Source organism: Rhipicephalus sanguineus, chromosome 5, assembly GCF_013339695.2.
Source record: "Rhipicephalus sanguineus isolate Rsan-2018 chromosome 5, BIME_Rsan_1.4, whole genome shotgun sequence".
Lineage (NCBI taxonomy): Eukaryota > Metazoa > Arthropoda > Arachnida > Ixodida > Ixodidae > Rhipicephalus > Rhipicephalus sanguineus.
Window position 1 is genome coordinate 170,297,651 of NC_051180.1, and position 144,179 is coordinate 170,441,829.

At 47.4% G+C, this 144,179-nt stretch overlaps 2 protein-coding genes across 4 annotated transcripts; one reads left to right on the forward strand and one right to left on the reverse strand.

The window, feature by feature from the left end:
* Positions 1-4,370: 4,370 nt before the first annotated feature.
* Positions 4,371-40,754, reverse strand: LOC119394434 (protein FMC1 homolog). Of its 3 annotated transcripts, none has more exons than XM_037661741.1 (3): positions 40,622-40,754; positions 25,543-25,695; positions 4,371-4,667 (listed from the first exon to the last, which is right to left on the reverse strand). In XM_037661741.1, exons 1-3 carry the CDS (start codon positions 40,691-40,693, stop codon positions 4,560-4,562), a joined length of 333 nt encoding a protein of 110 aa, XP_037517669.1. In that variant the 5' UTR covers positions 40,694-40,754; the 3' UTR covers positions 4,371-4,559. The 3 variants fall into 3 exon arrangements, with proteins under 3 accessions (XP_037517669.1, XP_049271741.1, XP_037517668.1); XM_049415784.1 differs by lacking the exon at positions 40,622-40,754 and adding an exon at positions 31,065-31,127; XM_037661740.2 differs by lacking the exons at positions 4,371-4,667; positions 25,543-25,695 and adding an exon at positions 35,388-37,351 and having other exon boundaries at positions 40,622-40,738.
* Positions 40,755-40,888: 134 nt separating this feature from the next.
* On the forward strand, positions 40,889-112,269 carry LOC119394433 (immunoglobulin-binding protein 1b). Its single transcript, XM_037661739.2, has 10 exons — positions 40,889-41,054; positions 41,225-41,337; positions 52,773-52,857; positions 57,953-58,101; positions 62,239-62,347; positions 69,684-69,753; positions 78,913-79,001; positions 80,575-80,732; positions 100,391-100,533; positions 112,060-112,269. Exons 1-10 carry the CDS (start codon positions 40,932-40,934, stop codon positions 112,098-112,100), a joined length of 1,080 nt encoding a protein of 359 aa, XP_037517667.1. The 5' UTR covers positions 40,889-40,931; the 3' UTR covers positions 112,101-112,269.
* Positions 112,270-144,179: the final 31,910 nt, after the last annotated feature.

A 144,179-nucleotide genomic window follows, 5' to 3' on the forward strand; every position in this document is an offset into this window, starting at 1 on the left:
TTCGACCGTCTGCTTTCTACCACCAAGTTATAGCTTGTTCTAGTTCACTATACAGCAAGCATAGCCATCTGTAACATACTGAGCGCGCGCTCGCGCCAAGGAGAAGTCTTCTTCCCCTTGTTCTTCGACCGCCTTGATGATGATACGTGCACAGCACTTTAGGGGTCCGGGCTGCCGTATGCTGTCCTAGCGTCGGCGAACGAGATTCTGCAGACGCGCGATGAACCAGCGCGCTACATGTATCCTAGTCGGAACGCGCTGGCACGCACTAGCATGCTCGGGCCTGTGTAAGGGGCTGGATAAAACGCTTTGGCCTCTCCCCTTTACACTCTCTAAGCAATCGCGTCACGGCGTCGACGAACGAGATTCCGCAGACGCGCGATGAACCAACGCGTTGTATCCTAGTCGGAACGCGCTGGCACGCGCTGGCACGCGCTAGCGCGTTCGGGCCTGTGTAAGGGGCGGGGTAAGACGCTGTGGCCTCTCCCCCTTACACTCTCTCGGCAATCGCGTGATGGCGTCGGCGAACGAGATTCTGCAGGCGCGCGATGAATACGCGTGGCGTGCTCTAACAAGAGTTCGAGACGAGTAACAGCAACAGCAATTACTTCGAATTCATGATGTGCTCCACTTGCAAGGACGCGTTAACATCGGGCAAGGTGCCAGTGATGAACAGAACTTTTAAAGTCGACCGATGCACTGCTTCGCATCCCCACATGGTTCCGTTCAGTGGGAGATGGCGTAATTTTTTTCTCTCCTGTTACCGATGTTCCTCTTACGTGATGGTTCGTTACGAAGTCTGAAGAATGTAATAAATGGAGTTGCTTTGCGCCTCGTGGCTTTCATACAATAGCGATTTAAAAGATCTCATAGATGTAAGTTTGAATTACATAAGATGATAGTGATTTATATGCAAATGAGATTCTAACAACCGTCGCACCACCGGCGCCGATGCTATAGATGCAATAGAACAAGCACTTACATATAGACCGGATATAGACCCTTTCGCTGTTTACAAACACAGCTGCTGGACGGCTTCCGGTTTTGTGCGCCGGCATTGCCTAGTAGCATTCGCGGGGAACAAAAGCCTTAGCGAGTAGCTCGCACAATTTCACCACTTTTCTCCCTGTGTCTGGCCAAATATTTTAAATGAATATTCTTCTAAGCTGCACACGCAGCATTACACGAGTTAGGCCTTCACTTTATGCTCCTTCCTTTTACCTGAAAGCGGAAAAAGAGTCTTTCTTTATTCTGGCACTACATAAAAAATACGCTTTCTGCTTCGGCGTTAGACAGTGATAGTTGAAGTGACCGGAAGTTTCTTGGGTGCAACACGTGTTGCTTCTATCGCAATATTGAAACCGACCGAAAAGGCGAATATTTTGGCGTACTGTGTCTTCGTTCCTCCTGCTAAAAAATTACATTTCCCGCTAAAGGGGACCATGAGGCGATGCGAAGCCGGAGCACTTGCACGATCGCGTTCCGTTGGCGTTCTTTGGGCATGCTACCGACCTCGCGTCGTGGAACGCGAAGAGGAACGCTACGCGCGTCTTGTCTACCCTCTAGCCTGGCCGTTAATTCTCACAGGGCGAGCGGGAAACGCAGTCGGCAGGCGTGCGAAAGGGGGTAGCGTAGGAGAGGAGAGAGAGGGGGAGGGGACGCGCATGCGCTGGTGCTCATCGCGGTGTTGCGCAGGAGAGAATTTCGGCATGTCTAGCCAACAATCTAGCCCGCGTTTCAGAGGAAGAGCGGAAAGGGTGAGGGGAGAGGGGAAGTGGCGAGGGGGATGGGAGAGGGGAAGTGGGGAGGGAGTGTGGAGAGGGGAAATGGGGAGGGGAGAGAGTGAGTGGAGAGGGTATGCGCATGCGCAGTAAGGGTGGTCACGCCGCACACCACCACCACCACCGGATTGAACTCCGCCATAAGATACTTCGCATCTAATTATTCAAGTAGTCCTTTTAATGATAATTTCATTGTTAGCAAAAGTGCTCTTTTTGCTCTTGTCCATTTGCATCCCATACATTACCTAGGCCTCGGTATAGTTTTTGCCCGTTTGCTTACTGCAATATGTCTTTTGTAACGCGCTGCTAATGTACGTTCTCTACTTTTTTTTTTAATTTTTAACTCTCAGCGTCATTCCATTGTTTCCATATCTACATTCCATTTGAGTTTACTGCTATGTCAAGGCGATGTTGTGGACAAAGGTAAAATAACCCGGGCGAGCCCGAGTATACAGTAACAAAAGTTCTGCTTACGACTGAATAAAATTGCGAAATTGAGTTTACGTTAAACAGAAATTCTTGGAAGAAATCTGAAAGATGTTTGGTAGGCAATTCGAGAAACATAATACCAACTCCGTTTTTCTCATGAGCGTTCCCACGACCCTTATGTTATTTTCCGTAGGCACTGGGTTTTCTATTGTCTGACCTTAGCATCTAAGTCGACATCATGCTCAATTATTATACCATATAAGGGTGCCGCCAGTATGGTGTTTATACAGGGTGTTCCACGTAACTAGAAACACAAATTCACAAAGAAGTGGTTAACCTGAACTGAATGAAACCAGCGACATGGTTTGCCGTCATGTCGCGCTCGTTAGGGTATTTTTATATTGCGCTTAATACGTTAATTAACTAAAGTCAGTTATGTAACATTTAAAATATTCAGTTTAGGGCCAAGTGCGTTTCGTTACGTAGTAGAGGGCATTCCGAAGCGAGCGATCCAATTTTCGATGGGAACGTACATGCTGCGTTGTGCTTTTTTCCGGCGTTTAAGGAATGCGCAGCTGTAATTTCAAACACGAAAGGTGCGTGAGCTATCACACGCAACGATTCATTGCCGAGATAAGCATACGGCAACGAATGTCATGGGCGCGTGTGAAAACGCAGCCAGGATCGAAACGTGGCGAAAACGGACCGAGGTGAGTGTATTCGACCTGCCGGTCAGGCAGAAGAGTAACAGAAATTTACCAGCGATAACGACCCGCGCTCCATCTATAGTCAGCTGCTGCATGCAAACATATCGTGTCCAACGCTTGGTGGCGCTGGCGTCAGTCGAAGCCGCGGTCGAGGCCGCGCAGTGGGGCGTGCTGACAGCTGTACATATTAAATTGAATCGAGAGTGATTGAAGTGGATCAAGAAGGCCACTCTTGTCTTCTTTGAACCTCATTTTGATTACATTTCAGTTAAGCGTAAATAACGAGACGAACATTTCGGAATATGTTGCTCGAGGTAGAGTTTCGAAAAGTGATCACACAATTACACATGGTGTTACGACTCTTAAACACGTAACGAGAGTCGTGAACGCATGACATGAAGCGCAGCACAAAACTATGGCCAGTTGGTAGATCTGAATCCTCGATGAGAATTAGGCCTTTAGTGGGTACGTGCCTCCAGCCCCAACACGAAGCTGCGCTCAGTATTTGCATATTAGGCAGTATTGTAATCGTCGGTGAATTTTTTGCGTGCGTGCTCACTTATCACGTCACTTTTTCTGATCTTTACTGGACGAAGTTTTGCTTTGACGTAACAGTCTTCGGCGGCATATACATTATTGCAAGCACAGCTAAGCTAGATGCACTGTCAGAATACTAAGAGAGACGAATAGATTGAATGAACTATTTACTGCGTGTGCCCTCAGTGGTTGTTATTTAACTAAACGCACCACTTGAAAATGATCATTAACATTGCGGCGTGCGCCTATTTTAAAACCGCTGGAATTGAAAGGAAAACAAGCTTTTAGGAAGAGACAAGAATAAGCGACTTCTCTGAGGAAACCCCTAAAGTTATAGAAATCACTAGCCTACAAGAGTTGAAACTACAAGAGCATTTCGTCGTGTTGACCTCACGTGAGAACGTGAAAAGGATAGAAAGTGTAATTGACGCAGTGTAATACAGCGCGAGCGAGCGCGAACACGGACGAAGGTGCCTCAGGGGCACACCATTTTTGTTCTTTTATTCACGCCTTAGGGATGTGGACAGAGATGTTGCGATGGTGTACACGTGCGGTGCGATAACTACAGAGGACAGGAAGAGGCCAGAAATGGGCGCAGCCGCTGGCCTTCAAAGGAGCACAGGCGTGGCGCTGTGAGTGAATGGCTCCCTGTATCTGCCTTTGGAACATCGCTATTAGAAATTGCAGATAAAACTTCAGCGTACTAGAAGTTGCAGCTTCAATGATACGACGCTGTGGCCTAGTGGTTATGGTACTCGACTGCTGACCCGAAGGACACGGTATCGAAACCCGGCCACGCCGGCCGCATTTTCGGTGGAGGCGAAAATGCTTGAGACCCGTGTATTCAATTGTAGCGTGAACAAACGCTGGAGGAATCTCGAAGATTCCGAGGCGAATCCTCCCGGAGTCGTCGGAATACGGTCAACAAAACTTTATTATTACATCTGCATGAAATGCAAATGTGAGACTGCCGTTGCAACAATGCTCACGCAGCCATTTAACCCGCGGCGTTAATTAACCGGTGACGCTAAAAGCGACCTATATATGTGTGTACTGCTCTACAGCGCGCCCTGTAGGCGCTCGAAACTCAAGCTGGCGGCATCTATCAGTGGTCTTGGCTCTTGTCGTAAGGCTTCGGTAGGCCAAGCCCAACGAGGCGTGCCGACTCTTCGACGCTACGCTCCCCACGAGCGTGGTACTGCAGGTGAAGCTCCTGCAAACAGATGAAGAGTAGCCATCAGTTCAGGTAATAGTTACTCAATGTGGATCAGTACGGTTCATCAATAAACATAAATACTCGATCACAGGCCCGACCTAAGGCCAGAACATAAGCTTCATTGAACGAAATCATTTTCACACGTGCGTCAAACAAACCTTTTAATATACTTCCAGCGTCCGCGAACGGCTTGCCTTTCATTATATATATATATATATATATATATATATATATATATATATAGAAGAAAGTGTCCTTGGATCCAGTAGAACCAATACTACAAAGTAGAGGACATGCAAAACGAAAACTTTTCATTTTTCCAACGTTTCAGCCGCGAACCGGCCTTCATCAGGGAACCCTGATTAAGGTCGGTCCCCGGCTGGAACGTTCGAAGACTAAAAAAAGTTTTCGCGCTGCACGTCCTCTACTTCGTAGTATATATAAATATATATATATATATATATATATAATATATATATATATATATATATATATATATATATATATATATATATATATACTTAAATACGGAAGAGTAACTTCGGTTGCCGCAAGGTTATAAGTATAAAAGTATATGCGCCTTCATAAAAACAACTTATTTTGTCTACGTTTCGACGGGAGCCCCGTCTTCTTCAGGACAATTCTTGTCCTGAAGAAGACGGGGCTCCCGTCGAAACGTAGACAAAATAAATAGTTGTTTCTATGAAGGCGCATAAACTTTTATACTTATATATATATATATATATATATATATATATCCCCGCCGCAGCACCGTATAGCGTCTGCGATGTTTCGCCGCCCTTCCGGTGTGTGGAGACCCGCGGCGGTGTATGCAGCGTATACGCTCAGTTCACAAGGTATTGCTGTCCTTGGCGGTACGCGGGCAAAACACAGCAACGCTTCGCAAGTGTAAAGGCGCCAGTAAGTAATCGCTAAGCTGTCAGCTTCAAAGTGGCTGAAAACAGCAAGCAGCGGCAGCCCACGAGACGCTCCCGCAGTAGCGCCGACGATGAATAGAATGCCAATGCAGTTATTATGCAGCACGTATAAATAGGTAAATTGTTTTGAATGTTTTGTTATAGCTGGCCCTGTGGGCTTCTTGGAATATGCACTATAAAATATCGTTAACCATTAGGACAACTCTCGAAGTAATCGGTGAAACGTAAATGGAGACGAGCGCACACGTAAAGCATTTTCCGGTTGCACGCTAGGTGCGCGCATTAGTGTTTAAGGTGACTCTAGGTTTCTTTGCCGTGATTATTCCAGTTCAACGTAACTCTAATCCCTAATAGACCCTTTGGTTCCGCTTGGCACATTGCAATACTAAGTTCATGGAACGAAGGGAGCACAAACACCGATGCCTGTGTTGATTCGTGTCGTCGTTGTAGTTGAAAGCTTGTGGCCTCTGATCGTTGCGCACGATAAGAAACGGATGTACGACGAGTGAGCTCAAAATTCGGCGTAGAAACAACACGATGATAAAATGAAAACAAGCCTGTTGCACATATGGAAGCACGGCATGGCGTAAGTTCCCTTCAGCGCGAGCAGCCGCCAGCAGCCGAAAGGGCTCCTATTTCTAGTAATATTATTGTCAGTTTTGGCGAGTATTTGAGAAGCATTACGACGAGCGCACGTGTTGAGGTAACGACCTGGCTTTAACGAACGTGGGTCGATTATTCACGAACCCCCGGTTGCCGCGCGAAAAAAAATAAATAAAAAGGTGCGGTTGTCATAATGCTACCCCAGTTATCGTCACAAAATTGACAAGTCGAGAAAGGCAGTCGGCGTCCGAGTGTTTTCTTCCGCACTTGTAAACGACGGTAATATCGAATTCATGAAGTCTCAAGCTCCATCGTGCGAGACGACGTGAAGGGTCCTTCAAGTTAGCTCGCCAACAAGCCAGCCAGTACTGTATCCTCGACACGTTGGCAAGTCTAAGGTGCCGAGCAAAGACCAAAGGGCATGACCTTGAACTTGAACAGGCCGTCTGGTGTTATAAAGGCAGCCTTTTCTCGGTCTCTCTCGTCAACTTCGATTTGCGAGTAGGCGCTCTTGATGTCCATCGACGAAAATTGCTACGCGTTGTGGAGTCGATCTAGGGCATCGTCTATTCGTGGGAGAATGTACACGTCCTTCTTCGCGATTTTGTTCAGGCGCCGATAGTCGACGCAGAAACATAGGGTTCCATCCTTCTTCCTCGATTACATCACAGGTGACGCCCACAGATTCTTGGACGGCTGGATTATGTCGTCGCATAGCATTTCGTCGACCTGTTTCTTAACGGTCTCGCGTCGAAACTCAGTACGGGTTCTGACGGATTGGTCCGGCACTTTCTTCTGTTATGATGCAATGTTTCGCGACTGGGGTCTGTCGAATTCTTGACGACGACGAGAAGCAGCCCTTGAATTGCAGGAGCAGGGTTTTGAGCTGGTCTTGCTGGTGCTTCAGGAGGCTCGGGTTGACGTCAAAATCTGGTTGGGGAGCTCGATCCGTCGAACCTGGTTCGGTAGCATCGAAGAGGGCGAAAGCATTGCTGGCGCCCACGAATTCGTCGATGTAGGCGACCGTCGTACCAATGTTGAGGTGCCTATATTCGTGGCTGAAGCTTGTCAGCACTACCTTTCCTTTGCCGTCCCGCAGCTCGGCTATGCCTCTTGCGACGCAAATCTCACGATTCAGAAGCAGGTGCTGATCGCCCTCAATGGCGCCTTCAAGGTCTGCGGGTTCTTCGGTGCCGACGGAAATGATGACGCTGGAGAGAGGCGGAAACCATGACGTGCTCTTCTATCACATTCAACGCGTGGTTACCTGTCGTCATGTGGGGCGGCAGCGCTTTTTCTGAGGTTAGTGTTATTGACTCAGACCTCAGATCGATGACGGCGCCGTGGTGACTTAGGAAGTCCATCCCAAGTATCACATCCCTGGAGCAATGTCAGTTCCAGTTCCAATGTCAGTTCAGTTCCAGCCTTGAAGAAGACAAGTCCACTTGCCGAAACGTCGGCTCGAGCACCCACCCCTTGTTTACGGATTTTTGCATCTGGAGCAATGTTGTAAGACTACAAAGCTCGCAGGTTAAGACCGCTTCAAGATGGCAACTCTTGAGGTGCAAACCCCAGCCAGCGTTATTAAATGGCCTCCAGCGGTCCGGATTTCGGGGCCTTGCCAAGCAGTCCTAACTTTCTTCAACTTTTTGGCGAACGGTCCACTGACGACGGAATAGTCAGCTCCAGTGTCGACGAGAGCGGTGACCTTGTGGCCGTCAAACAGTACGACGAGGTCGCTAGTCCGTCGTCTTGCGTTGCAGTTAAGTCGTGGCGTCGGGTCACGGCTAGGTCGGTTTGTCCCGCTGCTTCTACGTCGCGTCGTCAGGTCTTCAGGCCGCGAGGTTTGGTTGTCAGGGTTCCGCTTGGTTTGCGGCGTGTTCTTGTTTCATCGCGTCGTCGCCGTCATTGGCGGAGGATCTTCAGTATTTTGTCGTACAGCAACCGCACCTCCATCGGTTGCTGACCTTAATTTTCCTGATACGGGCTAGGTTACCGGCCCCGCGTTGGGCGAGTGTATGTTCGGTGTTGGGGAGAGACGTAGAGGCCTGGCAACGGCGATCGGGAAGGTCCGCGGGGGGTCTAATGCGCTCCTGCGAGATAGTAGGCGATGTCACGTGGTCGTTTACCCTGCTGTGGACGCGGCGCGTCGATGGCGAACCCACGCAGTCCCATCAGTCGGTACTGGCAGCGGCGGTAGGTGTGGCCAGCTTCTCCGCAATGGTAGCAGAGTGGGCGGTGGTCGGGGGCCTACCAAACGTCGGTCTTCCTCGGGGTGTAGCGCTGGCCGACAGGCGGTCGGTATGGCGTCGGTGATGGCGGCGGTGTCTGGTGACGGTACTGCGGCTGTTCGGTGTCTTGACGTGGGCGTAGAGTGGGGGGTGGGGGTGGGAGGGGTTCGTCGGACTGCAGCAACGTAGCTCAAGGCTTGTGGCTGCGGCGGTGCTTGCTGAGGAACACCTAGTGACTGTTGCATTTCCTCCCTCAAAACGTCAGCGATCGAAGTCACTTCAGGCTGCGGAAAGGAGCAAGCTTTCGCAGCTCTTCTCGCACGATTGATCGGATCAGTTCGCGCAAATCGGCGGAGCCGAAGGCGTGAACAGCTGCGCTGTCTTGGATTAAGCGGCGATTGTACTGTCCGGTGCGTATTTCCAGAGTCTTCTCCATCGTCGTTGCCTCCGACAGGAATTCCTGGACGGTCTTGGGTGGGTTCCGCATCAGCCCAGCGAAGGGCTCCTGCTTGTCTCCTCGCATGAGGAAACGAACCTTCTTCTCTTCCGGCATGTTGGGGTCCGCGTGGCGGAACAGCCGGGTCATTTCTTCCGCGAAGATGGTAGCGTTTTCGATCGGGAGTTGCACCTGTGTCTCCAGCAAGGTTGCTGCCCTTTCCTTTCGGACGACGCTCGTGCACGTCTCCAGAAAAGCGCTGCGAAAGGGGTCGCAGGTTCGAAGTGTGGACCTCGAGCCATGTCCTTGCTGCTTCCTCCAGGTAGAAGAACATGTGGCGCAGCTTGTCCTCAGAGTTCCAGTTGTTAAATGTTTCGACCCTTTCAAACGTCTCCAGTCAGGTTTCGGGGTGGGTCTTCACATGGCGAACCACGGAATGTCGGCGGCTCCCTGGGCGGCTGCATCCCTATCGCTGCAGGGGACGCTGCGGCCGTCATCGTGCCTGTTGTCTTTGTCGCCGTGGCTTTAGGCTTGTCCGGTAGGGGTCCGTATCGTGAGGGCGGTCCTGTCTGTCTGCGGCTGGCTCGACTGTCGCTGATGGTGTCAGTTGTCTTCTTCGCGACGTGGGCTGGGATCACGGCTTGACGGGGGCGTCCGGAACATGAACGAAGAGCACCTCCACCAGATGTCACGGGGTCGTGACGTCGACGAAGGCAGCAGTCGGCGTGTTAGATGTTAGACTAAAGTCTTTATTTGGCCGAACTTGTGGCCGGGAAACACAAAGTCAAACTACAGCAATACACACGTACTCTACACTGATAGCGGCGAAGAGAGCGTCGGCCGTCGATAAAACTGACCTGCAGCAAGGCGCGTCGGCATTTATACATGCGGCATAATAATAATAATAATAATAATAATAATAATAATAATAATAATAATAATAATAATAATAATAATAATAATAATAATAATAATAATAATAATAATAATAATAATATCTGGGGTTTAACGTCCCAAAACCACCATCTGATTATGAGAGACGCCGTAGTGGAGGGCTCCGGAAATTTCGACCACCTGGGGTTCTTTAACGTGCACCTAGATATAAGTACACGGGCCTCAAACATTCTCGCCTCCATCGAAAATGCAGCCGCCGCGGCCGGGATTCGATCCCGCGACCTTCGGGTCAGCAATATACATGCGGCATGCGGCATAGTTCCAGAATAATATCAGCTGTCCGCGTTTTCGCGCTCAAGCCTATAAGAAGATTCTAACATAATGTGGAAAGTTCCCAGACATTACGGCGCGGCTTGCGCAAGGCAGCGGCCCCGCGTGCAACGTACTAGTTACATATATAAAGATAACAAAAAAAGCGTGCGTGGCAATATAGTCCATACCGAGGGATGGCGGCAACCACAGAAAAATAAACATGTTAATCAACCGACACGTCGAGTAGCCACACAACCAGCATGTGAGAATAGGCACACGGGCGCTGCAGATAGATGCAATCAACAACACCATTGCTATACATGGGCGTATGCATTGGGAGGAGAAGGGGGCGGAAATTCAGTTTCATAACGTAACGTTTATTGTTTAGAAAGCAGCATATTGAAGCGTCTCAATTGAAATAATGATGAAGAGCCCTTCAAACGTTGTGCGCCCAATTTAACCGCCCAACGCCTTACGCCCGTGCTCTTCGTCAGGATGCCCACCTCTCTTTAGCAGAGGATTTCATGTTGAGCACTCCTGCGCCAACACAAGAAGTAACCATCGCCTGAATAGGGATGGCCAACTATGTAAGATAAAAACAAAATGCCTATATGGTAGTGCAGGCGGGAAACGTTAATTTTGATAGCTTCTTTTGAAACCATGTGACTGTGTACAACTGTGCTACATACCAGCTTAGAAGTAGTTGGCTGTACAAATCAATGGTAATACAATGCGATATCCTGCGCACACGCTTATGTCGCTATGTAAAGCATATACAGGGTGTTTTTAAAGACGATAGTCTTTCTTGGGATACTTAAGCGGAGAAATTTTGGTCTGTCTTTCTGTTTGTCGGCACGTCACTCGATTCAGCCACTCGGCCAAAGTTGAACCACTTGCCCAAGGGCCAGCTATCTTGAACGGCTGACTAGGTTCATAGGGCTGACGCGCTGGAGTTTTGAGTACTGTGGCGGAGCCTGGTGGCGTGCGCCGAAGTTGCTTGGGTAGTCAAAAATGGACGCCGACCGGCGAGTTACGCAGTTCTCAGTTGCTTTGAGCGTTTTACTTAATTTTGCGCCTAGTTTTCAGGATCAAAAAGTGCTTAAAACGTACGCAGGACCTTGTCCGCTATGCCTGCAGAGTCTGACATGTTTGACGAGCGATCCCTGCTTCAACAAACCGTGCCGAAAGCAGGTCGTCCGGGCGAGGGCTCTGAGCAGCGCGAGGTCCCGAAGCGCGGTCGCCGCCGTTATTGTTGCGTGGTTAATTGCCTCGAACATGGGGGTAAGGATCCTAATGTGCGGTTTTACTGGTTGCCCTGAAAGCCGTACGAAGTGGAGCGACGGAACCGCTGGATGCGTGCCGTCCGACGCGTGTAGTACGCGAGCAAAACGTGGTTTGCAACGTAACGTGCTGATTACTTTTCGTACGCGCGTGCACGCGTTTATATATGTATATATTCCCTGTGTGCAGTCCAGACGGCACGCCGTGGCTGCCGACGGCGATCACGAGGATATGCAGCCGGCATTTCGTGGGAAACGAGAAAAACGATGCCATGAGTCACCCTGCGAATGTGCCTACGATTTTTCCGGCTGCTTCCAGCGGCCGGCTGTAAACATCGCGCCGTCGCTTCTCGACCGCCACCGCACGCTGACAGAATTTGACGAATTCCCTAGAAGAAAATGTTGAAAATTACGACCGTGCATGGGGAAAAAGTGTGTTTGCGACTGAATGCGGCAGAAAACGGCACACGGCGCGAATGCGCTCACTTGGGACGACGACGGCTAGCCTTCGTCACTGGACCTTTCTTGATTCCGTTTCGTCGTGTAATGCAAATCATTTCGGCTTTCTTAACAGCAATCTTTCCGTTTATGCACTGTCGCTAATCGCGCGAGCATGCCTCGTAAAACTTAACTCGAGTTCAACGTCGTATGAGATTCGCTGCACTTGCGAGTTGCAGCGCGCCGAAATGGTTCCTTCAATCTCCTGCACGTCGTAAACATACTTGACGTTGACGAGCTTCTTGCGTTTACGCAGATTGCTTGGCCTGAAGAACTCAGCCACGCCAGAAATTGGCCAAGATTCAAAGCGCAGCACAACCGACAGCGGCGGCTCCATTGCGCATCTGAGCTTAGTGCTGCATGCGGCCGCCAGTCTGACTACTCGAAACCAACGAACTTATCGTAGGGGGCGCTTTTTAGCACCGTTTTCGCAGCGCCGCCTGGGCAGCCAGTCAGGCCTATACTTGTGTACATTGTCGATCAAAAAGCAAACATTACGCATATCTGAGGCGCATCATCACTAGGTAAGTATTAGGTGGTGTGTTCCTTTAACAGAAAATGCATACATACGTAATTCTAAAGACCCTAGTTTCTTAAGCTGCGCTAAAAATGCGACTGCGCTGAAACTTGCCTTCCTCCGTGCCCTCTGCACGAGCTGATTGCTGTGTTTCGGTTTCGGTTCTGTATTGCACTGTACGAATGCCATGGGGCGCCGCTCTGGCATTCCTGTTTTACCCAGCCGACGTGTAAATAAGAGTGTGTGGAGAGTACTCGTTGAGTGCGGACGTTTCTTTTGCTTCAGCGCTTCGCGCCAAACCGCGTGTTCGGGCTGGCTGGCGTCCCCGCCGGTCGCGTTGGTCACCCCCGGTCTTCGTCTGCTGTTGCGCCGGGACTACCAGCCTGCAACACAGCACTCATGTTTCTCGACGTATTGCCAGATGACGTCCCTATATCACGCAGCGCCTCTTCTATCGTCTTTAGACGACATTTGCAGCGAAGCACGCAGATACGCGGCCAATTTTTTTTTTTTTTTTTTGATAAGACAGATTTTTTTATAAAATGCTATGACTGTCAGGCCTCTATCGTCTTTGCAAACAAACCCTACGCCGAGGCGAAAAAACTTTGCCGTACCTAAAGTTTCCCTGAATGAGCAATTAACAAAACATCGGCAGATCCCACGTACCGTGGGAATCGACGTTATGCGAAGCACGCGCGGGATCGTGACTGTGGCGTAATTTTTCAAATTGAGTGAAACGTTATGGAATGACGGTCAATCAATGTGGAAGCGGTATACGTACACTCATATGTTGAAGAGTCAAATATTTATTATGTAACCAGTTGTTTACACATGCGTAACGATGCCAACAGCAACATGGGTGTTACCAACACCAGACGCGGTAAGCTGATATGTAGTGCTTATATTCTTCAATACTGGATAGCGCCAATCCGAACAGGACAAACAAGGAACACAGATTCACAGGACAGGCGTTACTCGCAACTAAGCTTCATTCAGGAAAGTTTCCCTAGATATATGGTACGCAGCCGAGTGGCACGCGCAGGAGCCCTTCACGTACGTTACAGTCAGCTGCAGTTCTTACAGTTGCGTAACAGTTGCTATGCTTTTACTTGTCCGTTATGACGGAGAACGCACGCACGTTTCACAAACCTGTGTGTATGTGTAGGAGGGGTTCTTGACAGTTCTTGAACAAGGTCATCATCACCGTGATCAGTGAGCACCAGCAGCTGGACCGGAGTTGTTATGGGATCCGTTCGTGATCGTGGCTACGAGGGGTCTAAGTGTAGGGAAGTTCGAGGTATAGTGCAGCTGGTGTAAATCCTGGATTCCTCTTACGATGAAATGATCTATGATGCCTCCTGTCGTGGACGTGGCAGAGAGATCTTTTGATGCCCTTTCCACGTCCAAGCCGTCTTTCACGCCGTATAAGAACCAAGCGTTGTTGGGTCTTGATAACTCAATGTTGAAGTCACCGGTAATGATGAGGGGCCCGGTTCTCTCAGCAGATATACTGTAAAAAGCATTGACCCTGGTTTTTGCGTAGTCCATGTTGCACACGTTGCGGACCACGTGGACGAGTGGGTAGTAGTTGAGCGTCCTCCAGAGGTGTTCTGTCTTCAGCTTCCTCACTTTCTTTGCGTCCGCCGCGGTGGTGTGGCGGTTACGGTGCTCGGCTGCTGACCCGAAGGTCGTGGGTTCGCTCCCGGCCGCGGCGGCCGCATGTCGATGGAGGCAAAATACTAGAAGCCCGTGCACTTGCGATCTCGGTGCACGTTAAAGAATACCAGATGGTCAAAATTTCCGCAGCCCTTCGCTATGGCGTCTCATAATCATATCGTGGTTGCGGGACATAAAACCTTAACAATTATTATCACTTTCCTTGCGTGCTAATGTGTGTGTTCGACGTTACTGTGTTGGTTGAGACTCTGTATCACCTGTGGGACATACCCGCATAACATGAACTCTGGTATGCAGGTATGTGCCACACGTGACTGAGAGAAAGGGTTTCATGACGTACGCGACAGGTATTTTGTGTTATTGATGTTATGACCAGCGAATCGTGTTCGTCATACACTGATCCCCTACGACCAGGAGAGCGCCTAGACGTAGGCGGCTAGATAGATAGATACGTAGATAGATAGATAGATACGTAGATAGAAACGGCCAAAGTGCTTGAGGTTCGCTAAGAAATGCTTCGCATTTAAAACAAAACTCCTTAACTATCGTAAGTGTCGACTTGCGGGCATTTGTTTACATGGAAAGTTGCAGGACTTGACATTTCATGGCATATCCTTTTTCTTAAATGTCAAAAAAAAAAACACACACACACGTCATTTGGGATATTAATCATCGAAATTGAGGGCCCCGATCAAGCGATATCGAAACTATAGTGAACTAGAATATATTCTAGTTCACCATAATCGAAACTGAGCGCTCTGGGCACACAGGAAATGCGCCATCTGCGTTACGTCAGACCGGATGCTCCCGTGACCAACTTTGAAAAAAGGCGCGTGGAAGCAGAATTTGGACAGGAAAAATGGCAAGTCGTCCCAAATACCCAACAGGACCGCTTATTATTTGTGTTTAGTGTGTAGTGCTTATCCGTTTCTCTGTTAAACTCTAATGAAGTGCAAATAACTCTTTAGCTTGACTGCGAGATGTAGCACAGCAGTGGCTGCCGCCTATTTTTGCGCTGTACAGTGAAAGAAAAGGCATAAATTGCGGTTTTCTTGGGTACAGCGGGAAAAAAAAGGCAGATAAAAAACTAAAGGCTCTCGCGGCCGGCTCGTTAACTTGATATGTACGTAATTTGGTATTAGACGATTTTCTGCAGCGGCACGCGGGCGCAGCTCGGCGGCCTTGTTTGATCACGTGATCGTGTCTGGCCGTTGGCTGGCGAAGCTAAGCGAAGCGGTCGTGGCCGTAGTAGTACCGGTGGTACACTCTAGCCGTAGCACAGATGCTGGTTGCAGCAGGGTATAAGCAAGTCACACGCTTGCGCAGCAAGACACAGTTCTAGACGTAATCGCCTACACGTTGACAAGGTCGAGACATTTGCGTTTGTTTGGCACGTACTACACCGCAGCAATAAGTGATACGTTTATTCTACTTCGCATTTATGGCGTATGCCTTTAATTGTTGTATCAGCAACCGCCAGTAGCTGTGGTTATAAGCCAACATGGCAGCACCCATACAGACGCGACCGACCGCTTCGACCCGGACTCGCGCTTGCTAGTTGCCCACTGTCCTGACATCCATAAGTAAATGGTGAAATAGACTATCGCTTTATGTCATCTCACGCTGGGGACAAAGCATCAGGCATGTTTTGTCTTTATTACTGAGATCAACTGTGTTAATTTAGCTACGACTGCTAAGCCTTGTCTCCGAGGATTTGATAGTAGAGTTTGGAAACACTGCAAAATACCGACGAATACATCGCTCTCGAAGCTTCAAGACGCAAACATAAAGCAAATACAAGCGTAGGTTTCAAACTTACGGGTCACACAGAGCACGAAAACGACGTGATAAATTCGAAGCGGAAGGAATTCGCATCCACGGGTGATGTCTTGTGGATTTCTTTTTTTCCGGCGCTGCCGTCTGCTCGCTTTTACATGCCTAACGCGTGCGCGCAGACGCTATGGAGACGCCGAGCAGACGACGCGGCGCGGATGGCGAGCAGCGCTGCCAAAGGCCACGTTCCAGGGACTCCAAGGCCACGGTGCCGGTGGCGCCATCTCACTGCCTCATTCACTTCGACGCAAGAAGCCTTTGGCGTAGTCACGATAACATCAGTGGCTTTCTTACTCCCCTTTTCATTCCATTTTCTTTCATATGCATCACGGAAACTTGGCTTCGTGATGATGAGACTAACATGGTTGGATTTCCGTTTTATCATTCAGAATACTGTCACCGCTCAAATGAATGTCATGGAGGATCAGCTATATTTATTTCCGATAATATTCCCTACACTAGAAGGCGCCACATTTCTATACCTATTGTGCAGTGTGAATCAGTATGTATTGAACTAGATCATTCGTTTTTGTCCACTGACTCAAAAAAATTCCTGTATAACAGAAGCGCAAAAAAGACAAGGACAAGAAAGTGCACAACACGTCCTTGTCTTTTTTTGAACTTCTGTTATACAAGAATGAATCCGTACCAACTAGCTCGCCTTTCTGTTTTGCTTCAAAAAAAGTCGTTTTGGGCTGCATACACCACTCGCCATCATCATGTTCATCTGAATTTACGATTCGTCTTGATAACATTTTCAACATTTTAGCTTCAGAAAATAAACATGTTCTCATAGTAGGTGATATCAATATTAATTTGTTATACATCGACAGCAGGCCATGTGCAAACTACACTGCTTGCTTTAGTGGATTTGGTTATGAGCAACTCATAACATCGCCAACAAGATGTACTCTTTATGGAACAGAAAAGCTTCTAGATCATGCATTAACTAACATCACTCTTACACCTAACTCGCCGGTCATTAAAACTGATAGTAGCGATCATTATCCTATTATAGTCATCTTTAACTCGTCAAATAGCTCGGACAATTCACAATACTTAGCCAAAGTATTCAATAAGAATAACATTACAGAAGACGTGAATAATATTTACTGGTCCAAAATCGATCAGGTGCAAGACTGAATATGCACTTGAAAGGTTCTGCAATTTACTTCGGGTAGCCGTGTCTCTGAACACAATTATTAGCAAATGTAAACAGCGTTACAATTCACCCTCGATGTCCTTGGATAATCAAGGGGCTTCTTGAAAGTATGCGTAAAAGAAGAAAACTTATACAAAAAAAAACACCATGAAACAACAATTTCATCTAACTTTGGCATCAAGATACAAAAAAAAATACTGCAACATTTTATATTCTTTACTGAAGAAAGCTAAGAGAATTATTATGAAAAGAAATTTGTAAGTTGTCACAACAATCCTAAAAGAAAATGGGAGTTGCTCAATACATTCCTAAACAGAAATGTGTCAGACTTTAATCTCTAAAATTAAAGGGACACTAAAGGCAAATAACAATTTATGTCAGAGTGAAAGCTCAATGGCAAACGCGTGAGGGGGAGACAGAAAATTAGGTGGGTAGATGAGATTAAGAAGTTTGTAGGTATAACGTGGCAGCAGAAAGCACAGGACCGGGTTGATTGGCCGAACATGGGAGGGGCCTTTGCCCTGCAGTGGGCATAGACAGGCTGATGATGATGATGATGAAAGCTCAATGTATGACAACGTCTAAAACGGCAGCATTATCAACAGCAGTGCCCTACTTACCGAGAAATTAAGCTAACTGTATCACACGATGAACGCCACGAGTGGGACATTTTGGAAGGGATCCCGATGACGTGGGAGAGTCTGAATACAATTAATCACTAGTAATCAAAGTAGCTGCGATAAAAAAAGAACCTTCCGTGCATCAAGAGACGTAATAAAATGCTGCTTGTTTGTTTCTGTTTGATTCATGGAAAAAAGAACCTTTGGCGTTGCCATGGGGAATGGCGCACGTGGTTCAAAAGTTCTGTTTTCGCTGAACTGCGCTTCGCCCGGCGCCCTGCTTCGCTCACGCGGTGGCGTCTCAGTGGTAGTTTGGGTATCGCGTACTGCCGCGTGTGTTTTGCACGCTCTTGAAAGTCGCTCTGACAGAAAGTTAGACAAAATACCGCATGTATGTGATGTTCCCGGATGCCAGAATGGTGCACGCCGCCAGTGCACGCCGCCGCGCAGTAAAGGCGGGCAACGTTGGGCACGGCAACAGTGACGTGCGAAATACCGCTTCCAGGCGGGTGATTTGAAGTGCGCTAACGCGATGCGGATCACTAAAACGTGATTTTATTTCAAAATAAGCACTTACTTGGCATAAAAGTAGCACTACGAGGTTTCTGGACCGCTATTTCAACAATCAACGTCGACTTAATATTTGCCTTTAGTACGCATGGTGACACACTTGAAATCACTAATGCTTTCAGTGACTTCTTTTTTGAAATTTACCTTCAGTATGACATGGGTGCTGAATGTAGCATGAACCCAGTTACTTTTTTCTTTTTTTATTTTCCCTGCAACACCAGAAGTAGTTTTCTACGCAAATGAGAACCTTCAAGATACTCGCCCGGCTTAGATGACATTCATGAACACCAATTAAAAACGGATGGTCATTTTTTCTCTCAAAAGTTGGGCAGCATAATTAACAGCATTTTTAAACTGGAATTTTTCCATGCACCCTTAAGAGCTAAAGTCATACCCATTTTTAAGAAAGGTGATAAGTCAATTATTTCTAATTACCGACCTATTTCTATATTATCTTCTGTTAGCAAAATAATTGAAAAGCTATTTGTTAGTCGCCTGAATAGTTACTTGAAAAAAATCCGGCAGATCCCACGCACTGTGGGAATCGATGTAATGCGAAGCAGCCAGCAAAGATCTGTATGCATCGCCTTGACTGCCTTTAAAGCAAATGAAGTCATTCATGTCATGACATCTAGTTCACTGTATATTGCATGTTTGTCATGCATTCATGCATGTAAATCATTATTATAATGAAACGTATATTCAGGTATATGCAATGCATGACCTGTCGTTGATGTTCGTCACGCACTGATGTCATGCCATACCAATCTTGGTTTATATCCAGTTAACGAAACCGCCGAAAGCGCATCAAGACAGTGTCATGTAAATCATGCCGCATATGACATGCATGTTATGATTTGCCTGTTAGGACCTGTCATTTATGTCCGCCGTACAGTCACGTCATGTAGTACCAATATTGGTGTATATCAAGGCTAGCGAACCGGCCGCGAGCGCACCATGAGCGTGGCATGTAAATCATGCTGCACATGGTTTGCATGTCATGATTGTAACGTTACAACCTGTCATTTATGCTCGTCGTACACTCACGTCATGCAATACCAATTTTGGTGTTTATCAAGCTAGCGAAACGGCCATGAGCGCACCATGAGCATGGCATGTAAATCATGTTCTACATGACATGCATGTCATGATTTTCATGTTACCACCTGTGATTTCCGTTCTTCATACAGTCAACTCACGCAATACTAAATTTGGTACATGTCAAGATAGCGAAACGGCCGCAAGCGCACCATGAGCGGGGCATGTATGTCATAGTGTACATGACACGCATGTCATGATTTCATGTTACGATCTGTCATTTATTTTCGCCATAGAGAAATGGTTCGGTGCACCAATTATGGTACATATCCACATAATTAACGGTCGCGAGCACCCCGAGACCATGTCATGTAAATCATGCTGTACATGACATGTGTGTCATGATTTGCATGATAGGACCTGTCAGTTATGTTTCTCAGTCAATCTTTTCACGTTATGCCAATTTTGGTATATATCAAGTTAACGAAACGGCCGCAAGAGCACCAAGGCTGTGGCATGTAAATCATGCCGTTCATGACATGCATGTCATGATTTTTCCTGTTGTGACTTATGATTTGTGTTCGTCATATATCATGTTATGCCATACCAATTTTGGTATACGTCCATTAACGAAACAGCCAGGAGAGCACAAAGTCATAGGCGGCTACATGGACAGACAGACGGACGGACGGACGGACGGACGGACGGACGGACAGACGGACAGACAGACAGACAGACAGACAGACAGACAGACAGATATGCTCAAAGTCGCAGAAGTTTGCTATGAAATGCTTCGCCTTTGAAAATTGAATCTCTTGAATAACTGCCAATTTGGTTTTTGTTCTGGTAGTTCAACTGACTTGGCGGTAATGTCATTAAGAGACTACATTAGGAATTCTATTGACAAAGAACCTATTGTTGGTTCCGCATTCTTGAATTTCTCCAAGGCTTTTGGCACAATTAATCACGGTATGTTACTCAAAAGTTAGAAGCCTATGGAATAACAGGTCCAGTGTTAATCTTTTTGAGAAACTATTTGTATGACAGAAAACCGACAGTTTATTTATGTGGCAAGTTTTCAGACACTAAGATAATTACTGAGGGGGCGCCGCAGGGCTCAATCTTGTGACCAATATTATTTATTCTCTATATAAATGACCTTCCCCAACATGCTTCACCCTCATAGTGCATATTATGTGTTGATGACACAACTGTCTCAGACTCGGATGTATCTTTGACATGGCTAACTAATAAATTAAACAGTGCATTAGCAGACGTTGCTACTTGGTGTCACAATAATAACTTGATTTTAAATCCAAAGAAAACTAAATTCATGGTTTTCCATTCTCCTCAAATAAGATACAATTTTCACCTCAGGGTTACCTCGGCTCCCACTTCATTTCAACTAGCAACTGTGTTTGATTTCTTCGCGTATACCTCGATCAGGGCTGGACAAAGATACTTTGAAACTGTATCGCGATACGATACAAGATACTCAGGCAAAAAGTATTGGAGATACAGATACAAGATACTGCCGCAAAAATTGTATCCGATACGATACTTCGCAATTGTATCGTAAGATACTTCAATACATTCTAAAATTTGTTATTATAGATCCATATAATGTAGCAGCAAACGCCTAAGCACGAAAATGTCTGCTTCAAAATTTAACTGTGACCTATTTTGTTCCACTTGAATGAAATGTCTGTTAGTATCTCAAGTTTTGCCCTTCTTGCTCAAAGTACATTAGTTTCCTTCCAAAACAACTTCTTGGGGTTTGTTTTAGCTTCTTCACCAGGACAACTCTTTGTACACTTCGCTGACAGCGGTACTTACTTTGCACAGCTTGCCGACCATTCTAGCAGGTTGCCATAAAATCAGAATAACTTCAATAAGAAGCCTTCTCACGACGGCACAAATGCCGGTGTGGACTTTTACCTTGTCTGTAAAATACAGCTTGCACAATACTGTATATCCGGACAGGTGTACAGCAGCAACAAAGCTGGTAGCGACATTTTTCTTTATTTTTTTTGGGGGGGGGGGGCGCATGGTGTATACTAGGGGTCTGAGCCATTTCGCTAGCGGCCCGGCCCGCACACATCATCTTCGTCTGATTTGTTTTTATTTCCTAAATAAGTATGTTCGTGAGCTGCACAGACATGACTGGTCTCAAGCATTCCTTTTGTGAGGAACATGTGGTCACCATGTGCTAAAACATAACCGTGGAACAAAAGCTCTATATTTCAGAATCAGCGTCCAGATATCAGTCATTCTCTACATCGCTATCGATGTTTCTCGAATCCTGACTCCAAAACCTCTTCAGAAATGACCTATATATGAGATATGGGAAAGGCTTCCTTTCAAACGTCATTTTGTTCAAACTCTCTCCCACCATTTTCACTGTCCCGGCCCTTGCAACTAAATTTCGCGACTGCGGCCCGCTGGCAACTAGCTCAGTTTGAGACCCCTGGTGTATACGTAGATGACGTAAAACTGCAATGAATTGTCATATTCTACTTATCTGCTGGTGTAAAGGATTCTTTGTGGAGATACTCACTAACGTGCAATCTTTTTAGCAATTATTCTTTAACGAGAGAACATATGCAACGCAAAAACGTCTCAGACGTATTGTATAGTTCCATAAAGCGTCACAGGACACCGCCGCTTTTCGCGCTATTGCCACTTATTGCTCCCATTACGTGGCGATTAGTAATGCGAAAAATATTTAAGAAAGCCTGAAACAGGAAAAGAAATATAAGTAAAATAGAGAGGTGGTTGTGTATCAAACATTCACATTGAATGAGTACAGAAACACAATACAGACGGCGCCCTTAATAGCTATGAGCATGAACTATTGTCAACTTACCTGTTGAGACAATAGAAAATTCAGTGCCTACGGGAAATTGCCTGAAACTGCTTGTTGGGACGCTCATGTGCAAGACAGAGAATTCAGCAAAACAAAGTTTCTCGAATCCCCTTTCTAATATCTTTAAGATGGCTGCTAATAATTTCCATTATTATAATGCAAACTCAATTTTGCAATTTTCCTAAGCGGTAAGCAGAATGTTTTGTACTGTTTACTTAAGGTGCGCCCACAAAATTATATTTTTTTTTCAAAATCGCCTTGGCAACGTGTAAACGTCTAAACAGTAGTGGAAATAAAGCAGACAGAAGAATAAGGCAGAGATCTTATTTTGGGAGTGCGTTGCAAAAGACATACTGCAGTGACCAGACCGGAAAAACAGTGCAGAGACTTAGGTAATGTAAGGGATGTAAAATGACAGCTAAGAAAGCACTTGTGCTAATATTCAAATTATGATTTCATAAATTCTTTAAATAAATGTAGCAAGACGTGAAAAATACGGTGTGCCAAGATAGTTTGTTAAGTAAACGCTTGCTCCTTTAGATCTAGAATCAGTACCAGTGGCGCTAACGTTGTTAGATTCTTATTTGCATATAACTTAATTCATGGCATGCAAGTCAAACTTACATCCACGAGATCAATCAAATCGCTGATATGTAAAATACACTCGTCGCAAAGGAACCCCATTCTTGCACGCATCACATTTCGTTATGGAGCAAGACGCAAGAGAATCTTCCGTAACGACAATGTAGCAGCATCAGAATTTGCGCGATAGACGCGGTGCAGGACAGTGGCTAAAAGCAAGTGTCGCGGCATTGGCGCAACTAAATAGAAAAGAAATCGAGCAAACAAAAGGTACGTGGGCTGGGCGTAGACGTGCGCGCGCTTGTCTTCCTCATCTTCTGCCCTCACTGGGGTACTCTGGCGGAAAAATAAAATTACGCCACTGCCCTAAGACTTATTCAGATGGCTTAGTGGCACACCTGCTTGAGAAGCGGAGCTTGGCCAGCGATTGTTGTTTCGCACGGTTGTGTTGCGATAGAAGTATCTGGTATCTTAAGATACACGATACATTATCGAATGTATCGGAAATACAGATACAAATACTCGTCTTTGGAGAAGTATCGCGATACAGATACAAGATACTCATAGAGTATCTAAGATAGTATCTAAGATACATGTATCTTTGATACTGCCCAGCACTGACCTCGATGAACAACTAAAATTCCACAAACACATTTCACAAGTTAGGACAATGACTTCTTTTGGCATAAGAGCACTAATAAAAGCTAGGCATTGTCTGTCTACTCCTGATCAGTCACTAATCAATTTGATGAGTTTTACAGTAAGCCTCAAAAGGACAGACTAGAGGACAAGCCCAACACAGACCCGTCTCTCCAACTGCGGGACCCAACAAAGAGAAGAATGGAAAACCTACACAAGAGAGACAAGAGGAAACGAAAAGAATGGAAGACTTGTTAGTCAAGACGAGCTCATCGGATATCCATTGTATCAAAACAATTGTAAGTCAAGATGAAGAGAAACCGTGGTATGTAATCTAGAGAATATTTCCCTTGGAGGTGGTTGCGCGAGGTGTTGGACTGAAACTTTTTTTATTTCCTCTTTTTTAATCGACATTTTAGCACATTCTGTTCTTTTATCTAATTGATCGATTTTGGCCTGCAATACATAGGTGGTGCAGGCAGGGCATAGAGATTTTTTAAAATTTACATTTCATTTATTTTTCGCCCAACTCCACTTTAATGTAATGTAATGTCTACTCCTGATCTCATTTCACTTTATTACGCAATCATTCACAGTGATATTAATTACGGTATTGCTGTGTATACGGCAACACATATCAGTGTCACTGCTCATCTATTCGACACATACAACACCAAGCTCTGCACATTATTTTTAACTTTAGTCACGATAATATTACTATGACATGCATGGAGAATAAAGTATTCACAACTAATGATTTATTCGCACTCAACTTAATTACCTTGCTTTTCAGGTTGATAAACAAAGATCTCACTCACGAGTTATTTCTTTAGATTCCTTGAAGAATAATAACCCTACTCGTTTTGCTCAGAAAAATAAGTTCTTGTTGCGTGAACCTTTTACTCATTACGGTATAATGGCAGCGTCATTTTGTGCTATTAAAATGTGGAATTCTCTTCCTCATACCATCAAAATAGCGTCCTCTCTTACTTCGCAAAAAAGGCACTTATGGCTAATTTTCTAACAAGTAATTACTATATGAATTCTTCATAGTATGTACTCGGTTCTTTTGGTGTTTTCTTTTCTTTCCTATTTAATTCAATAATCAACATTATGTAATAATGCACTTGTTAATCTTCATGATAGCTTTCCTTGTGTATTTTCACTGTTAGTACGAATTATCCAATATTTATACAAATACATAACAGCATTATGTACTTTAAAGGGACACTAAAGAGGAACAATGAATCGGTTTAGATCGATAAATTGTGCTCTGAGAACTCTAATGTCGTTAATTTCGCCATCATAGCTTTATTAACAGAAGAGAAAATCAAGTTCAAAGATTCATTTTCAAATTTCGCGCTGAAATCTTCCCGCATGACGTCACGAATTTCAAAGTGTATTTATCGTATTTTGGCACCACTGGATCTACAAAACTACCTCAAACTCGGTATGTTAAGTCTATGGCCCCTTCAGAGGACAATGTACTTTATTTTTACAGATACTAGGGAACTTTTACTTTGGGAACTTTTACTAGGGAACTACGTAGTCCCTAGTAGGTGCCGTCAAAACATGTGATGTCACGGCGAATGGTGCGGAAACTACAAGGTGGCGTCGCCACTCACATTTTGTTTTTAAGCTTTTTCTCGCTTACTAAGCGTGTTCTCGCAGCAAGCGTGGTGTTCTTGGTATCGTGAAAGAGTACTTTACTAATATGAGAAAGATCGTTTTGCTCTTTAGTGCCCCTTTAAACACTGATTATTAATGTCTGCTATTATTGTAGTATTTTTTCTGTGTAGTAACTACTGCACCCATTTCTTTTGTTGCGTTAGATATCTTTACATTCCTGCGCTTATTTCGTAACTTGTGTCTCACAATCATGTACAGAGGGTCCCAGAATGGTACCTTGATCTTGGGACCCTCTTCTGTATACCCTTCACGTTGTAACTGCACTATGCAAAATAAAAGTTTCATTTGATATGATATGAAGTTAGTGTATATGGCTATACGTGAGGTCAGCAAAACAAACTAATACTCATAGCCAAAACGATCAATGCAGGCAACCTAAATATGTGTTGCTTTTATCGAAACTTCATTATTTTTATGGAGTTTCAAGCATATTACTCGAAGCATCCTGTATATTTGCACGCATACTAGGCGCATAGTGAGTACGCACTTTTCCCTTGCGTGAGCTGGCCAGGTAGGTGCGGTAAGTGTCCATCTTGGCCTGCAGCTCCTGGTGGGCGCGACACAGCCTCTTCTCGGTTGTCTGGTGCTTGCGGGCCTCCGACAGCAGGTACTGCGCAGCCAGGCTGTTGCGAACTGGCTTCTGCAACCGAAGACATTTATAAGCCTTTGATCGGTTCTTACTTGCAGGCAGTAATGCGCGCAACACCCTAGGCGGAAGGAAGGCAAGGTAGACACAAAGCAAACTGCTAACTCGCAAATGACCATTGTTCAAAGTACGTAGGCAGCAAACTTATTTTATTTTGTAAGTAAAGAAAGTGCCCAGGTCACACGGTGCGTAATTGTGGCAAGGGATATTACGGTAATTATTAGAATACGAAATGAGCATCAAATCTTCATGTCTGAATTTTGCGCCAACACTTCATGTAAACGTTGGAGTGACTGTCAGGAATCTTAATGTATTTTTGCGTATTTTGGCCACACTGGTTCAATGAAACAATCTCAAACTTATTATGTTAACTCTTTGCGCCTCTTGGTACATAATGTAGATCATTTTTATCAACAAACAAATGTGTCGGCGCAACAGATGTCATCAAGATCTATGACATCACGAAGAGCTGGTGCATGAACTTCAAGGCGGCATCGCCACCTGTATTCTCTTTTTGCATGTTTCTTGCTTACCAAGCGTACTCTCGCAGTTAGTGTAATGCTTTCAGCATTGTGAAAGTGTAATTTTCTAATACAAGGAAAATTGTCTTTCTCTTAGTGTCTCTTAAGAAGGAAGAGCACAATAAACCGAAGTTCACTTCTAATGGCATAGGCATATGTTCTATCTAGAGTACAAATGTGTTGTTCACACTGTTTCTAATACTGCAATTCACTTATGCCTGAAAAAGGACATGCTAACTTCAGCGGTCCCTACAGCGGAGATGTTTCGCACAAACTTCAGACGTTCTACTTGCACATGCCAGTTGTAAATACACAAAACAGATTTAGATTCACCAAAGTGGCACCAAGCAGATTCACTCACTCACACTGTTAAAATAAGATCCAGTGCAGGGGCGCAGCCAGAAATTTGTTTCAGGACGGGATGGGTGGGGCTCAACCACTTTTCATGTATGTTTGTGCATGTGCTTGGACGTGTGTGGTTATATACACATGCTAATTTGAAGGTTTTCGGGGGGGTTTGATCCCTTGATTGCACCAGTGATCCAGTGAGATCCGCTCACCGAGTTGACTCAATGGCTTTAATGTTGCGCTGCTGAAGGGGGTGACAGGTTTGACTCCCAGCAAAATGCAAGAAAAAGGTCGCATGCCCCTTTTTTTTTAGGGTGCTCAATAAACATCTCAAGGAGGCCAAAGTACACGGTGCTTCCAACAACAGCCGAGTGAGGTATGGTCATGTTATTTTGCCACAGAACACTGCAAAATATTATTATTTTATTATAGTCCAGCCGGACTAACACAGGATCATACTAACTACCATTGGGCTAAACAGGGCTGACTTGACTGAACTCTTGGGTACACGGTATATGACTTATTCGGACTCACTGTGATTCACATCTCGGACTTGCTTTTCAATGCGAACAAGGTGCAACATGCGAAGCATGTGAAGAATTATTCTCTGTTTCACTGCACTCTTCCTTTTTTGCCGTTTTAAATGGCATGCATAGAGCAAGAACCTAATGCAAACCGTTTCCTGTTCACACCTTCGCTCTTTGCATTCAGATGTTATTGAGCAGTTGTGGCAGATGCTGGTGTTACACGAGCCACAAACAAGGTCTATTCCTGAGGATCGCTACAGCTGAGTATTTCGGACTACTTTTGAAAACAATTTTTCAACATCCACCAAATGCATGGTACACGGGCGTTTTTTATTGCGATAGCAATTAGATGGACACTAGCCTCAGCAGGTTTTTGTCATCATGTTCAGTATAAAGTCTAAATCGATAACATTACTCGAGCAATGTGTGTTCTACCCCAGAGTAAAAGCACGGAAGCGCTGCTGACAAACACGGCTGAAACAGAAATGAAACGAGCTGGCCATCTCCGTCGCACGAAGGGCGCATGCGATAAGATCACCACGTGTCGATCGCTCCTCGATCAAGCAGAGAGGGAACGCCTGCCCCATCAGTCTTTCGTCGGGCGAAGGAGCATGAAGGGATGCCAGGGGAGCAGCTGCATCGCTCGAGCAGCAACTGCAAACTTTGATCATACGGCCGCGGTCACTGATGCCTGTGCGCTATCTCGGCAGCATCAGGTGTGCTCTCACAGCTTTGCGCTGAGACAACGGATTGAACGAAATCCGTTTCTTTCCTCGAAGCAGAGTTGTCAAGTTACACAAGATCACATTCAAAAGAGTTAGCTGCTAACCTTACTTCGTGTAACGTTACAATTTGTTGCAATGGCATTCACTACTTCGCGCCTGCGGCGAAATTTCTCCCCTATGCGCTGCCACATCTGTGATTTGGTTTCGCTACCTCGTGCTCAGCAGCTCAACACCAAGCCATGGAGGCGGATCCTGCGGCAGTGCCTTTAGGCATCATAGTTGCGCCAAGCGAAAACATGCCTTGCTCAAACCAAATGTGCGACACTTCGAACCTCGGAAGTCGAGCAACTAGGAGGCCCCCACGAGACCCTCTGGCATCTCACAAATATGCTACATTTAGGCAACCCTAGACAATCGCCTTCTTGTGCGCCCTCTGCTGCTTCATCATGACTACAAAATTTGCATGAGATATTCACAGCAGCTCTCTACCTTTAGTGACAACCAGATGGAATGCAATCGAGCCTGCCACCGTATTGTGACATCATCTCTCACACATGCCCCCCTCCCCGCCCCAATTAAATTTTTCACTTCTGCATGTGTATATATACACGCACACATACACACACACGCCCAAAGGCGTGTGCGTACGTAAAGGGTGATTAACTACCCCTCCGAAAAGAATTTCTGGCTACACACTGATGTGAATGTACGCAGCACTACTCTTTACAGTGATAGCTGTCACAGCTAGGCTCACTCCCTGAGCCGTCTTAATGTACACCACGAGTCCATCTCACCGTTCTTTAAAAAATTCAGGAGCCCTTGCCATATCCAGAAAATGGCAGCAAGCGAAGCTTGGCGTGTGCATGCATGACGTCCTAGTTTTCTTTCGTTCTCTCTTTCTTACGTTCTTTCTGTCACATTGCACAATGCTTCCTCTATATTGTTTCCTTCCTCCATGCCAGGAATTGGACCATACTCTCGAGAAACGAGTACCCACAACACCGAGCGCCAGGCTGTGGTAAGCACATCTTCAAACATATCATGCACAATGCATGGGCCCAATTTTGCACTGCTCTTGTCTACATCAGGTCAAATTATATACGACACACTTCAGGCAAGCAAGGAACTTGGTTTACACGACCAATGTAACTCTTTCCCCATCAGAAAAATCAGTGGGTGGCCGGCAGTAGGGTCTACCAGCGGAACTTGGAATCGAACCCAGTACCTCCTGCACAGAGAGCAGACGCTCTGACCGTTTGACCACCTGCACTCTGCCTTTCTCAGTGATGCTTTATCCTCCTCCACAGCGCTGTTTCCTCGGCTGCTCTCTCCTCCACTGCTTTGCTTGTAGTTATTTTAGCACAGGCCTCGATCTGCTTTCATCCTCTTGCTGTCAGTCTCCGCATTCGCTCTCTTTCATGCTCCCCTGTTGTTTGCTTGGTTGTGAAGGTGAGGACAACGTGAAACCCATGAACGGGCTCATAAGAGCTGCACTCTAACGCCAAAGTGCCTCACTAGGGTTCAAACTCGACCTACAAAAACACTGACGTAAAACTGTGCCTGGACATATGTCCAAATCCAGATCGCAGTGACAGCTTCATCTGAGCAAGAGAATTGATAGCAAAGTAGAATTGATAATTGGGCAAGTTGGTATGCATTCTGAAAAGGTGCCATGAAATAAGACAAAATCACCGAGGAATGGGCGCTTGTGTTTTGGGTGTTCTTCACTGATTTTATCTTATTTCGAAGCACCATTTTATAATTATGCTCACAAAAGCTATGCTTTTGCAAACTGCATACAGTGGAAGCATTGGCGTAGCTAAGGGGGGTTGGAGGGTTTATGCCCCCGAAATTTTTCGATTTTGCGTGTGCATTTATACTAATACATGCATGCACACATACGAGCACACGCATGAACACACATGAAGTATGGTTGAACCCCCCTGAAAAAAATTTCTGGCTACGTCACTTACTGGAAGTGATTGTGAATTTGACAACATGTCGCAGACGCTATGTTTTGAAGACCACCTATGATGCACCAGGTCCCTTGAGTTCCAGTTAAAACAAATGGGTCTACTTGTTATCCACAAAGCAACAACAAGTAAAAAAGATATAAACATAATGGTCACGAAATGGAAGGCTGCATAGCAGAAAGGACGATAAACGTGTCGCCTCTCAGCCCCTACAACACTGCACAGTTACACACCGACTTGAGCCAGATGCATCAGTAGCTGTTCAATTCTTCCGTATCAGTAAAATAAGAAAAATGGTTACTGCATGTAACATCGCGTGAACTACTGTTGAATATGGTCAATTATTCGCCCTATCTATCGAACAGTTCCAACATCCCCTTGAAAATTCCAGGCAGAAATATAGCACGTATACATCGTCTACATCTATATTACATGTACATCTAACTCTCGTTCACCTCGATGTTGGATATATTGAACATGCTGCAAGTGCACTTCTCCAAACTGGCCCAATATCACTTGCAGCATTGGAAATGTTCATGCCAATGAAACGGCACTCGGTCTGGAGGGCAGTGCAAGCAACGGAGGAAGAAGCTTCGTGTCCTGCTTGCATAGCCTTTGCTTGTCATACGTTTACTTCAACCATACCGTGAGGGAAAGAATGCCTTTGTGTAGGGTGACTACCTTACTACTAGCCAAATGCGGGACATGCTGACTGGGAGACGGGGGGCAAGGTACAGCCCGATGAGAACTTAGCTACAATAATTAATTTCTGAACTATTGCGACAAATTTTTCGTTAGCACTATTTTTGCATATCTGAAACAGGGAAATAGAATGAGTGATACAAGTTGAAGTTAAGATACGCATCTGCATAAACAAAGCTATTTCATACATCATAGTAATATACTCTGACAAAAAAGAATTGTTAATCTCAACATAAAAGTTCGGCAACTCAGCTACTCACTCACAAAACAGCTGCGACTTAGCTTCCTCACATTACCGACAGTCTTAGCACCGGTGTTTACCTGGGGCTCAAAGCCCTTAGATCTTTGTCGGAGCCAGCCGCCCACACTGGGAACAACAGTGGGATGGCATACGCAGTTGATGCCAGAAGCATTCGTTGCCGCTCTGAACCGTGCATCTAGCCGACTTTCTCGGAACCGTGGATTGCTTGCAGCTAACATATCCTAAAGCAGGGTGGCCATATGAAGCTAAACTGAATGCACTGCTGAACAATAATAATAAAGCGTGAAATGCGGGATATTTCTTACGATTTTCATATCTCTTGCGGTACAAGAGCCCTCAGTCCAGGACAGTCTTGCGAGTCGTGGAACGGGTGGTCACACTATCTGTGTGCATGACATTGCCTGTTGTAAACTCTCCCAGGTTGCCTACTGCAAGTACATTGACTAAGTGCCCGTTACGCATCTGTAAGGCAATACACTACATGGCTGCACACTTTCTTGATGCTGAGGCTGATGATGACAATTATGGGTACGCCCTTTATAATGGGTGGGTGGCTGCAAACCCCCCACTTGTCACACACTTCACATGGTGCGACGCCTCGTGAGATTCTGCACTTATGCCACCCAATATTACATGTGTTAAAGGGCCCCTCACCAGGTTTGACAATTTTGAGCTGACGAGTGCAATGCATACATTGGGCGTTCACGATCACGTCTGCCAAAGTTTGCAACGCTATGCGTCGCGGAAATGGGTCAAATTTTAAGCTGAACGCTGCTTGCCCTTCCTCTCGCCGGCGCGCGCACAGAGAATGAGGGGATGACGTACATGAGGGAATGGCCCTACGTAGATGGTAGTGCTGTGACGTCGGTCCTCTATGTAGACGACTGTGCTCTGACGTCGCCAACAGTAGCATGTGACACTGCAATAACTATTTGACACGGCATGTGTAGTTTGTGTAATTTGCTGCTTGAATAGATGAATAAAACTTGAGAGAAATAATGAGACACACAAAGGGAATGTGTACGTCTTTTTCATCTTTTTCTCGTGAATTGCAGCGAGATGCGGGGTTAATGTGCCTCCATTTCGCATGCGTTCGTACCTCCGTGGTTAGCGCATAGAGCAGACGCCAGCCTTAGAAACAAAAGTATTGTTCTGGCGCGTTCGAGCACTCATTGTGCTCATTTATTCTACCGCGTCCAATTAAACGTTAATGTGGCACTGGCTCATGATACCGCCACTCTCGTGCCCGTACGAATGTCGCAACTTTCATGCCCGTCCCGCAGAAACAGGCAGTACACCACAGAGAACGCCGACAAAACGCCCACGGCTGCTACATTAAAAAAAGAAAAAAAGGTAGCGCCCGTGCAACGCCACTCGCGTGCGCGGGCTGGCTCGGCACGTCATGCCCACGTGACCATGCATGCGCATGACGTGTTCATGCGTATGTGTCAAGTGAAGAGGGCAAGGAAGGGATTTGGCTTGCGAAGGCTACACGGGGCGAGTGGCAAGGGTTTTAAACTCGCCTCCTTGCATCATGGTTTCGCACCGCTACAAATTATTGTTTTTCTCAGCTCGTAATGAACCGATTTGAAAAATTCTTGCGGCATACTGCTCTTCATTCAGCACACAACAACTTCCAGCGTCTAACTAAAATTTGCTATGTGGCCTGGTGAGGGGCCCTTTAACACGGCTCCTTGCACTACACGAGCACCGTACATGGCGCTTTTCCAAAGTTACAAACACTGGCATAGCTCCGAGGTAGAATACCAGACTGCCAGGCAGAATGCCAGAGTTTGATTCCGGCTCAAACCCTCATTCTTATTTGTTACATAAACTGGGATTTTTCACTCATGGACAACGCCACCGACACTGCATTTTCTGCGACATGAGCTCTTTAACGATATCGCATTAAAATGGGCAAGGTGCGTGTCTGATAATACAACCGTCTTGTGAAGGAGGGATCTGTAATGACTGCTTTGCTTCAGTAAAGTTCGCCGCAGCACAGCAGTCAGTTTACTCCATGGTTAGCATAATAACGAACTGCCTGTGGCTCTTTGTCCTTGGAGAAGGGAGCGGCAAGCTACTCCAAGCGTGCAAAAGACATCGCCAATATGCATATTCAACAAGAAGACATGTATATAAACGAATGAGTTTCATTCCTTCAACTCGGCTTTAGAGCAACAAATTGGTAAGTTCCTACTTTTCATTATCTCAAGAGACAGTTTGAGATCCGGAGAATTTTTATGTAAGCTTCAGACAGGCACATATTGTGCTCGATTTATTGATACACGACACGGTCTTGCAATCATCCTTCCGTTAAGTAAATATAGGTTTGATTGCATCCCGTTTCCACTTGACTTAATGAGCGATTCTGCAACTTTTCATTGTTTTAATAGGGCATTATTTGCCACTCTGAGAAGCCCTTGCATTTCAACATAACTATGCACAGGACTTCACCTATGCTGACAGTGTACCCATCTCTTGATAACTGTACCACCCCAGACTCACTGGACCAGGGGCATAGCCAAGGGGGGGGTTGGGGGGTTCAAACCCCCCCTGAAATTTTTCAGTTTTGCTTGCGTATATAGGCACGCACACATAAAAACGCACGCACGAACGTACATAAAGTATGGTTGAACCCCCCCCGAAAAAAATTTCTGGCTACGCCCCTGCACTGGACACCTTTCTAAAACTGGGTGAATGTGGGAACTCCCATGGCCGTCCAGGATGGAGCAAGTTGGGCTTTCGAAGTCATAGCAGTTTCTCGGACTTTGACTGATCTAGGAGCATAATAGCAGAAAACTTATTCATTCTGTATCTACCAACAGCACTGCTCGGTGACTGGTCGAAATCTTCTGGGACCATGATAACTGCACTTGCTTGTCCTGGGATGCAACGAAAGTGGCAAAAAATTCCACACCATATTAACGTGCCGAAAAAAACTTTAAAATTTTCGGAATAGCTTGAAAGTGTTCCGTACTGAAGGGAATGGAAGATGGCTGCCTGGCGACAGCTTCAGCGCTTCGTACGTTGTAACTGGCGATGAGAGTAAGCTTACTAGCACGTAATTACATATTTCTTATTGTTGTGCAACGCTTGTTTAGCCATACCTTTCAGTAAGGAAAGTGCTGCAATACTCTATACCATTTTAGAAATGGGGGCCCTCACCAACTATTCTGCACATGTTAAAGTTCGTTTCACATATAACATAGCTTAAAGGAGTACTGACACCAATTTTTGAAGGTAAGTTTGCTGCGACAGACAAATTTCCTGTATACAGAGAGGGCTCTGAGCAAATGTGAATCTCCGTAAATGCTGATATTTTATTTTGGCGTTAAAGTCGATTTCCCATGGCGCATCTACTGACATTATCACTACTGTGACGTGAGGCTAGTGGCATGGCTAGTTGTGATGACGTCAGGTACCAAAGCATTCAACGTGGCCGCTTGTGCGTCACCAACAGAGCCACGAAGAAGAGCGGCTGTGGATACGTCACAATATCTTGTACGAGCACATGACAAGAAGCTCATACCATGTTGCAACTTCAGGGTACCGTAGGAACCCAAACTAGCTTTTAAAAACATACTGTAATTACTTTTTCAGAGTGCACTCACACTTAACAGTACATTTTCTAGGCTCTCAAGGGCTTGGCCTTGCATTTGATGCAAAAAGAAAAAAAAAAACTGAAAATTTTCGTGTCAGTATCCATTTAAAGGGGCCCTCGAACACTATTCAAACCCTCATCACGTACTTTCCAGTTGCGTAGACTGAAGGATGGAAAGATTAATGCAGCAAGAATGGCAGCGATAGGGGCACGCAGTCCGAAGTTATTCAGCCTAGAAAACTCAAAATGCAAGGAATTAATTGCCTACCCTCAATTAGATTTCCGCAGGGTCACATGATCACGTTTCACTCGCCACTGGCATTACGTGCCACCAATGGAATGAGCTCAAAGGTCCTGCATCGGAGAAACTTGCACACCATGGTTACCTGTTCCAACCAGCACAACGATCACACTGTTACCATAGTAACACCCACCACGATGGTCTAGTGGTTAAGGTGCTCGACTGCTGACCCGCAGCTCGCGGGATCGAATCCCGGCCGCAGCGGCCGCATTTTTGGTGGAGGCGAAAATGCTTGAGGCCCGTGTACTTAGATTTAGGTGCACGTTAAAGAAACCCAAGCGGTCAAAATTTCCAGAGCCCTCCATTACGGCATCCATCATATCGTGATTTTGGGACATTAAACCCCAGCAATTATTATGATTATTATTATTAAAAATTTTTGCCAACGATGGAGTGCTAATGGTGAACTGAAATAAAAATAAAATAGAGTTGTTACGTTATGGTGGCTTATGACAACCGAACTTGCTGCTAAAAAAATGGCCGACATACAATACATCAGTGGCCCGATAAATGTCTGTCACCTTTTTCTTGCGCTCTGCAGTTATTAAACAATGCCTATTCCATCAAAAGCACTGATGACTTAGTTCCTCACCCTACGACTCAAACTATGCAGCATACGAACTTACCGTACAGGTGTTGGTACACAAATCTAACTTTAAGGTCGGCAACCTACACGAGCTAGCTCCAGTACACAAAAAATGACCAAAGACGAAAAAGGAACTATTTAACAGTAAAAAAATATACGCACATTTATTATTTCTTCCACAAATTCACTTCGCTGGAGAAAAAAAAAGGACAGAGCACCCAACTCCAGAACAGAAAATTCTGATGCATGAGACTTTTTGGGTCCATACAAAACTCAACACAGTAAACACAAAAAAATGCTGCAAAAACAGCATCTTAAGCATCTTGCCTCAGTACCGAGCCTGGCACGAAAATTTGTTCAAGAAGCCTCTTACCGTCAAAATCTGCTGCAATGCCAGGGATCAATTATTGCAGAAGCAATGAATGACACTGGCAAGTCAGTATTTTAGGACTACGTGAGCTTGAAGATCGCAAATCTTAAACACGCCCTGCTGTCCTCACATTTTCGAGGCAGCTAAGAGCTTCACAAATAGAAAACAAGCAGGGGCTGCCCTGTTTTGAGTATAGCTAACACAAGTCCATCTGTAGAATAACTTGGAAGTTCATTAAGTGAGTGAAAATTGCAAGGTTCTCAATATACCCAAATTATAAAAATGAAGTATTCACACGCGGAACAGTATCCCACAAAAAGAAGAGGTTATGGTTGATCGAGAACGTCACAAAAAATGTTGAGCACAATGATGTTGTGCAAAACTAAAATGAGAAGCTCCTAAAATGAAGCATGGTGGCCTTTGGATTGGCAAAAGGTGGAGGCCTGAACATCTCTAATATTAACATTCATATCACATGGCAAAGACAAACGGGTATCTATCAGCCCGTGTAAGCCGAATGAAGAAAACGTCTCATCTAATCAGGTATGCTTGTGTAAACAGCACAGGCACGTGTGTGGAGGCTGCCATCAGCAACGTGTCCCCCCAGGTAATGCGTTAGTTTTGTCTTTGTGTGAAGTGGCAGCAGTCAGTGTCAGTGGTTCATCAACTTTCCCGACAAGATCTCAAAGGCAATTCGATATCGTAACCGCTGAATGTCACGAGCGGAGAAAGTGAAAGGCGCGCCTCTTGCGAGACACTCTGCATACAGGCACACAAACACTCCACAGTCGTGAGAGTTGGTCTGCTGTGGAAGGTTCTTAACGTAATGGCACTCCCACTTCACATCCGGCGTGAGAGGAACTTTCTGCTTGTCCTGGTGCTCTTTTCTCAGGTAAGCCATCAACACCTGATAGCACCTCCAGTTCTTACGACCCATGGAATCGTAGAACTCAAACGTTTGGTTCGTCATGTTGAGAACGGCGAGCGACCAGTGGTCTAGGTCGTGGATGGGCACAAACACCAAGTCGTACGAAAACAAGTCCACAGTGTCCGTCCAGCGGCGCACGGCATCGTAGCCCCGGTTTCTCAGCACGTTGAAGAAGTGCGTCGTCAGTGCGTGCACGCGGAGGCTGCCGGGGGTCTCGTTGGAACGTGCGGCCACGAGCCCCATGTAGAAGTCGATGACGACGTCGTTCAGCCAGTTTGTACCGAGCACCGTTTTCAAGTCCTTGCACGTAACCGTGTAGCCGAAACTGCGCACGACTACACGCCTCTTGTCTCCCCTTCCCCGCCTCAGCTCTTTTTGGACGCGGTCTCTCATCCACTCTTCGTCCGCACCCACCGCAGTAGCCGTCCCGTTTGTGCACGCGGCCGCTCTGGCGAGCCGTTCCTTTCCGGCCACGGTGCGGCTCGAGCGTGTCAAGTAGTGAAAACCCGGGACCACGTCCTCGAGCCGCTGCAGGGCCACCGAGCAGTCCTGCGTCATCTTGATGAGTTCGGACAGGCCTTGGCCTGTGCTGGGCCCAGGCATGCTGGAGACGAGGAGCCGGAACCTGGGTTCTGGGCAGATTTCGAGGTCCCAGTCGTCGGCACGACAGGGGCAGGAAGACTCGAATACACCAATGAGTCGGAAGTCCATCAAGACCGCTGGAGGCACAAACGACGTGGGGGGAGGGGGACTCACGGGGCCCTCCTACCTCGAGGGCTCCCTTCCAGCAAGCTGAACTGTCCCTGCAAGCAGTGGCCACACGGACGGTCAGTGGGCTGGACTGTCCCAGGCAGTCACAGCAGAAGGCAACACACAACCATCAGACCGATGGAGTTTTAATGTCCCAAAGCAAAATTGCAAGCTACGAGAGGCACAGCAGTGGAAAGGACTCGGCATTAAGGTTAGGGCAACTGGGTTAAATAACTAACACGATCCCAAAGCATGCCACACGAGCGCCTTGCTTTCGACCCCCGTCGTTCAGCACAGCAACCGGGGATTGAACCTGAAACCTTCTGCCCAGCAGTACTACGTAGCAGCGTAGTCGCCCTAAGAGCCATCCGTAAGCCGACAATGCATTCTAATTACAGACAAGGTTCTCTATAGCGATGTTTGCTCGACATCACACCAAGCCTTCAGTCATCCCCCACGAGAACTTGCAGTCTTCTTCAGCCCGCCATGAATGCAAGCAAGGTATGTCCCACAGTCATCGATTGCAATACCTTTTCATGCAATGTGGCCAAATGGCCCATCAGCTTTTTGCCAGGTAAGAGCTCCAAAGATTCACAGGCATCCAATGCCAGCGCCATTTAGCAAGTACCTTTTCTTTTTTTGCCGAAGCAGTGTAGAAAGCATTACAAAGCAGTGCTGCACCATGGAATTGTGTTTCCGTAACAGTGCAAGGTCGTTCAGAAATTAGCACCTCCATAAGAATCCACAAAATTTCACTAGGATCACCACACTCTTTTGTTCTTCACAGTGCAGCAGTCACCATGGTTGCCATGCCATTCTTCTCGTATTGTTGTCTTCAAGACCTTTTTCCCTGAGATTTTATGTACCAAATCCAAGATGTGATTACGAGGCACACCGTAGTGGGGGGACCTCAGATTAATTTCAACCACCGGAGGCTATTTAAGGTGCACTTGAATCTAAGCACAGAGATGTTCTTTGCATTTCGCCCCAAACAATGTGCAGTCGCCATGGCCAGAAATCAAACACGTGATCCCGGCTTTGGGAAGCTTTGTGCAATTAATAAGACAAAATACTTTAGGTGTCTCAGTCTGCCTCGTTTAATCAGTGCAATAGCAAACTGTGACATGAAAGCAGCCTGCCTTAACAGCCACAGACAAATTGCTAGATAATGACAGATTAGAAATGCTCCAAATGATAAGTTTAGAGATACTACTTTAATTCCACAATGAAACAACGCCCCTGGGGCAGTTTGAGAGAGAAGCATGTTTTTAGAGTGTTGCACAGTCACAGGGCCATTGTACTTAATCACAAGATTTTACGACATACTTCTGCAAGGCTACCTAAAAGTCGGAGTGCTGAATGAAGAGTTGGAAACGAAAAAAGAAAGTAAATCGGCGATTTTTAGGAACACGGCAGAATATATGAACTAAACAAGGCTTAAAACCTGCGCAAGGTCTGGCTGAGCAGAAAACACAGTGCAACCACTAATGCGTCCTGTTCTCAGATTTGCGTTTGCAGTCCTTTGGTAACGGGCCAACGTTTGGACGTGCACCCCAAAGGGGCACATCATGGTTTAAAAAACTGGCCGCATATCTGCGTGCTTCGCCGCAAATGTCGTCGAAAGACAGAAGTCTTCTGGAGGCCACACTGTCGCATTTGCAGCGCAGCCCAATAAACACTAGCATTTTCAGTGCAGTCTAAAAAACACTAGGGTCTTTAGAATTATGTATCTATGTATTTTCTAGTAAAGGAACACACCGCTTAATACTGATGTATTGATGTTGTGCTTCAGATATGCGTAACATTTGCTTTTTAATCGACAATGTTCACAAGTATGAACGGGGCTACCAGTTCAAGATGGCTCGACGTTGAGAAAGTGGTTAAACTTTGGCCGTGCAACTTAATCGGGTGACAAACAAACAAACAGACAGACAGATAGACCAAAATTTCTGCGTTTAAGTTCCCCAAGAAAGACTATCGTCTTTAAAAGACAAGCAAACGCCCCGAACTCGGGGAATGAGCAAGAATAACAGTGAGCTGAGCTAGCTGGTACGTATTCATGTTAAATGACTGGATGTGCTAACACAGACACTAGTGAGAAGTCAAGACACCACAAAGTCGGCGTTTGTGTCTTGACTTCTTTCCCGTGCCCGTGTTAATAATAATAACATGTGGGGTTTAACGTCACAAAACCACGATATGATTATGAAAGACGCCGTAGTGGACGGCTCCGGAAATTGTGACCACCTGGGGTTCTTTAACGTGCACTTAACATATAAGCACACGGGCCTCAAACATTTTCGCCTCCATCGAAAATGCCCGTGTCCGTGTTCGCACGCCCAGTCTTTTAACAGGAATGAGCAAGCGACACTACAATTCAGCTGGCAGCACGGTAGCTTCGTGCTTTTTCCAATTCGTTACGAAATGTCCAAGACCATGTTGGAATACGAGACGCCAACAGACCCACGAACGCTGGATAGTTTGTAGTCGTCGTGAACGCTAACAGCGTTTTGTTGAAAAAGAAACCAGACCTCAAGCCTTCGGTAACAAGAGAAATGTTCCAAGAAACGCGGACGCCAAAACGCCACTACGAAGAGGTTTCGGCGCGCGTTTAAAAAACTGCACAAGATCAGGTGTCATGTCCCGGCGTCTCACGAGCAGCGCCTCAGCAGATACGAATCGTTAAGTTCTCCGAACGCCTCACAAAACGCCGTAATTTCGCTTACTGCGGGAGACGTATACGAATGTCACCGTTCTCCAATGCCCAAAATTAGCGAGCCGTACTTTTTACTTTCGCCTCCCAACACTCGGCAGAGCCACACGATCTCTGCTTGGACAGTTAGCACGCGTTGTTGCTTCAAAGAAGCCACACAACGAATCAGCAGATCACATCGCCTACCACGCAAACTCGACTTTTTACTAAAATAGTTGAAATAAAATCAACGATCAAATATGCATAGCGGCTATTGACATTTGTTATTCACACTCGGGGCGAGATTCACAGCACGCGCTGTTCTAACGTCCGCGTCCCAGCGTCATTTCTAGGTTTACTTATTTAAAAACAAATTAGGAGTGGCGAGTGAGCCAAGAACACCAAGCAATCATTATTCTTCATGTGACGGGTAAGTTTCTAGTCGTCAACTGTTCGCAGAGCTTTTGAGAGGCCCGCAAAGCAACGTTTCAAGACGCTGCTCTGCCGCATACCCCCGAACACTTCATCAACATCGGCGCAGTGTTACATCGCGAACTTTAGAAAGCCCGTCGGAAGCTCGTCACGAGAAATCAGCCATGCGCTCATCTGCGAAGTACAAAACGGCACGTACCTGCGGAAGACTTCTCCTAAGCTCTTGAATAACGGCGCGGATCAAAACGCGCGATTCCTTGGGAGCCGCCATGTTACGTAAACTACGTAACGTACCCGCCCGGCTTGCTGATTTGATCTCGCGAGATTTTTGCCACAGACGTTACCACCACAATATACGCCTCTGACACAAAATATTTGAAGGTCTTCTAAGCACAAGCGACAAACTTATTACGTCATAAGTATAACCCCTGAGATACATCGTTAAAAAAATACGAAAATGCGACACTAGCGGATTGCTTGAATCAGAGTGCACTCCGAAGCGAGCGAAAATGGGTGATGACAAAACCAGCGGCAGCGATTTGAGTTCTTTGAACGAACTTTTTGGCAGTGGTTTCAATTTGTATCTCGAAATTGAGAAGTCAACTGAGAGTGCCAATGAAAAGACCTACCAAGTAAGTGGTGTCTAACGTGTATGCTTCCCTGAACAACGTGATTGATTCGTTCTCCTCGCATCGAAGCTGTAGAACCAGTAGAACTATGCGACTATTTCGAGTAGACAGTAAACAAGCTTACCATTTGCGAGTGCTTGACTGCGCTTGAATTTTTGTTTTTTTTCCTCCAGGATAAAGTGCGGGAGGCGACGGCACAGTTTGAGAATGCGACGCACCTCGTCAACGAAATTGGGATCTTCAGCGAAAATGAAGAACTCGACGAAGTTTCCACACGCCACCTAAAGTACGACGACTCCTTCTCTAAGGTTAATTCATGCATGTATTTGCACGTTATCAATGGCTAGCGCGTTTCAGTCTCCTGCATTGCGTTATGGCTCAATGATCAAGCTACTACTGCTGTTTCAAACTGCTTAGCAAACGTAGTAGCCTATGCTTAAAGTTCTGACGTTTAAAAAAGCTGTGCAATAATGCAACGAATGCCGCAATGCACCTCAGGGTTCGTAACTTTCGATAAAACATTTGGCCTCAGTTTCACTGGTTTGTCCAAGTTATTAGTTACTCGCCATTAACTGGAGCAATGCTCGCATCATTTACTGTGGTCATTCTTGTTCTATTTTTCCCCCGCCTAAAATGGGGGCAGAAGTGTCAACTGCTCTATTGAACGATGCAGATTACCAAGTTTCAGCAAAACAAAGCATCAGTATGCACAAAATGAAGTTTTTAGCAAAAAAAAAAAACTTGATCGCTACATTACTACTGCTTTTGCAATGGCCACTTAACAGCCATTAATTTGCCTTGCCGGTTGATACCTGTATGGTGGCTAGAGGGGGAAGTGTGACGGGCGCTGTATCCCCGCCGTGGGAGAGTGATGCGCGGAACGCAATGAAAGTTCTGGCCGCCGCAAGGGGCGCTGGTGTAGTAGTAGGTGCTCGCGCTCGCCGCGCTTGCTTTGGCTCGTCTGGACTCGTTCGTTCTCTCTGTGCTGTGCCGTCACCTTGTTCGGATGCCTTGCCTTCGCTGTCGTCGTTTGTTTACCCGCCACTGTACCCACGTGTTCTGCGAACCATGCCGTCAAATCGCGCAAGTACATGCTTCGTCCCTGGCTGTAAAGGCGGGTATAGATCGTGCTCGGAGAAGCTTTCGGTCTTCCCCGAAGGATCTCTCGAGGCGAGAGCAGTGAGCTCGAAATAATAAGCGGACTGACAAAGAGCTGACAAGGGACAGCGTTGTTTGCGAGCGGCACTTCGACGTGAGTTTCATCGGAAGGACATACCAACACATTATAAACTGTAGCAATGATTGTTCGCGGGCCAGTTGGTACATCTTGAACATGAAACAGCGCGCTTAGACAGGACAGAAAGTTACAAGAAGCAGACAGACTGTGTGCTTCTTGTAACTTTCTGTCCTGTCTAAGCGCGCTGTTTCATGTACATTATAAACGGTGAGGTTGTTGAGATACCCCGCGTTTGTCAGAAGACGCTGTGCCTACGGTGTTTCTGGACGCACCAAAGTACTTTACCAAAAAAAAAAAAGAAAAGCAGTGTCCAAAAATAAGGGAGCGCCAAAAACTTGAAGTTGAGGAGGGTCAAGTAATTTGACCTCTTAACGTGATAGGGGAGTATGTGATAACAAATGTCTGACATAATTATGGGATGACAAATGTGTGATAAATAAACATGTCCTTGCATGTATTTAGTATGCATCTAAAGCCGTACGTTAACAGAAATCATTGGTCCTTGCATAGATAGAACTATCGCTAAAATAATAAAATAAAATGCTCAGTATCAAAGAGCCTCCAGCTGCAGCATTCCGATCTCCACTTCAATTTTCTCAAGGAAAAGGAGCCGGAAATTGTAAATGCTTTGAACATTTCGCGCTCAAGAGCACTTCAATTTTCTCAAGGAAAAGTAGCCGGAAAATGTAAATGCTTTGAACATTTCGCGCTCAAGAGAACCCCCTACAATACAGAGGAAATGGAGGGGGGGAAGTAGGTGCGGACTAAGAGAGAAAAAAAAAAACGCGCTGCACTGCAGCCAATATACTCGCTATGAACCATTGTAAACAGTTTACACTTGACCAAGAGGAAAGAACACTTTAAAGTCAGCTGAGCTATGCAGCCGAGCAAGTGGTTTAGTTCAACTGAAGCAGACTATAAATATGGTAAAAGCAGCGCAAAAGGAATACGATAATAAGAATGACACAGAACCAGCGCTGAACAGTTCAGCGCCTGTCCTGTGTCGTTCTTCTCGTGTTGTCGTCTTTTTGCGCTGCTTTTACCATGAAAATCAGCCAACTAGCCAAGTTTTTGCACACTGTAGCAGATTAAACATGTCGAAGCAAACCGATATTAAGATACATTTAAATATGAAAACATGGAGGCACGCCAGTTCCGTCTGGTTTAAAAGCATTCTTGGTTTTCTTTTTTTTTTTTTCCTCTTGCTTAACACCGCTAAGAACTTGCAACACATGCTTCTTAGCGAAACAAACACGTAGCGCCTTCAACAGCACGGGCGCGGGGTATAAGCGATTATTAGAAACAAGTGAAACTAACGTTTAGCGGCCATACGCAAAGCAGGCAAATGCCGCCGCAAGCACCTACGGCGCAGGTAGCGCCACCTGGTGTGACCGCCATCTTTCATTGGGAATTCGTACAGCCCTCCGCTCTCGCCCGTCACACTTCCCCCTCTAGCCACCATAATACCTGCTAACTCCTGAATATTTCCGCAGTGTTCACCGATTTGGCCTTTGTCATAGGATTTCGCGAGTGTTCAAGTTTTGTTTAAAATGCGTTGTGCAAAGATAGTGCAGTTTGAGTAAAACAATGCCAGTTGATGTACTTGCCCTGAGCAAGTTTATTGGTTGACATTCCTGAAGTTCTGTGTGAATTGCTGAACAAGTTGCTGTGACCTGAAAAAACATGGCTGATCCCTCGGTCATAGGAATTGGTATAACACGAAAGTGAAACGTGTCTTCTCAGAAGTAGTGCTTATTGTGTAATGGTATATGAGAGCTTGTACAATGTCTGTTCGTGTTTGACAGCTATAGCACCATTTGACGTGGATGCACCCATATTGACGCCTAATGGCATGTCTCCATCGCGACGACTAACGCCCATAATCATGATTAAACCATTGTAGTAGCTGAAGTTGTGAACATATATTTGTACACGGCGAATTGTGAACCCCCGTAAAGATGACATCAACAAGCTCATAATCAACACTGGTACCTGATATGCACTTCTTCAAAACGTCATCAATTAAGCAGAGAAACGGCACGGTGTGCGCTTTCTAGTAATGGGTAACCGACGCCTGTGTGTCGGTTACCCATTGCGCTTACCCACTGCGCTTCAGCAACACTGGAGGCAGAGCTTCATAGCTTGAGCCGCAAACGTGTGCGTCCCGCTGGCCTCTGTCTGTCTCGCTCCACCAAGGCACGGCATTTGCCCGTCGAAATCGTGCCCTTTCTGCAACGCGTATTGCAGGAGTTTTGTTAGTCGGTGCTTTCGCAATCGAAGCAGTCAGCAGTGGAGACATCCCGGTGGTGCATCTGCAAACTGCACTACTCCGATGAGCCAGTGCACGCTAACACGAAGCAAAAGGCAAAGAACGTAACTGCGTCTAGGGTGCCTCGGCGATGCTAGCGCGGCCAGTGTCCTTCGCTGGTATCGAGATGCTTTAACCATAACCTCCAATTTCGCGCACAATCTCGGAGTAAGCGCTAGTAAGTGTCTAGCATGACGCATTACTTCTTTTCACAGACAGTGGCACGCCCCGCTCCGCCCCGCCTACCTACACCGCCAACAGAGAGCACCGTGCGAGAGAGAATGTGTGAAAGATATAAGGCTCGTTCGTGCGGTGTCCAGCATCTGCCAAGGTAGTTTAGTCGGTTGAGCGTCGGGCGCTTACTGTCGCAACCGCAAGGTCGTGGGTTCGATTTGCAGCGGTGGATATTTTTCGTGTTTTTTTCTTTCTCACCCATTGGCGTCCATTTTATCAACGTCATATCCGTAACGGAAGTGCTTGGTGGACCCCGCCATAAAGCACTTTCGTGTTAAAAGGAGTGTGTTGTTCTTCAGTGATTTCGGTGCCCCTTTTGTAGCGGCTCCTGGAGACAAATAATCTTTTATAAACGACATGTCCATCCCTGAAAAATATTGTGCTTGGGGCAAGCTTTAAACAATATGCATTTTGTGGATCGGTCTCTCTCTGTGTCGTGCCTTTTGATTTTGCAAATTGAGATGTTCACAGGTTTGCATGTGTTCAAGATGTAACCCCATGAACTTCTTACGATTACGCACCATACTCATGCACATGTTACTTATCCAACTAGAAATCAAAACAGCGCAAAAGACACAGCACCAACAAAAACAGGACACAGACAACAGCGGCCGACTCGCACCAAGGTCTATACATGAAAATCGTGCAATATAAACTTGTGCACTCATTAACAAAGAATGGAACAATAAGCTGATGTAATGATGAACCTATCAGCGTCATCGCTGCCTACCATGCTCATTGCACGTACCAAACGTGTGAAAGGTAATCACTTTAATTGTCCGATAAGTCGATTCAAGGCCTGCTAACACACATGCTGCCTAGCTTAGCCATTTCTAAAGCCCGAAGATTTCTCGTGTAAACTGCGCACGTATATATATTGCGTTGTTTTGACGAATAAACCTTGTCGTGTGTCAGCACTGTTTTCTGCGTCCTTCTTTTGCTGGTCCTCTGTCTTATGCGCTGTTTTGATTTCTAGTATGCCATATTAAAGGGGCACTGACATAAAAGTTCAAAGTCGAGATGTGTCCTTCATTCGATTGTTCGGTATGCATAGGTCATCTTGGCCAAACTTGAATGGCGTCCGTCGCGTGGAAATAATTTTATTTCGATGGCAAACAACGTGCAAAAAGCTCAACGGGAGATTCAGCACCCTGCAACATCGACACTAGTGCTATGTGTTCGGTGTGATACATTCCGCACATGTCATCCTGAGTGACGATACGCTAGTAACAATGACGTCGACGATCTGAGTGCAATGAAGAAACCAGTGTACGAAAGTTCAGGCATGCTCGATAAAATAAAAAGGCTACGGAAAAGCAAATATGAATTCTAAGAAAACATGCATTTATAAAAATCATCTTGAAAATCTAAAAATGTTAAAGATTATACAATAAACTATGAAGTGTATGCTAGTACGGTAAAAGCTTGTTAATTCGGATTTCACGGGACCAGAAAAAATGTCCAAATTAAAGGAATGCCGAATTATCAAAAGCATAAGAAAAACAATAAACAAGAGTCTATTACATCAATGCATTTTCATTTTCTTGGTGAATGCATAAACCTTGCCTTCATTTTGCATATGAGCAATGTAAAAGCCGCAATTTTCGTCATTCTCGACTTTGTTCACAATGTGACCGCGGCTCAAGACCCCCTTGGCTTTAGCAGAAACGTGCTTTGAACAACCCCTTATTACATACCGCCACCGCCAATACCACCACGCACACATGACAGTAATTTTGTTGCCAGAAAAATATGGCTGGCAACTGATCGTTGGACCATTACAACGTAGCAAGGGAGTTTTATACCAGCATGTGGACCGCGGCTGAAACTCTTCAGCTTCAACAGTTTCCGACAGGTATGCGTTTTGTGACATTGCACGCGCGTTGCCCGAAGTCATAACGAAGGTACTGGCCCGTGGCCAATTCGGTTGTTCGCGGATGCCGTTTTCGCTCCTTTGCATCACACATTTTCGGCGCTTCATGCATGCCACGCTCCGAGGATCATCTGAATTAACCGAGTTGCGGCCAAGTATGGCCGAATTAACGAGAGTTTGATGTCATTAAACAATACGTATGCTTGCCAGGACCAGAGAACACGTCCAAACTATCCGATTTTCCGAATTACCGAGTGTCGAATTAACAAGCTTTTACTCTATTCACATGTACCCACCATGGTAGTCTAGTGGTTAAGGTGCTCGACTGCTGACTCAAATGTCGTGGGATTGAGTCCTGTGACATTTGATATGCCAGAGGCCCGTGTACTTAGATTTTGGTGCACGTTAAAAAAACCCCAGGTGGTTGAAATTTTACGGAGCCCTCCACTAAAGCCTCTCTGATAATCATATGTTTTGGGACTTAAAACACCAACAATTATTACTAATTTGTCGCAAAAATTTGTCCTGGCCTGAAACCCCAGCACTGGAACATCAGAGTGATGAAATTCACAGAAAAGAAAGCGAAAGCCCAGTTATTAATTTCCTTAAATTTCTTGCCATCTCCCGTGCAATGGTACATAGCTTTGATATCGTGGGAACTACTTGGCTGTGCTGCTGGCCGTCTTTTGCCGTTTCCATCCATGTACGGCCTTAACTATTGCTAAGCAGTGGTAAACTTTGATATCCACCACTACCGTTTCCTGGTTTGTCTGTTGCTCACACTACTTCTTTGCTTTTCTGTTTCACTGCTCTTACACAGTCGTAGCTGATGACAGATGATGTCTTGGAACTACAACCTTGAAGCAACGTAAATGCTGCTTGACGCCATAGTCGTGTAGAACTTTAGAAGGCTGTGGCATCTCCCCCTCAAAGGCAGACGAATATGAGCTTGCACCAATAAGTGCACACACTAGACTAATGTCATGAGCCAGGCGGCCAGTGCCTCTGCCGTCTGGTTAATGAGCGGGATTATTTAGTCACCGAGGCAGTTGTTCTTCATTTCTCTGGGCAGGCCCTCTTCTGCCTCGTTATAGGGGTTACGAATCACCCTTCGTGCTTGGGGAAAAAAACCCCTCCTGTGGAAAGCAATGCACACAGTGGTATGGGAAACCAGTGCTACTAAATAGGCGGCATGCTGAAAAAGGGTGCCTGGCGGTGAGATGCGGCATAACTTAGCCGCTTGCCCAGACAACCGGCTGAAGTGTCCCACTGCATGCATGGGTGCTGTTCTCGTGCTTGTCTTGGGCACAAATAGCTTGAGCAGCCATCGCGCCAGTCATGCTGTGCTACGGTTTTGAAGAATATAACTTTGCCTGAAGGGCTACTTTCACAGAAAAGCATTTGAAAATGGAGAGAAGTTCTGCAAAGCAGACTACGTCTGTGCATACGACGTCAAAGAGACGGTGCCGTGCCGTGATGCCGACTCCCTCGCCATCATTTTCTGGCTGAGTGCTGGGATTTGTGTCGAGCTGTGCAGGCTGACAAGCCTCTATTGATAAGTCCATGCAGCGTCGATGCTGTGCTGCCGACTTGTGCAGTAAAAGGAAAGGCAAGGGGAGCTGCGTTAATTTTTCTCTGAGGCCTTGGCAGTCCATGGTATCTGTGCATGCAGACTTTGATCAAGGAAACTGCCATGGTAGCATAGTGTCGTGTCGCTAACCTTGAAGGCACAGGCTAGATTCCCAACGTTGGCGGCCATATTTGATGGGGGCAAAATCCAAAGAACACCCGTCTACTTGGATTTATATGCGCATTAGAGAACATCAGGTGGTCAAATCAATTTGACGTGCCTCATAATTATATCTTGTTTGGCACGTAAAACTCCAGCATTCGTTGAGGGTCATCAAACACCTGGATTCTAAGCAGGCACAGGCAAGTGAGAAAAGTAAAACAATATGTTAGGCAAATTAAACAATAGGTATAAGAAAATTGTGGCAGGTTGGCACTAGTGGAGCCAGGCCTGAAGGAAGAGTGGAGCTGGGCGGGCAGCCTTCTTTGTTTCTCTTTATTTTTTCTATTTCTTCTTGTCTTTCTCTCTGTTTTTTGTATCTGTTTCTTTCTATTTCTTTCTTTCTCTATTTCTTTATTTTTATTGCTCTTTATTTCTTCATTTTCTTTCAACTCTCTCTCTCTCTGTTGCTTTCTCTCTCTTTCTTTGTTTTTCTCTATTTCTTTGTCTTGATCTCAGTTTTTTTCTATCTCTTTTTTGTGTCTTTTTCTTTCTACGTATTCCTGACAGAATGCTGGTTAAATTCTGCTGTTTGGTCCTGGTTTCCAGTGCTGGTCATCCTCACTATTGAATAAGTCTATCAGACATGTGAAATTCACTTTAGGAACCAGCCTGACGCCGCTGCACTGGTTGGCAAGAGCAGAACGTACTCTGCTCAACTGACTGCCTGGATCCAACACTGCCTCCATTCGTATTCATAGGGTTTAGAGGAAAAATGTAGAAGAGTACATCCTCTTTCATTCCACTGCAGTTGTGGCACTTAAATATGCAAAAGTACTGCCAGCTTCCTTTTGTTTTTTGTTTTTTTCTTTGGCGTTTCGTGCCCGCATCGCCTCTACCAGTCGCCACCCTCGTCCATGGGAGCGGCTGAGCTGTGCGCACTGACTACCAGCGCGGTGCTGCACGCACCGTGAAAACTACAGCTGGTTCCCTATGAATAGCTCAGCCAAACCTTGCAGTTGTGCGTGCCAAGAAGAGTTGATAAGCGGAGTGTAAAGTTGCCGTTTTCTCAGGCGCCCTCTTTTTGAACAGAGGCCTGTGTTCACGCTGTTCGGAGCTGCCGGCACCTGCTCTTTGGCATCACACAGCAGATAACATGCTATTGGCCCATAGCCAACATGAATCAAGAGCGGCGTTTGGATCAGATGCGATTCTTGCCACGAGGTGCCATCAAGCGCCAGTGCCGTACTCCGTCTGAGTCTGCTAACATTACGCAGTAGCCACACTAGCGTACACAAGCAAATGGGAAAGAGCGATCGCATTTCATTGCACACACCAAAGGTCATTTCTCGTGCTGACGTAACCTCTTTTCCTCATGCCATCCCTCCCATATGTAGCTTCGAGCGTGGTCATCGGGACAAAAGAAGAGAGAAAGTGCTTGAAGCGTACAAGAAATCCCTGTAACTCCGCTAGTGCTTGATGGATTTGAGAAGTTTTTGCAGCAATGGATTTGGGACGCAATAAACTCTGATAATGTGGCCATTTAATGATTACCTAGAAAAGTGGCTCAGGTCCTCTTTAGGTTCTACCGAACTATCCAACCGTAAGGCAATAAAGGAGGAAAGAGGAGGATAGGTTGGCGGCTTCAGTCAGATAGGAAAACTAGCGACACATTGAGTAAGTGCACTTTGCTGCAAAAAGTGCCACTTTTTAGTCATGAGTAGCTAGATGGAAAAGAAAAAGTCACAGTTTCACCGCAAGGGCGAAGCAAAGAATGCGATAGTAAATTATAGTGTTGCACGAAGTGAGGCTGGCAGCTAACTGTTTTGTATCCGATCTCGCGTAACTACAAAACGATGGTGTAAGAGAATACGGCCCCTCCAGGGAGCGATGCTCTCCGCATAGTCACTTCGCGTTGAGAGCGCAGCACGTAGAAGGGTATACGAGCCGCCCGCCCCACTGTGATGGCTTACGAGATAGCGCGCGCGCCAGCGATCGTGACCGCGCCCTTAGATTCAAAGTTCAAAGTTGCTCCTCGCGCGACACTCTCTCCGTCTTTTAAGGCTTGTCATAAACAGGCAGGGCGTTTCCTGTCTGCTTCGACGCAGGCCTCCCGAGGGGTGGGTGTTGTTATCGCGCGCACCCTCCAAGCGACGGAAATGGGCCGGCTCGTTTGAACTCTGCTTCGGCCGCGTTCGTCGCCCCCGCTCGCGCTCTTTTACCAGCGGTAGAACGTACGATTCGCGGGTGGATCTTATCAATTTGGACGTCATACCGGAAGGACATGACGGCGACGGCCGTTGTCTTTTGCTTTGCTGGTAACCTCAGCGGGCAGATCAGTATATGCGTTGTTTGTCATTTCAGCCAGCGTTTGCAAAGCAGCACTGCCTAATGAGTGCGTCGTTTAATGTGTGGTGTAGCATGAATGAAGGAAATTTTTGTTTTGACTGCATTTACACTATCAATCATGACAATCAAAGGACAGCTTTGCATTCAGTGCAATTTAAGGAAGAACAGCAACTTTTTAACCACTGCTGTTGATGTGAATGTCACTGAACTCTTCTATGCGACAGTCTGTGAATGAAATTATTTCAAGGGAAGTTTTTATAACTGATGGTGGTACGATCCTGGTCAGCGAAAAAAGATGTTCGGAAGGGTTTTCATGCAATACGACCGTTTGTTTGACATCATGAAACCGCAGTTTACTGTTGCAGTTAAACTTGGTTCCTTTTATGGGGTAGTTGAAAAAACTTATCACTCCAGTTACGTTTAAGAATGGTGGTCTTTCCAGAGATTTTGCCTAGTGGTTAGATTTGATCTTCCCCTTTGTGAAGTATTGTGTGAGAGGTAATAGATGCATGTTGATGAGGACACTAAGTACTACTATATTAGTGCTGTAAAGTTTGCAATTGCATCACGGTTACTCAGAACAGAGCTTTCATAATGGAGATCAAATAAACAAAGTGATACTATTGGCACTGCCACAAGTCGAACGATGGTTACAAATCCTGCAACTTACCTGTTCCTCTAATATGTGGTGAACTTTAGTGAACGACTGGAAATGACGACGTTGCATCACATTCCAGCAAGAAAAAAAGAAGCAGATTAACATACTTTACTGTATTTATTTACAGAATTCACTGATGTTGACTCGTGATATGTGAATAGAACGTGCTATTTGTGAGAGCGCACCAGTTTCTATTTGTGCATCCCAAATTCAGAGTGAGGAGTTTCACCTCGCAGAATATGACTACCTAGGTTTTATTCAAACCTGAAAAGTTAGTCGTTCAACTTGGAAAACCGGATACATCGCCTGCTCCTTGAAACAGCATGCTTAGATCATGATTTTGGAGTGATGTTTGTGTTGCAATGATTCATAACTTACTCCACATTTTAAAACTCTAGTCACGGAATAGAAGTGGACTGATGGAACCAGTCAGGGAGGCGGAATGTGTATGAATGGTTGCCATACATTCCAGAATGGTGTCTGAATGGAATGGCCACGTAATCCTGGAGCACTAAATGTCATCTATAGGCACAACTGCAAAATAACCAAGTTTGCCAATTAGACCAACTTTTACCCTGCCACAGTGGCTGTATTTTCGATGGAGGCGAAAATGGTTTAGGTGCACGTTAAAGAACCCCAGGTAATCGAAATTTCTGGAGCCCTCCACTATGGCATCTCTCATAATCATATCGTGGTTTTGGGACGTTAAACCCCAGATATTATTATTAGACTAACCTGTACCTGTCATCCACTTTAGTACATTTCAAATTTTTTTTTACTCAATACTACCACCTTGTTTCATCTCGTTGGTTGCCGCCTCTGCCACACTGATGATTGACAAGGCAGTAATCTGCATTCTGCATTTATCAAGACTCTGTAACTATCATGATAGAAGGTGGGCATGTAAAACACAAACATGTTTGTGTTGTCTCGTTCTCTTCCGCTGTGCGTGTGTTCGCACACCCACCCTCTTTATTGATGAATATTTACCAACTAGCTCAACATTCTGTTGTTCTAAGACTGTGATGTTCTGTGCATTACCAGACTATGTTGTCAGGAATGATTCAGCTTAGCAAGGTTAGGTCTCAATCCTGACTATCACTGAGTACGCAAAAACCAAATATTGAATTTCAGATATCGGTGGACCACTCGTTGGTACATATTTGTGCAACTACCATGTTGTCGTGGCTGTTTGCTGACTGCCAGGTCAGCGCCAGCAAAATGTTCTTGACAATTGCATTGCCTTGTTTCTTAGGCCTAACCAGCACTGGTGTTCATGCTTATATGGTGGCATGCTTTTGATTTCATGCATGAATAATTTTTCTTGTGACAGGTTTCTGCTGTTGCCGGCATTTCTTGGTTCTCTAACGCAGAAGAGAGTTGCGACTGACCGAAGTGAAATCCTGCGATTATCGGAGGTACGTTTCAATAAAAGTGCAGTACTCTTGTTTAAAGGTGCCATAAGCGTTCTCTGGAAAACAACCCGCTCTGTCAGTAGTTTTCTGTGTACAATTTTATTTTTTATTTTCTTGAGTGCGGCCATCTTACGGTATACTACGAGTAATTTTGTGTATTTTGCTGTGCAGCTGTCACTGGGCTCACACCCGTAGTTCCTTCCCAGGTGAAAATGTGTAACTGGGAATCCAACTGGTTTCAACTGGTTCCACTTCAACTGGTTTAAGGAACACATTTCCAGTTGGTAACTGGGACCAGTTGGGAATGCATTCCCAGTTGGCGACTGGGACCAGTTGGGAATACATTCCCAGTTGGCAACTGGTACCAATTGGGAATGCATTCCCAGTTGGAAATGCTTTCCCAGTTGTGAACAGGTCCCATTCCCCGTTGGTGCCCAAATGGGCATGCTTGTACTCCAGCTAGCTCAAACAATCTTCAACGTGCAAATAATGTTCATTCTGAGCACATCAAACACTCCAATGGAACACTTGACACTCCATGTTAAGTGTAGAAGATGATCATGATTTATTGCTATTACACAAAAAATTACACAGCTCTAGGCATTCCCTGCTGTGGCTGGTTTGGACCAGCACTGTGGTTGCACATTCAGTGCAAAGATATCCTCCGCTCGGCTTTCATGCAGCGCTGTATTTTCTCAACCAATATACTGATGAAGTTTCGGGCTGCGCAGCTGATGAATCTGTGCCATTCACCCGTGACCAATGAAACAGCGTTGCTGCAAAATAAGAGGTAACATGTTTCATGCATGTCTCAGAACAGTCATATAAATTTATAGATATACACAGCAGACCTGCCTTCTAACAATTCACACGACAAACAGTGTCTACAGAGATCATGCGCTGCATCTATTCCGAATTTTTAGAAGTCGAGTTTATATATCAGCAGCAAAAAATAATAAAAAACACCATTATTTTCACTCGAATTCATATGCCTACACATGCAACAGGTTCAGGAATATTCATTTAGAGTGCAAATACGGGCCCTTAGCGCTTTCTTTGAAAGTCGCGGACAGAGTTACGAGTACACTTCATATTTATTTAGCACGCCGTTCAAAGCACAAGTATCGCACGGCACTCGTTTTCTGTGATGCTCCCAAACAAATGGCAGCAAGTTTGCGAGCACTCCGCACAAACCCATAAACAAACTTAGCTAGAGCAGTATAGAAAGCATTTGTTTACAATGCAACGTTCCATCGTCTCAACACTCAAAGCACTCTGCCTGCATTATATCTACATCTTCTCTAGGATACTGAACAACTAGCACTCGAAGCATAAATGGTAAAATTACCTTCAAACGGCTGCATCGCTGACAATTGGCAGGCAGCATTCCGCACACAATGGGTTCATATATCCGTCTTGTCACAGGCGTAAACACTTGTCCGGCGTTCGCCTGAAGTCAAAGTCTTCCAGAGATGAAGCTGCGGAACACTAATTCGACAAAGTCTAATTTACGCACGCCATGACTGCACGTTCCTTTTGAAAAACAGCACAACTAAGCAGCGCGACCACGGACCACCGAGCGCTCGGTAGCTAGCCCTCGTCCCATGTGGTGTACGAAACTAGCATCGCTGTTTTTCTAAATTTTATGTCTTTGTTATCCAGTTTCTTTCTTCCATTAAATATTGCCGAATTGGCACGAAATAATTCATTTCAGTTTATTTTATATGTAATCTTTATGCTTGATTACTTTACTGCTTCGTTCAATGTTTGAGCCTATGAGATACGGGACTAATGTGACGGCAGTCGATGTAGAGAGGCTGCGTTTGTGCAACGGTTTGTGGGTTTGTGTCGGCAGGATGTCAGCAGTCTGTGGCAGTCTCAGCTGTGGTAGCTCTCGGCACTGGCACTACTCCATTTTTCGTTCTCGTACGGAAGTAACCGCTGTGCTGCACACAAGACTATTAAGCATGGCATGCTCCCAGCGAGACGACGGCAATATTAACACCCCAACGTCAATTGGGCCCGCCTCGGTTGCGCGTATTGTCACCGTGATGGACGTAAAAAGATTGACAACAGCTTTTTAATGTTAGTTGAATGTACTGATGCTAAAACAAGCGTACGCTTGTGTGCACTGTGTTGCGCATTTGCGCAACGGAATAATCCACGATAATATGATTTTGAGAAATACATATATATCAGGTGAGGTAAGACTGTATATATTAATGTAATGGGGTCTAAACAACACGAAGAGGATGACGTCTAAACAAGAAAAGATAATTCATTCGCAAACCATGAGGTGCTATTTTCTTATTCTCTCATTGTCCTAGGAATATTACTAGGCCAGTGATGGCACCCTTCTGCGAATAGGACACAAAAAGCTCTTAGATAAAACCCATTCGCTCAAGTGCAGCAATGCTGCGTATGCGTTCGAGTTCAATTATCTTTCTTCTTTCACTTTGAAGAACCGTACCACCAGGACAACTGGTCGCACTTCCAGTGAGGGCGCAACTGGGACCACTTGCTTCCAATTTAACTGGTTATGGTTTCCAACTGGGATCAGCTTCCAGTTCAACTGGTCATGGTTCCCGTTGGTGGCCAGTTGAGCTGTAACTGGAACCAGCTGCTAACTGGGACCAGTTGCAACTGGAACCAACTGGGACCAGTTGAGTTGTAACTGGGACCAGCTGCTAACTGGGACCAGTTGCAACTGGAATCAACTGGGACCAGTTGTTTCCCAACTGGAACCATTTGATCCCAGTTGAAACCAGTTGGATTCCCAGTTACTCATTTTCACCTGGGTTTTAACGTCCATTAGTGACCATCGGGGGAACGCCGTACTGCTTTGCAAGTAGTTTGTAAAGAAATGAAGATAGAAGTAAAGGAAAAACAAATTGGCACTGATTAGCCATCATTTGCCCTCTTGAAGTAAAAAATGTGCTATACCTTCGAAGGATTTGAGTTGTGATCCAGCGGCCTGGTAGCCAAAGGTCCTACCTCTCTGCGACTCCATCGATGCTGCAAGAAACGCTCTTTCGAAATGCTTGACCATGTGCTGTAACATATCATCTATGAGTCGAGATGAAAGAGTTTGAATGAAGTTATCTAAAAAATGCAGAATAGGAAAGAGAGAGAGAGAAAAAAAAAGAATTACCGCCCAAGCACTCCTACAGATAATTAACCAGTGAAGCTGAAACGTGCGGCCCCGGTGTTTACCACTAGGTTAATCCCCATCATTCACTAAAGTATTTCTCAATTGTTTTGTCTGTCCAGAAATCTTAATTGGTGTTTGCCTCCTTCATTTTTAGTGGACAGTGGTGAGTAGTGGAATTTGCCTAATTTCTGTGGCATATAGAGCTTTTGTGCTCGTGGGACGGACGAATTTCGGTTTTGCTTACCCATGTACAGCCTCAATGTAAAAAAAGAAAAACTGCAGAAGCCAGCAATTCCTTTGTTTCTGTGCTTGTGTACTGCGACAGCTGCACTTTCCACTAGAAGAAGTTCCTGTGCTAGTTGGTGCCTGTGCTTGCTAAATATGTAGTTGCTGGGGAAAAGCCTGAAAAAAAAAAGGGACAGGGGAGACGGGAGCACCAACTACGAACTACTGTTCCTACCACCCCCCCCTTTTTTTATGTTTCAGGCTTTGTGCCAAGAACCGCATGTTTCGCAAGCACTTTCTACCTAGTACTTGATTCGCGTTGCTGTTTGTTCTGTTTTCTTAATGAAGATAGGTCATACCTGCTGCATTTTTCTCGCTTATGACCCATATGAAATGTACAGAAAATTTGGTGCAGGTTGTGCATTAATGGAAGGCTGCTTTATAGCAGTACATGGAGATCTCTCTTTATTTTTCATTTTTATTTTTTCTGCAGTTTGTAGTTGAAGGTGTGGGTCATACGTGAGAAAATGTGGTACTTATATGGGATTTACCGAGTTGCACATTGATTTCTTCTACAAGTGCAATACAAGCATTGGGGTACTGTAGCCGCTGTGAATCGCATGAATAAGGTGAATGTGCAAGTTTAATGTGTTGCTTTGTTCTTTCTGACAGTCTCAGTCGTTAGTCTTAATCGATACAATCGGTTGAGAAGAAATACAGGAAGATGGCTTTCACCTTCCAGTCGTCCGAGTTAAATGCATAAGGATCCGTGTGACTTTTAAAAATGCGTGGGCATCATCATTTGTCACACAAGACATGCTTGTTTGAACAATGGACAAACAAAATCTTTGTACACTGGTCATTCTAGTGATGCAGATACGAAACAAGAAAGTATTACAGTGATGAAAGCCAAGCATGTCATCGGCATTCTTAGTTACAAATTATTCCACATGTACAGACGGGTCCACTGTCAAAGGGAACACTTGCGTGCAGGGCATGTTCGGATTACGCTCTCTTGCAAAAGCATAGTGGCTTAGATTTGCATAAGACTACTGGTGGTTGACACTTGCGTCTCCTTTTGACAGAACAGTGCCATTCAAGAACGAAATTTCCCCATCCACTTGCCGTTAGGGGGCCAGCAATATGAAGGGTGCTCATTCGAGTGTTCCCTTTAACAGTGGACCGTACTGTACATTTAGTTTAGTTTACTTGCACTGAGAACACAGAGATACCTTAGTATCTGTAAAAAAAACACTTCTGGGATGCCAATTAAGAAATAATTGTATGCACTGCACTTCATGTTGTTCTCGTTCTTTAATGTTTACTGACATTAAGATTTGGGAGCCGTGTGCTCCACCAGGCGAATATGTCATTGAGATTCCTTTGAAGGTCAGAGCAAGTGCAAATGATGGTTATACCTCTACGTGTAATGCAGTAATCAGAGCAAGGCTTCGTTTGAGATGCTAATTCGTTAGGACACCTATTGCAGGAAGGCTAGGTGCTCACAAGCTCGGGTGTACCGGACGTTGCTGAACCTTGATATAGCATGGATGTTAACTAATTATTGTATGTACATATTAAACTAAGACTATGCTAGTTCTTCTTGCAGTGGTAGTACTTCTTGCAAACAATAGTGTCTTAATGGAGTAACATCCAATATGAAGGTTTTCATAACTGATTTAGACAATTCTTAACTTGATTATACTGCTGCTTGTGCGACAGGTTTACTTCCGGGACTTCCTAACACGATGTCGGAATTACGGAGTCACCAGCTACGAATTGCCCGAAGCAAAGGACGATGATTCTCCCGAGGAGAAGCCAGCCGCGAGTCCCAAGAAGTCTGAAACAGACAACCTTCTCGATGCTTGCAGGTTTGTTTTTCTCCGTTCTTGTTTACATTGATCTTTCTGGCATTTTTTTGTTTGTTTGTTTGACAGATTTTATGTGTTCACTTAAAACTTTGAGTCCTACGAGTCCATGAGCCCCAAGTATGTACTGTAGAAGTTGCTTATTTTTTTAGCCAAAAATTTTTGTTTGCCTTTTTGGCAGTGTTTAATATCAATAAGTGTGTCCATTACTTTTGAATACCTGCCACGGTGTTCTAGTGGTTATGGTGCTGGACTGCTGACCCGAAGGTCGCGGGATCGAATCCCAGCTGCGGCGGCCGCATTCTCGATGGAGGCGAAAATGCTTGAGGCTCGTTTACTAAGATGTAGGTGCACATTAAAGAACCCCAGGCGGTTGAAATTTCCGGAGCCCTCCACTGTGGCGTCACTCATGATCAAATCGTGGTTTTGGGACATTAAACCCCAATAATTATTATTATTACTTGTCAAATTATTTTCAGGTGACATATATATTGTATATTTACATATAAGCAAGCACATATTTTTATTTTTCTTCAGTCTCTCCTCCAAACAACAATGCATTTTCCAGTGAATGCACTATAAGACAATTACATGCTATGTTTATTTACAGGAGCCTTTGCCTAATAGGTTGAAGAAACATCATCAGAAGAATTTAACTCTTACCACCTAGTGGTATTATTTGATCACTGGCAAACCAATAAGTGGCATTGTTTTTGGCTTTGCATGAGCCAGAAAGGAAAGCAGTATACTTATTTTTTTGGCGTACGGGAAATTCACGAATGTGCTACAGTCAACTGCCGATTTTTCGGACTCCCTAGGGACCGAGTAATCGTCCGAAAAATCGGGCAGTCCGAAAAAACGAATTTCATGCTTTTTTATTAAATCGCCACAGCCACGTCCGAAATAGCTTTAATGCCTCCCAGTGCAATTATCAGGCATTTTGGTGCGCGCCCAGACTCTCGCAAATACAATCGGTACCTGCCGCGAACCCCGCTAACTACGTACGTGCCAACCGCCACTTTTGCATCTCGTGATGAGCGCCGCTGATACCAGCAAAGAGCGGAATATATTACGGCTCTCTCGCATGGAGCGTTTGGAAAACGATGACGCGGAACACAAAGACTGTGGCAGACGAGCGGACGAATCGTCTGGCTTTCCCCGATGCATGTGCGCATGTAACCCAATCGTTTCTAGTTGTGTGCAGCACATCGCCAACTAAGCTGACGCCGTCACTGTACTGTTGCTGTATCATACGCACGCATTTATCATGAAAGGGTTCGTGATGCGCAATTTGTCCCTGACCGCACACGGGCGCGGCAATGGCGAGCTGGTTTCGTCCGTGAAGGCTACGTGTCTGTGCTGCGCACTTGGCAGTCTCGCACAAAGAGGCAGCAGGAATGGCGGCGCGGCGCGTTTGGATTCCCGCCTATTAAAGGGACACTAAAGGCAAATAACAATTTATGTCAGAGTCAAAGGTCAATGTGTGAGAACGTCTAAAACGTCAATAGTATCAACAGCAGTGCTCTAGTAATCGAGAAATTAAGGTAAATGTAGGACACTATGTGCGCCACGAGTGGGACATTTTGGAAATGATCCCGATGACGTCAGAGAGCCCTGAGTACAATTAACCACTACTCATCAAACCATTTGCAATAAAAAAAGAACCTTCCGCGCATCACAAGACGTAATAAAATGCTGCTTGTTCGTTTTTCTTTGATTCATGGAAAAAAGAACCTCTTGGCACTACCATGGGCAACGGCGCGAGTGGTTCAAAAGTTCCGTTTTCGCCAAGCTGCGCGTCTCAGTGGTATTTTCGGTATCGCGTACAGCTGCGTGTGCTTGGTTCTCGCTATTTTCACCCTGTCGATACTCTACTTCTGCTGCTGCTGGCCAAGCTAAGCTCCGTTACAGTGAACTATAAAGTTTCGGAGTGGCCCGTGGCTGCGTCTTGGCAAGGTTGATGGCCGCTGTTGCGCAAGAAACCGTAGCTTCGGCGGCCGGGCAGTGAAGGCGGGCAACGTTGGGCACGGCAACTGCTACGTCAGAAGGTCCGTTCAGACGGGTGACTTGAAGTGTGCTAAAGCCGTGCGGACCACTAAAACGTGATTTTCTTTCAAAATAAGCATTTCCTTGGCACGAAACAAGCACTACGAGGTTTCTGCAACTCCACTGCAACAGTCAACGTCGACTTAATATTTGCCTTTAGTGTCCCTTTAAATGCGTGCAGTACGCATGCAAATGCGCTAGGCCACGTGCACTACCGAGCAGTTAACTGAAGATGCTTATCGTAAGGGTTTTCAGCGATTAAGTCGTACTGGCGCGTTTGCCAGCTGCCGCCGTCACGCCTCCGTGCATTTCCGCTGCTTATCCGTAAAGACATCGCCGCACGGCGCCGCGATAGCGGGCTTTTGGATTTTCTGGTCTGCTTCACCCCATAACGCTTCGGCATTGCGGCAAAGCTGACTGTCGGACTCTGCTGCTGTAGCAAACAGACCGACTCGCGAAAGCGCTGGTTCGAACCTACGAGATGATAGACGCGGCACAGGTGGGGGCTTCAAATAATGCCTTTCGGACCTGCAATTTGGGCAGAAAGCCCGAAAAATCGGGCGCGGAAGAGTTTCAGCGTCCGAAATTTTGGACGTTCTAATACATTGACATCTATGGGGCTGGTGACGGTGCCGCGAAAGCGTCCGAATTTTCGAGCAAGTCCGGAAAATCGGGCGTCCGAAAAATCGGCAGTTGACTGTAGTTGTATTCTCAATAGCCTGGTGAAATGGAAAGGGTTCAAATGAAATTTGACGAAGTCTTTCAAGAAATAACTGAGTAAAAAAATGCAGTGATTTCCTTCTAATTTTGACGCAGATGCGTTTTTCTTCAGACATGCGCCGTTTCGCTATCGAGTACGAACATCTTGCCACCCTAGTCACGACCCAGTTTTATTTTGATCAGGCTGCCTTCCGCAAGGCACAATGGACTTAACTGTTGGCAGCGCTTTTATCTACCAAATTGTGCTATGGGCGGTGGTGGTTTGTTGTCCCTGTAAATGCTCGCACAAGTACATGGTGGTTGCTTTCGTGATTTAATGGTTTATGGGACAGGTGGCACTGATCGTCTCCTTGCAACTTTCTTGCTCGGCCTGCTCGCACAATCGCTGCACAATCTCTAGCCCGTCTTTGCATGTCGGCAGCTTGTCATAGATTCAGGAAACCATCTACCTCATCCGTATCGCCCAGACATGGGAGGCTCCGTGCCCGGGCTGCCCTCGTGGACTTTTCATGCGTGCAGGCATGTGTTCGTGGCAAATGAAATACTGCACTAGCTTTTGGGTGTCGCTAGATTACAATTTTAGATTTCGAAGGAGTGGAAAATCACTCTCAATTTTATGAATTCCTCGTTTTAACGAAATATTTCAAGTGCGGTCGTCACTTCGTTTAGTCAAGTTTCAACCATAGTGCTACATATACAAGCACGTGGAGTAGATGTTCAAGAACACAAAATGACCTTTCGTATTCACCTGTGCTTGTTCATGGTTAACCGTCCACGGCATAATCTCGAGGTGTTTCTCAAAGCCACTTCTTCTGTAAACACGGACGCACATTGGATCTCTTTGACTGTAGTGTTGTTGGGGGTTCCCTTTCCACAGTCAGGCTTCTCGGCACTTGCCTGTCTCTCTGAATGATCTGTTCACTTTTTCACTGCCTTCCTTTCATGTCCGCACGCTTATGGTGGCTTGTGCCTGGGTTCGAAATCTTTCTGTACGATTTACCAGTTCACAGCACAAGGCTATCCTGCGAAAGTGCAAGCTCCTTCCAGCATGTTTAGCTGGTGTTGGTTGACGCACTATCGGTAGTTGTCTTGCACGCAGCTGCATCATGCCTCGATTTCTCTAATGTTCCAGGCTCTCGCGCTGGTTGTTTTGGCATAATGTCCTCTGTGTGTGGGTGTGCGCTTTCATGAGGGTGGCCATTGATGGTGGCTCGTTCATCGCCTTTTGCCGCGCACGCTTCGTCATTGTTGGCAGCCGGTGTTTGTATCTTGATATTGGTTTTAGAAGGCAGGGGTGTGTGCTTTGTGTACATGTTCGCTTGTTACACTATGCAAACTGTCTGACTAGTGCAATAATCTAGTATTTCTCTCCAGGAAGCGAAAAGAGAAGATTGCCCGCTTCACAGAGCAGAAGGCCATGGAGGAGCGTCAACGGCAGCTCAAGGATCTCATCAGCAATGCCACGGCGGATGACGAGGTCGTGGTACGAGCGGAAGCCAATGATAACCACGCTTTCACCCACAGAAATGGCACCGAATTTTTGTTGGATTCTGACATGTCATCTGAACTTGCTATTCACTGTGTAGCCTCTACACAGATCCAGCAATAACTAAATAGGGGGGGGGGGGGAAACATGAAGAAATTTTTCTTTTGTGAGATTTTCGTTGTTGTGAAAGAGACAGTGCAGGCAGGGAATGCACTACAAAACGAAAGGTTACTGTATGCTGTAACAACGTAAGAGGCCACCAATATTTATTAACAACCCCTCACATTGTGTTTCCTCTAATATTCATCTCTTTGCTGACGATTGTGTTATATCCTGTGAAATTAACAACAATAATGATATTATCGCCTGCAAAGTGTTCTAGGTGGCATATCTAATTGGTGTAACATGTGGCTCATGAAGCTGAATCCTAAAAAGTTGAAAGCGCTCCGATTGGCTTGGTGGCAATTCCTCTCTGTTATTCCTCTCTGTTTGCCCTAGAAATAATCGCCGAGATGTGAAGCACAACTAATAAATATGCATAGATGCATACTCTTGAGCAGAAAGTAGGACAGAAAACGAATGTTTTCTGTGGGACATGCTGCTCAAGCCTGTGCTTCACCGCATCATGCAACTGCATTGCGCGGTGGTACGATGGTCACTCGGGTCCAGTACTTCTGTGTCTTACGCAGCTATTGGTTCATCCTTTTCCTATGCCGGCATACTACACCCGAATACAAGCATCTTCACAGCAGAGGCCTACGCCATACTTGCGGCTGTCAAACACATCAAAGAATTAAAACTAGAAAGTGTTGTGATATACACTGATTCTCTAAGTGTAGTAAAAGCCCTGAGATCTCAAAAAGCATAAAAACCCTGTCCTTGTGTCACTCTATTCACTCCTGTGTACGGTCCACACACTCAAACAGCATGTCGTGGTGTGCTGGGTGCCAGGGCACTGTTATGATCGGCCTGCCTGGCTTGGCGCCGCTTTGACGCATGAGACGTTGCGGCTAAGACTACCCTGATTTCTTCCGGGTCAGCGGTTCCAGAGATTCCCCAAGAGCGGCGACAACACGAAGGTCGTTCGTTTAATATTCTCAGGTTGTCTGCGCCCCTCGTAAAACCCTTTGGGCACGCCTGACCAACTGACAGTTTAGGAAGAGTTGTTGGCCGTCGAGGCGGCTTGCTTTGTCGTCAAGGTGCCCCGGACAAAGGACCCAGCGTCTGGGAACCGTCTGCGGATGCATTTCCCACGTTCCCCGTGGCGCCTTGTTGCCGCTGTTTCCACAACACGTGGCCTGCCTTGCGCCGCATACCCATCATTGCAACAGACTACGAAATTGACTTCCACGTAAGACTCAACGTCTTCGTGCTGTGCCGTGTGTGCGCGGTGGGCAGTGTTTTTCCCTCGCCATGGGACGAACTGGACGTGCCTCTTTCTCCTTTCGTGGGTTGGGAAGGAGGCGGCGTTTCACCTTCCCCTTTTGGGGGCGGAGGTGAAGATGGAAAGTTTCATTGGACTGTCCTGGCCTCCATTGTTTTTTCCTACAGGGAACCCTGGGAAGGCCAGGACATAAAATGCGAGCGCCGATGCGCTCCCGTCGAGCTCTCACAAGTTCTCTCAAGCTCTCACGAGCTCCGAGAGCTTCCATGATGCTAACCCCATCATGTAGCAACACGCTACCTGTAAATAAACGTTACTGTTAACAGCTCCGGGCTCCTCTCCTCGACATCTCCCCGGGACTCTGGCTGGCTCCGGTCATCTGGGCAGAACCCCGATTACATCAACTGGATGGCAGCGGTGTGATGCTGCTGACAACTGGAACTCATCAACTGGTTAGCAGCAACGGGATGACCCATGCTTGACTCGGGCCTCAACGATATGGTGAGTGCTTGACTTTCTTTGAGTTTTGCCAGGTTTTAGCTTTTGAAGTTTTCTAAATCTGTGTGTAATCTTCTGTGCGTATAGGCTTCGTTGTACCGCTACCATACGTCACAGCTATTCACCATTTTAGCTTTCATGTTCTAAAACTGGCAGTGTTTTACCGTGCGTCTAGGCTTCGCTTGTTCGCTACCTAACGTCACGGCGGGTAGAAAGTCCTCACTCGTGAAGATCATGGAGTTGGTAAAGAAGCTAGAGAGACCAGACCTCTTACTACTGTGTGAAGAGCTGGGAATTAAGGTTGGGAGAGAAGAGAGAGAGTCACAGCTGATTAAGGCTATTCAGGAATGCGGGGCGGAGGATGATGAAATTGAGGAGTGCTGGGAAGAAGTAGAAAAAAAGCAAAAAGAGGCCGAGAGAATCAAAAGATGGGCTGAAGAAGACAGGATAAATGAGAAAAGGAGATTGGCTTTAGCACTTTATCAGGCATCAAGTAACCCGAATAACGAGAAAGCAGCCTCAGATAAGAAAAAGAAAGGCAGTCCTGCTAAGTCCACGTCTACAGTGAGCCACTCAGAAGATCGAAAGAAAGAAAAGGCGTTTAAGGCTAGGAAGCCGGTTGTATGCCGCCGTTGCAAAGAGCTAGGTCACATCGCAATCGGCTGCCGCAAGCCTAGGAATGTTCTCTGTTTTCGGGACAGCAGCGACAATAATCTGGAACAATTGAAACCCCCCATTCAGGAATTAGTTGAGGAAAACGTACCGCGGGACTCTGCCGCAACGTTTGATAGTGTACCTCCGTACTCTTCGACAAATGAGGTGACCACAGGGGAACGCCCGAGCGCATGGCAAGTAGTTGAAAATGAAAGTGTGTGTTTGCCATTAGCCCGCGTTGAAAGTGAGGTACCGTTCAGACTGCTCGCCCCGGAAACTTTGGTGTCCCAAAACCTGCCCGAGCATTATCCCTCTCAGAATGATGTGGATATGCTTTCGAAAGGCCTTTGTTTTGGTGACGAATCGGCGGCAGCTATGACGGATCCGATGGCCTGTGAGTCTGCTCATGAGGTTCCGAAAGCAGAAAGCGCTAATGAAGCAGACTGTAAAAGTTCAGATGATGAGGCGCTTAGCTTACCACGAGAGGAAGAGGCGCTCAACATAGCGCGAGGTGATGAAGCGCTTAGATTAGCGCGAGGTGATGACTCTCATCAAGGAGAGACATCTGATGGCGAGCCGGCTGGTTTAGCAAGTGTCGATTGTAGCGTTGTTTCTGAAGTGCAGACAGCTAGATATAACGCCGAGGATAAGCCAGTTGAGCCGCCTGGAGTTTTGAGCAATGTACTTCCGAGTATTATTGCCGAGTCGGGGAGCGTTCCGTGCCGCCCTGAAAGAAAAAGGCGCCAGCGAAAACTTCGGGAAAAGGGGAAAGGTCCAAGTTGCCTCGAGCGGAGGCTGGAAACCCCTAATAAGTTCTCTAAAAGCCAAAAGTTGCGGGTCTCGCACAAATCGAGATTATGCATGAAGCGTGTCGCGAGGGCCAGGAAAAAGAGACGCCGAAGTGGTCGCCTGGTTTCTTTTGTGAAGGCTAAACGGTGGAGCAAAGCGAGGTGGTGCGTACGCGACTGTAACGACAGAGGTCCTCCCCCAAGTTTGCGAGAGGGTGACCGCTGCTCTGGGAGGCCCACAATGAGGAAGCTTAAGCGTCCGGGTGCTTCTTTGTCGGAGTTCGGGGCCCGCAGGGCAAAGGTCACCGCCACTGTGTGCTTTGGACAGGTTGGCTTTTTGTCCCTCCGTCGCGATCTGGCCCATCGACAACTGTGGTATGCGCGTCCCCCCAGAGCACGTCTGAAAGGGTGCCGCATGAATTTACGCGTGTCACGAAGGATACTAAGAATTTGTCTTGTATCCAGTTTTATTATGTTTTGTTTAGCTGTCTAACGTTTGCATGTCTGCCGATGAGCAAGGACTGCGTCGATTTTTGAGTTTTATTTTCCTCCTCATCTTAACTGCAGACATTGAGATATTTGCTAAACTGCTTGTTTGCTTACATTTTGCAAAAGCTAGCACCCGAGTAGAGGGTTTTGCGCTGATTTAACAGAGAAGTAGGCTGAAGGTAAAAGCCTCTGTTTAAACCTTCTGTTCTTGCAGTGAAGTGTAGGTTTTGTTTCTCTGTTTGTTTTATGTTTTACGCGCAAGTTTATCTTAACAGAGAAGTAGGCTGAAGGTAAAAAAGCCTCTGTTTAAACCTTATGTTTTTGCAGAGTAGTGTAGGTTTTGCTTTTGTTGATTTTATTTTATCCGCATAATGTTCGGACAGTGTAAGGCTACCAAGAATTTCTCTTGTATCCAGTTTTGAATCGTTTTGCTTTTAATGTTCGCGTGTCTGCAGATGAGCAAGGAATATGTCGATTTTTGTAACGTTTGTTTTCTTCCTCATGATAACTGCACACATTAAGATACTTGTTGAACTGAGTGTTTGCTTACATTTAGCGAAACCTAACACCCGAGTAGAGGGTTTTGCGCAAGTTGATTTTTAACAGAGAGGTAGGCTGAGGGTAAAAGCCTCTGTATAAACCTTGTGTAAATTGCAGCACACTTGTTAGTATGCACATCTGTGTAGTGTAGGTTTTTTTTTCTCTGTTTGTTTTATTTTCATACGCGCAAGTTTGATTTTGAGTTTTACTTATACTGTGAGAGGCGTAATTCGTTAACTACCTCCTTTCGTTTTGTTTCGCCCGTAGCACCTGCGTGCCTTGAACGCTGTGAATCTCTCTGGGAAATGATACAAAACGTTAGGCTGTTGATTTGCTTCGCACGTAGTAGGTCTGAGTTTCTTATGGCTTCGTTATCTGATTCTGGTTTTTCACGAGTGAGCGCACCAATTGTAAATTTCTAGGGAGTTTTACCAAAACTGTAACCTGGCATTTCTCGAGGTCAGTTGAGTGCCCTATGTTTGTTGTGCATCGGGTCTTGCGTGGTTCGTTCTGGCGTTTGCTGGCCATGGCTCAGGTCCAGAGATTGGTGCAGCCTGCGTCAACGTCTACAAGGGAGAAGATCTACGGTCTCTGCGGAGTGCTTTGGTGCTGCAACCCCTTCGAGACCTCCTGTGACGGTGGACGGGCTGTTATGATCGGCCTGCCTGGCTTGGCGCCGCTTTGACGCATGAGACGTTGCGGCTAAGACTACCCTGATTTCTTCCGGGTCAGCGGTTCCAGAGATTCCCCAAGAGCGGCGACAACACGAAGGTCGTTCGTTTAATATTCTCAGGTTGTCTGCGCCCCTCGTAAAACCCTTTGGGCACGCCTGACCAACTGACAGTTTAGGAAGAGTTGTTGGCCGTCGAGGCGGCTTGCTTTGTCGTCAAGGTGCCCCGGACAAAGGACCCAGCGTCTGGGAACCGTCTGCGGATGCATTTCCCACGTTCCCCGTGGCGCCTTGTTGCCGCTGTTTCCACAACACGTGGCCTGCCTTGCGCCGCATACCCATCATTGCAACAGACTACGAAATTGACTTCCACGTAAGACTCAACGTCTTCGTGCTGTGCCGTGTGTGCGCGGTGGGCAGTGTTTTTCCCTCGCCATGGGACGAACTGGACGTGCCTCTTTCTCCTTTCGTGGGTTGGGAAGGAGGCGGCGTTTCACCTTCCCCTTTTGGGGGCGGAGGTGAAGATGGAAATTTTCATTGGACTGTCCTGGCCTCCATTGTTTTTTCCTACAGGGAACCCTGGGAAGGCCAGGACATAAAATGCGAGCGCCGATGCGCTCCCGTCGAGCTCTCACAAGTTCTCTCAAGCTCTCACGAGCTCCGAGAGCTTCCATGATGCTAACCCCATCATGTAGCAACACGCTACCTGTAAATAAACGTTACTGTTAACAGCTCCGGGCTCCTCTCCTCGACATCTCCCCGGGACTCTGGCTGGCTCCGGTCATCTGGGCAGAACCCCGATTACATCAGCACCGAGAGATACAAGGAAACGTGTTGGCGGACCAGCTAGCTGCATCCGCCCACAAAAATGCTGCCGCCAGTGCACTCATTTCCGTTCCTGCCCTTGACCTAAAACCCCTCCTTAAGGGAGAGCTCAGGGCTCATTGGCAGAGCACATGGGATAGACAAACACATAACAAACTACACGTTATCAAGCCTCATCTTGGTAACTGGCCACCAGTGTCAAAGTCACGCCACACAGAAGTAATACTCACAAGGCTAAGAACAGGACACACATACAGTACACACTCACACCTTCTCTCTGGCGGCGACCCACCTTTGTGTGATCGATGTGGCGAAGCACTTAGCGTGATTCACATTCTAATCCAGTGTAATGATCTAGACACGCTTAGAAAACAACATTTTATATTACCCTACCGACAACAATTACCATTTCACCCATCAATGTTCATCGGTAGGGAACCTGTTTTTAAACATCAGTCACTGTTCGCGTTTTTAAAAGATGTGCATGACTTTCACGTGATTTACCCAGGCATTCCGTAGCATGGCCTCCTAACAGAGGCTGCTGCTGCGGTAGTTACACTTAAAGTAAGCACCTGCCTCGCAGCCCTTGGACTCAAGGGCGCTGAAGAGGCATTTGTGCTCGTGCCATATACCCTTAGTTTTATTATTACAACCTGACATTCATTCTCACTACACACACACATCACGTCACGCTCATGATTTTAATGCTTATACGTTTTACCCGCCCTAGGGCGCGGAACTTTAGGCCCATATACAGCCACGTAACACCATCATAGCTCGCATCCCTTACATACCATTGTAAACCACCGACCATTGCTACACTTTTATCATTTTTCATGGCGCTCTTTGGCCACGCATGGCCCTTGCGCCATTAAAACCCACATATCATCAACGATGGTCACTCGGGCTAACGTTTTCTTTTGTGTCTAAATAACGGCTAGAGATAGAATGCTCAGATATTCAGGGATATTGGATATGGCATTTCTGGTCAAAATGTATATTCGAAATTCTTTTGTGTTCAATTGGTGCAAAGCATGATTGATGTATTTACAGTGTTCTCGTTTTTGTTAGTAGCATTCCTATTAAAGGGGTTTTTGTTTTTTTTCATAAAATTGTTGAGTTATCTTTGCTTAAATTTAATACCGTTAGAAAGCACATTCCTTGTTCTACAAATGTATATAATATAATATAATATCAATAATTTTGTGTGGTAGTAGAAAAATTGTTTACCAGAGTACCCATAAATGGCCTATTTTCCCGCAGACAGGAAAGTGTTAAACAAGGAACTGAACGCACACTGTTCCCGAAATTGTCACGCACTTATGAAAAGTTAGACATATAGAAATTTTCAATATATTGGAGTTTATTATATCAAGCTTTAACTTCTCATACAAGAGAAATGTAGGTCGTCATTTGATTTCATTGCTTGAATTCATGAGTTGACAACATTCTTGTTTCTTCGCCTCTTTTGTTTGTTTTTTTCAGAGGGAGTACTACACCGTGCTACTTAAATATTGGGTGAACAATGCAATCGAGGAACTGCGCAGCATTGAAGGTTTGTTGATCAATCATTTGAATTGCCCAGTGGTCTTACAATGCCAATTTTAAGAACTTCTAGGTTTAAGGAGAGTTTGCATGACATCCTATATCAAGCTTTTGCGTCATCTTTGGCAAGTTATCCTCTCCACATTCAAAGCCTCCGTAAAAGAGGACGGTGGTGAGGGGAAAGAACTGCTGGACAGTGATGGTTGCAAAAGCCGACGTGTGGACGGGTGACTGCTTTTGCACAGGATGGAGATCTGGTGCATTTGGAGGTCACAGTGTAACAACAGCCATGGTAGTGTCACCTTTACCAGTCTTTTTGGCCACTTTTTAAAGGGACACTAAAGGCACATATTAAGTCAACGTTGATTGTTGAAATAGCGGTCCAGAAACCTCGTAGTGCTACTTTTATGCCAAGGAAGTGCTTAGTTATTTTGAAATAAAATCACGTTTTAGTGGTTCGCATCGCGTTAGCGCACTTCAAATCACCCGCCTGAAAGCGGTGTTTCTCACGTCACTGCTGTAGTGCCCAACGTTGCCCGCCTTTACTGCGCGGCAGCGTGCACTGGCAGCGTGTGCCATTCGGGCATCCGGCAACATCACATGCATGCGGCATTTTGTCAAACTTTCTGTCAGAGCGACTTTCACGAGCACGCAAAACACACGCGGCAGTACATGATACCGAAACTACCACTGAGACGTGACCGCGTGAGCGAAGAAGGGTGCCGGGCGAAGGGCAGTTCCCCATGGCAACGCCAAAGAGGTTCTTTTTTCTATGAATCAAACAGAAACGAACAAGCAGTATTTATTACGTCTCTTGATGCACGGAAGGTTCATTTTTTATTGTAGCCTGTTTGATTACGAGTGATTAATTGTAGTCGAACTCTGTCACGTCATCGGGATCATTTCCAAAATGTGCCGCTCGTGGTGCTCATCGTGTGATACATTAAGCTTAATTTCTCTTTAAGTAGGGAACTGCTGTTGATAATATTGCCGTTTTAGACGTTGTATACATTGAGCTTTCACTCTGACATAAATTGTTAGTATTTGCCTTTAGTGTCCCTTTAAATAAAAGGTTATTTTCTGGCAAATTTAATATTTTCCGCTTCGTTTACTCAAACCTGTACGTTGTCCCTGTTGACTCAAAGCTGTTGGTCAGTGTCAGCATCTGTCACCCATTCATCATTTGCATGAAGTTGATGAAGCATTACAAGCCGGTCTGTCATTTCATACTCAAGTGGACACAGTGAAAGGGTCAGGGTCGAGAGTAGGAAACAACAGGTTATTAATCCACTGACAGTGATGCACAGAATGATACAAAGATGTCAACAAAGACAAGAAAACTATGACATGCACTTAGTGTCAATCAGTGATGATATCAAAATAAATGTTAAGAGCAGTTAACAATAGATACAAAATTAGGACAGCACGCAGATTGCACCTGGCTAACCGTGGGCAAGAATGCCGTTAATAGTGGCCAACTAAAGCAACGTTCAACGGGACACAAAAATTGGCATATGGATAACTTGGCAGCAGCATGTCCATACTCTGCTGAGTTTTCTTGAGGTAGATGCATTTTCTGGGCTGGTCTTCTTGGGTGTCTAGATCTGATGGCGTTCCTGAAGCAGGTTAGCCCAAGTTGAAAGGAAGAACCGCAAGCTTGGTTGCAGGCTTTGGTTTGTCACCTTTTCTGTCAACTAGCTACAGTCGAACCCACTTATAACGATCCCACATACTATAACGATCTGTCGGTTATAATGACCATATTTGGGTGCACTTACGATTTTCCAATGCTAAGCATTGAAGCTGCGTCCACATATAGCGAACATTCTTCAAAGCCTCCTACTTTTACAACGAACACTTCAGACACGGTCGCGGTAAAAATATGGCGATACGAAGCGAAAAAAAAAGTTAAAACAGGCCTTCTAAAGCATGAGAGGGGCGCGCACTCACGCGTGCCCCGCTCCAGTTTACTTGCGACTAAGATATCCCTGATTGGCGAGCACCGCACGCAGATCTCGGACGCTGCGACCGAGGTCACTCACTTTCGAGCCTTTTCTTCAGTGGCAGAATGGCAGTGCGGAATACCTGTGCAAAGACGGTATATGACGCTCGTTACAGTCAAAGGCCTGTAGTCTCGTAGAAGCCCAGCATCTCCACCTTTCTTTCTCACCAGGCACACCCTCCCTGTTTGCCAGGCTGTAGGGACTGTGTCACCCGCTACAATGCCAGAGAAGATGTCGGCAAGGTGATATCGGGCAGCATCCCCCAGGTGTTTTACAACACCGGCGGGTATGCCATCGAGTCCTTTGGCCGTGTGTGCATAAATGCATACGATTGCCCTGTCCACCGCTCTTCGTGTCACTTTCCATTTCATGATGTCATCTTTCGGGCAGGAGATTTTTGCTTCATTCTCCTCTGCGGACACGCATGCTGACTGTGCGGGTTGGTACAGGCGATGCATATGTTCTGTAAGATGTTCCGAAAGATCACATACGGCCAAATCCGTCTCCTCTTTCCGAATCCGCGGCATGGCTGCCCTCCTGTCAAGCGATGACACATATGTCCAAAACCGCCGGGAGTTGTTTCGCCTGTCTTCAGTTAAAGCTTTCAGCTGCTTGCCGTTGTGCTCGGCAATCTTGCGTTGCACTATTGCTTGCATAGCTCTTTTGCAGTGCAGGTACCTCTGCCACAGCTCTGCACGTTCGTGTGGCGGGAGTGTCCTTACCGCTTTTCTGTGTAGGCGATACGCCTCCCGTCGAGCACTTAGTGCCACCTGGACCTCCTTGTCCCACCATGGCTTCCGACGCACCCCCCCACGGGAGTTAACGCATACTTCATGTGCTTCCATTATCTGTCGCAGGGCTTCTACATACTGGTCATAAGAAGGCGACACCAAATTCATGAGCCTGCCTTCAAACTCATGAGCGATGTCTTCATATGTCTCTTCCGGTAGGTAGCGTGCGGCCGGCTCACGACAGTCTGTCCGTTTTTGGCGCCATGTGGAAGTCGAGAAGGTCAATTTAATTCGGTTATGATCACTTCCCACACTGAACTTCCCATCCTCGTCTATTGTGATTGATGTAACATGGCGGACAGCTTTGGCGATATACAGTAGACTCTCAATAATTCAAACTTGAGGGGACCTCAGGATTTCATTTGAATTATCAGAAGTTCTCATAAATATGACTCAGGGCAACACACCAACTAACACTGCGATGTTTATTGTTTCTCAGTGCCGCAGCAACGTCATAGACAGCTTTGCACGATTGAAAGTAAAATTTTTAGACATCAGCGAGAATACTCGTACTCGTAATTATACAAGGCACGCACGGGTGTGTAATTAAGGGAAAAAATGTGTTGCATCCCAGGACTGTTGCTAGCCCCTTCTAATTCTTAGGACGCTTGCTCGCATGGCATACTGCGGAGAAAGTGACGTTAAGAAACGTTTGGCACACGATAGATCAAGGCCAGACCGTACAGTCTTTTCTTTTCTCGGTCAGCACGCGATTATTGGTGCGCAAGGTTCGGCTAGTTTGGCCATTTTGAAGGTAGGAAATCAGCTTTATTTGTGCCTGTTAGTAACAGAAAAATGTGAATGTTCAGCTAGAAGCAACCAAGGCAGCAGATATTTCCAGATATGGACAAGCAAAAAGTTTGAATTAACCGAATTTGTGCAGTGAGGCAGTTTGAATTAAGCAGCTTTAAAATACATTGAAAACATAGTTGGCCAACCAAAAATTTAAGATTTGTTTGAATTAACTGAAAGTTTGAATTATCGGAGTTTGAATTATCAAGAGTCTACTGTAAGTACATAGTCAATGCATGAATGACTGTTATTAGCACACCATGTGAATTCACCCTCGCAGTCAGAGCGAAGGTTGGCTATTTCCAAGTATAGTTCACGTGCTGTCAGTTCCACCAGGTCTCCGTTAAAATCCTGGAACCCGTCCAGTGCCTGCAGATGGCCATTGAAGTCGCCCATGAGTAGAACTTCTCTGTCAGCTGCCCATCGTTGTATATCCGTTGACACACATTTCATAATTCGAGCATTTCCATCATGCTGTCCATTGCTCACTGCGAGGTAAACCACACCTACTATCACGGGAATCCCTAGGATGTTACCACGGAGCCACATGTGTTCCGTGCATGGGCAGGTCAATCTTTCCCACATCGCACCTGACCGCCACAGGATACCTATTCCCCCACCTTTGTGTGCATTCCCTTCACGGTTGGAGCCTGACCATTCCCAGTTTGGATGTACTGGGGGTTCCTTCAGCTCACAAAGATGCGTCTGTTAGCGCATAAAGTTCCATTCTTTCACGGTCTAGCATCGCATATAGCTCTTCCCACTTGCTCGGCTTTCTTGCGCCATGTACATTGAAAAGACCCACGTTGGTTTCCCTTACACGTATGCCACGGTGGTGGTGGCGACGGTGTATGGGACAGCGCCATCTATTGTATGGTAAGGGAGACGCTACTGGGTACGCCGGAGGGACGAGGGATTGCCCTAGACCATAAGGAGCTTCGCCCCTAAAAAAAAAGGAGGCAGCATGAGGGTCACCTTTCGCACGGTAACCTTTCCTAACGCCGTTCTCTGCAGCTACGACCGCCTACGATAGACTAAACAATGCCTTGGAACGCAAGAAGGCATAAATGCAAGTGATAACCACGATAACTTTCATCGCATAAAGGTTCATTGCATTCCTAAACTCGTTGACGCCACAACGTGCCGCAAAAGGTCGTCCGTCTTTTCGGTAACGGCAGAGACCGGTCGATCAGTGATAACGATTTCCGCGCGATTGCGGCGATGCCTTCATGGCTAAGCACCAGAAAAGAGCGAAGGCGAGGTGGCGGCCGTCGATGAACGTGCAGTTATGACTTATAGCCGACAACCTTACATCACAGTCATCTGTAGATATCTGCTCGGCTGCGCGTGTGGCGTACGCCATACACGGTACGGATTGACGTCGGTACGAGCGCGCCATGCTGCTGTTCGCAAGTTCGCCGCCACCGCGTCGTGCGAGACCGCTTTAAAGTGCGCCTCGCTTTGTAGAAACGAAAGTAGCTCGCTGTTGTTGATCGGCGCAGCCACCGAGAAACGTCGATGTACTGACTAGGTGAGAACTCAAGTGCGCCGCGCATCGTCGTGCAGAGCCGCGAGAGCATCGCGGAGACGTAGAGTGCGCGTTGCTTGCAAAATGCTTGTTTTCGCCGTGTTGAACGAACAGGCTACTCGCCGTACCCGTGCACGGTCCGGAGTGAAGCAGGCACGATGAATGTACAAACGCACGCATACGGCATACAGCATACAGCAAGCGGCCCGGCAGTAGGCAGTTTTTGAATAGCGTACGCAAAGCTTTTGTGTACGCTCTTTCCTGTCTCCCTTCTTCTTTCCTGCTGGTTGCGCAGTAAGGGCGAGTTTACAAGCTTTGCGTTGGCTTTTCGCGCAACTGCGCATGCATCGTACGCTAACCGCTTGCAGGCTCCTGTAAGTGACGGAAATAGTGGGCCGCAAACGCTAACGCTAACTTAGCGTACGCTATTCGAAAACTGCCTAGTGACTCCGCGAGCCGAGTAGGGGATGCGCTGCACGCAACTAGCAAGGGATGATCGGCTCCACGTGGCAGTACCACGCTTTGGTGAAACCATGTCAGTTCACAGCAAAGGCAGGTAATTCACTCGTGAGCACATAGCGGGCGTCGCTTCACGACGCGAATAGGCTTAGCTTGTCACCGGAGGGGTTGGGTGCACTTCAATAAAAGTGCACAGAAAAAAAAAAAAGGCTTGGCCGCTAAGCGCGCATTTTTAAAGGCGAGTCCATATACAACGATCTACTGATATAGCAACCACTTTTCGCGACACTTTCGAGTTCGTTATGAGGGGGTTCAACTTAGTTGGAGTTCAGATGAAGTAAAGTGGCACAGGCAATTCTGGATCGCCCTTACTTATCGACTGTTTCTGGATCAAATTTTAGATTTATACCCCTGTCACACTGGACGTTTTAATGTCATTCGAATGGAATGACATTCGCATCTAATGACATTATGCAGCTGCTACACAGCGATATTTAATGTCATTAGATTCGAATGACATAAGAAATCAAATGAGTGAAAAACACTATACGTCGTCGCAGGCGAACGAAATGTATACTCTCTACCCCAGAGACTATTTTAAAATGGGGCGTTCAGCGTTCTCAATTTGACACGCATTTATGCAAACACACTATTAATGTTGCTTCTCTTAAGGCATTTGTCATATTAATGAGAACAGGTGTACGGAAGGCTGTCGCAAAATGTTTTTACTGTCCACCTCAGTGCATCTGGCCGCCAGCGCTGTCGGCCATAATGTAAACAGACAGATGCCTGTGTGCACGTGCATCTGCAGCGGTGGCATCCGCTTCACGAGCGTACTGCACACAGGTGGGGGCGTTTGCTCTCATAAGGCTTTGGGAAGACCGTTGTGCGCAGTTCCGTTGAAAACTGCTTTCCCAGATGCACGCGTGTGACACCGCGTTTTGAAAGCGAACAAACGTGGAACGCTCTGGGTCTTTGTGTGTGGGCTGTTGCACTGCAAACTGCCATGGGTGCACCTGTCACTTCGCGTTCCAGAAAACTTCAATAGACGCGACACATTCTTTCTTTTTTCTTTTGTTCGTCACACCACACGTCTTAAGCGAACGCACACCGCCTTGTTTCATGTGCAGACTCAGCAGGCTGTGTCTTCATTTTTCATGTATCTCACGATCAAGTTTCTTCTTCTGGCTTATGAGCATTCCTTAGAACACCAAGTACAAAGCAACTAAACTCTTTACTTGCTGGAGCGTCGTTATTCAGCGGCACTGCCATGTCGGCCATGTTGCTTGTGTTCGGCTGTGGCTACTGCCTAAGCGTCGTCTTGGCTTATGGTGGCCGGATAGTCTGCGACATAAAATTTTTATGCGTGTTTATTGAGCGAAGCGACTTCCCTGATGTCTTTTAAAATAAATAACTTCACTTTTCCACCACTCTACATTTACCGTCTTCAACATTACCGGCCGTTTTGTTCAGAATTATCAACTTTGATATCATGAACGAATGACATTAGTTTTTCCCGTGTAGCACCACCACGGATCGAATGGCATTCGTTACACCGAATGACATTAACACTTCCAGTGTGACAGGCGTATCAGCTTCTGGACTAGACTCTCATGTCCCTAGTTCCTCAGACTGGGGAGCTGCAGGTCTTGGTGACAGTCCAATCTTGTTCACCAAATCATCTCGAGCCCCAAAGATTGTGGCCTAGCCTTTTCTATCAGGGTTGAGGGGAATGAGTTGTTTCCTCTGCTGTTGTCTGAAGACATTGCGCACGTGGATATGCACCACACAAAAACACACACAGTGGTTATCGCGGCTGACTTCTATCGGATTGTATATCAGTAAGCTCGTGTACCACAGCAGCAGCGGCTGGGCGACAACACATCAACCAACACTTCAGCTACACCACTGAGATGCAATTCATGGTACGCAGATACTAATTCACTATAAGCAACACAGCAATATATAAGCAATAAGCAACCTGCACTCTTGAAAGAGGGTGGGTGTGCAAACATAGCCACAGTGCAACAGAATGAGACGACCCAAACGCTGAATATTTACCAACCAGCTCAACTTTCTGTCATTCTAACCTTCACTCTTGTCTGCACAGAGCAAGGATGCCCCTTGAAAATTCTTGGCAGGCAAATACGTTCAGGCGGCGCCAAGTAAACAATAACTAATCCTTCCCTTAGGCATTTCACCGCTTGGAAGGACTGTTGGTAATTATCTTTACTCGCAGTTCCTTTTTCCACCACCCAGCAGCATCTGTTAAATGGCACTTAATGAAAATATTCCTTTCTGAGACCCCGCAGTCACCCGACTGCCTGGCATTATCTGCTTTCCTGGTTACTCTGCTCTCGCAACATTGCAGTGGTGTCGTCTTGCTTGCTCCATCCCTCTTTAAAGGGGTACTGACACAAAATTTCGCGACTGAGATAGCCTGCTGGATCGATTCCCGTGTACGTGCGTGTACCATCTGCAAAATATTGACAGCGAATAAAGCTTGGAAAGCATTTTATATGAATTTTGAAGTTCGCGAGCGCGATCCAGCATTATAGGCCGCACCTAGTGCATTGACACCCTCGGAGGTGACCCGAGGTGACCCCCCTACTTCCCCTACGTAACCGTTGCAGCCGGTACAAGTTATGATGACGTCGTAGCCGCCATTTCTGTTTTGACGCGCTTCCCGACGAATCGCTCGTCGCCAGCAGGTCAAACCTGAAGTGATTCGCCACGTCGAAAATTCCTTCGATCCCCGCCGCAAGAAAATCGTCGCCATCAGACAACGATGAGCCCGACGACGACAGGCCGCGCGGAAATGCGTCACTGTTCTGTGTGCTCACGTGACCGAGCGTTTCACTCGCTAGGTGGTGATAGTTGCACCCGGCGGCTTGCCGTTTTTGGAGTTCTGTCAAACCGAAACTGATGCTGTGTCGGTAATGAGGAGCTTGTAAATAATTATCTGTCGCGCGCTGCAGCAAACGATGTGCTGTGTTATGACTAACAGGCCCCCAGCAACACATTGCAGCAAAAAAACGCGGGGCGAAAATTTTTGTGTCAGGACTCCTTTAAGTGTGCGCTATTCCATTCACGTTGCAGTGGTGATAATCAGCATATCACTGAATCGAAAAATTCTGTTCTGTGACTGGGCAGTTGTACGTGCCTGTATGCCATTGAGCATAATATCTAAAGGACTTCTTCGGACTTTATGTTGTTCAAAATATTTTCCAGTCCCTTTTGGAGTATGAATTGAAGAAGTTCCACTGTACTTTGGACACAAAGGCAAATCTTTTCTCCGTAATCCCTATTTCAGTGCCCTTTTAATCGCTCTCTGTATGCCCCATTAAAGCAAGCCATTTTTGCTTCGAGACTATCTTCTTCATACCTCCACTGTGAGATTGTGGCTTGGGTCACTCTGAATGTCACTGGTTTCTTTGGGAAAAGCTACTGAGCCAACAAGGGATGAATGGCACGTGAAGTCACAACCTTTCAAAGGCATTCTTTTTTCCTTTTCATTGATTACTGCAAGTTGAATAGTCTTGAGTTTTGAATTCACATTGCTTTAATTGTTTATTCTTTTTTTTTTTCGTGCTCAGAGGAGAAGCCCATCCTCCAGTATATGGCCAAAATGAAAGCACAGGGAAAGCCAACACACGAGGCATCGACACAGCAGCAGCCCAAGAAGGTGTGACAATATTTTGTTTTACTTCATTTCATATTTATGCACAACATGGTTACCTGCCAGGTCTCCAGGGTATCCATGCATCCTAGATGCTTCTACCCTTTTGCACTGTTGTGCAGCTGACTCAGTGTGGCTGAAGAGAATTGCAATTGTTTTGATGAAGATGTGCTATGGAATTTCCTTGATACGTTTTTCACGGGAACCAGAAAATAAAGCATATTATGCAAAAATCGTACTAAACAAGAGGAAAATGTGCATACTTTGTCAGAAACTCACTTTTATTGAGCAACATTGAAGTAGCTGGTCAATTTGCGCTGCACTTTCTTCTTTTCAACGTCTAGGAGTAGATTCTGCTGAAAAGTGAAAAAAGAAGCTGCAGTTTGCTCATTCAGCTCTGCGTTCGTGTCGAATCTACGAAGTGCCTCCAAGTGTTCGAGTGCATTGTTTGCTTTTGAACACCGGTTGTCTCGGTTACAATTACGTTTCGCTAGATGGTGTGGTGCATCGCTTGGCGCATTGTCCTCGTCGTCATTGCACAGCGGCTGCGCCTGGCAGCAATCTTTTTGCTGCAAAACCGACACTGCTGCGGCCTCAGTGGCTCTGCGGTATGCAGATCGTGGCTTGTTGGAACGCGATTTGCGCTGGTATACCGAAGAATAAACGTATTTTGCTAGATATATCGGTCAAGATCCACTTTCAAAGTCATATTATCCAATTTTTGGGCAAAGATGTGAGGGTAATAAACACATGAAAGTGCATTACTTCCAAGGGACATTGGCCGTGAATAAAAAGAAAAATGTATTAGGCCGAAAAACACTATGCATAATCATATCCACAAGATTCTACTGTATACAGTTGTGCTTCTATTTCCATCATATTAATGAGCACTAACAGACAATAATGCCAAGGAAAGTATAGGGGATGTTATTAGTAGTAAATGTAATGTAAATTTCAAGAAAGAAAAGTGGATGAAAAGAGGACTTGCCACGGACAGGGACCGAATCAGCGACCTTCGCATAACGCGTCCAATGCTCTACCAACTGAGCTACCGTGGTGGCCATCCCCCCGTCCACTTTATGGGGTATATGTAGTATTTGCATTTAAACGTGGGAGCGTCAGTCAGCGCTGCCAGCAGCCATGACGGCGAGTGTGGAACACTCTTTTTCTGCCTGTTGGCGTCACGTAGCACGTGAACTTATTACGAGCTGGCAGCTGACCAATAATCCCTCGCATACCACCTGAAGGCATCAAGTCTGCCAGAACGAGACCCTCGCTATGAATGAAGGAAAGGGTGGAAATTTTAAGGGCTCATTTTTCTTTCTTATTCACAATATTAATGAGCACTAACAGACGATAATGCCAACGAAAGTATAGGGGATGTTATTAGTAGTAAATGTAATGTAAATGTGATTCACATTTACTACTAATAACATTTCCGGAAAATTTCCCGGAACCCTCCACTACGACGTCTCTCGTTAATCATATCGTAGTTTTTGGACGTAAAACCTCAACAATTATTACTTAAGGACTTTTGCCCTCTGGCATTGTGTGATTGTGAGGCAATCTCTGCTTGCAGCCTCTGCGGCCCATCATCATCACTCGCAATGAGCTCCAGAAGCAGGTGTATGGTGCCGGCTACCCGAGCATCCCCAGCATGACGGTCGACGAGTTCTACGCCAAGCGTTACCCCAAGCTCTCGGAACAGGAGTCCTCAAGTGCCGAAGCTGTCAAACCGTAAGCATGCCTACTCTTTACCTATACAGTCGAACACGGATATATCGAACTCGAAGGGGATCACGAATTAGTTCGATATATGAAAAATTCGACATAAAAAAATACAGGCCCCGAGACCTTACCAGTGGTCACCGATCACCTACAATCGGCGCATTCAAGAATTGACAACTAATTCCGCACACACGATGCAACAGAACATTTTATTTGGGTGAAAAAAAAATGCTTATCTTGGCCTGCTTCTTTGTCTTTGAAATGACGTTGAAGACTCTGGCCTCGATCTTATCGAGGCTGACCAGGTGCGATAGCCCGGTTCCCTCCATGTCACCGCAACAACGGCGAATCAAACCGAACGCTGCCGCCATTTCAGCGGCGGAGTACGCGCGTGTAGCAGCCGCCTCGTCTGGACAATCTTCCTCATCACTTAAGCTGTCAGCCTGGGCATCCTGGGTCCCTGCGACCGCAGCTACAATGTCCTCGTCAGCGAGGCTCGTAACAGCCTGAACATTGCAGTGCGCTTCCACGAAATCGTCCGCAGACACTTCGGGTGGAATGGCAGCCGGGAAGAGGGACGCCAACTCACGAAACGCATCGTCTATGCGCTCGTTGTTTGCTGACGATGTTGTAGCGTTGCTTAAATCGGTGAAGCCACCCGGTGTTGCCGGCGAAATCGTCTTCACCGAGTGCAGCGGCAAACCATTTGGCCTTAGCAGAGTCCTGCAATGCTCTGGCCATAGCCATCAGCATTGGGCCCTCCACAGAAATGTTCTTTGCGCGCACTTCTGAACCAGGCATAGAGTGCCTTTTCTACTTTCCCGTGGGCAGGAGCGCGCACACGGCAGGCTCTCGACGTTCGCTGCTCCGCCGCCTTTGCCTTGATATCCGCCTTGTTCTTCAACAAGGTGCTCATAGTGCTCCGCAGTATTCCGATGTCGTCCGCCATCGTCGAACTTTTTTCGCCCCCTCAACACGCTGTATGGCTTTCAACTTCGTCGCAAAGTCAAGGTTCTTGCGCTGAAGTCTTAAATTCAAGCAGTTCACAGTGCCTTTGCACAGCACGCACGCAAAAGAGGAACGCAATGGTATGCGAAAACTCACGGAAGTGGACTCCGCCAACAAAGCGTTCGCGATCAGTCGCGATGGCGGCGATGGCTATCAGGCTACCCGGTACCCGGCTACATGCGAGGGCACCAGCGATGTACGAAAGGCGCAAGCTGTGGTTGGCTGAGCAATTACAAAAGGCGTGGGCTGTGGTTGGCTGATCAAAACTTACAAAACAGCAACAAAAAGAAAGCAAGAAACGGCGAAAGGAGGAGGCCGCCGGCTCTTTCATTCCTGCTCTCCGAGCTGACGGTAACACGGAGAAAGCATAAGAACGAGAGAGAGAGGACAAAATAAAAAGAAAAAAGCCGTTCCGCAAGTTGGAGAACGCACCCAAAGGAGTACAGTCCAAGCCCCCTCTCTCTCACGTTTTTCTAGCATTTCGGGTGTCGGCGGAGGCGCAGCACCGCAAAGGTCGCGGGGTGCAGCGAGTGCCGAAGCGCACCTCCCAGCTCGTGTGGCGTTCGATATATCCGATGGCGGGTAAAAATACCGTTCTATACAAACGTGCGAATTCCTATACTTTTACAAAGGATTTTCAAGGGGATAATTTACGAGTTCGATATAGCCTTAAATTCGATATATGTGGGTTCGATATATCTGTGTTCGACTGTACAACCGAGAGACCCCGAACACAAGCGTCACGAGACGCAAATTTGCAAGTGGCAGTTGGTACGTAGTTTAGCGGGGTTCGCGGCAGGTACCGAATGTACTTGCGAGAGCCTGGGCGCACACCAAAATGCCTGATAAGTGTACTGGGAGGCATTAAAGCTATTTTGTACGTGGCTGTGGCGATTTCCCTGCTTGAGCGGAATAAAAAAGCATGAATTCGTTTTTTTCGGACTGCCCGATTTTTCGGACGATTTTGCGGCCCCTAGGGAGTCTGAAAAATCGGACGTTGACTGTATAAACTTGGTGCGTCATGTTCCCTCACTGTCCGCTCCGATTTTTTACTATTGTGCAGTGTGTAGCGAGGCAGCAGTCTTCCGGAAAACTGACGCATCATACTTGCGGTCACATTTAGCTAAACTCCGTATACGTTACTGCAGTTTTCAGCTTCCTAGAGAACAATATCGTGCGTTTAACTTTCCATTGGCAATGCAATGGCTCTCTCAGCCATCTGCGCAAGCCATTTCGCTGCAGATGAACATGATCGGAGCCTGAAATGTATTGAGAAGCGCTTGTGTTGGGGCTAGTTGGGACATCTTAGTGGAATAAGCAGCGCTGCACAGTAGTATACAATTCGAAGAGCGAACAGTGAGGAAACAGGACGCACCATGTTTATTCCCCGATTTCTTATGAACGAGAACAAGAAAGGGAGAAAGAGGCACCCCCCCCCCCCCCCCTCCATGCACACGCTCTGTGTCGGTGTGCGCCAAGGCGTGCTTGCGATAACAGCGCCCCAACAGCAGCGAGCTGCTTATCCTCGGCCAGGCGTTGCGGCCTGCGAACTTTTGACCAACCCTATACAGTGCAGACCACTTATAACGTAACCGCATATAGTGCAGGACCGGTTATAATGCGGTCTTTTTCGACTCCCGTTTACCCTCCCATAGAACCGCATGTATACGCATACCGCTTATTGTGCAGTCCCCCAAGATGAAATACCGTTTATAATGCGGTTGCGGGAAAATATTTCCGACAAACGCGGTAGCGAGTGCGGTTCTCAAAGGAGGTAAGCCGCTGGGGAGGGAGCGACGAGGTCGTTACAAAGGGCGAGGGCACGCACAGTGAACGAACGAGGGGCGGAGGGAGGAAAAAGACCGCGGCAGCGCTGTGCGGGCTCGCCGAGTGGGGAAGGATGGTGGTTGCCTAGGCGACGGAGTAACCTTTGCACCGGCGGCGGCAAGGCTCCGCGGCCGCTTGCCGGCAGTGCGTTCCGCGTGCAACGTACGATCGCGTCCTCATCAAGCGCGCTTTAAAGCAAGTTTCCTGTCGGGAAAAGCGTCGTCGTTGTCACACTTGCTACAGATATCGCGTTTGCTACCTCGTCCGCAAATTGAAAAGTTTTGCGGCTTCATGACGCGGGCTTTCGCCTTTTCTGCCAGTGCGCAGATTTAAACCTTGGCGGGCTTTTGTCGCCGTTGATCTCCCGGCCGCGAACACTAACTTCGTATCACGCGCGCTGTTCTTGGGTTAGTGCTTGAGTGCGATCCTTTCGACCTCCGATCTTCTTGTCTTGGACAAGCTTCCCGCGACTACATGCTGAACCGCAGGCTAGGCCTAATCAGCGTTGGTTGCTTTTCGGTGGCGGTCGCGGGCGATAAAAGTTGCGGTTTGGTGCGGAATCAACGAAACTTTTTGCGATGGCTGCACTTGAAGGGAAGGGAATCATATCGTTAATGAAAACGAGGGCATGGTTGGCACATGCAGCTCTCGAATGGTGGTTCCGGATTCGATTGCAATGTCTTGGACATCGCGTGCGCATCCGTGAAATCGAACGATCGGTACCGCTCAGCACGTGAAATTTCGGTCGCGATTCGACATGGTTTCGGTGTAATGCGCATACCTCGAGGTAGTCGGCGAATTTCCGCTATGGCACTTTGTTTTGTTTGCTTTTTTTCCCCGTGTTCATTTCGTTGGCAATGCTGGTCTTTGGCGGTTAATTTTTGAACATTCGGAGATTTAAGTGGTTGTAAGCGCCCCAAATCGAATATGTCGATTATCGGACACGCGAGGCTACATGCTCAACACGTTTTGCGCAAGTGCAGACTTTGAAAAAGGTTGTTTTGGTTATAGTGCGGTACCGCTTATAGTGCGGATATTCGCTACTCCGGCGACTTACGTTATAAGCGGTCTATACTGTACATAATTGACCAGTCACTCGGTCCAGGGCTCCACTGGCACAAGTGGCTCTCCTTGGGCACTCCCATGTAATACGGCCGAGTATTCGCGTGTGAGAACACCATGGATAACTTTCTAAATCTCTTAGGATGTACTCTTCTACTTATGTGGTATAGGCTGGGGAAGCTGTTTGAATGCGTCTCCAATCCCTGCTGTGTCTGATATCCAAGTGATATCTGGAGCCTGCACATCTTGTAGAGTGGGAGCAGCTACATCAAGAGAACTTTTAAGTTACAGCGGACAGCATTGTCAACGAGTTCGCCATAGAGAGGTTGCTCTTTAAGCCCTACCCAACAGTGGATCTTGTTGGTCAGTTTCTGTCAACTCTGTCTGTTCAATGGCATTACTTCACCGGTATGAGTCTTCTTCAACGGTTTGTACCTCCATACTGATTACGGCACCATGTTAGTTGAAGGTTGAGAAGTGAAGCTGTTTCAGACAGAGGAGACGTGTTTGTTCCCAGTTATGGGTGTAACAACAGAAAATGAAACTTGATCCAGAAATTTTTGTGCTGTAGTTCCTGCTGGTGCTTTTCTTGAAAGTGACTATCCTTTACATTTGCATACACGTGGCACTACTAAACATCGAATGACTGATGTATCAACATAGCAGTTGCGGAGTTGAACTTCAGAAGCATCGACATAACTGATTAGAAAGTATCGGGCTCGTATTGATTTCAGCAGCAGTGCGGCTGTATAGCTCTGATTATCCTTTGGGTCATAACAAGAAAGCATGTGAAATTGAAAGTTGGTGCCATGACGTTTGCAAAAAGTATGAATGCATTTGTTTAATAACTGTGTCATATGGACACTTACAATCACTACAGACTCACTCAACATTGAGTCGGACTTTTTTTTATCATGATTAGGTATTCTTGTTGCTACACAATCCAACCACAATTGGTTGCTCTCAGGATATATAATGTAGTACGTAACAGCATAAGGTCGCAGTTGTGATGTGCAGATCACAATCGACTGGATAGAGATTAAGCAGCTTCGTCGTTGTATGTCCCCACATAGCAGCAATGGATGTAGATTGGACTTGATTGCAATCGAAATTGCCATGAGGCATTCCTACAAAATGGCTTGTTGCAACTACCGTATTTATTCAAATGTAATGTGACCACATTTATAACACGAGGCGCGACTTTTCATTGCATCCAGCAAAAAAATCATGTACAGTAAAAGCTCGTTAATTCGACTCTCGTTAATTCAGAAAATCGGTTAATTCGGACACGTCATCTGGTCCCTGTAAATATACGCATCACTCTATGAGACTGGGCGCTCGTTATTTCGGACAGATTTGACCGCAAATCGGATAATTCGGCGACTTTCGGGCCGCTGGCGAGGCTCGAAAACGAAAAAAGAACAATTTGGAACAAAAGTGAAGCTCAAACGCAGCATCGCCATGGACATCAATTATCGACTTGGTGGACTTCGGCAAGGGTGTCCATTGTCGCCGCTGCTCTTCATGCTCTAAATTGTAGGTGTATCCCAAAAGCTGGAAGCATCAGGGTGCGGGTACTCATTGTGGCACAAGGAGCAGGGGTGGGCAGTGGCGACGAGGGTCCCAGCGCTGATATACGCAGACGACATCGCTTTGCTGGCACACTCACCGGACGAGCTCCAGGCTTTGCTGGACATATGTGGGGACACGATGGCCACACTCTATCTGCGGTTCAATCCACAAAAGTGCAGCGTCATGGTATGGGGGCCGAAGAGCTACTCCGGGGAAGCATGGTCTCTACAAGGAAGCACCCTACAGTGCACGGACAGGTTGATATACCTCGGAGTACACTTGAACACAGGGCACAGATACCTTGAGCAGCACGAGCACGCACTGAGGATGAAGGCAACAAGATACCGGGGCATCTTGGGTAGGCAGACGTTGTGGGCCTTCAACAGGTACGAAGTGATGAGGGGGCTGTGGAAGATGGTAGCGGTACCGGGGCTGACGTATGGGAATGCGGTGCTGTGCATCTCATCTGGTACAAGAGAATTTCTGGAAAGACATCAAAGAGAAGCCGGCCGAGTAGCCCTGGGCGTGCACCGACAGACACCTATTGAGGCGATACAGGGAGACGTCGGGTGGTCCTCCTTCGTAGCTCGTGAGGCGGTGGCTAAGGCAACGTACGAGAAGCATTTCATGCGCCTCCCCAGTGCCAATCTCGCGCAACAGGTGTGGGTGCACACCATCTTTGCCAGCTGCTCAACAAAGTGGGCACGTCACACACGTAGCCTGCAGGATCGATATCACCTTCCCACTGTCTGTCTGGAATCCACGCAGGGCGATGTGAAGGTGGCAGTGTCGGCGGTCAGTATAAGGCAGCTGGTGCGGCAGCAGGAAAGGGAAGAGTGGGTGAGAACGGCCGGAAAGAAGTCGTCTATGACTGTGTACATGATGGGGAAGGGAGACATTGCCAAGGAAGCTTTTTTCGACAATTCACGAGGAAGTGGTTTGTTGGCAGAGGCACGATCTGGCGTGCTACGTACTCGACACTGGAAGGCACACTATGTTGACGGGCAGCAGACGCAATGCATCCTTTGCAATGCAGCAGAGGAAACAATCGAACACATAGTCCTCCAGTGTCCGAAGATCCACCCACCCTCCGAGACAACATCGCTAGAGACGGCACTCAGTTTTGTCGAAGGAGAAGACCAGCGTAAAAGCGCCAGAACACATGTGGAGTTAACCAAACAACGGTTGGAACACTGGTGGCGGTATGGTGCGCCGCGGTGACTCCCGTGCCCATTTGTGATGGGTATTGGACTGTAACTGTTGGACTTGAAGTGCGGTGTTTCGTTATATCAGTGAGACGTCGAAACCGAAAGCACGTGAAGTGCATCAGAGTAAGGAAAAAGAAGAGCGCTGTCATGAGTAAATGGGCACGGGGCGCGCGCCGGACAGCACAAGGCGTCGATGGTGTGCGGGGAATGGAAAAATACCCGATGGTGTGCACCCCCCGCCACGTCGACGCAAGCCATTGGCCGGCGAAAGGCGCGTGCCACGCGACCCGAACTGAGGTGCGGAACCCCAGAGGAAGGAGCAGGCATTGTCCGTTGGAGTCGTCGAGGAGCAAGGTGGTGGAAGCCAACGTCGCGTCCGCGACGGGAACGGCAGGGCTGAGTTCTGGAGGCAGCGTTGTGCATGCCCCGGGAGGGTGGCCGTCGACCTCGGGGTCTACCGAGCGAGGCGTCCTGGGCTTGCGACAGCCTCAGCACGCAGTTCTCGTGGCACCTGCAGCACTACCACAGCTCGGCAAGATGACGGCGACCCACCACCAATCACCGGAGAGCCACGTCGACAGTTCGACCCGGTGGCACCAAGGGGAGGCCAGGAGTTAGGACTAACTGGACGAGACGGATGTTCTCGACGAAGGGCCGGAGGATCGGCGACGAGGAAGACTAGCGACGCAGCGGATCGACGACGACGACCCCAAGACGTCGACAGCAGCGGCGACAACTGGGCAGGGCGTCGATCTTCGCATCGAATCGAGGCGACGGGCAACACGAACCGTAAGAACGTTCGATTCGCGTAGCGAGACTGAGGCGCCATAGTGGCCAGACTTTAGAGTGTGTCGAAGTCAAGCATAGCTTGTAGGCTTTGCGATTTGTTAGAGATTGCGCGCTAGAGCGTCATGTTTTCTAACGTTACTTTTTGATGTAAATTTTTTTTGGTGTTAACTTCTTCTTTGCAGTGTTGCGTTCTATAAAGTGTGTTTGTCGTGACGCCACGGTCACCCGCCTCGTTCACTCTCCCAACTCCATCACACATTGCAAGCGCTCCCGAGATACGTGACACAATAAGTGGCGAGCCTGTGCCAGGATTTTTCCAGCGTTTGGCCCAGTTACGTATCGTCGGGGGTTGCAAGGATGGATTGGGAGAAGTTGGCGGCCGTGGCCAAAGACGTAGGGATGGATAAGGAGGAGACGAAGAGGTTTTTTGAGGTCGCTCAGAAGGAGCATGACAAGGAGCTCGCGCTGCAAGAACGGGCACGCGAAGCGGAGTACGAGCGCGAGAAGGAGCGTGCGCGTGAAGAGCACGAGCGCGAAAGGGAACGTGCGCGCGAACAGCACGAGCGCGAGAAGGAGATCCTCGAGCTTAAGCTGAAGCTAGCCGAGGTGAACGCTTGTCCGCGCAGCGACCCAAGTAACGCGAGTACTCCCACGTCAGCGTCGGCCAACTCGCCTATTCCCAGGCCTAGACAAATTTGCCCGCGTAAGCTAATGGCACCCTTCGATGAGAGAAGGGACGACCTTGATGCATATTTGCATCGATTTGAAAGGATCGCCATTGGGCAAGGCTGGGAGAAGGGCGAGTGGGCAAACGCTCTGAGTTTGTGTCTCGTGGGAGAGGCGTTGAGTGTGTTTGGTCGCATGCCAGCACACGAGTCTCAGGACTACGACATTGTGAAAAAGACTTTATTGGAGAGGTTCCGGCTAACAGCCGAGGGTTTTCGCGAAAAGTTCCGAACATGTAGGCCCGAGGATTCAGAAACTGGCAAGCAGTTTGCGTGTCGGCTAGCTAACTATTTTGATCGCTGGATAGAGCTGTCCGAGACAGAAAAGACATATGAAGGGGTCCGCGATAGAATGGTTGCTGAGCAATTCCTCAACAGGTGCAGCAAAAGCTTAGCAGTATTTTTGAAAGAGAGGAAGCTAAGCACAGTAGAGGAGATGGCAAAGCAAGCGGACCAGTTCGTGGAGGCTCAGGGTCTAAGGAACTTAGAAAAAGGCGACAGAGGCGATCACAACGAAGAAGAGAGCAACAGTGAGGTCCCAATGAGTAAACAAAGGGCACAGCAGCGGTGTTTCTTGTGTAATCGACTAGGGCATATGGCTATGAACTGCCGCACTAGCACTAGTCAACAAGAATCCCACGTTACCTGCCAATTGTGTCAGAAAAGAGGGCACAAAGCGAACGAGTGTAGGAATAGACCGGTAGAGCGTGCTGCGTGTGCAGTGAAGTCAGAAGAGAAGGAAGAGGTAGTGAGTGCAGTGCTAGATAGGGCGGAAGGTGTTAATATGCCAGTTGTGGAAGGTAAAGTAAACGGCAAACGGGTAACGGTGCTGAGGGACTCAGGAGCGGATACTGTGTTAGTGAGGAGAAGTCTGGTGAATAAAAAGGATTTCACGGGGAGAATAGGCACAGTGGTCTTTGTAGATGGATCCAAGAAGGAGTTACCCGAGGCGAAAATAAGGTTAGATACTCCTTATTTCGTAGGCGTACTCACAGCAAAGTGTATGGAAGATCCCATCTATGATGTGATATTGGGAAATAAGCCAGGGGTAAGAAGGGTGGATGACCCAATACAGCGAGAGAAATATGCTAAACAAAGGAAACAGGTAACTGGAAGCCCCGAGAGCAGTGAAGCTAGTAGGAGAAGTGGGAATAGAGAGGCACGAGGCAAGGATAAAGTGCCAATGTTGGAGTGGGTAGGTGTAACCTCTGAGGAGTTCTCAAATGAACAGAGGAGGGACAGAACTCTGAGGCACGCGATAGATAGAATTGGCCGTGAACCAACAAGAGAGGGATGTATAGACGGAGTGTCCTACGAATCACTCAAGGAGTTAATTTTCCGTAAGTTTTGGAAAAGAGGGACACTAATTAGACAACTGATGGTGCCCGCACGTTATAGACAGGTCATTTTAGAGCATTGGTATGCGAATGGGTTCAGAGATACACAGAACCTGCGTAGGGAAGTGACGAAGGAGGCATTTTGGCCAGGTATGCAGAAAGATGTCAAACACTTTGTGAAGAGTCACCAATGAAGCGACCGATTGTGACATTGTGTAGTATCGCACCTGGTAGATTATAGTGTTCTGGACAATGAACATGTGGTGTGTAGGTCTAATGATAGTGGTGTTGTATGAACTATGTGCGGTGAAGTAAAGTGTGAGTGAAAGTGCGTGACAAAGTAGGGAAGCGAAGGTGTGCATAGGTCAAGCAAGGAAAGAGGAGCACAAGCTACAAGACACTATCAGAAGAGCAGAGGGCCATAACCCTGAAGAGGAGGACCAAAGCAGTTTTTTAAGAAAAAACTCTTCAAAAGGGGGCCCAATGTCATGAGTAAATGGGCACGGGGCGCGCGCCGGACAGCACAAGGCGTCGATGGTGTGCGGGGAATGGAAAAATACCCGATGGTGTGCACCCCCCGCCACGTCGACGCAAGCCATTGGCCGGCGAAAGGCGCGTGCCACGCGACCCGAACTGAGGTGCGGAACCCCAGAGGAAGGAGCAGGCATTGTCCGTTGGAGTCGTCGAGGAGCAAGGTGGTGGAAGCCAACGTCGCGTCCGCGACGGGAACGGCAGGGCTGAGTTCTGGAGGCAGCGTTGTGCATGCCCCGGGAGGGTGGCCGTCGACCTCGGGGTCTACCGAGCGAGGCGTCCTGGGCTTGCGACAGCCTCAGCACGCAGTTCTCGTGGCACCTGCAGCACTACCACAGCTCGGCAAGATGACGGCGACCCACCAGCAATCACCGGAGAGCCACGTCGACAGTTCGACCCGGTGGCACCAAGGGGAGGCCAGGAGTTAGGACTAACTGGACGAGACGGATGTTCTCGACGAAGGGCCGGAGGATCGGCGACGAGGAAGACTAGCGACGCAGCGGATCGACGACGACGACCCCAAGACGTCGACAGCAGCGGCGACAACTGGGCAGGGCGTCGATCTTCGCATCGAATCGAGGCGACGGGCAACACGAACCGTAAGAACGTTCGATTCGCGTAGCGAGACTGAGGCGCCATAGTGGCCAGACTTTAGAGTGTGTCGAAGTCAAGCATAGCTTGTAGGCTTTGCGATTTGTTAGAGATTGCGCGCTAGAGCGTCATGTTTTCTAACGTTACTTTTTGATGTAAGTTTTTTTTGGTGTTAACTTCTTCTTTGCAGTGTTGCGTTCTATAAAGTGTGTTTGTCGTGACGCCACGGTCACCCGCCTCGTTCACTCTCCCAACTCCATCACACATTGCAAGCGCTCCCGAGATACGTGACAAGCGCACAAAGGAAATTCTGTGGACGGGGCAAGGCGGACAAGGAAGAGGGAGACGAGGTGGCTGGCTTTTGCAACGTCGAAGGGAAGACGTGCGTTGCCTTCATTGCCGACTGATCGAGGTGGTCTCAAGGCAGTTGGGTTTCGGACCCGAGCCAGCAGACTCGATGGCAACCTCTTCGACCAGCAAGGACAACGCCTGCTGTACCACGTGGCTGTGGTAATGGTATCCAGGGTGCACTCGGCAAGCTCTCCATTGACCCGTTGACCGAGCCTCCAGGAAGAACCGGCCCTCTTCGCTCCTGTCCTACCGACGCCTACATCACCGACGTCTCGCCGCAGCCTCGCCACAGCACCCCGACGTCTACCTCTACCAAAACCGTGAGAGGAACTTTGCTAATTTTGCCGGACTTTAATTTTTGTAGTCAGATTTGGACTCTTACTTATTTTTTTTGTATAGATACAGTTTTTTCCCTTTCTTCATTGTACTTTCTTTCTTTAAGTTATTTTTAGAAATAATGAAGGAATGTTTTTCCACCACACGGTTTCGTTGATTGTGTCACTGAAACAATTATTTCAGTGACAGTACTTAACGTTCGAACCTAACACACGACAGATTGGCGTCCGCTACGACAGGACGAAACCGTGTGGTAAAGCGTGCATGAATTGAAGGGGTTCGGAATATCTTCGGCAGAGTTTGTAACGTTGGGTCAGAGCATGGGTCTGCAGGGCGCAGAACTAAAAGCCTGGGTGGACGAGCAGTCTGAGAAAGCACGGGCCGATAGGCAAGCAGAGCGAGAGGCTACGAAGGAACGCCTGGAGCTAGAAGAGCGAGTCCTAGCATTGCGGGTCAAATTGGCCGAGGCTGGAAATAGCCAGGAACGAGATGCTGGTGCTCGACAGGAAAGAAACGAGTCACCGATCATGATTAACCCCCACAGTTTGATCCCCGTCTTCAAGGAGGATCGCGATGATCTCGACGCATACCTTAAACGGTTTGAATCCGTCGCTACCAGTCAGGGATGGCCGCTAGACAAGTGGGCCACCGCACTCAGCTTGTGTTTGGATGGTGAGGCCTTGAAAGTTTTTGGTCGCTTGTCCCCTGAAGAATCAGTGGACTATGACAAGGCTAAGAAGGCATTACTTCAACGCTTCCGATGCACAGCTGAGGGTTACAGGGAAAAGTTCCGGCTGAGCAAACCCCAAGATGAGGAGACAGCGAAGCAGTATGCCACGAGGCTTTTGAGTTTCTTCGACCGTTGGATGGAAATGGCCAACCGAGGAAAGACGTTTGAAGCGGTACGAGACATAATCGTTAGCGAGCAACTGCTTCAGAATTGCCACCGACGTCTGAAATTGTTTCTTCGAGAGAGAAACTATCAAACCCTTGATGAAATCGCTGAAGCCGCAGATCACTATATGGAAGCACAAGGGCACAAGAATCTTTTGGTGTTCAAGGAAAGGCCGGAAGAAGGTGCTGCAAAAGAGAAAGAAGGAAGTAGTCCTGGCAAGACGCAAGTCCGATGTTTCGTTTGTGACAGATATGGGCACAAAACATCCGACTGCCGTATGCGCTCCAAGCAACAATACTGTACGTATTGCCGGAAGACTGGGCATAATGTGCAAGACTGCAGACGCAAGGGCTCAGGCACAAAAGAAGTCGCCGGTTGTGTCTCCATGAGAAGTCGCTCCTTCAACAGAAGTCAAGACTCGCTACGAGATGGAGAGCGAGGTACAAGCGCTTCTCGAAGCCCAAGTTTAAACAGCCACGACATGCCAGTCATGCAAGGAGTAATGTTTGAGAAGCCTGTATCTGTTCTACGTGACACAGGCAGCAACAGCGTAGTCGTACGACGCTCTCTGGTGCCGGATAATGCATTGACGGGTACATTGGCAACCTTACTGTTGGCTGACGGTAGTACCACTGAGGCCCTGGAAGCCGACGTACTCATCTCGTCGCCATACTTTTCAGGCGCCATTGTTGCAAAATGCCTGGACAACCCTCTCTACGATGTCATCATCGGAAATGTGCCAGGTTCTCGGGACCACACGAACCCAGATAAAACCTGGAAGAAGACAGTGTCCACTCCCGTATGCCCAGCTCAGAATGTAAAAGGGAGCAAAACGGAGGATCTCCACTCAAGGCCCGCGGTGCTTCTCGCAAAGGCCGTGGGGAAGAGACAAGAGGAGGTAATAAACCTCATTCGGGTCTCACGAGAGACATTTCAACAGGAGCAGAAGAATGACAAGAGCTTGGAAGTTTGCCGAGCTAAGGTGGGCAAAACCTTCAAAGGCAAAGGATCAACATCCTGCTCATTCTACGTACGTGGCGATCTACTGTACCGCTCCTACCAGTTTTGTCCTGGCAAAACGATCGAACAAGCGGTAGTACCGAAAACGCTCCGTGCGCAAGTTCTTGAGCTAGCCCACGAAAACCCGCTCTCCGGACACCAAGGCATCAAGAAGACTACCGAAAGGGTACTGAGCGCGTTCTATTGGCCTGGTGTTCAGGAAGACATCAAGAGGTACGTGAAGTCGTGTGACGCGTGCCAACGGACGTTCCCGAAAGGAAAGTTGAGCAAAGCGCCGCTTGGCCGTATGCCGCTCATAGACACGCCATTTGAGAGAGTGGCGGTTGATATCATCGGACCACTCTCTCCAACTTCACAAAAAGGCAACAGGTATATTCTCACGCTGGTGGATTTTGCCACTCGGTATCCTGACGCGATACCACTGCCAGCTATTGACTCAGCAATTGTAGCCGAAGGGCTGGTGGAAATCTTTTCACGCATAGGATTTCCGAAGGAAATTCTATGTGATCAGGCATCATGTTTTACCTCGGAGTTAATGAAAGAGGTAAACAGTCTACTTCAGATCAAACAACTGAGTTCCACTCCGTACCATCCCATGTGCAATGGATTGGTTGAACGGTTTAACGGAACAATCAAAGAGATGCTCCGTAAACTTTGCCAGGAACAACCTAAGTCATGGGACCGGTACATAGCTCCTCTGTTGTTTGCCTACAGAGAGGTTCCACAAACCTGTCTTAGTTTCTCGCCTTTCGAGCTAATCTATGGCCACCAAGTACGAGGTCCACTGACGCTACTTAAAGAGATCTGGACCAAGGACGAGATCGATGAAGAGACTAAAACAGTCTATGGTTACGTCCTCGACCTCAAAGAGCGTCTGTTTCAAACTTTGCAGATAGCTCACAGAGGACTCGAAAAGGCTCAGCGACTACAGAAGAAGTATTACGATAGAAAGAGTGGTCGCCGTCGTCTTAAGGTGGGTGACCGAGCTTTGGTTCTTCTTCCAACGAGCCACAACAAACTTCTTATGCACTGGAAAGGACCTTTTGTAGTGACAGCCCAGAAGAATGACTTCGACTACTGGATTGACGTCGGCCACACGAAGAAGCTGTTTCATATTAATATGTTGAAAAAATATGAGGAACGCCAACCGAACGTACCTGCACAGGCCTCATCGTTCGTTGTGGTAGAAGAAGACGTGACCGACAATCCTATACCAAGTTTCACTGTGGAGAAAACTTCCGGGATTGAGAGCATTGGGAAATCATCTGCTCTCAGTACAGACCAGCTTCAAGAACTTCAACATCTCCTGGAAGATTACCAGGATATTTTTTCTGACGTCCCGGGCAAGACAAACTTGTTGCAATGTCGTCTTGAATTAACGACAACGGAGCCGGTAAATACGCCGCAATACCCTTTACCTTTCGCCATGAAGGATGCCGTCGAGAAGGAAGTGGCCGATATGCTCAAGCTTGGCATAATCGAACCCACAGAATCACCATACAACTCTCCACTTGTTCTGGTCAAGAAGCCAGACAAGTCATATCGAGCATGCATCGACTTCCGCCGCATCAACAGTGTGCTCGTTGCGGACGCTGAGCCGATCCCAAGAACCGACATCATGTTCACGGAGGTGGGAAATAAGAAATATTTTTCAAAACTTGACCTGACGAAAGGATATTGGCAGGTGCCCTTGGAAGAGAGTTCCAGGCCTAAAACGGCGTTTTCTACACAGTCTGGTCATTACCAATTTTTATTCATGCCATTCGGAATAAAAACGGCATCAGCAGTGTTTACCCGACTTATGCGACGACTCTTGACAGGGCTTCCCAACGTAGTGCACTACATCGACGATGTCCTCGTCGCAACATTCACGTGGGACGAGCACCTGCAGACGCTCCAACGTCTTTTTGATAGGATTAGGGGCGCAGGTCTCAAAGTAAAGCCACAAAAATGCGAGATCGGAGCAACCACCATCACTTTCCTCGGCCATCGTCTCGGCGAAGGAAAGATTCAACCGCACGAAGAAACGATTGAAAAAATCCTTCAAGCACCTAAGCCTCAGACAAAGAAACAAGTGCGCTCGTTCCTCGGTCTAGCAGGCTATTATCGTGACTTTGTTCCACGATACGCTGAGAAGGCGCAGCCTCTGGTTGACATGCTCAAGAAGGGAGAAGCCAATCGGGTGACCTGGACTCCAGAAAGAGAAGCGGCCTTCGTAGACCTCAAGCATGCGATGTGCACTAAGCCCGTCATAAGAGCGCCAGACCTTAAGAAGGAGTTTGTACTTCGTACTGATGCATCTGACACGGGACTTGGCGCCGTGCTAATGCAGGAACATGAGGGTGTCTTGCATCCAATCTCTTATGCTAGCAGGCAATTAGCTCCCCGTGAGACCCGCTACTCTGCAATTGAACGCGAATGCCTGGCTCTGGTATGGGCGGTTGAAAAATTTCACATTTTTCTTTATGGAACCGCCTTTGTGATACAAACTGATCACCAGCCTTTGTTGTACCTGACGCAAGCAAAGCATTTAAATAGCAGAGTTCTGCGATGGAGCCTTACCCTTCTGGAGTATTCTTTTCGTGTTGAATACATAAAAGGCTCAGAAAATGTTGGGGCAGATTATTTGAATAGGACTTAACCCCTGTCCTATAGTTCCATTAGTTTGGCTGCTTGTGTTCCCATCACTATTCGCAACTTTTTTTTTCCTAAAAAAACTTCTCTTGGGGGGGCTTTCTGTAATGGGTATTGGACTGTAACTGTTGGACTTGAAGTGCGGTGTTTCGTTATATCAGTGAGACGTCGAAACCGAAAGCACGTGAAGTGCATCAGAGTAAGGAAAAAGAAGAGCGCACAAAGGAAATTCTGTGGACGGGGCAAGGCGGACAAGGAAGAGGGAGACGAGGTGGCTGGCTTTTGGAACGTCGAAGGGAAGACGTGCGTTGCCTTCGTTGCCGACTGATCGAGGTGGTCTCAAGGCAGTTGGGTTCCGGACCCGAGCCAGCAGACTCGATGGCAACCTCTTCGACCAGCAAGGACGACGCCTGCTGTACCACGTGGCTGTGGTAATGGCATCCAGGGTGCACTCGGCAAGCTCTCCATTGACCCGTTGACCGAGCCTCCAGGAAGAACCGGCCCTCTTCGCTCCTGTCCTACCGACGCCTACATCACCGACGTCTCGCCGCAGCCTCGCCACAGCACCCCAACGTCTACCTCTACCAAAACCGTGAGAGGAACTTTGCTAATTTTGCCGGACTTTAATTTTTGTAGTCAGATTTGGACTCTTACTTATTTTTTTTGTATAGATACAGTTTTTTCCCTTTCTTCATTGTACTTTCTTTCTTTAAGTTATTTTTAGAAATAATGAAGGAATGTTTTTCCACCACACGGTTTCGTTGATTGTGTCACTGAAACAATTATTTCAGTGACAGTACTTAACGTTCGAACCTAACACACGACACCATGTTTCCGGGGATGTCTTGGAGCCGCGATGCTCTGAAATACGTTTTTTTTTTCTTCTTCTTGTTTTTTTTTTTTTTTTTTTAAATTTTCCAGGCTACGCCGCGCATTGAGCGCAGGCGACCCGATTCAAAGGGCATAGCCAGATCGCCATCGCCATGGCTTGGATTGAGACTGGTTGAATGCCTTTTTTTCGCGTGTGGGTTTTGTTGCTTTGTTCCCGTTGGTGTGCTGCATCGTTGATCGCCGATTTATCGAGAAACGTTTCAGTACGGCTCCTTTAGCTTGATCGTTGCTGGTGCTTTTGTGCTGACTTCTCGTGCGACCACACTCTCCGCCGATGGCAACGCCGGCGAAGCGGCCCAAGTACGAGGCCAAGGACTTCACCACCAAAGTAGAAATTTTGCGTGCTCTGAATAACGGGCTCTCCCGACAAGAAGTGATGAAGAGTGATGAAAGGGGATCCTTCAATCGGCGGCAAGAAGCAAGGAACGAGTAACCGTACTTTTATCCCCCAACGTGACGGGAACAGAGTGCTTGCCGCTTCTCGTTACCGGAAAGGTTCAAAAGCCACGCTGCTTTAAGAACATCAACAATCTTCCCGTGGATTACCGTGCCAACCGAAAAGCGTGGATGACGGGTGAAACTTTTGCGGTACTGCAGATATCATGCGAGCTGCTGAGCACCTTGAAGGGTTCAGAAAAATTGTGTCCGCGCAAATTTCTGCTCGAAAACAGACAAGCATCCGCGATTACTTTGTTGAGTAAAGGTATGTTGAAAAAACTCTTGCATTTATTGTGTTTATTTCGACCATTCGATAATTCGGACATTCGGTTAATTCGGACATTTTTTCCGGTCCCTAGAAATCCGAATTAACGAGCTTTTACTGTAACCACGAAAGTAATGCGAGGTCAGTAGAGGCTTGAAAAATTACATTTATTATTCAAACAAAGTGACATGAAGCTGCTACCTTTCTTAAAACATGGCGGTTTTGCTAGTTGTCATCATTCTACCAGTTCTTGGAGAGTGAATCCTGCTTGTAGCTTGCATCCTCTCAGATAATCTCTTCACCAGTTCCCTTGAGTGCATTGTATATGGAGCACTTTTTGAAAACATGAACCACCATGTCATGTGGAAGGTGCTACCATGTGGCACGTACCCAGTGGGCAATCTGCAAAGCACATGGTCGCTCAATTCTTCCCGATGCTGTCAGGGTTTGATCGTCGTGGATACAATCACTGCACAGCTTATGCATTCTGTCCTTAAACAGTTTTTTCAAGCACGCTTCAAGTGGTTGCAGAATTGACGATATCCCGCAGGGGATTAAAGCAAGGTGTGTTTTTTAGTCTTGTGTGAATATTCGAGCACTTTGAATATTCTAACGAATATTACAGTACTATTCGAAATGAATGAATAGATGTGTATTAGGGCGCATATAACCCCCCTGTAAAGGTGGTTTAACTGCAGTGGAGGGATGCTATGCCGTGAATACACCTTTCCAGGGGCAATCCGCACTGCCGCGAAGCCCCACTTCAAGGTTAAAGGGACATTAAAGGCAAATGACAATTTATGTCAGAGTGAAAGCTCGATGTATGACAACGTCTAAAATGGCAATATTATCAACAGCAGTGCCCTACTTAGCGAGAAATTAAGCTAAATGTATCACATGATGAGCACCACGAGTGGGACATTTTTGAAGTGATCCCGATGACGTATGAGAGTCTGCCTACAATAAATCACTAGTAATCAAACTAGCAGCAATAAAAAAAGAACCTTCCGTGCATCAAAAGACGTAATAAAATGCTGTTTGTTCGTTTCCGTTTGATTCATGGAAAAAAGAACCTCTGTGGCGTTGCCATGGGGAACGGCGCGCGTGGTCCAAAGGTTCCGTTTTCGTTGAACTGCGCTTCGCCCGGCACCCTGCTTCGCTCATGCGGTCACGTTTCCGTGATACTTTCGGTATCGCGTACTGCCGCGTGTGTTTTGCGCGCTCGTGAAAGTCGCTTTGACAGAAAGTTCGACAAAATGCCGCATGCATGTGACATTGCCGGATGCCCGAATGGTGCACAACGCCAGTGCTGCTGTGGGTCCCGCTACCTTCGCTCTGCTGCTACTAGTGTTGGCGGCCGCGCAGTAAAGGCGGGCAGTGTTGGGCACGGCAGCAGTGACGTATGAAAGTCTGATTTCAGGCGGGTGATTTGAGTGCGCTAAAGCGATGCGGACCACTAAAACGTGATTTTATTTCAAAATAAGCACATCCTTGGCATAAAAGTAGCACTACGAGGTTTCAGGACCGCTATTTCAACAATCATTGTCGACTTAATATTTGCCTTTAGTGTCCCTTTAAATGAACATAAACATCGATTCATCATTTTTGAAGTTTAAAAGCTTGTTATACCGGCTTGTTATACTGTAGGATTGGAAACTGAAGGTCAACTGCACTTTTTATAAAATATTCATAAAATTGGTGCGTTGCCTGTAACGTACTGACGTTGCCATAGAGACATAGTGCTGTGTATATTGTTCATTCACGTTCAGAGGGTTAAATAACATACCTGTGGCCCATGGGCAATGAGTTACACGTCTGTAGCGATGCAGATCCTGCTGCAGCAGAAAGAAAGAGAACCCATTACTAGGAGAGAGTGAAAAGATCCACTTCCATGCTGCCAATTTGAAACACCACGACGTGAACCTGTCTGATTCACTGAGTCACCGAGCATGCCGATTCCATAATTCTTGGAGCTCGCCATGGATAGCATGATTTTCAGATCACGGTGTTTATTTGCAAGTTCCCGTAAAGATGAAGTCAGCAATATTATCTGCATTCGATCACCCCTACTTGTAAGGCATGCAGGAAATTAAACCTACGGACAAGCATGTTAGACACTCTCTTTCCGTATTCTTGACTCAGTCACTGACTAAGGTATGCCACTCTTGCATTGCGTGCATGCATCAGGTGGAGCCTGCAAGACTGGGCAGCAGATCCCGAGAAGGCATCGCGGGAGCTGGAGGAGGAAGAGGCCCAGAAAGAGCAGCTCATCGAGGCTGACGACAAGGCAGCCCTGGAGTACAAGCGCGCCATGGACGACTGGAAGGACGGTAAGCCTGCTGCATTATATTAGGGAGTAGAGCATTGCACGGGCTCGGGCCTACCCGAAAACCCGGGCCGGGTAAAGTAGTTTTCACGGCGGGCTCAGGCCGGGCTCGGGCCTAAAGCTCCAAGCTTAGGGCCGGGCCCGGGTTTGAGGTGGCGGGCTCGGGTCAGGCCTGGCTTGGACATTGCTCCGTTCTTAAAGGGACACTAAAGTGAAACACTGAATTGGTTTAGACTGATAAAGTGTACTGTGGGAACTTGATGGTCATTAATTCCACCTTCATAAGTTTATTAGTAAAGGAGAAAATTGTTGTGTAGGGCAGGAGTGCGGCGTAACCTGCGGCGGGCCGACGGAGAGGCCGAACGACGGGAGGGCGCGCGGAGTGACGACGCAGAGACCAAGCTTCGGCGAGACTGATGCTCTCCTGCGTTTATTGCAGGTGGTTTTAAGGACGGGGAAGAAGGATGATTGGTTAGCGATGCACGGGTCACATTACCGGCATATCCACGCCGGATTGGTGGTAGCAAAGAGGCATGGAAGAGACCTAGCTCCACCTAGTAGCAATAGAGACCTCTACCGCATTGGTGTCATAGCATGTCACCAGGGGTCGCGAGACACAACATCGTCCCGCCCTGGGAGGAATTGCATCCTAATACAAGTCTTGAAAAAGTATGTTATACATCAGCAAACACTAACTAGACTTCTTAGTCTGATGTAGTCCTTGAAGTGGCTGGGGGCTTATGCGTCCGCTGTGGCGGCGTGACACAGGCCCTGCAGGAAGTCCCTGCGTGTGGCGGCCGTCGGGAGCAGACTTCGAAGACCTGTCCCCATCTCTTCCAGAACTGGGCGGATTGCCGCTGCCGTGAGCCGATGCTGAAGACCCATTCGCATCACTCTCTGGCGAAAAACTTTGTGCGCTGCTGATCTGCACTTTTGAATGTGGCCGTCGACCGCGGCCGTCGACGATGATGTCGTCGACGATGATGTCGTCGTCCTGGAGCCGGCGCAGCTCGCTGGCGGCTTGTTGCCGGAGCGCCAGAGGCAGGCGACGCAGCTTGGCGGACACTGGTACGATGTCCGGCCGCCTCTTGACCCGGTGGACGTAGTCCCTGACAAGTCCCAGCTCCCCGTCGAACAGGTGCTCGAACCCTGGAGGCACACCTGCAGGAAGTTGCGAGGAAACGGGTGAAGCGCGACGACACGTCAACGTTGCGCCGTCGATCAGGAGTCCCAATTTCTGGATGGCGTCCCGCCCCAGCAGCGAAGTCCCATACGTAGCGTGACGTGAGCCTGCTTCCCACAGTGTTGCAAGTCCGTATGGAAACAGCCCAGAATTGGAATGCGCTGCTTGGAGAAATTCTGCATGTGGACTGACGTTTGCAATAGGCGATGCTTCGAAGCGAAAAGCGCGTCGAAGTCCCTCTTCATCATCAACGATGCCGTCGCTCCGGTGTCCACTAACAATGACATGTGGATTTGTCCTCCAACAACGACAGGGATGCGCAAGTCCCTTGGGCTAGTCGGCGCCGCTTGGACGGATAGTACTGTGGCAGTGCCAGAGCCAGCGTCTCGGACGGGGGTAACTTCCTGCACCGATGCTCGTCGCTTACGGCAGACTGCCGCGAAATGCCCTTTGATGCGGCAAAATTGGCAAATTTTCTTTTTGGCCGGACAATTCCTTGAAGTCGCCAAATGCCCTAACTTGCCGCAGCGAAAACAGGGGCTGACTTGAGGCTTGGGCGCAAGCTGTTGTACTTACTGGCAGCGAACGCAGCATTGTGCCAGCGCCGTCGAGCCTGCGGAGCCATCTTGGACCCGGCCACCCGCGCCGGGGGGGGGGGGAGCCGCCGCCATGTTGAGTGACATGCGGGACCAGCGAAGCAGCCGACCTGCCATTTTGAGCCGCTGCGACGCACTGGATGCTGCCGCCGTAACCGGAGTGCGAGTCGAGTAGCCGCTCATTTTCTCTGAACGCCGCGTTGGCTTTGTTGAGCGCCTCCAAGTCGCGCCCAACTTCTTCGGCTTTCTGCAGCGTAAGGGCTTCCCCGTACGAAAGTAGTTTGGCCCGTACATGTGCGTTGGCGACCCCGTGAATTACTTGGTCCCGCACTCTGTCGTTGTACGTGGCTCCGAACTTACATGACAGGGCCTTTTCTTTGAGCGCGGTGACGAAGTCAAGAAACGTTTCGCCGGGCAGTTGTTTGCGGCTCGTGAAAAGGTGCCGCTCGGCTAGCACGTTCGTTGACTCGGCGAAAAGCCCGTCCAGGAATTGTAGCAACGTGTCGTACTCCGTCGTCGCCGCATCTGTCGACACCGTGCCCGAGTCCGCCGCCGTCGGTGTACTGGCCGTGTGCGTAGCATTTGGGCTGCGTTGTGCTTCGAGCTGCTCCTGTGCCGCGAAGTATTTGCGCTGGCCCTCGATACCGAGCACGCTGATAAGTGCTGACGCGCGTCTTTTGTCCTCCCAACCGCTTCCGCCGGCCGCCTTCAGGTGTACCTGGAAAATTTTTCTCCATAAATGCCATGGAATGGGAGGACTGTAGGGCAAGTCGAGGAAGGGAGGGAGGTTCGCAAAAAGGGCCGCCATGTGTGCAGGAGGTAGGCGTAGGCTCGAGCAGGAAGGTCGGCCGGAGCAGGAACAAAGGAATTGCAGGCCGACGCCCTTGTAGCGTGCAGGAAGCCAAAGCACCGACGCGCAGCAGAAAAATGTGACCAGTAGCGTAGTGTCACGTACGTCGTGCTCTTCCTGGCGTCGCCTGTCGTAGTAGCGTAGCGGTTCAACTACCTCGTCGCCATGTGTTGTGTAGGGCAGGAGCGCGGCGTAACCCGCGGCGGGCCGACGGAGAGGCCGAATGACGAGAGGGCGCGCGGAGTGACGACGCAGAGACCAAGCTTTGGCGAGACTGACGGGAGACTGCTCTCCCGCATTTATTGCAGCTGGTTTTAAGGACGGGGAAGAAGGATGATTGGTTAGCGATGCACGGGTCACATTACCGGCATATCCACGCCGGATTGGTGGTAGCAAAGAGGCATGGAAGAGACCTAGCTCCACCTAGTAGCAATAGAGACCTCTACCGCACTGGTGTCATAGCATGTCACCAGGGGTCGCGAGACGCAACAAAAATCAAGGTCAAATTCCATTTTTACGTTTCGCCCTGAAAACTCCGTGCACAACCTCACGGATTTCAAACTGTATTCGTTGTATTTTGGGGACATTGGCTCAACAAAATTTCCTGAAACTTGCTATATTAAAGGGACTGACAACCAATTTTTAGGGCACCTATTTTCTTTAGTGCAACGGAAAGCTAACTGGTCAGAGTGTCTAGCCACGTAATGGTAACTTGGAAAACGCCGTCAAACATTTTTAACCAGAATGTTTCTGTCTGCAGCTAATATGAAGTCTTATGCACACTTGACAACACATGCTGCAAACAGTGAGCACGAGAGCGGTTTGTGTTCGAGCACGGTGGTTTACTGCGCATGCGTGCATCCTGCGTGCATGCACCGCGGCTGGACAAGGGCCACTGGCGGCTGCTAAGGCAGCGCCGCTTCTGGCCGTGCAACTTCTTTTACCTCATAGGCAGCACAGAACAAAGCGGAGATAGACAATAACATACATAGTCTAACTTCGAGGACCAATTATGGCGCGCACGACAGCATCAGACTACGTGACTACATAAAGCAAAGTGACAGACTTCATACTCCAGCTTCAAGGCTCTTCCGCTAGGCTGCACGACATACCGGTTTTTGTTACTTTTAAGCACAATTTAAAAATATAAATCCTATTCACAACACGAAAAGGATGCTGGAATCTGTCACTAAATTTCATGGTCTTTTCATTTCTACCAGGATCTAATCACACGTTCTGCCCAGTTGTCTGTCTCTTTAAGTTCATGGCCCCCCTCAGAGGTCAATGTACTTCATTTTTATTGATTAGGAATTACATAGGCCCCAGTAGACACTATCGGAATCTATGACGTCACGACGTCTACTGCGTGAACTTCAAGGTGGCATCGCCACCCGCAGTTTCTTTTTGTGTGTTTTATCGCTTACCAAGAGTCTTGTCGCAGCGATCATCATGATTTTGGAATTGTAAAAGAGTAATTTACTGATAATAGTAAAATCGTACTTCTCTTCAGTGTCTCTAAGTTTGTTCCAAATACGTTGTGCATACAATATATGTTCCACATTTTATCTCGAAAAAAAAAAAAACGTTTTTTATGTGGTGCAGGTTATTTGGAGAAGTTTTATGAGGGACAAGTGCTGAATATTTTTTGCTCCTTGCATTTGGGGCTACTGATTTATCTGAAACAGCCGACCTAAAAGTAAATATACCGGACGCTTATATGGCTAACACCTCGCTATTCTATGCTTTATTTGCATTCGGTATTATTTTATATCCCAAATGTTATTCTGTAATCGCAGTATTAACTGTAATATAATAAATTTATACCTCTAACTTATTATGGCAAGAGCGATCACAGAGCTCCAAAGCGGGGAAACGTTCTTGAAAGTTCCAGCCCTCCACTTAAACGAGAGCACTGCACGAAGTCTCGTTACCTAGAATTCCTATAAAGACATTCTTTTTCCGTGGTTCCATAGCGACTAACAGTGGTCATGTGACGCGAGATAGACATGCACAGCCTGCTTTGTGTGCCCACATTTGTAATGTCTGAGCTTTCATCTTGTTCCGCTATACCAGGTGTCTTAAACTCACCTCAGCTAATGGGCCGCATTCTGGAAAATTTATAACTCCCGCAAGGGCCAGGACAGTGACGAAGGTAGGAGCGGAAGTGGGGTACCAAATATATCAGCTAACGTTGCCATTTGAAAGAAGACATTTGCCATGTCTCATATATGGGCCATTTCTGAAGGGAATTTAGTGGCAGGATTCCAACAACATATCGGTACCTATCTCCAAAATGACTAAAATCTGGACGCCGATTCTGAAATATAGTTTTGTCTCACCGTTATCTTTCAACACATCGTGACCACAGCGGGTGCCTCATGAAAAAAACGCTTTAGACCTGTCATGCCTGCGCAGCTCAAGAACGTATTTACAAAAAAAAAAAATGGGAGTCATGTGCGGGCCGCAGGCCGCTAGCGAGAGGTTTGCGGGGTGCATGTTTGAGACCCCTTCGCTGTATAGTGCGAGAGCTACATGATACTGCCGCAACAGCGTTGGAATATGTAGGAATAGCATAGGCCCATTAAACAAGGCGTGGGGCAAAGTATATTTGCTTGATGAAATATCTGGCTTGAAAAAGAGACAATTGCGAATTCCATGCCGGGTGATGTCCCTTTAATATGCATCCAATGAGTAAGCGTCGAGAAGCTTATTCGCGCCGTTATTACCACACTGGTATAATGAACTCGGAGAATTGACCGAAATCGCTTCATCCACCTCATGCCAGTTTTACTCGCGTAGTCCAGTCACCACCTTCTACCAGTACAACATTGTTAGGAAGGCATACAGCATTATAATATAAAAAAAGAACACGGTGCAAGCCGTGCACAACATACACTGCTGAAAACTGCAAGGAGAAGCCCTCAAAGAGGAGTTTTATACAATATATTGAAGAGTGTCACGACATTCGAGAACGAGAGAAATGAAGGGATGAGCAGGGCAGCTATGGTCATTGTTCAGAGCTCCACAAAGATATTCGAAATTTTCTCCAGTGGTGGAAGTTAAGAAGAATGACTGCCGACGCCTTCATGTTCCGCAAGGCGGATGCGCGTCGCTGCGGCTAGCACAAGCAGTGCTAGAAACTTTAGTGCGGCAGGATATGTGATGCAACAGTGCATGGTGTGCTTAAAGCCGGAATCTCTTGACAATATGGTATTTTTGCACAATAACACGTGAAGAAATAAACTATAAAATATGCCACAAAACACTTATATCTAGCAGTGGTGTGATATTTGCAAATAATGCTATGACAAATATTTTTCTTTTTTTTCGCTGCTTATGTGTATTTCTTAAAGTACATGTGGTGCACGCAGTTCATAATAATTTTTATCTGTTGGTTTGTGTATTTACAACACGGTAATAAGTTTGGCCTTCTTCCTCTATTTCTCTTCCTGTGGCAAGGTGCTACTACACTGAAGACAGGTACTACATATCCAGAAGGGTGCACGATCGGCTTCGTCGTTGGAGCATATTTTACATTTCAACAGAGAGTGCAATAAAAACAAAAGTGAAGAGGGCGCTCTGTTCTCTGTCTCCTGTTTTTAATGCGCTCCCTATTGAAACTGAACTCATGCTGCAAATCACTTTCATTGCTACAATATTATCTGCTACAAAAAACCCTTGATCGCCATTGTATTTGCAGAAAAAAATAGATACAGTATACCACTGCTGTACAAACATCCATTGTGCCCAGTATGTCCACTCACCTGTTTCCCCCGTGAGCCCCTTTTTACGAGAAATTACCGTAGGTTTAGAGTATAATTGTTAGCGAAACATGTGCCAAGGAAGCGCAGATATTTGCCACTTAAAACACCTTGCTGTCAATTCCATGTTCGGGTAACACCACCTAAATTAGTGGTTCAGGCCCCTGTCGGGCTGGGCCGGGCCGGGTAAGCGAAATTTTTTCTCGGGTTCGGGCCGGGCCCGGGTCTCGTTTTGAGTCACCGGGCCGGGTTTGGGCGCGTAAACTTAAACAAGTTCCGGGGCCGGGCCAAGAATCACGGCCCGTGCAGTGCTCTATTAGGGAGTCCACAAACTTCATGCTGGTAGCGACATCTTGTGATGAGAAATTTAACTGAAGAGGACGCAGAGTTAACTCTGCTTTAACGATCCTTGAATCATTTTTTTTTCTTTTTTATGTAACTATGCAAGTGGTTAAGCCACATGCAGAGTAAATCACTCGTGCCATAATTTGAGTTAATCGATACAACCTACGTCGAGGGTTTTAGAACTTCTTGCTAACAGAGAGAGAGAATAAGAATAAAAGAAAGGCAGGGAAGTCAACTTCTTGCTGTGTGAGTTGGTGCATATCTGTGGTGGGAATCGTTGCACATACAGTTGGATGAAGTGGGCGATCACTGTGGAGGTGGCACTTATGTTGCTCAGTATTGCGCGGAAAGCAATTTTCTGCGCAGCTTTTGTTGACGTGAGGTAGGCTTGGCATGTGTACTCTGCTCCTTTTTTACCCCTATTCCTTTGAGACATGTGAACAATGCATAAATATATGCAGCTACTAAATGAATAAAACCAGTTGATAGTTTGCACTTTTCCTGTACACTTCATTTTTCACTGTGTTCGTCCTGCTGTACGTGCAACGATTCCCACCATAATTGAGGGTTTTGTCAGCAACCGGTGGTTACCCTCCTTGCGTGCCATGGTTTTTGTGAACTTCTTTGTTGAGTGGTTGGAACTGAACTCCGCCTTCCACGATCATGTGCCGGCATGCACAATGTTGTGGAGGCCACACCCAGTGCTCGTTTGATTGGCCTTTGCATGACTAAGTGCTGCCACAAACCAGGCCACCCATATTTTTTCCTCTGAAATCAAATGCGAAAAAGCCAATGGGATTGGTCATACAAGTGATGTTAAAAAACCACACCACATCCCAAATGCTTGTGTGGCTGAAAACTAGGTGAGGTTGTGTGCTACAGCCTGTAGTGATCATGCGTTTAATTGGAACAAGGGCAATGGCAAGAGATATCAAAATCAACTAAGAGGAAGACAAAAATATGCGCGATGAAAAAAAAAAAAACCAGCCCCAGCACTTACGTTTAATCCAATGCAAGTCGTCCAGAGATCGTTTTGTATCCGTTCTATCGACAGAACGGGGCCGGAGGCCATTCTGTGCCCGCTCTGTGGCTCTTCGCATGTGCTGACCGTCAAACGAGCCTCTACCAATCGCATGTGGCTCAATAGAATGGACCGCCTCCGTTCTGTGACAGAACGCTTACAAATTACGCCCGAGGTTTCTAGCTCCAGTCAAAAAGCTGAATTGCAACTTCCCTATCCAACTTATCGGGCAATTTTTCTCCTCGCCCCTGCAGTTTCTGCTTGTACCTCCCCCGTGTAACGTCGTAGAGTCCCTTCATATAGTGGCGCATCGGAAGTCTTCTTGAGCAGACCATTTGGCGCATGCCAGTTTGTTTACAAATAGGGAAACCGTCTATAATGCTCGTTGGGACAAAAGAAAACATGCTCTCAGTGTGTACAAACGCCTGTAACCGCACTTATACTTGAGGGAGCCGAAAAATTTTTGCGGCAAGCCATTCATGAGGCAATGAGCTTGTAGGGACAGAGTTTCAGTTTTACCAGTTTTGGTTTCGTCGCCACTGTCTGGCAACCACGAGCAACCTTGGTATGCCGCCAGAGGATGCGGTCAATATAAACATTGTCTCGAGTTAAACCCGGGGTCACAAGAGAACACCAGACGCTTCTGAAGGATGAGACGCATTCATGGGGTCTTGTACCACTCAGTCACGTATACTTAGTAATATATATTTTTTATTTTTATTTAGTACATACTGCCAATCCCTTTAGGGATTATTGCAGGAAGGACACAAACTATAAATATATAAAGGAAAAGACAAAGGATAAAATCATGCAAAATAACATAACTTTTTTTCTTGTTTTTTTTTTTCTTTTTCGTGCGTGAATGGTAATGTAAAGATGAATATAAAAATTCTCATATGTGAAACATCTACACACAACTGTGAAATCTAACTGTATAATGTTGACACATCATATCATATCAATATAATTGCGATTATTCAATCATAGTCACACGTAGGTACGTAAGCTTTACAAAAAAAAAGCATACATTCTAATGAGAGATAGGGGAATGTGAGTAGCAGGATAAATACTAATACAGTCGACGACCGATAATTCGGACTCCACGGGGAACGTAAATAAGTCCGAATTATCGAATGTTCGAAAAAACGAATGCGTCAGAAAAAAAAATACTTTTATTGACACTTCAGGGTCCCGGTGGCCGAAAAAGGTTTTCAATGCGTTGTTGCCCGCACTTCCGCTTACGTGCAACCAAGTCCGCCTGTATCTCTGCCAGTGTGATGTGATTGCTATATGATGACGAGGTGGTTTCGTTCGTGAAGGCAACGCGTCTGTGCGGTGCACTTAGCGGTCGCACAGAGAGGCAGCATAAATGGTGGCACGGCGCGTTTTGGTTCTCGCCTATTAAATGCGTTGCACTACGCATGCAACTGCACCAGGCCGCGTGCACTATCGAGCAGTTGACTGAAGATGCTTATCGTAAGGCTTGTCAGCGATTGAGCTGTACTGGCGCGTTTGCCAGCTGCCGCCATCACGCCTCCGTGCATTTCCGCTGCTTATCCGTAAAGACATTGCCGCACGGCGCTGTGATAGCGGCCCCTTTGAATTTCCAGTCTGCTTCATCCCATAACACATCGGCATCGCAGTCGACTCGCGAAAGCACTGTTTCGAACCTACGAGATGATAGACGCAGCAGAGGTGGGGGCTTCAATTATTGCCTTTCGGACCTGCAATTTGGGCAGAAAGTCCGAAAAATCGGACGCTGAAGAGTTTTAGCGCCCCAAATTTCCGACGTTCTTGACCATTGACGTCTATGGGGCTAGTGACGGTGCTGCGAAAGCATCCAAATTTTCAAGCATGTCCGCATAATCGGGCGTTCAAAAAATCGGCAGTGACTGTAGTAGTATATGTCACTAAGGAAAGGTGCTAAATATTTGTAGTTTTATGTTTGTGCATCATGAAGGTAATTTTCAAGTACAGTGATAGAAAGGTGGTTAGTGAGGAGGTATTGGTAATAGTGGAAGGTAAGTCGTTCCACTGTTTGTATGAAAGCGATATTCATTTAGGGTGTATGAGTGCTTTAGTCGAGTTATTCTTGTCTCTGAAATAGCAATGTACTTAGAACTATTAACATTTAACTTGTTGTGAATTAATTGATGAAGCAGTTTCAATCGGGCGAGCGCAGCGTGGCTTTCAATTGTGAGTAATCCGGCCGATTTGATTAAAGCACTTGAAGAGTCTGTGAGTTGATATTTATTGAAGATGAATCTTATTGCTTGTCTTTGTACTCCCTCTATGATGGTAATTAATTTATTATTCGATGGAAACCATGCCGAGGTAGCATATTCTAATACTGATCTAACGAGTGTATTATAAGCTGGTAATTTAGTCTGACGGGGTGCTTGACGAAGGCGTCGCTTAAGAAAAAATAGCTGCTTAAGTGCCATTCAAGCAATATTATTGACATGGACGTCCCATCTAAGGTCAGACGTTATTGTTAGTCCAAGGTACTTGTGCTGCGAGACTACTGTTACCGGGTCATCGTTTATGGCATAAGGAAACTCCAGTACATGTTGTTTTCTTGTTATTCCCAAAAGAACTGTTTTTTTTTTAACATTAAGGCTCATTTGCCAGTTAGCACACCATGCACAAACTGTCATCAGTGCATTATTTAAAGTTTCATGGTCGACTGGAGAAGTAATTTCTTTGTAGAGTATACAGTCGTCAGCAAAAAGTCTTATGTTGACGGGAATGTTGGTGGGTAAATCATGGATAAAGATGAGAAATAGTGCGGGAGCCAAAACGCTACCTTGAGGAACTCTGGATGTGACATGAGTATATAAACAGCTAATCAGTTTAATGTAGTCTGGAAATCATTCCTCTACAAACTCTTACAGTGAGGTCATTTGATGATTGCCTTAAAAACCGTGGTTCAAGCCCCCTTATAGTAAACTAGGACATTTGCTGCGCCCTGTTCTCTGGTCCATATCTCTTCCCCAGTGCCGGGTAGCGAACCGGGATTAGCCTTGTTTCACTTGCTTGCCCTTCTCATCCTCCTTCTCCTCTCTCTGATGCACTCCGAAGGAGTCCTCCTATTCTTAATGTTACACGCCGATTGCTTTTCGTTCCATCGCACGTTGCATAGTCCATAACTTCTCAAGTTTCCTCGTTATCCTCCAGGTTTGAGCCCCCTGTGTTTGTAGTACTGGCAATGAACAGTGGTTGTGTACCTTTCGCTTCGGGGACAGCAGTAAATTGCCTGCTGTGATTTGGGAATCTCTGCTCCACTCAATCCCTTATTCTTCGATGGATTTCTTTTGCATGAGCGAGCTCCCCTTACATTACTCAACTTAGATAAACATACTCTTGCACAGATTCTGGAATCGGGTTGTGCGCCATGAACTCTTGTTAATTCGCCAGGTGATTGAACATTATCTTTGCATTTTGCACGTTTATTTTCAACTGTGAGCTTGTTCCTGTGCCATGTGTCAGCTTAGTAACCTGTGGTGAGGCCATTGAAATCCACGGGCACCACTTTGTTGGCCTTTTCAAGGCACAGTGATTGGGTTTATGTCGTATTATATACTTGATCCAGCAAGTTTTCTTTATGGTGTGTGTATGTGCATGTGTGTGTGTGCGCTTACCATGAACATGTGTATAGAACGGCTGTTTTTATTCCTGGTGTGGCTCCATTGCAATGAGGCTCTTTGAGTTAAAAACAATGTTCCTGTACCTATTCATGGTCTTTTACAAAAAATCTTCATGCTTTTTTTACAGAAAATCGAAGAGGAAGTGGCAACAGAAAAAACATGGGCTGAAGATCGAGAACAACCCTTCCTTTTTACATGATGAGATTCCCAGTGATCCAGTGGGCATTGTGTATTTAGTCATCTGGCTTCGTATAGCATTGTGTTGTAAAACGAGCCTTCCATTTGGGGCTCTTTTGTGCTTACATGGAGTGTGTTATTAAATAATGTTTTAATTTTTTGCTGTGCCTGGAGTTTGAATATGAGACTGAAATAGACACGAGACGACTTCGAAATGTGCTTTAACTAGCTTGAACCTATACTCACCTGAGGAAAACTGCATTATATTTAGTTTGCACTAATAAGAAAAGTACACACACACATATAGTCAATGGCATATAAATATGTCAGTTTTTAATCACAAATCAAATAGTCCTTGCTCTTGTATTTGTAATGTGTTCAAGAATTTACCATTTCTAGTTGTGTAATACAGTATTACCTCACAGATACATTTTGGAAAATTACGCGAGAAAACAATTTGATCTGATGTCTTGAGAAGAAGTTGCCTTTTGATGAAGCATTGATAATGGAGCAAAGTATTTTACTATTGTATGAAGGTGACTGCATAACCGTAAGTGACATTTATGTATCAATAAATCATGTTGCAATGGCACTAAAAATTCACTTACAAAAGCCCAATATAATGATCCTAAAAACATAAGGGCAGGCTTCACTTGATGACTGTAAACACTAGCCCCTATATTCTGAAACAAGCCTCGACTCAAAGTTTGTCCTTTACTTTACTGAGTTGAGCACAGCGCCGCTGCTCCACTGAAAATGACGCCGCACTTCTCAAGAATCGCTGATATGCAGTGACTTGTTTTGCCTAGAGACGGCGCTCCTATCGACTTTCTCAAGTCAAAGTGGAGCGTTGAGTGAAGGAACGTTCTAGAATACGGGGGTAGGCGTCGCAACGCATGCATGATGAAGTTCTGGGAGCAAAAAGTGTGCTTGCTTCTTTTAAGGTGAACATTCTGTGCTGTCCTTCACTTCAGCATTTCAACTTAGCCACATCATCATGCAGATCACCTGACATCCAAAACCAGACACATGGTCAAAGCCACCGTTTTTATAATCATGCCCAGTCGGCATGCTTGGTCTCCAATCAGTAACGTAATGAATTACGTTCAACTCATTGCTTGTAATCAGTTGCATTTCTTGGTAACTGTGTAATTTAAATATTATGTTGTATATGTGGTAATGCTAACTGCAATTTAATTAATTTTCAGTTGTCAATTAGATAGAACCAATTACATGGAAGGCAGGGAGGGTTGGAAGCGTTGCATCATTCTGTGCCAAAGCAGCATTTTAGTCGAGTTATTCCCCAAGTTCAGGTGGTCGTTGTTTCTGTTCAGGAATCACTGGGTGTTAGGCTTGTGCGAATAGTAAATTTTAGGTTCGAAGCGAATAGTGATTTGGTCGAATAATTTTGAAGCGAATTCAAATACTATATGTCACATAATATAAAGAAAAATTAGCGTATTTGTCATGATCCAACTAACCTGCACAATATTTTTTAAAGCTCAAACAAGGCATGTGCAAATTTTTTTTTGTTCAAAGGGAAGTGGAAGCAACTTTGAATAGTAGCAGGATTTGACTTACGGTAGAATGCAAGCGATAACCTGTAAAATACGTTACATTTTAAAATTTACTATTCTTAGAGCATATAAGTTGATATAACAAGCTTTTAAACTTAAAAAATGATGAATCGATGTGAGGGTAATGTGTTCACTATTTTGGCATGAAAAAGTCCGTAAACGGGGTGGGTGCTCGAGCCGTCGTTTAGACAAGTGGACTTGTCTTCTTCAAGGCTGGAACTTAAAACACCAATTTGGCAGTTACTCAGACAGACAGACAGACAACGAACTTTATTGGATCCTGAGGAGTTACGACCCCCTAACGGGAGGCCGTTGTAACTGCTGGCCGCGCCCACGTAGAGGACAGAACGCCGTGACGCTCTGCCCTTTCCTGGGCCCTCTGGATAGCCTGGGCTTGCTGTCGGAGTGCCGTGCTTCTGATGGCCTCCTCCCATTCGGCTTCGCTGGAGAGAAGGGTTTGAGGCAACGCGGGACATCGCCAGAGCATGTGAGCCATGGAGCAAAAGGTTTCACTGCAGTCGGGGCAACCGGGGTCAACGTCCGAGTACATCTTACTGAGAATGCCCCGCGACGGGAAAGACCCCGTCTGCAACATTCTCAGAGTAGCTGACTGAGCTCTGCTGAGCTTCGGGTGAGGAAGAGGATAGACTCTCCTGCCAAGTTGGTAATGCTTTGTTACCTCATTAAATGTCAGAAGTGGATCATTCTGCTGAGTCTCTTCCTGCCCCTCCGGAGCCTCCAGACCGCCGCGGCGCGTGAGTTCTCGCGCACGATCGTGGGCCAGCTCGTTGAGGTTTGGGAAGCCCTCGAGAACGTTCTTCCCCATGTGTGCAGGAAACCAAGTGATAAAATGAGAGCCGGGACAAGCCCTCTTCTCTAGAATGGAGGCCGCCTCTCGAGCGAGGTTGCCCGATTCGAAAGCTCTGATTGCCTCCCTCGAGTCGGTGTAAATGTAGGAACGCTCTGGGTCAGACAAGGCCAACGCTACCGCAATTTGCTCCGCTATACCCGGGGTGGCCGCCCTTACTGAGGCGGAGGAGCGAAGCTCCCCCCGCCCGTCTATAACCGACAACGCGAACATTCTCCTGTTCCCGTACTGCGCTGCATCGACAAAGACGGCGGAGTCCATGTCATCTTTAACTCTCCTCAAGATGGCTCGTGCACGGGCTTTACGTCTACCCTCGTTATACTGCGGATGTACGTTTCGCGGGAAGGGCCCCACCATGTAGGTCGCCCTCGTTTCCCTACTCAGTGTTGTCCGCCGTTCCTCCATGATCCTAGAAGCCATGCCAACCTCGTCAAGGATTCTCCTGCCAGCCTTTGTTGACGATAGCCTAACCACCTGGGCAGTGACCTGCGCCTCTATTATCTCGTCTATGTTATTGTGCATCCCGAGTTGATCTAGCCTGTCGGAGCTCGTGAAAATAGGCAAGCCTAGGACTTTCTTGATGCTCTTGCGCATGAGCGTATTTAACTTCCTTTTCTCTGTTTTAGTCCATATTAGAGCTGACGCCACATAATTAATATGGCTCATAAGAAACGCGTGGTACATCCTAAGGAGGTTGTCCTCACTTAACCCCTTCTTGCGGTTGGACACCCTAGCGATTAACCTTAGCATATTCTCTGTCTTGGCTGTAACGTGGGTAATTGTTTTGGCATTACAGCCCCTCGCGTCTATGAGCAGCCCTAGGATTTTGACTGAGTCGACTCTAGGAATTTTCTGTCCACTCGCATATAACGCCACGGGGAGCTGGTTTAAAGGTGTTAGACCTCTAACTCCTTGCCTTGCCGGTCTGTAAAGTAACAGCTCCGACTTACTCGGAGACAGCTTGAGACCCGTGTCCGCGAGGTAGGTCTCCGTCTCGTCCAAGGCCGCTTGTAAAGCTTGCTCGATGTCCGCTAGGGAACCCCCTGGGCACCAAATCGTGATGTCATCCGCGTAAAGTGCGTGACCTATGCCCCGGAGGCCACCCAGCCTGTCTGAAAGACCCTTCATGACTATGTTGAAGAGCAACGGTGAGATAACTGAACCCTGGGGGGTACCCCGAGGTCCCAATTTGTATTCGCTCGACCGAATCTGCTCCGCTTGAATAGTAGCAGTTCTGTTCATGAGGAACGACCTGACAAAGGCCTGGAATTTGACTCCCAGGCCCATGCCCGCCGTGGCCTGCAGTATGTATCGATGGAACACTGTGTCAAACGCCTTAGTGAGATCCAGGGCTAGAATCCCCCTTACGTCCCGAGTGCCGCTATCAAAGATTTGCTTCTTCAGCATTAGCATAACATCTTGCGTAGATAGCCCGTGCCGGAAACCCATCATATTATGTGGAAAGAGGCCCATACGCTCTATATACCCGGAAACCCTGTTCAAAATCGCGTGTTCTGCTACCTTGCCTATGCACGAAGTTAGCGATATCGGTCTCATGTTGTCCAAATCAAGGGGTTTTCCAGGTTTTGGAATCAGTATCACCGAGGCCGCTTTCCATTCGTCAGGCACATCTCCTTCCTCCCATACTCTGTTGATCTCCTCAGTTAGTAGTTCCACTGCCTTATCGTCCAAGTTCCGTAATAGTCTGTTAGAAACCTTATCCGGCCCCGGAGCCGATCTGCTATTTAAATTGTGCAGCACCACCCTTATCTCCGATTCGGTGAAGGGCGCGTCCAGATCCTCCACCGTCGCGCACTCGATCTGCGGATAATCCTCGTCCTGCGTCGGCCCTATGGGGAGGTATTTATCCGCGACCGCATTCAAAAACGATTGTTCAGTACCTCCCTCCTGCTTGTGCCTGTGGATGACTTTACTGAGTGTTTGCCTTTGATTCCCCTTAGTCTGCGCGTCACCCAGGAGGTGTTTTAAGAGGTTCCACTTCCCTCCTGTGCGCATGGACCCGTCTACTGCCGCGCATACCTCGTCCCACTGTAGCCTATTGAGCTCCACGCTATATCTCTCTATCTCTCTATTAAGCTCAGCAACCTTTTTTCTTAGCCTGCGGTTTAGCCGTTGTGTTTTCCACCTCGTCAGAATCGAGGATTTGGCCTCCAACAGGTGCGCTAGGTGGGGGTCCATCCTTGGGACTTCCGCTTCCGTTTGTACTACCTTAGTAGCCCTCTCTACATCCTCCTTGAGCGAGGCGATAACATCGCTGAACGAGGAATATGTGTCCGTGCGCTCCTTCCTAATTGTCCTAAACTGGTCCCAGTCCGTGACTCTAAATACCCTTGTCGGTTTGGCGTCGACCTGTAAAGTTACCGCTGCTATGAAGTGGTCACTGCCCAGGTTCTCCTGTTTATTGGCCCACGTGACGTTACCTACGTTCCTCACACATGCCAAGTCAGGCGTTGTGTCTCGAGCAACCGACGTGCCCAGCCTAGTGGGGAACCCTGGGTCCGTGATTACAGTAAACGCGAGATCATCCAGGATCCTCACCAGATTCTCTCCTTTTACCGTCTGTCTCGCATAGCCCCATGCATTATGAGGGGCGTTAAAGTCCCCGGCAACTATCAGTGGAGAGCGCTTGGCTATCGACGTCGCCTTCCTAAGGAGACAGTTAAACGTCTGTCTATGGTCTGACGGCGGGCTATACACATTAAGTACAAAGACGCTCTGCTTGAGCCGTCCGTGCGGTATAACCTCCACGAAAAGGGCCTCCATTTTACCCCGTCCGGATTGGATTTGGTGTTCAATGTAGGCTAACTTTTTGCTTATCATCGTGGCTAGTCCTCTTCCTCCCTCGTTCCTGGCCGACACAGTTTTAAAGCCAGGGAGGGTAGGGACATCACATATATATATGTCTCCTGTAATAACAATAACTGCGGCTTTTCCACCTGAATCTCCAAAAATTGCCGCAGTGGAGCCTTGCGCCTTTGAAAACTAGCGCAGTTCCACTGCCAGATTACCAGCTCTTTGTGATCGCCCTCCATGATGCTACATAACCATGCCTTGCTCCGCACCCGGAGCATCCTCGGAGTGATTCGTTGTCTTGCTCTGCGTTCGGACCTCGGCTTTGGCCCTAATCGCCGCCTTTTCCTCCAGTACCGTTACTCTTTGCAACAAAAGCTTTACACTTTCCTGATTTTCTCTACTTATCCTGAGTAGTTCCTCCAACATCTTCTTTTGCTGAGCCTCTCCCTCAGATGCTTCCGAGTCGCTCTCCTCTTCAGGTAGAGGCGCCTTACGCTTTGCTTTAGTGAGACCTACGCGGGGTACCTGTTCGACTGCCTCTGGCGACTGGTTGTTCGCCTCTATTTCACAAGGCTTGGGGTTTGCCTTGATGGCTTTGAGGCGGCGTACCTCCTCTCTAAGCGCCTTCACTTCCTTAAGCAATGCATCTACGTGCGACCTACTACCATGCTCTGGCGAAGCCGACCGCGTTACCTCCTTTGGTCTCTGCTGCTCCCTCTTCGTCGTCCCTTTGACACGATCCGCCCAGGTAGGCTCCTCCTGGATTCTCACGCTGGATGCCGAGCACCCTCTGGATCGAGAGCGGCCCCTTGTAGCGTCGTGCTTCCGCGCTGCTGGCGTGCGTGAGCGGCTCCTCTCGGTGCTGCGCTCCCGCAGAGCTGACGTACGCGAGCGGCTCCTGCCACCCGCCGTGCTGACGTTGGTCGAGTCACGTGACCGATGAAACTCCTGCAGCTGCTCGGCGCGTCGCCTCCGTTGCCTCCGTCGTCTTCTTACGATATATGGAACTTGAAATTTGTCCCTGCACTCCTTGGCCGCCGTAGGGTGCGGGCCACCGCACAAAGTGCACTTCGGGTCGCACCGGTGATCTTCCGTCGGCGATCGTTTCCCGCAGGTGCGGCACCACTTGCTTCCCGGGTTGGGACACACGTCAGCCCGATGTCCCAGTTCTCCACACTCGTAGCAGACTTCCGTGTGGCGTCGGTAGAGCGTGCAGCGAAATATGCTTGCGCCGCATGCCACGTAGTTGGGCACCCTCATGCCCTCGAAAAGCACCACCACCGCCGTGGTGTTCTTGATCCGCCTTGCCTCCAAAGCGCTCGGGTTGCGATGATTTACAATTCTCGCTCTGAGTTGAGCCTCGGTGACTTCCACGTCGACTCCTTTTATAATTCCTTTGCACGTATTCTCAGGTGGGGCCAGGTACGCCGCCACCCCGAACGTGCCTTCGCCGAGCCTAATTTGCTGCACTCTGGCGTAAGCGTCTGCGTTTTTCTCGTGCGGGGTGCACACCACAAAAATGTTTTGAACACCATTGGGACACATTGTGTCCTCTTCGATTTCGGCAGGAGCCAAGGCCGCTGCCATGGCCAAGGCTTGCTCAAAGCGTATTCTACTGATCTTGTTGACATTCAGGCCATCCCTTGGTCGGACAACGATACGAAAAGTATCCCTCGGCAATGGAGGGAGCCTCGAAGCAACAGTGACGCGTCGTATCGCGTCGCGCGGTGCAGCAGTGCGGCCGCCGTTCCACCGTCTACCGCGTGTATTTCCACCGTCTTGAGTCGAAGAATATGCCTCCCTGCTCTTGCCGGGCCGGCGGCCATATGCCACCTTCCATCCCGGGTCGCATGCCTCTTCTTGAGAAATCTCTTCTCCTTCCACAACTTCCATCCTGGGTTCGAAGCCCCACATGTGCGGGAGTAGGCCTAAGCCTACCCACGTCGCCTCGCCGTGGTAGGCTTACCACGGTAGGGTTAGCTGGACCGCGGCGTGAACGAAAGTTCAGACACTTACAGAACGTCGAAAAGTCCTTCCACCGACGAAAATCCGGTAGCAGCAGAGTCCTCTTGACTCGCCTCGTCGATTAAGCATAAATCACCCGGTTCCGCAGGGGTAACTACCCGAGCCATTGTTTTTTGTTTTTCTTTTGTCATTGCTGCTACCCATTAAATCCTCTCTGTCTCTCTGAATTTTCACTTAGCGCTCTTTGTTGCCATATCGCTTACACTCCTAGCTGTATAATTGCTGCTGACTCTCCCAGCTCTTTCCAACCCCGATATCATCCAAGACCTTATTTCGCAGAACTTCCGATGACGGTGGGGTTGTGAGCGAACAATCGGCGTTGCCCTTGAGAGAAAATTGCAGATGGAAATAGTAAGAATCTCTGATTCGGGTGGCAATCAAACCCAGGTCTTCTGCATGACAAGCAGGTATTCTACCTCAAAGCTATGCCAGTGGTGGACATTTTAAAAAAAAAAACCCTATACGAAGGTCTGCAGTGCGAAGTCTCCCTAAAGCATATCAGATTGCGTGGAAGAAGCGTAGAATTGCACCAAGCGTCAAAACATGCAAATTTTGCAGCGAATGGGTGGTTTAAAGGCCCACCCATTACAAAGCACTCAGGCATAATTAAGCATCATCAGCAACAGCATCAACAAAGTGTGCAAGTGCATGTGTTGCCTTACAGAAGCGTAGTGAGTAATTTGCCAATTCGCAAAAGGAAGAATTATGGCATAGCGGGCACTTCACAACTGTACTTGCAGTAAGCATTCTGGGGTAGTGAAAGCGGCGACGCTTTTTTTCTTGCGGTACGGTTGAGGTGTCCAGCGATAAGTGAAGCCAGGCTTGCGATTGAGAAGGCTATGCGAACGGCACGCGATTATGCTATTGTGTTCTGCTCTCGAAGGCGAAGTTGAAGCATCCTCCAAGTTTTTCTCCACGGAGTCAATGCTCCTCCTATACAAATACTAGAACACTTTCTCTGTTCACGTGCTGTATTTCATATATTCCTTAGCCTCTCTTCGAATCTCATTTTGCTCAGAGCTTTTCTCACCTCAATGCTTGTCCATCTCACATTGTCCTTTACAGCTTCATTTGCCCGTGAGCGCCCAACGCGAAGTGTCTCACATTCCTTTGACTGATGTCCATTCCTGAATGCACCTCTGACTTCATGCACACCACTGAGTTCCCAAATGTAAGCCCCGGAACAATTACACCTTTCCACAGACCTCGAAGCATCTCGTATCTATTGTATCCCCATAACGCTTCGTACTTCAATATTGCAGCATTCATCTTTCCCCTTGCTGCCGAGGCTTTTAGGGGCGAAGCTCCTTGGGGTGTGGGTCGTTCCCTCCTCTGTAGTAGTATGTATGTAGCAGGGCTGGGCAAAGATACTCAGAAAAGTATTCCGGAATACAGATATCGAAATACATGAACTGGAAGCCTAAAATACAGATACTGAGATACATTTGTCTTTAACGTAACGGGATATTTCGGAGATACTTTAGCAATAAGACGAAAAAAGTATTCCGGAATACGGATATCGAAATACATGAACTGGAAGCCTAAAATACAGATACTGAGATACATTTGCCTTTAACGTAACGGGATATTTCGAAGATACTTTAGCAATAGGATGAAAATAAAAGTATTCCGGAATACAGCGATACAGATACTGGAATACTTTTTTTATTTCAAGGATGCACATACTACGCAAAGACACTTGTGATAGTGCAGCATAATGTTGTAATTAAACTTACAGCGCATCGAAACGTTCAGTTCATTTATTTAGTTATTTATTACGGTACCCTCAGCGCCATTAAGACATTGCAGGGGAGGGGGGGCGGACAAAGTACATAATTAGTAATAGGGACATAATTACAAGTATCAATTGCAATAAAAACACTATTTCACAGCAACAGTAACAAGGATTGGACACCGAAATCGACATACTTGGCGAACAAACTAAGCTATGCTAGAAATAGCACAGTTTAAGCAAATCACTCGAATCGCTAATGAACACCAGTGAATTGAGAAAAAGCACACATTTATTTTGAAGATCTGCTTTGCTGAGAAGGTTGCTGTGTAGGCTTCTCAAATGGGCTGTCTTCTAACAGCGTCGGTTCAGCCTCAGCACAAGACTCACGAAAAAAAAAGTCTGTCTACCGCTGAAGGCGAGCACAAATTCGTATTATAGTGAATAAATACCGCCTTCATAGCCGGATTGCCCTGCAGCGTGGCGATATCTCTTCTCGGGTCATCTAGATACCGAAACACTTCCGCCCTCACTTGGGTTGTTCTGAGTGTTCAGAATCTGAAGTCGGTCCGCATCTTCGCAATCCTCAGCCGTCTGACCCTGTTGGCTTCAATGAAGCTTTCACCACCACCGACGCTACCAGCACTCATTTCAGAAATCCGCAACAGGCGAAGTCCGCTCCGGCGGTGGGTGAGCCTGCTACCACAAAAGACCGTTTCACGCATGTAATCAATTAGGAACGCACCCTGACATCGGAGAGGTGGCTGAAAGCGCGTCAAAGATACCCATCTTCTAGTCACTTCCACCGCGACTACGGGAACTGCTTTTGGAAGTGCAGCCGCTTTGAAAACTGAACGCACGCGAAGCATTGCAAAGCCTGTTCCAAGGCGCTATCCGCGAGGGGGGTCGCGAAGTAATGGCTTGCCACCCGAAAAAAATTAGGCGTGCTGCACTGACCTTGAGAGACAGCGACTTTTGTCGGCAGAGGCCGACAACACTGCCCCCGCGATTCTGCCGTCTGCGGCGTCGCGCGCTTTACCTCATGGACCATTCTGTGCTTGAGGGGAAACCATCGCCGCCCTATCTGTCGGCGACCGGCGGCGCGCCTTTGCTTGTCTTGGCATAAAAAAACAAAGAAAACAACGTCATTCCACCATTGGAAACACGCCTCAACTCATTTCCGACAAAAAAACAATGTAACGAGATACCTGTGTCCTGCATAGCATCGCGATACAGGCGATACATCGTAAATGTATTTCACTACTGAGATACAAATACATTTTTCAAATGTATCTCGATACGGAAATACAGATACTCAAAAGTATCTCTGAAATACTATCGCGATACATGAGTATCGCGATACTGCCCAGCCCTGGTATGTAGCCAGCTCCAGTTTAATGAATTGCTCACTAGATGGCGTTTCATCTATTTCTTAGTCTGTGGGACGCCTCGCGTTGGGTGCTCACGGGAAGACGGCAAATGAGGCTGTAAAGGGCGATATGGGATGGGCAGGTTTTGAGGCTAGGGAAGCTCAGAGCAAAATAAGGTTTGAAGAAAGGCTAAGAGCCATCTGGCCCGGTCGGCGCAGGGTCAGACGACTGAGGATTCCGCTGTCCATATATGCCGGTCATAATTACATACGCGCAATGGAGCCCAATATGTCGAAACTGCACAATCCAAAAATTGGCTTCCTAAAATCACGTTTTCTGGGGGTGAGAGGGTGTAAGCCCTCCCAAGTCGCTCCTGCAAGCTTTCTAAACAGACCTGGAATCAGGGACAGCTGCTCAGAGCGCCTCATTAGAAACTACAGCAAGCACTCGTCGCCTGGGCCGAAAGGGTCACTCTTCAATAAAGGTGTCACCACCATCGACGCTACCAGCACCCATTTCAGCAAGCCGCAACAGGCGAAGTCGCCTCCGTCGGTGGGAGAGCCTCGTACCACAAAAGACCGTTTCACGCTTGTGATCAATTAGAAACGCACCCTGACACGCTGGATAGGTGGCTGAAAGCGCGACAAAGATAGCCATCTTCTAGTCACTCCCGCCGCGGCTATGGGAACTGCTTTTAGAAGTGCCGCCGCTTTGAGAACTGAACGCACGCGAAGCATTGCAAAGCCTCTGTTCCAAGGCGGTATCCGCGCGGGGGGTCACGATCCGCGCTGGGGGTCACGAAGTAATGGTTTGCCACCCGCAAAAAACTAGGCGAGCTGCACTAAAGCGCGCGGGCATCAAGACACCCTAAGCTGCACTGGCCTTGAGAGACATCGACTTTCGTCGGCAGAGGCCGACAACACTGCCTCCGCGATTCTGTCGTCTGCGGCGTCGCGCGCTTTACGACATGGGCCATCGCCGCCCTTTCTGTCGGCGACCGGCGGCGCGCCTTTGCTTGTCTTGGCACAAAAACAAATGAAAAAAAAAACCGTCACACCCCCTTGGAAACACGCGTCAAGTCATTTCCGACAAAAAGAAAATGTAACGAGATACCGGTGTCCTGCATTGTATCGCGATACAAGCGATACATCGTGAAAGTATTTCACTACTGAGATACAAATACATTTTTCAAATGTATCTCAATACAGAAATACAGATACTCAAAAGTACGTCTGAAATACTATCGCGATGCTCTTGTATCGTGATACTGCCCAGCCCTGGAACTTAGGTGCGTGTTTACTTGTGTGGCTACTTCCACCAGGCGACAAACCAGGCTAACCTCTCCGGGCATTTCACTAAAGAATCTTATCTCTCTCCACGAAGGCTCCTGCTGACTTCTGACTGTGCAGCTGGAGGTGCCGGTGGCCCGGTGTAGAAACTCTGGCGCGTTGGCTTAAGGATGGTTCTAGGAGAACCCTATTCTGTCCCGGGATTGCGGCGCTGATGCCCCTTAGCCGGTCTTTTCTTGCGCTGCCTTTGGGAGCCGGCTTGCGTTTCCGTTCAATTTTCTTATTTACTTCTCGCCTTTTTGGACAGTCTGTAGCTGTGGCCAAGTGAGAACCACCACAGCTGCGGCACTTCGGTTCTGCGTTCGGGCAGGGTGTGCCCTCTTCGTGTTGCCGCAGACCACATGTGGAGCATCTTGCTGCCAAAGTATTGGGGCATTGCTCCTTGTGATGCCCAATCTTGTGGCAGATAGGCCACTCGGGCCCAGTACGGAAAAAGGCGGATAGTAAATGACTGCAGGCAGAACTTATAGGGCAAGCTGTTATTTTCAAATATGACCATGGCAGTGCCTTTGTCACCGAGTGGGCGTCCCTGCAGGATTTTGCACTTGCGGCAGTGCAATGAGTTCATTAGTTCCTCGGAAGTCATGTTTCCTGCGTTTCGAATAATGCCTCTGATTTGATTCTGACTAACCGCTTGGTATGCGTGAAAGGGCACGTTTTTTTCCGCTGACTGGCAGAGATGCTATCGCGAGAAGGGCGTTGCGCTCCTCGGATTCAGCCGTGTCGACAGCTAGCTGGTTGCTATGGCCTAAATAGCGAACCGTGAACTCCGGCAGTGGGCCTTCCTCAGAGAGATTGAGATGAGCCGAAATGTGGCACGTTATGACTGTCTAATCGTATGAACTGCTCATCCATGATGCGGCATGGCTGCTTAGGCCGAAGGATGACGGATGGCGTAAACAGAACAGGTACTGTCGCAATAGGGGCACATGATACCGGAATCAGGGGCGTAGCCAGAAATTTTTTTCGGGGGGGGGGTTCAACCATACTTTATGTATGTTCGTGCGTGCGTTTGTATGTGTGCGTGTATATACACGCAAGCAAAACTGAAAAATTTCGGGGGGGGTTGAACCCCCCCAACCCCCCCCCTTGGCTACGCCCCTGACCGGAATGAAAGCGGCGGAGAACGGTGCAATGGTGGCGTCCGAAGCTGCAAACACTTTACTCGATGGGCGGTCTTCGGGGTCGAAGCACGGCACAGATAATGCAAGTTCAGAACGGGCGCAGTCCACTAGAGCAGAATTTGACGCTAGGAAATTCCATCCAAGAATAACGTCTTGCGAGGAACGGAACAGGACAACGAATTCTCTCTCTCTTAGTGGCTGTTGAGGAAAAGGAAAAGGGCGCTAATTTCTGTCTGCCTATAGGCGACACGGCTAAGCGCCCTGTAGGGGTAGGGGGATGGGGATAAAAGGAAAAGTAGAAAGAAAAAGGATAGAAGTAAGGGCACAGCGACGAAGAAGAAAGAGATAAGAAAGGTGGGGTGGGAGCCGGTCACAAGAGTTCAGGGACGGGGCCACGATCGGCTAGAGGCAAGATGCACATCGCTGACGGAGCGGCGAAGCCCCGGTCGGTGAGAGGCGCACGGTATAGCGGATGAGGCAACCGTCACGGGCCGTCGACGGCGAGTGGCACGAGTACGTCCTAAACGAGCGAACAGGGCATCGCGGGACACGTCTGTCTTGCATGAAATCCTCCGACATACATGACACCTTGAATAACGACTCTAGCGGTGCAAAATGCCGACGGCTGAATGTTGTGTGACGTAGCCGTTCGCAAAGAGATATGGTAAGGGGAGTGGTCACCTTGTTCAAATTGCGGCAGAGTTTTTCGCTAATAACAGATACAGCTGCTCCGGTGTCGACAAGGGCACGTACGTTGACGCCATCTACAGATAGCTCAATTTCGTTCGGAGGACAAAGATTAGGTCTTGAAATGTTCGACAGTAACGCGGCTCTTGCCTCCCGAACTGCGGCTGTCAGTTTTCCCCTCGTGGCGGGCTGCGGTGACGTAGCGTTGGGGAGATAGATCGGCTACGGGAAGTTGACCGGCGTGCATCGGATGGTCGGTGACTGGTAGTCGGGTCCGGAGGAGGATCAGCAGGAACAGCATAGGGAGGTTGAGCGTGAACGTAGTTGGAGGCTGCGGCATATGGGGGCTGAGGCTGAACGTAGTTTGAGGCCCCTGCACTGTCACGAAGAGGAAAGCTGCGCCGGCGGCAGTGGCGAGCGACGTGACCTGGAATGCCGCAGAAGAAACAAATGGGCCGATTATCCTGTGTGCGCCATGGGTTGAGGGCAGGGGCACCGTTTGCTGAATAAGGTACTGAAGGTGGACGTGTCGGTAGTGGCTGAGACGTGTAAACTCTGCCAGTAGCTTGATAGGCGGCAGGGGGCGGTGGAGCACACGCTCGAGCAGCAACGGCAGCGTTGGTGAGCGGAGCCGCAACAGGCAACGGAGTCGAACTAGAGGGCAATGCTTCGGCAACTTGCGTCTCGGTGACTTGACGAAAAGAAGGCGTCAAGGACGCCATCGGCTCCGATCTGGTCGTGATGATAGAGAGTTGCCGTGCGACTTCCTCACGAATGAACTGCTTTATCTGCGGAAGCAAAGCCGTGTGGTCGGCGCCGTCACGGCGCATGCCCAGAGATGAAAGGTCTGCGATATCTTGAGCAGCGCCACGTGTGGAAGCGCGCTGCCTGCGCAGCTCATCGTAACTCTGGCAGAGCTGTATGACATCGATCGGCGACCGTTTGAGGACTTTTCGCAGCAAGTACCTGGAATGCATCGTCATCAATGCCTTTCAGGATGTGCTTGATCTTGCCTGCTTCGTCCAGGGATGAGTCGACGAGCTTGCAAAGCGGGAGCACATCCTCAATGTAACTCGTGAACGTTTCATCCTGTCTTTGGACTCTGCCACGCAAGCGCTGTTCAGCTCGAAGCAGGCGTACAGCAGGGCGTCCAAAGACCTCTGTGAACGTTGTCGTGCAATCCGACCGGGTGGTTCAATCGGTTCGGTGATTCTTGTACCAGAGTTTTGCAACGTCGGTCAAGTAGAAGTTCAGGTTAGTCAGCTTGTCGCTGGCATCCCACTTATTGCAAGCGGCCACCAGCTCATACTCGGCAAGCCAGTCTTCCACGTCGTGCTCATCTGTACCATTGAATATGGGAGGATCGCGCTGCCGGAGTGAGCCAGGGCAGAAAATAGGCGTTGGTGCGGCATCGGTAGAGCCCTGGGACGGTCCCGCATCAGCCATCGTGACGGGTCGCGGTAGTCTCCGGCTACGCAGTTCCAGCAGTTGCAGGATGAAGACCAGGCGTACCCAGCACCTCCACCAATTCAAACGAAGGTGTGTTAAAGGCAGGAGTCGCGACAACTGGACACCGGTTTTACTACGACAAGGGCTAACTAGCAGCACGGGTTTGATTGATTGATTGAAGCCTATCAATATTGGCAGATACCCACTCTGGGGGATTGGCCAAGAAAAATTATTGTAGCCTATGGATGCGATCGCTCGTCGTCGTCCTTATCTTCTCTCTTGGTCAAGCCGCATGTCCACTACCTTTATTACACATTTATGGAAATTGACGTTTTTTATCGCACAGTTTTTCTTCGAGCTTTCGTAGCTTTTACTCTACGAAACTTTATAACATCATGAACAATTGCAGTTTAGTATTGTATAACATCCCATAATACTCACTGCGGAACGAACATGAGAGGTTATTACTTGGTGCCTTGGTTATTACGTGGTGTTAAAGAGCTTCGTACGATCAGTGGTCTCCCAATATGGCTGCTGGAATATCTCTATACTATCATGTCACTATACGGTGCACTAACCGTGCCGCATGAGAAGGTTTGTTTAGGTAACGGTGGCCGCGTAGATACAGCACAAAGACAGACTAATTATTAGTAATAGTGATTTTATTAGTGGCAGCAGCAACGAGTGACAGTCTTGTTCCGTATAGTATAGTATAGCAAGGGTGGAGAAAGGGAAGTGAGTGCGTGGAGTAGGGGAATGCCACCCCTCGTTTTGGGTGTTTCCTCAGTATTCGCACAACTAATGCACTGGTGCCCTAACATTTTTTCCCTATCCTACTGTTTTTGTGTGTATTCGTTGTCTGCTATGCCCGATCCTTTCAAGAGCTGAGAAAGTAGCCGGCGCCTTATTTGTGCGCCAACATCTCCTTCACGTCGTATAGGTAAAAAAAAATGTTTCCTTCTCTCGCAGGTCCCCTGACAAGGTCAGTGCCTCCCAACCAGAGACAGGGGGCAAGACTACGGCCACGAGGTCCTTGCAGTGCGCTGTGTGCAAGAGTTTTCAAGCGCAAGTCGCAGCTGCGAACACACTTGTTCGCTCACGCACGCGACAAACAGTACGCCTGCGACGTGTGCGGCAGGAAATACACGGCAAAGAAGAACCTGGTGATCCACAGTCGCACGCATACGGGAGAGAGTCCCTTCCAGTGTTCGTCGTGTCCGGGCACGTTCACCATCCGCGAGAATCGGAAAAGACACATGATAACCTGCACCGGCGAAAGACCGCACGAGTGCAACGTCTGTGGAAAGAGATTTACCATGAAAGCAAGGCTCGCGTGCCATGCACTCACTCATTCGGGGAAGAAGGCGTTCGCCTGCCATGAGTGCGGCCGACATTTTTCCCGGAGAACCACACTCAGGATCCACGCCCGTACGCACACAGGCGAGAAGCCTTACGCGTGCCAGTTGTGTCCCGCTCGTTCTCGCACAGGAATACGCTGAAAACACACGTTCTAAGCCACACCGGCGAGCGACCTCACAAATGCGACGTATGCGGACAGAGTTTCACATCGAGAAGGAACCTTTGGCAGCATAAGGGGTATTCAGACGGGGGAGAAATGCTCAGGGGAGACAGGGGAGATGGGGGGATTGCGGATCACGTGACCGCGACGTCACGGATTAGCGAGTGGGCGTGACCCCCCCGCGGCTCCTCGGAGGAGACGGGGACCTTTTCCCCGAAAGGACAAACGATCCCCCGGCGGTGGGGGATATGGCGGAATTTCGGGCTCTTGTTTGGCCACATTGTTGCACTTGCTCCTGCAGAGAGCGGCAGTGGGTGTCCAGTCTGTAGTTGGGGTTAGTTGGGGTCATCTGTAGCTGGGGTCATCGTCGTCAGCAGCTGGTGAAACGGGCGGTACATGCCACAGGAGTAGTCTGGTAACACTGGTCTCCCCCTCCGTTCGCCCCGTCCGTGTGAGTGGGGGGCATTTGTGGAGACTTCTCCTCGCGAGCTGACGTCACTAGGCTCCGCCTTTATCCCCCAAGCATTTCTCCCCCGTCTGAATACCCCTTAGATCGTTCACTCGGGCGTGAAGAAGTTTAGTTGTGAGCACTGCGGCTGCGCGTTTAGTTCGAAACAAGGACTAACGATCTGCAAGCACTCGGGCGAGAAGCCGTACCACTGCTGCGACATATGCGAGAAGAGTTTCGGATCAAGATGTAGCCTTTGGCAGCATAAGATGATTCACTCGGCTGTAAAGAAGTATAGTTGTCAATTCTGTAGCCGCACATTTCATTTCAAACAAGCACTAACAAAACACACTTGTACACAAGTCAAGAAGCCATATCACTGCCACCTTTGTCCCGCATCATTCGCCCATACATGTATGCTGAAGGCGCATGTTTTAACCCACACCGGTGAGAGACCTCATAAGTGCGACATATGCGAGAAAAGTTTTGCTACTAGAAGGTACCTCTCACGCCATAAGCTTGGTCACTCGGGGATAAAGAAGTTCAGCTGTCAATCATGTGGCCTCAAACTTAGTTCTAAACAAAGACTCACAACTCACACGTGCAAGCATGCAGGGGAGAAGCCGTACCTCTGGTACCTATGCCCTGCTGCATTCGCGGAATCGATGGCGCTGAAAAGGCACTTTCTTACCCACACCGGTGAGCGACCTCATGGGTGTGAGATATGTGGGAAGAGATTCGCCCTTAGAGCGAACCTTTCGCGGCGTAACCGTATTCACTCTAATACTACCTAAGCTTTACTGTCAGTTCTGTAGCAGTACAATTAATAGTATTAAAGTAGACGTTTTTTATGTGTACGAGTGGCCCATTGTCTGAGACAATAAAATATACCGTTTAGTTAGACTACTCTTGTACCTACCTCCCAGGCTTCTTTACACATATGTACATACGGGATGAAGTGCTCTAGATCATCCAGAAAATACGTTAGTACAAAACTTTTGAGCCCATTGCAATATCGAAACTACTTGGTGTACAAAAAAATCCCAGTTTATGTGATCGAATTTGATTCAGTGCTTTGTTTAGGGCGGTTTAATCTTCAGTATGATATACCACTGTCTTCTAGAGCGAATATGCCCACTTAATATTTCGTCAAGTGTTTCATCCACTCAATCCATCGTATTTTGTATTTTAGCTCTAATATCCCAGGTGACTGTATTTAGCTGGTTTTAACTGGAACCAGCTGGGACCAGCCGGATGCCAGCGGGTTACCGACTGGTTCAATTGGTCCACAGCAGGAACAACTCCAGTATGGAAATGGAAGCAGCTGCAACCAGTACTCTGGTAATGGAACCAACTGGAAGCAGTTCGTCAGGAAACAGAACCCGCTGGAACCAGTTGGTCTGAAAACCAGCTAGAAGCAGTTGGTTTCGAAATGAAGTAAACCAAGTGGCCTGGAGGCGGAACGTGCATACTAGTGACCAAGCAGCAAGATTCTAACGCGATAGCGTTAAAGACCTCGTTCCGCAGAAATTCCGGTGTTGGCGTCGTTGGTTGTGAGCGAAAATTCATCTCGTACAAAATAAATAATAAAATGTTAGGTTCGACTGAGAATCGAACCAAGGCCGTCTGCGTGGCAAGCTGGTGTTCTACCACAGAGCCACTCCATTGCTTGGAATTGCTCTGAGATTAACTTTAATGCTTCACAAACATACGCGTCCTGTGTACAGGAGCCACAGTACGAGATGTAATATCGCAGTAAAACGGGGTACAAGCGTATATTGCCATCGGGCGTCACACCATGCGAACTGCATAACGAGTTCGTAGTTTAAAGCCGGCCACCCATTACAAAAGGCACACACATTACTGCGCGTATTCCCTTACGAACACGTAGGGGGTGCATCGCAACTTCGATAAAGTATCACGCGCGTAATTGCTGCTGGTTTGAAGCATGCCACCCATTACAAAGGGCATACACATTAGTGCGCGCATTCTCTTACACACACGTAGTGGATACCCTGGTGTCATAAAAAGAGGGTGGAAAGCTTTACTATAGGTATGTCGAGTGTGTGTGTGTGTGTGTGTGTGTGTGTGTGTGTGTGTGTGTGTGTGTGTGTGTGTGTGTGTGTGTGTGTGTGTGTGTGTGTGTGTGTGTGTGTGTGTGTGTGTGTGTGTGTGTGTGTGCGTGTGTGAGACCGGGCGAATGAACATAATGACAATCGAAACAGAGCACGATGAGGATGGGGCCGGATATCGCTATCGCGTTCAACTCTTAAAGGCGAAGCGTAAGCGTCCCCCATTTTTTTTCTTGTTTGTGTAGAACCGGCGCCAACCCAGGCTAATTGCACCCAAGATTACTTGTGAAATTGATGCGGTTCATCTGCGATAAAATAATTAGCTCTCGCAGGTGTTCTCCGAGTGCGCAAGTCGGGGATGTAATACGAGCTATGTTACACGAAGATGGAGGAAATGAAATTTAAGGCTTACAGTGAGTCCATATCTTTTTCCCCAAATGTTCTCTGCCCTATGGTTAGAAATTGGAACACTCTCATAAACTATACTTGCTTATTCCAATAGGTTTGGTTGCAAGTCAAAATCTTCAGTTATGCTGATATCATATGCAGGGCGAACCGTATGCTTCCACAACTGCATTGTATATGTCCTCTCAAACTGGCACGTTCGTATGTGTGCTTGTAAAAATAGTTGGCTCGTGCTTATGTAGTGCGTGCCCTGTTTCATTGGTATATGTTGGCACTGGTCCAAGTTGGGACCAGAAGCCAACAAGGTCTGGTTGGGACGAGCTGGCAAGCTGTTTCAGCTGGGACGAGTAGGCAGCTGGTTCCATCTGGGAGTAATGGCCAACTGGTTCCAGCTGGGAATTGTTTGAACCAGTTAGAAAACTTTCAGCGCTCAGTTCACAGTAACCGAATATGAACGTTTATTCTGGCCAAATATTCACACTGAACTTTTATGATTAGAAAAATAACTGTACAGCAGGCATCACGAATTCATGACCTGCCATTTCTATCCTTGAAATATCAATATCTAGGGTCTTAGCTGCCAAAACCAATATATTGGGCGCGCATTAGTACAGGGCTCCAAAAAGTTTGACCATCTGGTATTCTTTAACGTTCACTGACATCGCACAGCACATGGACCTCTAGTATTTCGCCTCCATCGAATTGCGAGCGCCGCAGCCGGGATCGAAGCCGCGACCTTCGGGTCACCAGCTGAGCATCGCATACCCCCGCGGCGGACGATTTCTGTCTTTCAAAAGCACACCATCGTTGACTATAACCAACCAGTAAGAGCATAATATCGTGGCCTCCGATGTTGGCTCCGACAACGCGCGCGCTGCCAGGGTCAAGCTCGGAGGCCACGGTTGATTATAGTGTCGTAGTTGTCCACCGCCGCCGCAGCTATCGCGATTATTGAGCAAGGAAGACCAGGGTTCGTTTGAGGCGGATTCGAACCCTGGCTTTCAGGGTGGCAAGTAAGCGCTATACCATACAACTAGGGCTCTCCGTTTTCGGATAAATCCTTTAAAATCCGATAAACACTCGCCGGTAAAGTTTTTGACAATTCGTATTTATCCGATCAACTCCGATTTTAAATGGCCATTCTAAACCTCCAAAGGGCATTTTCAAAGCTGAGAATCAGTGGTAGCAACCTCGTAAAGTATGTTTGCATCTATTACAACAATCTTTAATGTGGTAATACAAACAAACGTAGGTGTTTTGTATTCAAGTATTTGTGCTTGTGCGTACATTGTGCGTTCAAACCTTCAGACATCTAAAATACACTTAGTGTGTTCGGATGTTTTGTGTTCAGATATAATTTTATTGAAGATATCGGTGTATTGAGAATCATAATGATAGGTCCTTTATTTGTCACTGAGGCTGGGACAAAAAGCTGACAAGCGGCTTGACTAACTCATGCCTCGCAAAAGTACACTTTGACGAGTTTACGGCAATGCGCACAACAGCTCTTTTAACAGGGTAAATAACCAGGAAGTGAAAAAGAAATGAAATGACGGAGAAACAAGATTATCAGCAACAATGCAACGCCTCTTCATTGCAAACAAAATTAAGAAGAACACATTTCAACAACTTATAATGTAAAATAAGCACCGGATTTCGGAGAATTGGGGATTTACGAGAAATAAAAATAAACTCCGAAAAATACCCTCCGAATTTCAAGAAAAATAAAATCCCAAAATACGGAGCCCTGTATACAACCATGCCAGGGTTTGAATCTAGAAAGAACCCTTTACAAGCATCACCTATAGCGAGGAAACGCATTAATTAAAACTAACAGACAATAATGCCAAGGAAAGCGTAGGGGATGTTATTTGTAGTAATTAGGCTATAAATTTTAAGAAATTAGTAATGTGGACGAAAAGATAACTTGCCGTCGGCAGGGACCAAACCTGCGACCTTCGAATAACGCATCCAATATCTGCCTTGCACTGTATCTACATCTTCTCTAGAATACTGAACAACTAGCACTCGAAGCATAAGTGATATAATTACCTTCGAACGGCTGCATCGCGGACAAGGTAGAGCGCAGCATTTCGCACACAATGGATCTATATATCCGTCTTGTCTTCTCACAGGCGTAAACACTTGTCCGACGTTCGCCTGAAGTCGTCTTCCGTCTTCAAGGGATGAAGCTGTCGAACACTAATTCGACAAAATTTATAATTTACGCACGCCATGACTGCACGTTCCTTTTGAAAAACAGCACCACCATACCAGCGCGTCCACGGACCACCGCTTGGTAGCTAACCCTCGTCACACATGTGGAGTACGAAACTAGCATCGCTGTGTTTCTAAATTTTATGTCTTTGTTATCCAGTTTTTTTCTTCCAATAAATGTTTCGGAATTGGCACGCAATAATTCATTTCAGTTTATTTTATGTGTAATCTTTATGTTTGATTACTTTACTGCTTCGTTCAATGTTTGAGCGTATGAGATACGGAACTAATGTGACGGCTGTCGATGTAGAAAGGCTGCGTTTTTTCAACTACGGATTCTAGGGACCGTAGCCGTAGCGCAACGGTTTGTGTCGGCAGCATGTCGGCAGTCTAAGCTGTGGTGGCTCTCGGTACTACTCCATTTTTCGTTCTCGTACGGAAGTAACCGCTGTGCTGCAAACAAGACTATTGAGCATGGCATGCTCCCAGCGAGACAACGGCAATATTAGCACCCCAACGTCAACGGGGCCCGCTTCGGCTGCGCGTATTGGGACCGGGATGAACGTAAAAAGATTGACAAGAGCTTTTTAATATTAGTTTATTGTAATGATGCTAAAACAAGCCTACTTTTAAGTGCACTGTGTTGCGCATTTGCTCGACTGAATAATCCACGACGATATGGTTTTAAAAAATACATATATCAGCTCAGGTTAATGTAATGGGGTTTGAACAACGCGAAGAGGATGACGTCTGAACAAGAAAAGATCATTCATTCGCAAACCATGAGATGCTATTTCCTTATTCTTCCACTGTCCTCTGTTTTAATAGCAGCCCCTTAGAAATTAGAATATTACTAGGCCAGTGATCCGGAACCCTTCTGTGAGTAGGACACAAAAAGCTCTCGGATAAAGTCCATGCGCTCAAGTCTCTTCTTTCACTTTGAAGAATCATACAACTAGGACAACTCGTCGCACTTCCAGTTAGGGCACAACTGGAACCACTTGCTTCCAATTTAACTGGTTATGGTTTCCAACTCGGACCAGCTGCTTCCAGTTGAACTGGCCATGGTTCCCGTTGGTGGCTAGTTGAGTTGTAACTGGGACCAGATGCTAACTGGAACCAGTTGCAAATGGAATCAAATGGAACCAGTTGAGTTGTAACTGGGACCAGCTGCTAACTGGAACCAGTAGCAACTGGAATCAACTGGGACCAGTTGTTTCCCAACTGGGACCATTTGATTCCAGTTAATACCAGTTGAAACCAGTTAGATTCCCAGTTACACATTTTCACCTGGGACGGTTATGACGTTGCAAAATAAACAATAACAGATAGCAAAGAAAAAACTAGAAGAAAGAGTTCCGTTGCGGGGAGTCGAACCTACGACCCCTCGGTCCGCAGCGCGCGGCACGCAACCACTCGGTCACAGAGCGTACATTCTTCAGATTACTAAAAGCAGCTATTTTTAATACACCATTTACCATTGCTACTCGGAGCTCGGTGGCTTCAGCGTGTTCTTGTTATAACTAGCGAGATAGATAGCGCGAAGAGCGCACAGGGCGCGCTTTAAAGGTCGTCGCCCCGCGTGTTGCGATGCGGGCGCACCTCTACAGGGGGTGTCTCTCGTACGCGCGCGCTTATGTCGTGATGGGGGCGGTTTGTACACCTTGTGCTTTTACCGCAAGTTTCCGTTGACGTTACAGAGAGCACGAAGGTCCCTTCGCTCGCTGCAGCGGCGGCGTTTCCGAAAGGAGCGGGCTACTCACGCACAAAGAAGTAACAATTGTGACAGCTGCTAGTTCGCCCTCGTCCTGTGTATGTTCTTTTCGTGCGTCCTTTCTGCTTTAGAGCGCGCTGCAAGTTTAGGGCTGCTTTCCGTTGTTCGCGTGACATTACAATGTATTGCTATAGCATTCATTCCTTCGCCCTTGTGGCGAAACAATGCACAATAAACACTCAACTGCCCCTGTGAAGAAATGTTTCACTTTCGTGTCATACCGATTCCTACGAAGGGGGATCAGCCATGATTTTTTCGATAATCGCGTTGCACCAACAAGAAACCGAAATTGCCAAGCGCAAACCGTAGCAAGGCAGTGCTGTAGCTTTCAAATCCTAGTTTTGAATGTTAGCGGCCCGTACTCGCTTTATGTTTGGATCCTTAAAAGAAGAAAAATATTACTCGACCATTCACATAACGATTGCGCCGCAAATACAAATGAAAAACCCAGGCCAACGCCTCGACAATTTTTTATATAAATATACAGGACTCGCTGCCCATGCATACATTGTACAGGGAACGCGCCAAGAAAGTCCTCCGCCGTGCTCCCCACTTCCATCGTACATGTAATATGTGCAAGGCAAAGCCTTAGCCAAGAATTTTTTTCTCGGGTGGGGCTCAAGCTTACTTTATGTATGCTGGTGCAGGTGTTTGTATGTTTGCCTGTATATATACGCATTCAAAATCGAAAAATTTTGGGGATGGGGTAGGGGGCTACCGTCTACGTCTCCTGGCTACCCCAGTGGTCCAAGATACTGGCATCGGGGCACCCCGCAAGACCAGCAAGACCAGCGCTAAGAAGCGACGGCATTTCCGCCGTCTCCCCCATTCAAGAATGGAACCGCCCGTGCACGACGCGCGCATGGAGCATCCTAGACACCGTCCACAATGGCCTGTCTGGATCGCGCGTCCCGCTACGGAAGTTACGTCTGTGCGTCGCCTGAGGTGCTTTTCCCTCGCCACCATCCGCTCTTGGCAAGTGCGTCTGGGTTTTGTTCAACTCCACACAACTGCTCGGCTCTCGTGCAAGCCTTTGTCGCCAGGCAGGTATGACGACAACTTCATTTTCCGTTGCATGCTATCGTAGTAGCCGGTTTAAATATTAAACATGTCGAGGAAAGGCAAAGTGCGCTTACGTTGTCCGTTGCCATAAAAAACGCCAGGCCTGCGCTGAAACCGCAGCACAGTCACAGCGAAAGCTGGAAGAGCGGCGTTTCTAGAGCCCGTTGCAAGCTCTCTTAGGGCTACAATACAAGTACACTAGAAAGGTACCCACTACGCCATCAATCACAATTTTTGTGAAGTTGGGAAGCACCTATATACTAAGCCATTATTCGTCATTCTGCGGAGAAGCGAGGCACCAGCTACACGTCTGTAAGGCATTATGTGCACTTTGTTGACGCGACGACTGATGACGATGAAGAATTATGGCTCAGCCTTTTGTAATGGGTTGGAAGCTTTAAACGGCCCACCAGTTATGTAATTTGCATTGGGTGACGCCCGGTCGCTATTTCCCTCTCCCGTCATGCTGTATAACATACGTTGACGTGGGATAGAGACCGGGGGGGGGGGGGGGGCGAAGAACCTTACTGAGACCCCGTGGAAATGGATCATGCGCTTATGGGCTTCCTTGGCAACCAATACAAGTGCACTTGCGAGCGAGGAACCCACTACGTTATAAATCATTGTAATTTTACTGAGACCCTGAGGAAATGGATCATGCGCTTATGGGCTTCCTTGGCAACCAATACAAGTGCACTTGCGAGGAACCCACTACGCTCTAAATCATTGTATTTTTACTGAGACCCCGAGGAAATGGATCATGCGCTTATGGGCTTCCTTGGCAACCAATACAAGTGCACTTGCGAGCGAGGAACCCACTACGTTATAAATCATTGTAATTTTACTGAGACCCTGAGGAAATGGATCATGCGCTTATGGGCTTCCTTGGCAACCAATACAAGTGCACTTGCGAGGAACCCACTACGCTCTAAATCATTGTAATTTTACTGAGACCCCGAGGAAATTGATCATGCGCTTATGGGCTTCCTTGGCAACGAATACAAGTGCACTTGCGAGGAACCCACTAGGCTATAAATCATTGTAATTTTTGAGAAGTAGGGCAGCAGGCACTGTGCCATTTTTCGTCATTCTACGGAGAGCCGTGGTACCTGCTAAACGCATGTAAGGCATTATGCGCACTTTGTTGATGCTGTGCCTGATGACGACGAAGAATTATGGCAGAGCCCTTTGTAATGGGTTGGAAGCATTCAACAACCTACTCGTTGCGCAATTCGCATTGTGTGACGCCTGGTTACAGAATTCGCGTTGTGCGACGCTTGGTGCTTATTTTACTCTTCTACCACGCTATATTGCATATGCTAATGTGATTCCTTCCCGACATGAAGCCTGTATAGGACCTTTTTGCAAAGCAGTTTCAAGCACCGGCATGGCTCAGAGGTTGAATACTGGGCTCCCACGCAGAGGGCCCAGGTTCGAACCTCATTCCATTCTGGAATTTTTTTCTTATTTCGTTTTTTTTCTTATTTCGAGCGATACTGGTTACGGACACCGGCGGCGGCGGCGGCAGCGGCGGCGGCGGCGGCAGCGGCGGCGGCGGCGGCGGACAACTACGGCACCAAAAACGGCCGGTGAAATGATCTCATAACAGCTTTCGCTGTAAAACTGTTCTGCATCTCTTGCGTTAGAGCAGCCGGTTCGCTATCTTTATGCAGATCGAACACGGTATTCGTTACTTGTCAAAGCAGTGGTTCTTTTCTGCGAAGTGAAGGTGACTCTTCTCGAATATGGTTAGTGAGTGTTTTGTAGGCATGCGGCAAGCGAGAAACACTCAGTAAGCCGCATGCGTCGAATTCGAAAACTGGACGCGTCCACTCCGGCAGAGGGGCAGCGGCAAGAAGGAGCACTGGTTACCGGAGTTTCGGCTGTTCTCCTTGGCTGTAATGTACAGTAAAATTTGTGCGAATTCACGCAAGCGAGTTGATGCATTGAATACCCGCACTTGTAACGCTGTCTAAAACATTCTTCGTAGCTGGTAGAAGGGGATCGCTTTGCGTTGGGGAAGTCGCTTCTCGGTCAGCTGACGATGGACGCAAAGCCATTTCCCAAACCCTTTACACTGTCTTGTCTCGTTGTCAGTGGTCTTAGAATTATCAAGGCGAAAGCTTTACGCCTCATGAAACGCGCAAATCGACCGTCAGCGTCGGCCGCGTCAACACAAGTGATGGAACAAATCACATGATGGCGTCAATATGACGTCACTGTGCCGTCATATAACGTGCGTGACGTCACATGATGACATCACCACATCGTTGTTTGTCAAAGGTTGGCCGATCACGGAGGCAGCGCAAATAAAGCTTGAGGTGCAGAAAGCTTGCGGTGCCCCTGATCTTGGAGGAAGTGAAAAAAAAAAACGCCAGGCCTGCGCTGAAACCGCAGCACAGTCACAGCGAAAGCTGGAAGAGCGGCGTTTCTAGAGCCCGTTGCAAGCTCTCTTAGGGCTACAATACAAGTACACTAGAAAGGTACCCACTACGCCATCAATCACAATTTTTGTGAAGTTGGGAAGCACCTATATACTAAGCCATTATTCGTCATTCTGCGGAGAAGCGAGGCACCAGCTACACGTCTGTAAGGCATTATGTGCACTTTGTTCACCTGACGACTGATGACGATGAAGAATTATGGCTCAGCCTTTTGCAATGGGTTGGAAGCTTTAAACGGCCCACCAGTTATGTAATTTGCATTGGGTGACGCCCGGTCGCTATTTCCCTCTCCCGTCATGCTGTATAACATACGTTGACGTGGGATAGAGACGGGGGGGGGGGGGCGAAGAACCTTACTGAGACCCCGTGGAAATGGATCATGCGCTTATGGGCTTCCTTGGCAACCAATACAAGTGCACTTGCGAGCGAGGAACCCACTACGTTATAAATCATTGTAATTTTACTGAGACCCTGAGGAAATGGATCATGCGCTTATGGGCTTCCTTGGCAACCAATACAAGTGCACTTGCGAGGAACCCACTACGCTCTAAATCATTGTAATTTTACTGAGACCCCGAGGAAATTGATCATGCGCTTATGGGCTTCCTTGGCAACGAATACAAGTGCACTTGCGAGGAACCCACTAGGCTATAAATCATTGTAATTTTTGAGAAGTAGGGCAGCAGGCACTGTGCCATTTTTTGTCATTCTACGGAGAGCCGTGGTACCTGCTAAACGCATGTAAGGCATTATGCGCACTTTGTTGATGCTGTGCCTGATGACGACGAGGAATTATGGCAGAGCCCTTTGTAATGGGTTGGAAGCATTCAACAACCTACTCGTTGCGCAATTCGCATTGTGTGACGCCTGGTTACAGAATTCGCGTTGTGCGACGCTTGGTGCTTATTTTACTCTTCTACCACGCTATATTGCATATGGTAATGTGATTCCTTCCCGACATGAAGCCTGTATAGGACCTTTTTGCAAAGCAGTTTCAAGCACCGGCATGGCTCAGAGGTTGAATACTGGTCTCCCACGCAGACGGCCCAGGTTCGAACCTCATGCCATTCTGGAATTTTTTTCTTATTTCGTTTTTTTTTCTTATTTCGAGCGATACTGGTTACGGACACCGGCGGCGGCGGCGGCAGCGGCGGCGGCGGCGGCGGACAACTACGGCGCCAAAAACGGCCGGTGAAATGATCTCATAACAGCTTTCGCTGTAAAACACGTTAAGTGCCCAAAACTTTCGGAGGGATAGCGTGGGAGCATCAGTACATCGAGTGAGAAGCAAAAGATGGCTTTCGCCTTTGAATCGCCGTAGGCGATTGTGTAGGGGAGCCTGTGAGTTTTATTTTGCGATAGCAATTAGATGCGGACACTTTGGGCTAGTTGTTGCTGTCGCCGTCATGTTCTGTTTAAAGTCCAAATACACAACATCGGCCCGCGCATCGTTTGTTCTACGCGCTAATAAGACCGCGCGAGCGCTGGGGACGAGCGCGGCTGGAGCAGAGATGAAAAGTGCCGGTCGACTCCGTCGCACGAAGGGCACATGCGATAAAATTCGACCAGCGTGCGAGACCTGACGTCGATGGCTCGTCAGGCAGAGGGGAAACGCAACGCCCGTCTTTCCTCGGGCGAAGGAGCGTGAAGGGGCGCCGTTGGGGATGGGGCACGTGGCTGCGTCGCTCGAGCAGCAGATGCGAACTTTGATAAGGGCGCCGTCGCGAGGGTTGGCGCGCGCGTTATCTTGATATATATCGCTAGACGGATCTTGTAACAGCGGAGTTGTTTAAGCCGACCGTTAGTCGCGCAGAGCGACCGGAAAACTATCACCCACGCGCGCTCCCTTTCTCCTCGTCATCTGCTTCGTTCACACGGCGTGGGATGCAACAATTCTGATGGCCGTGATAACGAGTACACGAGAGAGAGAGTGAGAAAGATAAAAGGAGAAATAGGATGGGATGAAAGGCAGAGAAAGACATATAAAGAAACAGACACCAGAGATAGAAAAAAGGGGCAAGAAAGCGAGAGAATCAAAGAAAGATAGAAAGATGTAGAAAAAAAGGGGAAGCGAGAAATAGAGTTAGAAAGAGGTAGAAGTAGAAAGAGAGGTAGAAACAGATTCAAAGAGCGAGAAAAAATAAGGAAATAGTGTGTGAGAGACAGAAATAGAAATAAACAGAGACAAGATAGAAAAAAACAGAAAGAGAGGAAGAAAGCAAGAAAAAATAAGCAGAAACAAGGCAGGCCGCCCAGCTCCGTTCTTGCTTCATGCTTGGCACCACTAGTGCGAAGGCGCATTAATTTTTTAATTTTTTTTTTGCGCTCTCAACTCTTACGACAGGCAGGACGAAAAGCGCGTCGCTCGCTGGAGAGGCCGTATTCTCTTACACTGACGTCTGGTACAGTCACGCGAGATCGGATCCAAAAGAGTGAGCGGCCACCCTTCCTTTTTTAACATCAACAACAGGCCTTTTTCCCCTATTACGATCCTCACAGGCATGCAATGGCGATTCTGATTTCCTCTTCAGGTACTTTTCGGCAGATAACGGCGGCGGAACCACGTGGTGATATAAATAACTAACCGTTCGAAAATTAACACACAAAGGTTGATAAGGTGCCTGTGCCGAAAATAGGCCTCCAAATACCGAAACGGCTGTCAGTCAGCGTGTCTGAGGCACGTATTCCTCTTCACACACCCTCTATAGCAAATCGTGTTTTCATCCTTCGGTTCCCACCTCTATTTCGGATCGACAGCAGTATACATAGGAACAGAAGCTATAGAAACGACAACTTGAATGGTGGTCACTCTTGGAACCATGTTGGAAGCAGCCGTAGAACGCCTATGAAAAGGACATATAGATCACCTCTTCTCACTTATATAGTGGTCACCTTGAAAACCGACTGGCACTACGCTCTTGTTCCTAGCCCTAGCGCTATACCTAGCAAAAGTACAACTTCTCTTTGGTGTTAGTTAAAACGCAGCGTGTTAGTGAAAGAGCATATCGCCATCAATTCAGTGCTTCTGTGCTTGCCTAAATAACTGTTATGACTCCATACTGATTTTATTTCTAATATTCATAGTGTGAAGTAGAATGCTGGAGTACCAGACCTCAGAAGAATTCCATGCCGCACGTCACTGAATCCTTTGGCATCCGGCGAATATTTCGACACACTAATGAGCAGGGGCGTAGCCAAGGGGGGGGGGTTGAGAGGGTTCAAACCCCCCCCCCCCCGAAATTTTTCAGTTTTGCTTGCGTATATATGCACGCACACATACAAACGCACGCACGAACATACATAAAGTATGATTGAACCCCCCCCCCCCCGAAAAAAATTTCTGGCTACGCCCCTGCTAATGAGGGAAGATTCTCCTTGATACGTGCTCGAGTGGTTCGTTTGTAATAATCGCAGCCCAGATACAGAACGTATCAAAGGTTGTTTTGGAATAATCCCTGTTCACTTTACGTCCTAGCTTACTATGTCGAGCAATGATAGGTGATTTTTGCACTATTTTATTACAGGCATTCAGCTATGGGCAAAGCAAAAAGACAGACCTGTGAAGAGGCCTCCAGCCCTATTCAAGGATCTCCAAGGAAAATCTGCGTGAATAGAAGACAAGATTCCGTCGCATCGACAGCAGACAAAGGGTTAGTAATCTGTGTGTGTCACAACTTTCTGAAATGCTGTAACAAATTTCTTAGTGCTCGATACTCCACCCAGATTAGCTTTCATTGATAAAAATTGATGTTTCCTGCCGCGTTCGGTTTTGCTTAGAGCTTTCGTAGCTTTTGCACTACTAAACTTTATATTAGCATAAACAATTGTGCTTTAATAAAGTAGAACATTACCTAATATTTGCTGCGGAAGATGCGATGTTACTATATGGTATCTGTTTTTTTAGGAGAGCAATAACTTAGAAAGTTAGTGCAGCATGCACTGAAAGAGGCGCAATGCTAAAGAGACAGCAAAGCTGATGGGCGCCTAGGTAGTGCCGTCTGTTGCTGTTTTGCTAAGTTTTGGAAATTTTCTTTCTTCCTATGTTTCTTTCTTTTTTTTCTCATCTCTCTATTTTTGTGTATGCATCTGTTTATTTCTATCTGTGTCTCTGTTTCGGTCTCTCTATCTCTATCTTCTGTTTCTCTCTCTCCGTATTTGTCGCTTCTCTTTCTAATAATAATTGTCGGGGTTTAACGTCCCAAAACCACGATATGATTTTCAGGGACGCCGTAGTGGACGGCTCCGGAAATATCGACCACCTGGGGTGCTTTACCGTGCACCTAAATATAACTACACGGGCCTCAAGCATTTCCGCCTACGTCGAAAGTGCGGCCGCCGCGGCCGGGATTCGATCCATCCCGCGACCTTCCGGTCAGCAGTCGAGCACCATAACCACTAGACCACTGCGGCAGGTCTCGCTTTCTCGTTCTATCACTCTATTTTATAGCGTTAGCTACACTTGCCTAGCCGGAGAGGATTTCGCGTGTATCGTCATGAGCCGTGCTGCGCATGCGCGAGGATCAGTGATGCCACACAGCTGGCTCACCGGAGCCGGCATCTCACGCGCTCTCCGCCACCGCCGCGCGCGGCTCGCCGCTGCTTGTCTGCGCGTTCGGGAGGAGTGGCGTCGTAGCCGCGGCAGACAAACTGGCGCCGGCGCGCGCGCGGTCTCCGCCACCGCCGTGCGCGACTCGCCGCTGCTGGTCTGCGCATTCGAGAGGAGTGACGTCGTAACCATGGTAGACACACTGGCGCCAGCGCGCGCACAGCTATTCTCCTTCGCTGTGCAGTCGCCGTCTGACACTCCGCTGGGGCCGCTTGATAGCGCCTCTGACTGGCGTCTTCAGGTGGGTAACGCCATGGAGAAGGAGAGCGCAAATGCTGCTGAACGGCGCTGAAGAGCCGAGGAGCTTATGTCATCGGATCCCGAAGTAGTTTCCTGGCAGTTAGCTGTTCTGCGTACGAAGAAGGAACAGAAGAAGGCTAATAAACCTAGACATTCTGGAAATCTAAGAATAATCAGCTGAACCTTTGATAGCGCTACGTATATCCTGGCATAGCCGAACTAAGCCACTGCAAATTTTTTCTCTGTTTCTTTGATTCTCTGTTTCCCTCTTTTTTATTTGTGTCTTTC

Bases quoted from the DNA above. Each gene is read 5' to 3' on its own strand.
- LOC119394434 (XM_037661740.2), bottom strand. From the start codon at position 37,259: ATGGACTTCCGACTCATTGGTGTATTCGAGTCTTCCTGCCCCTGTCGT.
- LOC119394433 (XM_037661739.2), top strand. From the start codon at position 40,932: ATGGGTGATGACAAAACCAGCGGCAGCGATTTGAGTTCTTTGAACGAA. The intron at 41,055-41,224 runs GTAAGTGGTGTC...TTTTTCCTCCAG, and splicing joins CCAATGAAAAGACCTACCAA to GATAAAGTGCGGGAGGCGAC. The intron at 79,002-80,574 runs GTGTGACAATAT...CTCTGCTTGCAG, and splicing joins CACAGCAGCAGCCCAAGAAG to CCTCTGCGGCCCATCATCAT.